Source organism: Aquila chrysaetos, chromosome 15 (assembly GCF_900496995.4).
Source record: "Aquila chrysaetos chrysaetos chromosome 15, bAquChr1.4, whole genome shotgun sequence".
Taxonomy (NCBI): domain Eukaryota; kingdom Metazoa; phylum Chordata; class Aves; order Accipitriformes; family Accipitridae; genus Aquila; species Aquila chrysaetos.
The window spans coordinates 3,772,122-3,894,017 of NC_044018.1; the positions used below are offsets into that span (position 1 = coordinate 3,772,122).

The window sequence follows — 121,896 nt, forward strand, 5'->3', positions numbered from 1 at the left end:
TATTGGAAGTGGGACCTGACATCGTTTTGGGACACAGCAAATGTGAAACGTCACCACCGGCCAAGGAGTTCTGGGTTTCACAGGCAGAGCTTTGCACCATGCTGTTCTGCAGCCGAAACAAAACCCATAGAGTGCATAAAAGTGGGTGTCCCACCTCATCTTCTCATCTCTAGCAATGCCAATGAAATATAAAACAAAATCAGGGCAAGGACAGAGCAATGCTTCCCCAACACCCTCTCCCAGCCACTAACAAGTTACATCCACATGACATCCTGAACTGGATGAAGCTGATCTCATGTTTAATGGCTCTCGATAGACTGTTTTTCCTCCACCCCACTGTCCGGTTGCTTTTCTGAACCTGCATGAACCTCTAGCTGGGCTGGAGTTCAGCTTGACGGGGTTGATCCGGTGCCCTGGTGTCACGAGGCCAAGCTTCTTGCAGACGCTAAGTTTGAGGACGTGGTGGGGGCCAGAGGAGCCCTATCAGCCTTACCCGCCGCTGAACTCCTGCTGACACCGAAAGGAGCCGGCCAGACTCCCCGGAATGCTGAGCGCAGGGGAACTGCACAGGCCACGTCCCAAACAAACAGGAGGGAAAAGGCAGAAATTGGTCCGTTTAAAAAATGAGAGGGGGAAGTAAGGGGCAAAGTGAGAAGGGAAATGTCTGATTCATTATGCGCTTGTTTTGCTTTTGTCTTCTCCAAGGAGGAAGAGGATGGAGCGCCGTTGAAGACAGAGACAGAAGGACGTTTCCTGGCCTGGCCTGGGAGAGGATCAGATAATGGGCAGATAACAATAGAAATGATGACTGAGACGAAACCACAGCCACTCGCCCGTCAAGTGGGCGGCTGGAGGCTGAAGAGGAAGAGGCAAGAGCACAAACAGCTTCGCTGGCTGGTTCAGGTAGGACCTCTGTGAGACGAGACCCTCCAGGGCCGCTGCACCCCATTGCATGAGCACTTCCACATTTTTATTTGGGGTCTGAGGACACAACAGCAAATTCAAACCGTAAATGTGGCTGGGGATGGGTAGTAACCATGACTCTTTCTGCACACCATGGTTCATGTTTCTACTCTTGCTTTCCCTTCATCAGCCGTTCAGACACTGCCACCTAAGCACTCTGTTTGAACCCAGGTCTGTCGAGTCCCCATCACAGTGGGATTTTGACTAATCTGATGGGTGCCCTCCTGTACAAAGCAGCAATAAATCAAACTAACTCCGAAAGTCTTCTCGGAAAGATTTTGGTTTCTCCATTGCAAGTAAAACACATCTCCAGAGGTCAACATGCAAACGTAGTCATCTGGGATATGCAAACACAGATGCAAAAGTACTGGTAGGCAAATGCCAAAGTCCCAGGCTGAAGCCTGTTGGGTGTGGATGAAAAGTGGTGTTGTTCATGTCTGAATTAGCAGTAGACAGGACACACTACCACGTACGAGGTAATTTCCAATACCAGACCTCAGTGGAAACTGCTGCAAGATGCATATGTACATAGCCCTCAGCTTCTCCTCCGGGGAAAGCATGTTGTGTGTGAGTACTCCTGCAGCTGGAGAGCCATGTCCATCACACCCTAGACAATGGCCCAGAGGATGGTGCTCACATGTGTGCAGAGACTTTCCCTCGGTTAGTATTTGCAGTTCACTGTAAATTCTTCTTGTCTCAAGGATAAACTCTGAAGGGATGCAAATGGGTCCCGAGTAGCTTTTTGGAGCTCCACAGACTCTTATTCTGTATCACAGAGAAGCCTTAAGTCTGACTCTAGCTATTAAATGGGATTTTAGGGGTCTGTAGCAAGACATGTGATTGCTTATCCTTCCACATCAAACAAGCCTGCTGAGATGACACCAGAGCTGCTGAGCCGCTGGAGGGATGGACGTGCAGCAGACACCTATCTAGAGCCACACAACACAGCCCCTCACCCGGGGTGAGTCACGCAGTAGTTGAACCCAAAGTCCAAAATCAATGCAGTCCTCTGCTCGGTCACACTGTGAACCAGACACTAGTGAAACAGCCAAAGTATGAGTCATATCAGGTTCTTATTAATAACACATTAATTATTGTACGGCTTCTACAAATGGCTATACATACTTTATGAGGACGTCTCCTGGCTGCAGCTTCTTTACCAGCCTACTGGACTTCAGTGAAGCAAAATAAGAAATGAGCAAGTTCATTATAAGCAGTGGAAACCCAAGCTGGCACATGTGCCTGCAAACATCTTCTGCTCCTACCTCCACGCACAGAGTCAGGCGGAAAGGATAAGCATGAAATCCCATCAGGGAAGGAGCAGAGAGCACTGATGCGGTCCACCCCCTCACACCACAGACTGCTCCAAGAGGGAGTTACAGTGGGCTTGAAAATACGGGTGCTGCTGACTTTGGCCAAAGGTTGGTCACGCCACAGGGCTACCATGTGGGCTGGGGTAGCTGAGTGAAATCGGGCCATAGTACTCAAGGCTGATGCTCAGGTATGACTCGGGTTGATAACTTCATTGCTGCTCTTACTACTGCTGGATAGGCTAAATCTAACACGCTTAATCCTACCTGGCCATATACCTCATGCTGCTGTATTAACATAAATTCAATGTGCTGCTCTCTTCCCACGTAGCAGCTGAAGTGACTCTGTCCCTCTTGCCGTAATGGAGATGGGTCCTGAGGGTTTAAACCTCAGGAAGCAAAGCCTATGAGGCCACCTTGTCATGTTATTGCGTCACGCAGGTAGCTTCATTTGACCTTCCTGTTCAACCCCAACAATTTTTTAAGCCATTGGCCACTTAAGTATGCTACGTTGCTGGCTGTTTTTTTAAAATAGATGCCTAGAAATGTGGAAAAAAAACCCAAACCCTGGGGGAAAAGCCACAGTGGGAGCTCAACTAGTGTATCAGCCAGTGAAAAGCTGCCCAGGAAAGTGCTGTTAGGGATGACCTGGACTGCAGGACAAGTCTGGGCTCACTCTGCCACCAGCAGCTGGGCCAGTCCAGCTGCAGAAATCCAGGTCTGCACCTTCTGGGGCTTGCAGAAGGAACCAGAGAGGACATTTATCCTGACAAGAGAGCACTTCGGTTAAAAACATTGTTGAGGGGGGGCAGGAATTACGTTCATTAAATTGCTGGCTGCAAATAGTCTGCTCAGCTCGGGCCGGCAGCCCCCCTCCACCACCCAGCCAGCCCTCCCTCCCCACTCCATGCAGGAGAAGGGCTCCTATCTCCTGAGAATCCCGATAAACCCTCCTCTCGCGCCCTCCCCCTCCCCCCTGAAATAAAAGTGAGCTGTCTTAGTGCTAGGATGCAGAAACCACTTCCAAGCCAGCATTACATCAACATTGCAGCTGATAAAGGGATGCACAATGGAGTGTTAGACTAATAGAAAAACACAGCTCAGATAAGGCAGGCTCCTGATAGCCTGGGCTGATGTAAAATGCCATTGTCTCCCTTTCTGTCAGCTGAGTCACGGAGCGATAGGGAATTCCAGTGGCAACGGGCAAGTCAGGGGTCAGAAACTACAAACCCCGGGCAATGCAAATCCCCCCTGGTGTGGGCACCGGTGGGCAGACGGAGCTGGGGTGGGAGGACGTGGCTGGGGGCACAAGTGGTGGCAAATGCCCCAAGGTTGCAAGGATGAGGAGCGAGGATGAAGGATAGAAAGGGTCCAGGCTGCAAGACTGCACCAGGCTCTGCGTGCAAGGGTGTACCCAGAGCAGATCCCTCAGTACCACCAGTCCTGGTATGGGACCCATTGATTTTAGTGGCTTTTCCTTGCTGTATCACCTCCCTCCCACTACTTCATCCATCTCCTGTATTTTCCCCAGGTACTCTGAAGTCAGGGAGGGTGGGAAGTCAGCTGGGGAATACGGGGAGGGGGGGATGCTGATGGCACTGCCCTGGGTAACTGCAGTCTCCCAAGTTCTTTTGGGTCAAGATCATCTCTTCCATGGGGCTTGAACAGCACCAGGCACAAGAGGGGCCGAATCTCATCTCAAGCTGCCGTCTCACACTAGTCCAAATGATAAGGTGGGAGAGGCATGGAGAAGGATGCCATACCCGCACCCACCCAGGTGCCCGGAGCCAGAAGAGGATGTCTGTCTCCATCCCTCCTGTGAACGGGAACTCCCAAAGCCCGCCGAGGGCTGCGATTAGTCCCCCAGCCGGCGGGTGAGGGTGTTTTTCCCTCTATGGGCTCTGCTCTCATTTTCCTGTGCTGCCCTTTGATCTCCTCTCACACGGCCCCAGCCCGTGAGGCTGCCCCAAAGGAGGAACTCCAGATTACGTGACGGGGTTATGTCATTTTTCCAGCGGACATACTGGCCTGGCTTTCAGTTGAGAGGGCTTTTTTTTAGTGCCAGCACTGCAATCATTGGCCAGACAGGTCCTAGAGAAACCCTGCAGTGGGGATGCTGCAAAGACCTTGCGCCCCAGTGAAAATCTGGGCCAGTCAGATGGGACCCGGGACAGGCTCAGGAACCATCCCTGGTCCTTCTCTCTGTGTTTGCTCACACTTCTGTGGCAATACAAGGGGACCAGAGCCTGCACAAGGCAGCTAGTGCAAGATCAGCCCTGGCTGAAGCCCCACTGTAAAGGCAGAGCACACGTTTTATGCCGGGGAATGGGTTCTGCCTCCTACCCAAGTACTTGGAGGTGGAGCAGAGCTACAAGGACATTGCATATTACAGGGGTAGAAAACATGAAACTCCAGTGATGGAGAATCAAATCTGGCTGCAAATCTTTGTAGATTGCCCTTCTGTTTCATTGCAAGTGGAGACTTTCACTGAAAAGTAAACAAACAAACAAAAAATTGTGTTTGTTTTCAACAAAGCTTTCTTCCACATTTTTCTTCTGAAAAACTTCTGGTTGAAACCTTTCTCTTCTCCCCAAACTAGTGGGATTTCTTACCAGTCTGGACACTTGGGGACCACTTCCTCACTATCCAAATGTAGAAGCAAAACCCAAAAGGTTGAAGAGTGCAAAAAAAGGAGGATGGAGGCCCATCACCTACAAGAGTGTGAAGAAGCCAAGATGGCCAGGCAAAGCTGCTGAAGGTGGAAGATTGTGGAGGAGACCCTGTCGCGTAAGGAGCTCTGACTCTTGCATCCTGAACCTACCTATACTCTCCTTGTTTCAATAAACTGATGCTGACCAACCAAAGGAGCCCCCCATGCCAGTCCCACTGCAAATTCTTGTGAGTGTGGAAAGACCCAGCCTAAACCTGGCTTCTGATACCAGCTAGATGGATGGAGGGTACTTTCTTGTCATAGTGCCTGGCTTCAGTACTTAGGTGTGCAAAGAAGGACAGACGGTCATCTCCATTTGGAAGAAGAGAGGGATGGAGGCTCAAGCCCCCCTTGTTCATCAGGACTGCTGGGGGTATGGTTTGTGCCCTGGTTGCATTGTTTGTAGAGGTGTGCTTGTGAAGGACTGATTTTTCAGAAAGTGTTCCCAAAGTGCTAAAGGCTTCTTCTGAGTCAATCAAGATGAAGTGCTGTTTCAGAGGTTGACTCACGCTCCCTCAAAACTCAATATCTTCCTGGAGGTTCCCATCCCCTGGATGTTCCTACCTCTTGTCTATCATTGACTGAGGCAAATACGGGCCACAGTCTGCATGCATTGGCATGGATCAGGGCTTGCAGTCTGCCAGCACTGATCACCTCCAGGACAGGTAGGAGAAGAGGTCTGGCTTTGCATGGAAACTGCAGGGAGATGTTCACAGCAGAAATTCATTATCTGCTCTGGAACACCACCAGGGCAATGGACTAACACCTCTGTTCCCATGGGGAAATCTTTCATGACCACAGATTTTTCAGGAAATTTTCCACATAGAAAGGACCCTTCCACACAATTAAAAGCATAACCCTTTCTGGAAAGAAAGGGTCCCTGGAACAGCCACTCTCTTCCAGAAGAAACCATGACACCTTTGACTCAAGACTACTTGAAGAAGAGGGGCTCTGCAGTGCCAGACTGCAGCCCAGAATAGGAAAGTGTTTCCCTGCGACACGTTTCTTTATTGAAATGATCAAAGCTGCCTGAGGGCTCAAGCGGCAGTTGATACGACCTCAGTGCTGTACGGTTTCCCTCCCCTGAACTCATCGGTTCTTAGATCTGGCTTGGAAAGGTAGAAGCTGTGTTGTGTTAGCTACAGACATGGTTGAGGACTGGGGAACAGGCTTCAGAGACCCAGGGAGAGGGGATGTGGGGTAGATTCTGGATTTCAGGAAACAGAACAGCCTGGGTCTGGTCTTAAATTCTTGCAGATGCCCAGTGCTGTGTTTTGGAAATGCTTCAGTAGGAATAGTTACGAAACACAAGAGTCTCCCGACAAGATCCTTAAAGATCTTTTGAAGCCAATGGGATTTCCTTATCGATATGACTGTGGGCTACTGCGCTCTCGTGAAAAACCCTTTACCTCCCACAGTACAAAATTCATGGGGAGATCTTCTTTATCTGCAGAGAAATGCATAGTGTTTATCCTCCTGCAAAGATCTTGGATGGGATTCAACCGAAAGATTCAGGAACCTAAATTTAGGGCTTAAGATGGTTGTCGTCACCGAAAATGCGCTAGAGCATCCAAGATGCCCACATAGGGCTGGAAGGCAAAGGAAATACAGGTGACTCATGCCCTTCTGTCCAACAACTGGGGATTAATGAGGATATCCCAAGGCTGACCTAAGCCCGGTGCCTGGATTAGTGTGAGTTAATCTGCTCCTCTGCCTTCACAGACTGGATCTCCAGTGACAGTTATGGGAGCTTAGGCACCCAGAGCCTATGGAGACCTCTCCAATGTATGTACCCAGTGCAGGTGTCTGATCCTGCAAGCTGAATCCCTCCCTCCATCCCCTTCTGCCAGCACACGGAGTCCTCAAACTAAGCCGAAGGTTGCTCCTGTCCATTTTAAACAAAGTGTTTTTACCACGGACCTTCACTCAGTGAAGGCTTGGCTTTTTCCCTTTACTCTTTTCCTTCCAGATACACTTGTGTGTAGCTGCAGAGCATGCCTCCACATCAGCGTAAGGCTTACAGGCCACGAAAGAGCTCAGACCATCACCTACAGTGGTGACCTGCTGGTCACCTACTCCCACTGTAGGTCTGTTTCCATGGAAAAAACCCCACCACTGGGTCTTATTTTGAAGCCAGCTCCCAAACCATTTAAATCGTGCATGTGTTGGGAGAGGAGCTATGGGGAGAAACCCCAGAGAGTGCAGCTGGGCTGTTGCAGATGGTTTAGATCCTGGGAGCCAGGATCCCACCCATAAGCTCACCCTTTTTCAGGAGAGACAGAGACTGCTGAGTTTCTGCTGGGGAAGAAAAATACAGTCTGGCACTCAACCCTTGAAAGGTTTCCGGCCCCTGGATTAGGTGACCTCAGTATGCCTTTTTCATATCTGCTACCAGAGATACAGGCCTAACTTGAGCCTGCTGAGAATTTTTGGACAACACTACTCTTTTTTTTTTTTTTTTAATGGAGAAAGCCAGTTTGTTTAGCTATTATTATTATTATTATTATTATTACTACTACTACTACTACACTTTATGGAAATGTGCTTGTTTCAGTGAATTCTGTAAAAATTGTCAGTGTTGGATGGAATTTCTGCTCAAAATTATCACATTTCTCACCCTATAGATTTGAAGACCTTTACAGTCAAAATCAGGCATTTAATTCTCAGTTTCTCAGTACAGAGATCAGTTTTCACTCTTCAGACATCTCATTTTAATGTTTCTTCATGATAATCCAGGGCTAGGCACATGGGTCTACTGTTTTGCGAATAAATGGCCAGAGAAGAGCGACCTGAAAACGGTCTCCAGATTGCAGAGTTCTGCACAAACCCTCTTTTTCACCTGTCATGAAATAAAATTAAAAGGAAACACACACTCTGTCAAAAGCAGCAGCTCATATTAGGTCTCCTGTCCCAACGCTCTTGACGATAGTGTTGTTTTCTCTTTTTTTTTTTTTTTTTGCTTTTTCCCATGTTAGCTGGGGGGCAGAGGAAGCGACTGACTCCAGCCCTCCACTAGCCTGCAAGACAGGTTATGGCTTGCTGCTTCTGACCACATGTTAAAGCATCTTGGCTCCCTTCCCCAAACCCCTCGTAGCTTGGTGGTCCTGGCATCCCGTGTAACACCACATCCTCTGAAGGAGCCACGGAAAGGGAGGACAGCTGTGGCTTGGAACAAACTGTGGTGTGATCCCAGCTTCTGTCCTCAAGGATTAAAAATGGTACAGACATGAACATTTAAAACACCCTTCAGCTACTCAGTGCTATCCTCAGCTTGGTTTAGGTCAGCCTCTTTTCACCTGCATCCTTTTCAGTATTCTCAGACAGCTGGTCCAGTCTCTGTCAAAGTCAATGGGAAGTCTTCTAGAGAGCAAAGGTATTGTCACTTGCAGGTGGTGCCTTTCCATGACCTCTGCCTGCATATGTGTGGATACAGCATCCAATATGATGCTCTGTAACACTAGAAGATTTCCATATTATTTATTATGAAATCTGGAATTGCCTTCTTTGTGGAAAACAGGCTGAGTTAAAAAGCTCACTTCATTTTGGAAGTGATCAGCTTGGCACACCTTAAAAACATCTTGTTGTCATACAGCACCAAACACGTTCTCTTGCCCTGAGATGAAACTGTAAAGTGGCTGGAGTCAAATCTCCCCAAAGCCATTATTGAAAGTCTTGGCCCATCCTAAGAAATTGATTTTCCTGAAGGAGACACCTCCCAGTCTGAGCATTGTCACCGTCACTCTCCTGAGAGCAGCTGTGGGGTTAGGAGGGGCACCAGCAACCAGAAATCCACTTTTTGCCCTGGTACACCAAATCAGGGCTAGCAGAAATCCTTCATGCAGCAATCACTGCCACTAAAAACACACCCTCGTGAAAGCCGGTTTGCAAGTATGACGATATCCTATCTGAAGGCAAGCATATTGAAAGGTCCAGGTTGTTTAGGTTTGTTTTGCTTTTCAGGGAGGGAAAGGAGCTTCATTTTCAATCAATATCTTTATGGCAAAGTTTGGAGTTGAAAAGACAATTGTGGCTCAAATCAGTTTGAAACTGCCCTGAGGAAAAGGAAATTTTGCAGCCAAAGAAATTCTAAATCAGGTGTGTGTGTTTTATAAACGTATTTTGAAGAAAAGCAATGACTCTCAAAGTGCGTCTTTTCATGGGTGTGGAAGGCATATACGCTCTTTGGAGATATTGCCGCTGAATTCCCCTTTTTTGGTCCAACACGTTCCTTCCCCACCACGCAAAGACCCATGGGGGATACCCATGGTGGGACGGGACGGCTACAACAGTGGTTTGGGTGCTGGGGGTTGTTTCCATCACCCCAGTGGGAATAACATCCTCTCCTTCCCGTGCTGCCAATGGGAATGGGTCCTGGAGCTGGAGGTCCTGGCACAGAAGGAGACCGGGGTAAGCATGCAAAAGAGGGGGACGAGGATGGAGAGAGCAAGGGGAGAGGTGAGCTGTATCGATTGGTGTGTGAAAGGCCTCCCGGGAGCCCCGTTGCTGAGAGACAGCCCTGGGAGATGCAAGGCTGGAATTAATAACTGCTCCATTGGGGCCCTGTTTGCTCTCCTTGCCCAGAGCCAGAGGACTTTGGTCACAGCTTATCACCCAGCCGAAAGCCCCAGGAATGCAGTCACGGGCAAATGTGCATGTTCACACGACATCTATTAATCAAACGGCTCCCCCACCCTTTAACCCTTTGCAGGTCACGGAGAGGGGAGGAGGTGAGCATAGCTCCGCTTTGTCTAAAATCACGATCCCGGGAGTCTTTTTAGAGCAACCGGAGATAGGGGTAAGTCTCCTGCGAACTTTGGTTAAGATACCGTCCCCTTGCTCTGCATCCGGGGCTAAAATGATATCCCCCACCCCCTTCAAAATACTTAAGGAATTGATTTTGGTACCTGCATCTGAAGACATCCCTCTTCAGTGGGAGCTAAGCATCTAACCCCCTTAAAATGCCTTGGAAGTCCCAATCATTGGGCCTGAAAAATTACCACAGACTTTTCTTCCTCTTCACTCTGTTTCAAATTTCAGGTGCTGTTTGCACTCACACCAGGATGGTTGTACAGCTTCCCCGAGCTGCCAGTGGTTACGGTTCCTCTGCTGCTGTACACAACCATAACGGGATGGTCTCTGCTCTGAACAGCACAGAACTAATCAGACATGCTCCTTCTCCCCAGCTTTCACCTGGGGACACAAAACATCACAGGCAAATAGCTCTGCTGCAGCCTACGGCAGGCAGGATTTACCCCAACTTGGCATCTCCATGGCAAGACCAACCACCCTCTTGCCTTGCTGTTGAGTGTTTTAGTCTCAGCAGCGTGCAGCAGAGTGTGTTCTTGCCTTGACACATGAGGTTGAGGAAGGTTTTCAGGCTCTTAACTTGTTAGCAGTTACTTAGTCAGCTAAATTAGCCAGCGAGTCTCTGTAGGTCCTCCATGGCAAAGGAAGAGACAGTGGCACCTCCTGAGGGCAATTTAGTGCACTGAAGTTAGACTCCTGCTCTGTATCATCCCCCTTGATGACAGAGACCCCAGGAAAACATCACCTGCTGAATTAAATGTTGCAAGCTGGCCAGGGTGGATATTGCTCCATTGGTTACCCTGAGATGTCACCTCATCCTTGCCAACACCCTGAAATCCACAGGTTGGATCAACAAGTCAATTAAACATAGACAGACACCAAATAGAAGCTTCAGGAAGGCACCAGGGATGCTTCAGTGCTGCAAGGTACACATGAGCTTGGGGAATGTCAGCTGGGCATTAGAAGATGGCTCCTACAGAAGAGTGAGGCTCTGGGCTGGCCTCCCAGGCGGAGCAGATGGGACAAGAAGCCCACCCAACCTACAGATGGACTCTGAGCAACTTCTGGTGTGGTGACCTAGAGCAGAGGCTGATGCTGCTCCTCCCCGTCCTCTGCCCCCTGTTCCTGGATAAACAGTGCCCAGCGATAAGGTGCCCATTTGTAAAAGGGGTGGGGACTGAGCAGCCTCGGAGAAGTGTGGTCAGGTCCCCATCACCTGAAGTTTTCCACCCAGATTGGCATCTCCTCCCCCAACGCCGCCACCAGCAGCCATGTTGGGTGACAGGGTGAGGCTGTGGCTTTTGCCACAGGTGAGATGGGGCTGGATGATGGGGTGAATGACTTTTAGCCTTCCCACACCAGGAAGGAAGAAGGACGCATTTTTGTTCATCATATCTTGAGAAGTCTTTAGCCCTGGATCCTGTCCTGCTTACCTCGTGTCAAGAGGAGCAGCATGAGATAAAGAAGGGGCTTGAAGGAAGACAGAAGGCATCACCCCAGAGGTGGGATTTGGTGTATTTTTACCTGCATTTGGGTTCCTAGCCTAATTCATGATTTGTCCCAGGCTTGGCTCCCAGACTCTCACAAGCCAAAGGTGCCAGGACAACAGCCCCCTTCTCATCAGGGCACGTTTCACCTGTTAAGGACAGTGATGGAGACAAAGTACATTGTTATTAGCTGGCATTTTTAGGTGTGCAAAGTTTTGGGTTCTTCTAGCTGCCAAAGAACCAAGCACATCTGGAGTTGAACCAGTTCATTTCTGAAGCATCACCACAATCCAGTCTCTGTTCTGAGCCTTGAAAAATTCCCCCTCAGATCCAACTGTGCCTAAAAACCTGTATTCCTTTAGAATGAAAGTAACCCAAAAGATGAACTATAGCTGCTAATGGGTCTTTTTGTCTATGGGACCAGAGCAGGGCTGGCCCAGAGTAAACCCCGGCTGAAATGTGTGCAGTGTGGACATCATGTGCTCAAGACCAACCATTTGGCTACGTTGACCCACTTCTACATTGCCACCCCACTGGCTGACATAGCGTTTCTTCTTGCTCTTCCACAACCTATTGCCTAGGACTTGCCACGTGTCTGTGCAGCACCCAAAGCAGAGGGACATAATGGCACCCCAGCATGAAAGACAAGCACTATTAAGGACTAACCATATTACAGGATCCCATTCCTTATTCCTGACTAATCAATGCACAGAGAGAAAGAGATATGAACAGAAAAAAATGCATTATGAATTCTGCAGTCCAACCAACCTCCAGCATACCAGGTATTAAGAAAAGGAAGGGGAAAAAAAAAGAAGAAAACACCAAGCAATTTGACACTTCTACCTGTAAATAATTATTCATCCAAACCCTAGCGATAAGCACATGACACTGTCCGTGCAGATTAGGACACCACCGGAGAAGAAAACCCTCCTTGCTTTCCCTCTTCCCCTCAAAGGCCGTATTGTTCCCAAAGAGTTAACAGCAAAGCAGATCTGCAATTACCCGGGAATAATGGGGTGTGATTGGGGCACTAAAGAGCTGGAATTGATTTTTTTTTCAGGCTTTCAGCCCTAGAAGCCCCTCCCTGACTTCCTGGTAACTCATGACCAGCAGGGTCAATAGAGCAGAAATCCTTCTAAAGGGCCAATCTGTATTTGAATTATTTAAACAATGTACTACAGCCAAGTTAAATGGGGCTTATCAAATGTTACACCTCTTAAAGCACAATTGGAGACAGAAGGATATTAACTGCTGAATGCTCCACCGATGGCCTGCGAGGGGGGAGGCAAGAAAAAGGGGAGAGAAAGAAAAAAAAAGTGGGGGGACCAAGGCATGATGATTTGTGCAAGGGGAGGAGCAGGTGTCTGCTGCGGGGTCTTGGCCAGAGATGGTCTCTTCTTCCTTTTGGAGACCCTCCGTGTTTACCCAACCCGGGGTTGGCTTTACCATCCTCACCCAAGGGAACTAAAAACCCAGACTTGGGGTATTTGAGTGCTTAATCTGCATCATCTCCCCCCCTCCCCAGCTGCTGGGGATACGGTGCTAGAGGATACGGGTCTTTTTTTGGCCTTTCCCGAAGGAAATGCAGGCAGAGGTTGTTTCCATGTCGCGATAGGCTGCGGGTTATTATCCCCGCGCGCAGCCTGGGATGTGCACTTTGCCCAGAAAGGGCTGAGACACAGAGCCGTCACAGGGCACAGTAGAAAAAGGAACAGGAAGCTAAAAAACATAACAATAGCAGAATTTTCCTCCAAATTTGGGAGCCAAACAGAAAACTCTCATATACTGAGAGGGGCTAAGGACAACTAGGGAAAGCCCGGCTTGCCGAGCAGCTCCAGAAGACGGCTGTGGCTATTTTTGCCCAAAAAAGCAGTAAGCTTGCTTAGGCTTGGGAGCCAGGAATTTGTCCAGGAAAACAGCTTTTGGTTTTCTTACAAAGGTGAAAGCAAACAAGTCCACCTGGATGTTTTTCTGGCCATTTGTCCTGCTTTACCCCAACACTTTTGTGGTGTTTCAGGTGACCAGCCCTGCATGGGGAAGCTTGGAGGGTCCCTGGTGGGGTGTAGAGGGTAAATAGTTCACAGGTAATTCACACACTGACATTTTCACATGACTTATTTGACCTGGAGAGAAAACAAATATGCTTGCAAGTAAGAAAGCGCAATCAGCCAACAAACTGCAAACAGGCCCCAAAAGAGCCTGAATTCACTAGATGATATATGGATGGGCAAGAAATAATTCAGCCACATACAGCTGCACAGTAAGGATATAGAGGAAAGGATATAGGATGAAAGGGTTTGTAAACGATTCACAGACCAAAAATATATAAATATTGGTTAATTGACCTGCAAAGGTTTTATTAGAAAGCATTGAGTATAAAGTAAAGGAGAAAAAAGGAAAAAATGCAAATTAACAGTGCTGTCTTAATGGCCCACATCCTTCATTAATATAGCTACTGTGCTGCCTCTGAGCTAATTAACTCTGTCAATTAAGAGTTGCTGCTTTCTCTGTGCTGTGCACATGGAGCTACCAGCTCCCTAAGAGCTGATTTTTGGGGGTGTCTTTGGCCACCCCGAGCTGAACTGCCATGCCTAGGCTGAACCTTCAGCCCGACGGCAGCGGGCTGGGGACGTGCAGTCAGCCAGAGCTGGCCAGGAAAACCCGGAGGGAAACATTTCCTGCTGCGAAAGGCTCTCCCATCCAAACTGGAACATTTCAGGAGACGTTGCTGATTTCACTGAGGTTGTGTATTTTTTTTCTTAAAAAAAAAAAAAAAAAGAAAAATAATGAGGGGAAGGAGAGGAAAGTTTTCCTGACTCTGTTCCATCCTTTTTATCAGAAGTTAGGAATATAAGAAGGTGCCTCGCGGCTCAAATCCAGCCCAGTGCTATCTCAGTATTTGACATTATTTGTCATTTGGGGAAGAATTTCAAAATGTTTAGATTTCGTTACGGTTCAAAATGAAGCCCCAAACTCAACCCTTCCTCCCCCTCCTCGCCAAGCGGCGTTTGCCATCCTTCCCCATCCGCACTTTTAGGACCATCGTTTGCTGCAAAACCAAACGGGGTTTTGGGCTAACGTCTGTAACCTCCAGCTCAAACAAAACCGGGCGCTGGGTTTGCTCACTGGGCCGTGACAGATTTGGCCCCGGGCACCTCCTGCCTTCCCACGCGTATGGGGGTCCTGTCCCTGCCGGCTCTGGACGTCACATCTCCAACGGGTTCTTCCACCTTGAACGCCGGACCTCTCGGCGAAGGTCACCGTCGCCATCAGCCCCTGCTTTCGCACCCCGCGGCACCGGGCGACATTGGAAGGGGACGGGATGATCACAATATTGAGAAAGCTCAACCCAAGCAAATGGAGGATTTATAAACTCCTGGCCTAGCCTGTAGGCTGCAAGGTCGCCCTTTATCTGAGTCTGCAGAGGGTTTGCAAAGTGCTGGCAGGCCTCCAAATATGTTTGGGAGTTTTTACTCTAACCTAAGGCTGCCGGACTCCCACATTTGACATTTTCCAAGTGCTGTTAAACGACGAGGCAGCGACCGGGAACAATGTGTGATTATAACAGCCGCTAGCTGAGGCTTTCCAAGAGCCGTAGCAAGTGTGAAGGCTCGGCAGCTTGGCCGCCCGCCCCGCGGGAGCCGTCTTCATCAGGGATGCTGCAGGGTGGAGGGGGTGCCGGGCAAAACCAGCGCTCACCCCTTGAAAGCCTTTTCATCATGGCCCAAAGGTGGAATAATGAAGTTTTGCAAAGGGGAAAAGTTGGGGTACTTTTATCAGAGCTGCTCCGGGAGCATCCCTGCCTGGTTGACTCTGCTTTTCCTGCAGATATCACGTAGGCTGCACCATCACGGTGCAAGACCCTGCAAGGGAATCCCATGCGCTGCTCTTTGCCCACGGGGTCTGGGCTGCCACCCCCATTCCACAAAGAAACGAATCAAAAAGTAGCCATAGGGATGATTCAGAGTCAGTAAAGGAGCTTGTGGACTTGAACCTGGGTTTCTCAAGGTCTGCATTAACCCCTGCATAGACTGTTCTTCCCCTTTGTGCCTTAATTAATCCATCAGTAGCAAGGGCTAACCACAGTTAAAGAGCTGCATTCATTAAGGATGTGCTCAATCTTGCACATTAATTTAAATGAGCTGAGGTGCCCTAATTCTCAGCTGGGAATATTTCTGTTAGTTGGTGGAAAAAAAGGGAAATCCACACTGAAGACAGATAAAAATATACACTGGCTTGTTGTTTTATTTCCCCTATTTCTTCCTTTTATCTGGCTGGAAAACTGACTGTGCAGGACAGGGAGTAAAAGAAAACAAAAGAGGAAGGAAAACCAAGTAACAAAAGTGCTGTTTTTCCTTCTTTCTTTCTCAAGAAAACAAGTCCAGAAAATTTCTTCCAAAATAGTTTTTCACCTGACAGTTGTACCCACTTAAAAAATATATTTTTGAGAAGGGAAATGAAAGGAGTGGAATGGCTGAAGAGAAGTGGGATGTGCTTGAATACTAATTAGATTGGAAGTGCAAAGGGGGTTGTTAGTCAGATAGGGAGGATTATTTTACATCTTGACCACCTATACAACCAAGTGTGCAACTGCCTAAATGAAATGTTGGCTTAATCATCCTGGTCAAAGTCCTCTGGCTACAAGCAAGTCTTGTTGTACTGTGGATTAACAGGGGGGGAAAAATTAAAGGACTCTATATACAGAGTTTTTCTGGCTTTGGTTAGAAACCCCAGGGTCAGAGCAAAGCTCTGATTTTAAACAACTGTATTTTAAGTGATCCTGTTTATTCCAAGTGTCTGCTGAGGCTTTGACTCCAAGCTATTAATATAAAATAAATAATTTTCACACAAGCTATTTTTTCCTCTGTTGCCAGAAGAATAAAGCAAGGCAGCCACGGAATCGACGCGTGTGAGCAGCAGAGAGGGAGCGAGAGGGAGCCATGGGCTGCTGTGATTTTCTCGGCTGCTGAATGACACGTGGAGCACCGCTGGCAAAGAACGCTGAGCAAGACCGCATCGGCCAGTGCGATGAAGGATGCTTTTGCGACACGTATGGGGTGGTGGGAGACTCCCAGGGTGTGTTAGACCACGGGTTTTATGGCATCTAAATCCACTGCTGTTTCAGAGGGTGTGTGACCTGCAATAAAGGCAGCTTAGCCTCTGTATGCGGTAGCTTCGAAAGTTGCCCATTGCAGATCTTGCCGGGCAGATGCGAGCCCAGATGATGCAGATGTGCTGGCACAAGACCCTGCGGTGGGTGCAGATGCGTCCCAAGGACTGTACTTCTGTGGGGCTGGGTGCAAATATGGTTTTGGGGAAGCAGCATCCCACCACAGTGCTCCCAAGAAGGGATCCAAGGGATCCCTCGAGAAGTCTCATTCCCCGTGGTGTGAGACCCATCCAGACTGGCTGGGATGAGCTTGGACCCACAGTGTTTGGATCCTCAGGGCAGGGGAGCAAGAGGTCACGAGATAAAGGCAGTGGGTCCCTGCTCAGCTGTGTTCCCAGCAGATGCCAGGGATGAGTTGTATTTGCACACCTGCAGCCAAGCTCCCTCCCGCGCCGATGGTCGTACACTCACAGCCCACTTACCTTCTCCACCAGCTGCTTTCCTGGTCCCTTTTTTGCAGGTTGATGTCTTGAGCTCACCAGGTCTCTGCATCTGGGTACCAGATTTCAGATCTAGTGATGGAGTGAAACGGGAGAGAGGTTCAAACAGTAGCATGCATTCCAACAAATGAGGGCCTCAAAGATGGGAAATAATTCTGCAAAGCCTCTGCAGAGGCCACCTGGCCTCCTTCTGTGGTGTACCTAGAGGACAGTCCTGCTATTCGTCTCCAAAAACCACTTCAAAGTCTCCACCACTTGCGCGTTTTGTGCCCTGTAATAAAGGGGCTTCACTAGGGTTTAGAGGTGGAGAAATGATGGCAGCCTTGGGGGGCATCAGCAAGGCAAGAAGAAGGCGGCTAGTGAAAGCGCAAAGTGATTGCCCCTCAAAATCACAGCCCTTAACCTATATCCATGTCAGGCACTCAAGTCTTGAGGAAAGGGAGATCTCTGCTCCCTGCTAACACCATGGCCCCTCCATCAAAACAAGCACCAGCTGGACCAGGAAAGGCTCTCCCGCCTCTGCTGGATACAAATCATGGAGGGATGCAGCCTGACCCCGAGGTGTTTTGCCTGCTCAGACTCACACAGGCACAAGGAAGGACCTTCAAAGTTGCCGGACAAAGGACCTGGTGTCGGAGGCTCCCTCCGGAGCAGGCGGGGGAATTGATTGCTGCGGAGATGTGGGAGGCGTTGGCTGGAGTCTGAGAGTCTGCAGGGAGAGCAGGCGGCTGGAAAACTCTACCTACCATTCACATCTGGGTCCTGTAGTTTTGGTGCTGGGTTTTAAGGATCCATTAAACTACGTATTGCTCAATCTAGCTAGCTTAAATTATCAGGTTATAAAAAGACACGCATTCATTTAAACTGTAAGATCTCAAAGATGGGACTGTGTCCTACAGAAGGCGAGCGTTGCTGTGAGGTGTAACATCCCTGTTAAACTACTGGGATGTAGAAGAAGCAGACAAGGCTTTAGATACACAGGCATTTCTTAAGGAAAAAAAGTGAAGATAAGGGTTTAAACCCATTTATATAAATTCTGGTTCTGGATATCCATCACCTGCACTTTTCTAGAGCCAGGGGGAGCGTACCAGGGGAAAATCACTACAAGCTCACTTTGGTCTCATCTTTTTCCACAGGTATCTACCAACAGGCACTATTTTCAGTTTGGAGAAAGGCGATATAAACACAGTCCGTCACTGTGACAAATTATACATTTCAGTTTTTCCGTGTCTGGCAAAATCAGGGCTCAGCATACCCCAGTGCAAAGCACCAGCTTGATTTTACTGTCACCCTTGGAGACTCCAGGTGCCTGGACCACTGTCATGTTAATAAGGTCTTGATCTCAAATAAAGCACCTGTACACCCCATAATATGGCTAAATACCAATAAAATCATATGCGTCCTGCCCATCGTTCCCGGCGGGGCTCAGGATCTGCAGTATCCCTAAAGAAATCCATGAATAACCCAAACCTGAAGTCCCACCAGGACCAAGGCAGGAGAGCAGAGGGGGCCAGCTGGCTTTCTGGAGCCCTGAGCTGTAGGCATCTATTAACAATTAGCTTTTTGGCTCCACTAAGTGCACTCAGCCTGACTTGGTTTTATTGGCATCACCCATCTCCCAGTAAATGTGATAAGAGAGTCTGATTAGCTGCGGCATTCAGACCAGGCTCTGAGCTAGTCTCCGGCACGGCTGTCTGAAGGCCACTTACCACATGTGCTTTCCACACCACGCTTCCAGGCCCAGAAGGGTCTAATGAAGATTGTCCTTGGACTTCATTGTTTACTTTTAGGCAAGCATCAGAATGAAGACCAATTTAGCTGCCTGTTCTTTTCCTTTTCTTTTTTTCACCGGGCTCAGTCTAAACATGCATCTCAAGAAAGAGACTTTTTTACTGCCAAGACAACGTGTGATAAGGAAAGATCATCTGTCTGCGAGAAAATTACTTCTGTGGAGTTCGGCAAGTGGTCCCAAGGGACTGATTCCAGCACAGGAACAGCCCCTGGAGAACATTAAAGAATTATAACCCCCACGATAAGGCACTTTCTTTTATAGTTTTTTATTTCATAGCAATAGTCACAACTTAAAGATAAGAACAACATACATTTTGTTTAACTAGGCTCTTGTTCCTTGGTGTGGGGCTCACTGTGAACTGGCATCCATCAAACTCTTTTGTGATTTACATGAATACCTGATTCTTCTGATAAGGGAAAGTGTAAGTCAACATAGTTCTGTTGTAATTGGGTGTTACCTGTTTAGATACTGAACTGCTATCTCAGCATCAGTTCACAGGCAAGCTCAACTTTACCTTTTCTTGCTAGGTGCAGAGAGAATGTCTCTTGGTTTTGCATTGGCCCCCAGGTGTTGCAACAAGCTGCCTGGAAGCATCTTTTCTCTTCAGTCTAGTAGAGGTGGCCACAGGACATTTCAGATGCTAGAAGTCAATGTGCATTCAAACAGTGATGCGAAAAAGTTACAGAAGTAAAATCCCCAGTTAACCCAAAGTTCCCACTTTAGGTTCAGCATAAGCCTTGGCCACAGACTGGTGGCGACTGCATGGTCTAGCAAAGAGGTACTACCATATCCTTATTTTGCTGATATAATTATCTTAGTGAGCAACATTTTATGCTTATAGCATAAAAAACCCACTACTGATGTGTGTATGACAGCAGCAATATCTGACCCTCACATACCCAGACTTCTTTGCACTAGATGATAGAGATACTAAGAAATCTCGAAGCCTGATGAGTTTGCAACCTAAAAACAAACCAGAAAAGGAGCCCAGTAAAGGATTTGATGACTGCCATGAAGCAGGACTTCTCAGAAGAGAGACCATAGCTCCTGCCTTAGACTGTACCACCTTTAATTAGATGTGAGTGTCCCAAGAGACAACTGCTTTACTTCTAACAAAAATAAAACCACCTGGTCTTCCATAACAAGAATAACTAGGAACAAAAGAAAGAAAAAAGGAATCTCCCACCTGCATGCTTTTAGGGCCAGAGAATTGAAGAAATTAAATGCAAATCACTAACCAAAAAGTTTGTTTTGCATAAGGAATACCCCGGAGGCTGCCCAGTGTTTGCTCTCTCTCTGCCTGACATCTAGCAGAGCCAAGCTCAGGAACCCGAAGTTGAGAAGCAGCGTGGAAGTCGTCCGTTAACAGCAAGACCATCACTTCTGCTGCCATCCCAAGTTTTAATATTAGCCTACAACTTTTCATGATTCAGGGCCCCACCAAAGCCCCTGGAGCAGCAGAGGTGTGGGCAGTGGCACAGGACTGCAGGGACCTCTCAGGAACTGCTGGCAGAGGGGCCAGGAGACTCACCGGTCAGTGAGATGCAGACTAGGAAGATCCCATACAAGGGCTGTAAAGGGATGTTTGGGTGTATCTCCCTCCCAAGATCAAAGGTGAATCTGGGTGATTTGCCAGCTCCTAGCTGCCCAAAGGTCTTTTATTAGGCCAAATTCTCCTCTTGGTACAAACTCACCTGATCACAGTGAAGGTGCAGCAATGCTTTGCTATGAAAGCCACTGCTCAGATGGGAGGAAGGTTGGTTCCTGCCAGCAAATACTCAGGGCTGGATAAATAAGAGGAGCAGCAGGGTAGGTACAGCTTTCTTCCCAGAACTGGGATCCTTCAGAAAGAGTAAGACTCAAATCCTGGTCCCTCCTCAGCCTCCTTAAAAGCTTCTGCTCAATGCAAAGTCTTGGCTGAGCCCCCTCGTCCAAGTGTTGGGCAGTAGGTCGTGCACCACCTAAAACATCATCTTGGCCATGATGGCCAAGGTCCCTCTCCGTGGAGCTAGCTACGGGTTGGGTGGGCACCTCTTGGCAAGTGGAGATTGTGGCTCTGTTGGCCTCAGGTGTCCTCAGAGGCTGGGAATATTTGATATTGAGAGAGACCTGAAAAAATGCTCCAGCCTACGTAGTTGAAAAGGCAGCTTGTTGTATTGGCTTGGGTTTATGTGTTTAATAGGATTTCTTTCACCTTCTAACACCACACTGTTAGAAGACAGGGATTTTATGATGTTATAAAGACAGATACATAGATATGTATATATATAAAATGCTAAATATACTTTTAGCATGGGAGAGCTGAGGTTTAAGAGGCTATTTCCTGGCTTAGTCCAATTCTCTCACTAGACTTTTTCCTTCACACTAAGTGAAATTCTGGCTGAATTAAAGAACCACTTTTCTTCTTATCTGCTGTTCCTGTTATCTAACTCCAAGGCAAAGGCTGGGAGCTGAGAAACAGCCAGGGCATACCATTTTACAGCTCACCTTCCCACCATTCCCCTGGGCTTGCATCAAATGCCAGGAAGATTTGTTAAAAAACAGCCTGTCATTCTCAACTCTACCATACAGGGGAAACAGCAATGGGAAAGTCACAAAAGAGGTCACTTTGCTGGATATCTTGGGGTTTTTTTTTGGGGGGGGGTGTCTCCCCAAAATCTCCTACAGACCCCAGTGAAGCGGTTGCACTATGACTTCTGTGGAGCAGGGTCCATCCTTTCCATTAAAATGTGCAGGTCCATTCACATGTGTGAGCCTCCAAGGGTGTCATGAAAAGGGAAGGAATAAAAAGCACCAACCCCATTCATTATTTACTGTCACTACTTGTTTCTGGCTCCTGAGCCAGGTTGGTGCCACCAGCAGGAGCCAAGAGACCTCAGCTCCCTCCCTGACTCCACCAATGACTCACTGCTTAGCCCTGGGCAGGTCCCTCCACTTATTTTCACCTCTTTCTCCACCTTCAGCAAAGTCTCTGTCTTGGTTATAAAGGTTTCCAGTTTGGGGGGAGCAGGATATGTTTGCCCAGCATTAAACACAACCAAGGCTCCTACTTCCAACTGATCCTCCTCGTGCCATGGTGAGAACAATACTCGTGCCTAATTAGGGTAGCCCATAACTAAGAAACCTCTTTTATCCTTGGATTTTTCCTTAGTGTCTTGTCCCAGAGTTATTCACATACCTTTCTCCATGTTTCCTCCAAGTCCTCCCCTGTCTCGAGGTATCATCAGCCTCTTCCATGCTTCTTATTTGAGCATCCCAGACTTTGGAACTGAGTTAGCTGTACCAAGAGCTGCACTTCTCACTCAGGCCAGGTTTATTAGGTTTGCATTGTCATTGTGTGATGTGTCTGTTCCCTAAATTAAGAATACACTGCTAGGCACGGGTGTTTAGAGCCCTTGAAACCAAATTAGCTATTGTCCCTTTTGCTCACATGCAGGTTCCTCAGATATTTCTTTAATTCAGGGTTCTTGCAACCCACCCCCTTGCAGCATCCTGCTGCCTCTGGCAAAATCAAGAAAGAAAACAAAAAAAACCTCAAACAAGGTCCTTCCTTGCAGGATCCAGCCATCCTTCCAAGAAGTTCCCTGCTCCACATACAGCTGGGAAGTGCAGCAGCCTCAATTTCAAAGGCAGTATGGACACTGGGTCTCAGGAGAAGCTCTTATTTCCAAGGTTTTCCAGAAACGGACAGGGCAGCATATGTATAGGTCTATGGCAGACTGCGGGAGCTGCAGTTACGCCCCTGTGAAGTTCTGCCTACAGAGAAGTGTCAAAATCGGTATTGCCACAGGTAAAATGTGGCTTTGGTTGGTCACCCACTGGGGGACAGCTGTGGGGGCTGAGATGGTGATGAGGTCCCAGGTGTTTGTTACCAGTCCCTCCTCCTTTTTTCACCATCCTCTTGCCCAGCCAGTGTTCACCTGTAGACCAGGAGGCCAATAAATCTCAGGGACTGGAAATCAGAGATCCACCTCTGAGGGAGCCAAGAGGTCTTGGTTGGAAGCATGATCTTGTGCCCAGAGCAACAAAGAGGCACAGGGTCCTGCTTGTCCTCCCCGCCCTCTCCTTCGCCTCCTGGAGAACTTTAGGAAAGTCTCCTGCTTTGATATCCCCTCCTGTAAAACAGGAGTGAAATCTGCTTCCTCTGAGATTGGCTAGTGAAAAGGGATGTACAGCATCATAAAATGATGATGATTAGAATGACGTGCCTCTTCCCATTTGAAACAGATACAGATCTGGCCCAATAATTCCAAAACAAAATCTTGGTCTGAATATCTTCAATACACTGATCTGATTTAAAAAGAAACAGAAACCTGGAGTTAAAAAGCAGGTGGGTTTTATCACCTCTTTTATTATTTAATTTGGCTGGAATGTCTTTTCTTTTAAGATGAATGAACCTTCTGCTGACAGCAACTCCCTTACTTTTTGCTTTCAAACCAAAATTGACGGGAATTTAGGGGATTTTCTGTTTAAAAAAACCCCACCTTCCTCATAGTAGAAAGTATTTTCAGCTGCTGTTATGAAAAGCTCTGGCTAGAACCACAATATCCTTCCGGGGAAGTTACACCACACAGAGTACTTGCAGCCCAGAACATTTCTGGTCTTTCCTGCTCCGACAGGTTTAGATATCCAGTCCTTCAGATGTCCACATAAATGCGGGCTGTGGTAAGGACAACTTTAGGGTGCCTGGGACCTGGCCAGCATCCCTGCACCTACCTGCCACAATGCACTAATCAGGGCTTGGGCCTCTTTAAAGTTATGGTGAATCAAATGGTGTGCACCTTGGGCAATGCCACCCAAGTGTGGTTTGCCACCCAAGCTCCAGGAAACTCTAAGGAAACTTGAAGACACACAAAACTTGGTATGAGACACCTTGCCGTGGTTTATGTCTTCCTAAGACTGAACACTTGCTCACGCACTGACAGAAGACAAGTATATAACAGCACTACCTGGTGATACCTCCCAAACAACGGGCTCGGCCCCATCAACCTTCACTCACTCAAGTCTTCCCATGCGAATCCATGGGGCTGCTCGCTTGGGTAAGACAAGCTAGCTGTAAATTCAGCTCAAAGCCAAGCCTCACAGAGGTTTGGGTACTATGGCCTTCACAGATACGTAGCACAGAGAGGTTGGCTCATGTTATTGCTGTCCAGCTCCCCGAGAAGTAACATCGCAGTAAAACATCATGGCTTACTTGGTTTAGGTGAAGTTGTAAACAAATGATCATCAGCATTACCTCAGCAACAGCTAAGCAGGGCTAAACCTGTGGATGCCCAGTATTTGCTAGTAAAATTTTTTTTTAAGCAGGAAACATGTGGCTTTACCTCTGGACAAATATCCTCCTGAGCATCAGCATGAGAGCTGAAAGCCCTCCATCTAGCAGATCATAAGCTGGCAATGTCTGAAAGTTTCCTGAGCAACCTTAGATTTTCCCATAAAAAATAATACGGTCACTTCTTTGCATTTCTTCTAGCTCATCACATGGGCCTGTCCAACCAGCCACCGTCAATGCCTTTATCTCCCTCCTCTCACCCTTGGGGGATGCCGCTGCTTGGCCCAGCACTGAAGGACCTCAGTTGACCCAGGAGACCTGTAAAGCAGAGATTTTGTACCACCCAAAGAGAAAATACAGCAGGCAGCTATATATTTTCTTTAGACAAGGCATGTTAGGGACAGTTGGAGCCTGGACTTTGCTTCTTCACATTGTGTGGATTAAGAAAGGTTTTTTTCTTGCCGCAGCAATAGCCCGTGCTCAACAGAAATAACCTCTGCATCTTTAAGTGCATAATTTGTGGGCTCTGCCAAGTGGACAGGAAATTAATGAAGTTTAAATGAAGAGCTGCTCCCTTTTCTAGCTGTCTGATTATTTCTTTTGATTTAGTATAATCCTGGCAGAGTGCTCCTGATCTAATCGCAGGAGCTTGCACTTCGTGATCCAATTACTGCCAAGTTTCTGGACATTCGTTTTGCTTTGATGGGAACATTTAAATGTGTGAACTTCGCAGGGGCTGGCTGACAGCTCTCAGCTCTGGGATCTCATTTTAATTATAGGCCCAGTGGAAATAGGTGCAAATTGGTTGTCTCAAAGCATAACATTGTGAGAGCAGATTTATTTTCATGTGAAAGCTAGAATCCTTTTGTTTGGGGGAAATAAAATGAAATAGCGTGATTTTTCACAGACCAGAGTGTCTACTTCGCCTTTAGCCAGTCTTGCAGCCTGTCCATAGCTTAGCCATGCAAACAGCTCCTGGCTCAGCATTGCTTCTAGCCAGAGCCTGTGAATCCTGATACCTACTCTTACCTACAGGTCTCCACCACACTGCCAAACCTGGCTTGAACTAATCAGCAAATTTAAATGTTATCTGGACAAACATGCAGCCAGCACGCTCACATAGTTTCGGTTTTCAAAAGGAAGCTACATACACAGAGCTAACACTGAGCCCGTTTTCGAAGAGCCTTTCCCAGCCCAAACTTGCACAAAGTTGGGCTGAGAACTGATGATTTCAGTGCACTTGGTGAGAGTCCAAGACATCTGCTTTGCACACTGATTTTCCAGCGCTGCTGCCCGAACGCCATCACGTCGTACCCTCAGTCTTTCGTGACCTAAGGTTGCCGCAGTCGCCAATCCCCTCCCAAGACCGCCGGGCAGGGAAAGCGGCTCCCGGGGTCTGCCTTGCGAGATAGCATCACCCCGCCGGCTCCCAAGTCCTTCCTTGCGATGCCGCTGCCGTGTTTGCTCATGTCCTCGCATTGTCCCCAACCCCGATAACTCCTCTGGTCACCGTTATCGTCTTACCGCCACAGCGGCACGGCCGAGCCATCAGCCCTCCACGTTTTGCAGGGAGGGCACCAAGCTCTAGCTGCTGATAGACCTATCTATAAGCCCATTCGGGATTGTTTTGATCAATGGCTTAATCTCTGTTTGGATGGTCAAATCCCTCCCTCCCTTGTCTGCAAGCTGGATGTTGGGATGAACGTCCCCTCGGCTCGTGCCATCTCAGAGCCTGGCTACGTAGAGAGCACGTCGCAGTCAAAGATTCACCGTTTGCACCCCATGGGGCTTTATTACCCTTATTTTAGCAGATGGGCAACTGAGGTCCCAAAAGGTGCAGTGGCCTCTCCAAAGTCTCAGGACAATTGAGAACTGAGCTAGGGTTTCCCAAGACTTCAGGGCATCCTTCTCCTCCGACAGTGCTGTAAAGGACCTGCCACGTCAGGGTGTTATTTTGCCGACAGCCAAACACAGGAGCCTCAGCCAGAGACACTTTTCCATCTAAAGTCCTGATATCTTTTGAAGACGTGACCATTTGCTTAGTTTTATTTACCGAGCAACACACTTCCAGTCAATGGAGTGGAGATAAGCGCATGCAGAGATCTTGATGAGATCAGGATTCATCTGATAGGACAAGAATAGGGTGGGGAAGAAAAAAGAAAAAAGTAAAAGTAAAAGCTCATTGATGATCCAGGCTCCAAGACAGGCCAAATCTCAAGGGCAGAATTCTCCCCCAAATACTTATCTTTTTTTTTTTTTTTCAAAAATGGCAATGTAAGGCACTTGGGCTCCAGCATTGAACCAGCAGCAGACAGAAAAAAATGAGAGCAGGGGAAAGAGAAAACAGGAAAAATGGGTAAAAATAGGGAAAAACTCTATATATTTTCACCCCTTTCTTTTTTTTTTTTTCCAAAACGTAAAATTGGCCAAGAATTCTGAAAAAATAAATCCATCACCAACAGAAGATGTCCGCATCCTCTGCCTTGTGTTTAACATTGGTGTCCAACTTTATCCAAGGGGAGGAAACAAAGCCCGTTTCACAGGAGGAGGACCTGGCCTGGGGGCCCAGCTGTACCCACCGGACTCCAGTGGTGTCTAAATTATTGTCCGTAACAGATGGAAAGGGATGGTTCCTCCATCTGAGAAGCACCCACCACTCTGGAATGACTGCATAGAGACATGAAGCCTACGTGATTTGCCCAAAAGCTCCTGGGCAGCTCGCGGCAGAGCTAAGGGAATTGGCCGCAGCATCCTCAGAAACATCAAGTAAATTATAACAGCGCCAGGCTTGGGTTTTGGCCGGGTGGCCGCATCCATCCTATTAAACTCCAGCTCCCAACTCAGAGTGACACAGCCAAGCCGCCTCGTGGGAGCAGTCTTGCCATGTTCCCACAAAGAATTTGGGATATGTCTGTTTGGTTGTCCCTATGGCTGATGTCCTGCACCCTTGCTCCAGTGTGGCTAAACCTACTAGGAGACATCCTGCCTCAAAATCTGGCAGGAGACTCTTAGAAGAAAGATCATCCTCCCAGTTAATAGCAGAACAAAATGGACTCACGGCTGTTCGCTGCCAGCACCTCCTGACCTCTGCATTTGACGGGACTCCACCAGCTTCAATCTATGGGGAGAAAGGGAAGGGACCAACCCTGGAAGATAAGGGGCCTGACTCTGGTCTTGCTTTCACCAGCTGCACCTCAGCCACGGTCCCTGCCTGCAGTAGATGTGGTATTGTATGACTTGATTTGATCCTGTTCAGCTGAGGATGAAAGTGGGACATCCATTTTGCAATTCGCAAGAGGTATCTGGACGACAGAGGAAAGGAGCGGATCGGAGAGATTTCTGTGATTACAAACAACCCCTGAATTTTGCCCGCAGACTTGAGTGTCTGAAGAAAGTAGATATGGTTGGATCAATTCTCCAGGCATCTCCCCCGTAGCCACGGTGCCCAGGCTCCATCAGATGTGAACAGATCACCTTGGATCTGGGGCTGAAATCCCAAGGCAGGAGAAAAGACAGGAGCAGCTAAGGCTCAAAGATGCTCATCACGCAACCCATCACTGGGAAATGAAAGATTTTAGGGTGCCCTCAAAAACCCCTGTGATTTATTGCAAATGGGAAATGATGTGCAGAACAAAGAGCAAAACCTCTGTTCCTAAGTGCGTCTCACCTAAAATCTTGAGGTCAGGGCTGGTGTCACTCAGCTACGATTCTGAGATTTGCTCAAAGAACAGGTGAGTACAAGAAACATCTGCAAGGGGAGATGATAGAAAATGAAAAACGAGGAAAAAAATAGTTAAACAACAAAGGCCCTGTTGGGGTTTTTTTTGTTTGTGTGTTTGGTTTTTGCCTGCAACAACATAAAATGTAACATCTTTTGCCCGTCCTGTGTTTTTCCCACTGCAAGATGTTAACAGCCAAGGCTTTTTAGACTTGCAGGCATGCAGTAAGAGGACAGAATTGTGAAAATGTTCTTTATTCTCTATAGGAACCCCCACAAAAGGATGAGTCTGGAAAGAAGCAATACATTTTTGCTGCAAGCTAAGGAAAGTATTTCAAAATCTGTTCAGCTATAATTAGTAAAGCCCATCTGAATTCATGCTCCCATTTTATTGTCCTTTCAAGAACAAAACCTCAACCCTAAACATAGCTGAAAATAATTAGAAATGTTTACACTTCTTGTTTACAGCACTTCAAGCCTAGCTTTTCTTTTTATTGTGTTTAAACAGTAATTAATCCAGAATTGTCTTCAAACCTTCTTAAAACAAGCAAACCAACCAAAACCAAACCAAAACCCCCAAAGTGAAAGTGAAATTAAATTAAATTAAAAAAAAAAAAAAAAACAACCCAAAACTATTACACTTCAGAGTTTTGTTCAGCCAGAAACAAAAAAATATTGAACCTTCCAGTTCGCTGATTTTGTATTTCTGCCTTTTCTAGATGAAACACAAAAGACTTTTTTCTTGATTTTGGGAGGATTTTCCACTGAACCAAAAAATGCATTTCCTAATCAGTTCTACGGCTCACATGCGCTTTTTTCTGGAGTGAACATTAGACATACAGCTCTACCACAGTCTGTATGGAAAGGTGCTAAAAATTGTCCTTTTTGCATGTCAGCAGGCAACAGTAAATCAAAAGTATGTATTTTGCAGAGGAGCCTTCCGTGCGTGCATGCAGCCATTCCTCCGTGGTGGTTTATGTATGTTTGGGTGTTAACAACTGGAATATGCTCCGATGCCTCCGATGTCCCACTGGCATTACGGTGAGACTTCACAGCTGTTCTGCCAAAAATACCTAATCCTGTGTTAAGGCACAGGACTAAGTGCTCTGTGAGAGACGGGTCCTGTCCTGGATCTGCTATCCCCCACGAGCCTTTCCATCATCCTTTCCCTTGTCTTCCCAGGTAATAAGATCGACCTACCCTGCAGTGTTGTTGTGAGGCTTAACTTGGTAATCTTTATAAAGTGCCAGGGATCCTCTGTAAAAGAGAAAAGAAAATGAAAAGAAAAATATATGACCCAGCCTGATTCTGGTCTCATCTGGAGTGAGAAGCTCCCGGGGAGCTTCAGCTGATCGACACAAGGAAGCCCAAGACCAGCCGTCTCTCTTGGAGCTATCATTGCAGAGCACAGGAGCCATCCTGCATTCAGCCTCTTGGGTACCAGCAAGGGTGACACTGCAGTGACACATCTTCTCCAGCCCACGTGCAGATCTGTGCTTTTGCGATGTCTTTGCTGTTATGTGCTAAATAAAAGTCTGCTTTGTCCCCCTTGCTTGAAATGCTGTTGGTACATCTTTTCACCAGCGCAATATTCCCCTTAGAGTCAACCACGAAGACGGTGGCCATCTAGATGGGAGAGCAAAGGAAGATCTTTGCCTCTGCCCAGGACCTCTGAAAGGTCAGGGCACCCTGCTCACCCTAAAAAAGGTGATGGCTCCCAGGCAAAAGCTTACTTTTTTTTCCCCAAAGATGTCAGCTGGTGTAATAAAAGCTACGCCCTCTCCCTGCACTCCTGCTCCTCCTTTATTTTTTATTACTCGCAAGAATGTTAAGCGAAAGAAATCTCAGACTAGTTATGGGGCAAGACCCCACGAGCAGGTGCAAGATGCAGTTCACACTGTCCAGCTCAACCAGAGGTTTCACTTTCCTTAATCACAACAGATGAGGATCTCACACCGCCTTCCTTAAGGCATCCATCCAGCCCCTGGTACCTCGCCAGGTCAGGACAACGTGGGGCTGAGCCCGAGCTGCTCTCTCCTGCAAGCCAAGAGCTGTATAAGACCTATTCAAAGCACTGTCTGCTCAGCCAGGTAAGCTATAAACTCATATAGCTGCGTGTACAAGCACATCAGGCTTTATCTAAAACTATATCTATATTTTTTTCCGCTTGGAACAATAGATAAATTGATTGATGGATTGATTAACAGACAATAGCTAGAACTACACAGACATTCATGACCAGGTTCCTCACACCTCTAACTGGCTTTCTTTTTTCATTTCCAATAAAAAACCTCCAAAACTCAAGCGACGAGTCCCCCTGTCCCCCTCCTACGCTGCCAGCCCCAGGACTCACAGCGTTCCTCCTGACTTGTATGATGCTAGTGGATATGCATGAAAAATCAGAGGTACATCTATCTTCCAAGTGCATTGCCTAACGGATATTACTGTTTATTAATAATACCAGGACTGTATTAATGACCTAAGAATGAGGGCAAATTAGATATAAATTTGCCAACATACCTGAGTATTCTTTCCACAGTGTGCTGCACTGGGGTTTTGGCTAATGATAACAATATCATTTCATGATAAAATGAACTTTAACATTACGGTACCTTTTATGATTTCAGCACGTTGTGTATTTTCTCGCTTTTTCCCCATAGATGACAAAAATGCCACCTTCATCCAAGACTTTTCATCCTGGACAGCACTCCTAGGTCAGTGAGAAGCTGCATGCTGAGTCTGAAAGCCAAAGCCAGGCTGGGTTTCAGCAGATTGAAGGGATCATCAGCTCTGTTGCTCTTGAGTAATGCCAATGCATCAGCAGTATTAACACCGTCGATCTTTTTCTTTACAGTACAAATCCAAAAGAGGAGAAGCAGAAGAGCGAGCAGGCTCTTCCAGATGGTAAAGGGAAGCTGGAAGCTTTATTTCTGCAGCCATAGGAATCTCATCGACATAGTCTGAATTCCTGCTGCCGCGAGCGAAGCTGGGGAAGGTTGCAATGTTCGCTTGGCTGGAGAACAGCAGCGCAAAGGGTGCTCTGAGCGGCTTTTGGGTGGGATATTTCTGGGAAGTTGGATGGACCCGTCATTAGGAAAGAAGAAAATGCCCGTGATGTCTCCAGATATTGTTGTGTAGATCACACAAAAATTAGATATAATCCAAAGGAGCCCTGGCAGCGCTTGGAGATTAATTAGCACCAGCTCTGCTTATCCAGCCCCTGACCCTAAATATCCCCAGCACTGAAGGAGCTGGGTCCTTCCCACGTTCAGTTGTCCTAACACCTCTCAGGATGTCCGAGGCTTTTAGATCCCCAGTTCCCACAGGAGTTTGGTCCTCCTTTCCTTTGCAAAGCTGAGGCTGGGGGATTTGGGGGAGGCTGTGTGAGGGTCCCAGCCCAGTGTCCCGAGCTCAGGGAATTCATCTGTGACAGATCCAGGTGAAGAGAGGAAGATTCCCAGAAAGCTGCCAGGTGCCTCCACTGTCCCTTGCTGGAGGACACTGTCAACCTCAGATCACAAACTCACCCTGTGCCAGAGGGGTTTTTTTTCCTCGCTGAAAAAAGCTAGACATTTTTATGCCTTTTTTTTCAAGTTTTCCATTTGTAAAATTGTCAATATTTTGTGGTTTTTGACTAGCAATCTAGTCCAAGGTCAAACCAGCCTCCTGCATTACCGCTCAGTCCCGCCAGCGCTTGCCTGCCCATGAAACCCTACTTGTCCTTTGCTCATGTGAGAGCATTTCATGTGGATTTGGCACTTGGAGCACTGAGCATCAGTATGAAAAGCTACCGTTTGGCTTTGTGGTTTCACTTTTTTTTTTCTCTTTTTTTTTTTCCTCTCCAGAATAGGTGGATTAATTCAAACCCGTGCAACCCCCTGATGTGTCGGTGCAGGGACAGAAATGTCTTTTTCAGCCCAGAAGGAAATCACCGATGAAGCCTCCATCCCGACACCGCATCTGCCACCCAAGGGTCGGGGGATTTGGGTCAGGATTGGCCGTTTCCCATCGTATCCAACCCCACCGCTGCAGTTCCCACAGCCCGGCGCCCGGTGCGTGATGCTGGGAGGGGGAGCAGGGGCATCCCCTCTGCATCCAGCCCTTCCCTTCCCGGCGGCAGCGGGGCTGGCCGGGGCACTGACCCCAGCGCCGGGGAGTCTGGAGCGGAGCCGGCGGCCGCCTCTCCCCTCCGTCACCCCACACCTCATCAATAGGGGCTGACAGCCACGGCCTCGCCGCCCCGACGGCACCGCCGATGGCACGGCACGGCTCGGAACGGGAGAGAGTCGGGGGTGCGAGCAGGCAGCCCCCCAAGTCGGGGTTGCGGGGAGAGCCGAGGGTCCGAGGTGCGGGCAGTCCCATTAATCCCAGCGGTAGGGAGGCCGGCGGTTTTGGGATACAGGCAGATACACGGGCTGTGGGTCCAGGTGCAGGCAGCCCCATTGATCTGGGGTGTAGGCAGCGCTGTGGGTCAGGACACAGGCAGATCCATGAGTCCAGGCGATCCAGGCATTCCCACGGGCACGGAGTGGGGGCAGCCCCATAGGTCTGGGGCAGTGGCAGCATCACTTGTCAGGGGCTACGAACTGCCCTGGGGGTCCGGGAGACAGGCAGACCCAAGGGTGCAGGTAGCCATGGATCTGGGGGGGGGCGTTGGGGCTCAGCGGACAGACCCATAACAGACATCCACAGGGAGGGACACACCGACGCTGCCGCGCACAAAGGCACAGTGACAGGTAAGGACGTACAGTGAATAGGCATAGGCATGCAGGCAGGTAGACACGTAAGTGAGCGAGACACAGACACATGGATAGATCGGTAGAGATGAATAAATAGGTATTTCGGCAAGGCAAACAGACACAGGAATGACTAGAGAGTTACACGGATATATGGATATGTGGCTAGAGATAGATGGATAGTGACGCTGACGGAGGTTCCGCGCTGCCAGGGCTCCAGCCCATGCATTTCCAGGCAGCTCAGCCTTCTGTCTCACGCAGGAGGCTTTTCCAGCCTCTCTGACAAGGGAAGGGGCTTTCCATCACCACGGCCGAGGGGCCGTGCCTGGACCTGAGCCGCCGGCCGGTCCCCAACAGCCAGGAAGGCGATTTCACAGCGGCACGGTGCCGACGTCCCGCCGGCGTGCTCCACACGCGCATTTTTATCGCCGTGACCTCAAAGCACCGCAGCAACGACAAGAAAACCACGCGCCTGGACGGCGGTGCGAGTGGGCCGCGGGAACCCCGGCGGTGACGCACCCCAATTTATCCCCCCCCCCCCCCCCCGTGGGGTTCCCCCGTCCCTGGAGGCGATGCTCGCCCGTTGGTCCCAGTGCCGGCAGCCCCGGGGGATCCCCTCACCCACTGGTGACGTGTACCCGCGGGTTCATTCATCACACCTCGGGGCAGCCCCCGGGGGAAGCCCCCTCTGTGCTGGGCTTTCGCTGCTCCCCGCCAGTCGAGAGGGTCCCGGATCAGGAAATGCAGAGCCCTGATATTTTAGGCTCAATTCGCTTGATTTTGGCAATAAAGCTGAACCGGAATGTAGCACATCATTGATCCACACCGTATTTTCGGCGCGTACCCTGGGATACCTCTGTCTCCTGCGGCAGGGTTCCGCCACGCGCACGCAGTGGCACGGACACGCGTGACGTCACGCGAGGTGTGATGCAGGCACGCGTGTTCACATCCTGTGGCCACCCAGTTCCGGGTGGGTTTCGGATCCTGACTCTCCCCAAATCACCCCAGCACTGACCCTCACCACTCGGCCTTTCTCTCCTGCTGCCTCCAAGCACGAAACGCTGCTCCACGCACCTCTGCACCCACGAATTTGTCCTTGAGGAAGTCGTTTGTATTTATTTCAAATGGGGGGGGGTGGAAGAAAAAAAGAAAAGAAAAAAAGAAAAAGCAATAACGTAACATTTAGGGGTGGAAAGGGCAGTCAAAAAGGATTTTAAAATGCCCCTGGAGTGTCACTGAACCACGATGCTCTTTGGACACCCTTCTCCAAAAGGGTAGTACCTGGCTTTTGGGGGGGGGGGCGGTGTAGGCGGGGGGGTGGTGGCATTTTAGGACCACTGTCTTTCTGTAAACAGATGTGACGTTTGTTTAGGAAAGTGTCTCCGAAGGTGTGACATGAGACTTTGATAAGTCAGCAAGGGGGGGGGGGGGGGGGGCTGGTAGCCAAAGCAGGGCCCCCCCTCCAGCTCTGACACCTTCCCACCCACACACCCCCTCGGTTGTGCGGTGGGGGGGTTGTCCTGCTGGTTCCCCCCCCCCCCAGCTGTGGGGTCGGCTGCCCACACTCTCCCGTGGGGTTTCCTTGGGCCGGGATGTCCCAGTATGTGGGAGGGGGTGCAGGGGGGTCCCGGAGTGAGGACTGCAAGGCTAACTGGGGGGGTGGGGGGGGGGGCAGGATCGGTCCCCCGGCAGGACTCCCTAGCAGCACTCTTAGATGCTCGGGGGTCACCCCCAGATCGGGGGAGGGCAGGAGCAGGCGGGGAGGGGTTCAGTAGCATCCCCCCGCCCCTCCGTCCCCAAAATCCCCCCAAAGGTGGGGGGGGCGGGTGCTCTCCACCACAGGGACATCTCCGGGCTCACAAGGTGCCTGCCCCCCCCCAACCCCCCCAAAAAAAACCCCAGGGGTGCAGGCGGGTCCAGTCCCCTCGGCTTGGGGGACCCCCCCCTTCCACCTCCCAAATCGCATCTGCTGCTCTAATACAAGACAGAGCCGTGCAACCCCCCCCCGGCTGCATCTCCACACCCCCTATACCTATAGATACGTACCTATAGGTACATACCTATGGATACAAACCTATAGATAGACCTATAGGTATATACCACCCGCAGATGCCACCCAGCACTGGTATTTTGGAGCCCAGCTCCTCGCCCCCCCCCCCCGCCCCGGACTGGTCTGTCCCCTCCCGCAGCCCAGACCCCCCCCCCCCTCCCAAACCCCTTCTCGGCTGGCAGGGAATAAATGAAATAATTTCAAAAAAAAAAAAAAAAACCAACAACCAAAAACCGTTCCAAAGTACCTGTGCACACTTGGCACAGCAGCTGCCGGCTGCATTTATCCTTTTTGCTTTTCTAAAACCACACTTGCTGGCTGGTTTGGGTTTTTTTTTTTTTCATTTCTAAACCATTTTTCTGAGTTTGTGGGTTTTTGGCGTTTTTTTTTTTTTTTAACCGTATTTTTCGTGATTTTTTAAAAAAATCCAATTTTCAGCATGGTCCCGCGGAGAAAATATTAAATAAACTTTTACCCTTGTCTCTCCCCTCAGCCCCAATTCCTAACGTGGGGGGTTTTTTGTTTTGTTTTGTTCACTGCCACTCGCGGGTGCATCTATCAACACCCGGAGATTTAACTCTAAATCGGCCGCGGATTTAGCTTCGATGCGGGCAAAAAAAAAAAAAAAAAAACCAAACAAAAAAACCAGCACCGTATCGATTTATTTCCTCCCTGGGGGGGGAAAGAGGGGGCTGGAAAGGAGAGTGGAAAGGCCGAGGTTTGTTCCGCAGGGTTATTTTCAGCCAGATTTCGTTCACCGCCTCGCTTTGCCGGCAAGCGCACTGTGTAAATCGCAGAAGAAAAGAAAAAAAAAAAAAGCTCCTCCGAGTGCAGAGCAGGGATTTATTTTTTTAAGGGTTGTTTTTTTTGTTGTTTTTTTTTTTTTTTTGTCGCTGCACTCTCCTGTGTCCCATCCTCTGTTTTTTCGGGATAAAAAAACGTGTCCGAAATCCATCTTTTCCCTCCCGGCTGTTTATACCAGGCTGGGGCTCGGCTCCGCTCCTCACGGCACTGGGGTTTTTTTCGGGGTGCGCACCCCCCCGCGATGCGATGCTCGGCACTAAGGACCGATATTTCCCCGCAGAAAGAGGCTGGATCCGGCCACGCACACTCAAAACCCACCACGGGATTTCTTTATTATTTTTATATGTTTTTTTCCTGGAAAAGGCAAAGCCAAGGCAGGTCCTTGAAATCGTCTCTGCTCCTGGTAGAGCTGCTCGGGCGGTTTTAATCGGGTTTAATTGGATTGTTGTTTTGTTTTTTTTTTTTTAAGTAAAGCGCTGGTGTTCAGTAGGAATTCCACGAAACTTCAGCAAAGTGCTGCTTTGGTAGAGAAAATTGCCAGGGATTTTGCAAGGCGTGAAGAGGGAGATGCGTTTCCAAAACGCAGCACATCTGGATACGCAGCTGCTTTGGGAGAAGAAAAAAAAAAAGACATCGATATATTTAATTCTCCCTTCTTTCTCTGCATGCCGATAGAATATTTTTTTATATATATATACACGCACACAGCGTGGTGTAAACTACACGGTATACTTAGGTATGGGAGTATATATGTGTTTATATGTAACATACGTTCCCGTGTCTAATATGCATTAAATCCCATTTATACACAAGGTTTGTGTTGGTATGTATATAACTAGATACTTATTATTAAATACATTATTTCCCCCGTGCGCTTAAAGTATAAATATCTCCAGCACACACAGTAGCACCATTCCCGATATTTCTGCGCGCCTGTAATTTTAATTCTATACGTCCCTATAACCCCCTTCCTGCCTATATTTGTGTATTTAGCCGCGGTTTTAGCCTCTCCCGGTGCGCACACACATCCCCGCCGGGCTGGAGCCCCCCCCCCCCCCCCCCCCCCCGTTTTGGGGGTTTCCCGGCCACAGGGTCCCTATGCCCCCCCCCCCTCGGGGTGCCCCGGAGTAACGGGGGGGGCTGTGGGCAGCTCCGGGGCGGGGAAGGGGGGGCACCCCCGAGCGCTCCCTTTGCCTTCTGCCCCCCCTTCAATAAATCGCTTTCCCTCCCCCCCTATTTTTTTTTTTATGCCCTACTCCTTTTGCCATTTTCATACAGAGATTTTTAATTTCCTCAAAGATTTTTTTCTTTCCGAGCCCCCAAAACCTCTGCCAGCCCCCCCCCCCCGGGCAGGTAAGACCCCCAAATTTCCAAGGGAAACCCCAGAGCCGGGGTGTTGGAAATATTAAGGGTGTAAGTGTTATTCCTGGGGAGCAGGGCTGCCCCCCACCCTGGCAGCTCTCACAGGCTGGAGCCACCCCGGGAAAAAATGAAGCCCCAGGAGATGGGGGGGCAGAGGGGGGCTGAGCCCCCCCCGTGGGCTGGGTGCCCGGTGGGACCCCACTTTGCAGAGGGGTGCAGCCAGCCCTGGGCTCTCCCTGCACCATTAATCTTTAAACCCGGCGGTCTCTGCAGCGCACGGGGAGACGGTGGGGGGCAAGAGATGGGTGTCCAGATTTGGGGGGGGGGGGGGGGCACCCCTAAACAGGCTGAGGTGGAGGGGAGGGCAGCTGCGACCTCTTCACTCTGCTTGGACCATGAAGGATTTGGGGCAGGAGCTTGGAGAAATCCCCCCCTGTGCAATAGCCCCACGGAAGGGATCGCCTCCAAAGGGATTGGGGAGCTGGGGGGGTGTCATTCCCTGCCCCCCCCCCCAGCAAATACCCCTTTATTATTTCTGGGAGCTGAGCACGGGTGTCCCTGCGGGTGCGTGGGAGGTGCGGAGCAGGGCTGTCCAGCTGGACTTTGCCTGCAGCGTGGGGCCGGCCGTGTGGCCATGCCCGGGGGGGGGTGGTTTGATTTTATTATTTTATTCTTTTTTTTTTTTTTTTTTTTTTGCACGGCAATGCAACCTGGCGCCTGGCTGATGGTGCAACAGATACCAGCCAACCCCCCCCCTTTCCCCCCCCCCCTTTCCTCCCATCGCCGCCCACTTCCACGTGATATGGGCAAACCAGTCAGCGAGTGGGACTGGGGAGTCTGGCCACACTGGGGAGCCAAGGCGGGGGGGGGGGGGGAAGACAGAACCCCACTGCCCTTAACCCCCCCCCCCCCAAAACAGGAGCAGGCCCGAGCTAGGCATCTCATAGCCCTCTGCCTTCCCTGCAGCGAGGGGGTGTCCTGCCCCACGGCCTCGCCCCCTGCACCCCTTGCCCCCCCCAACACCGAAGGTGGGTAACGCTTCTCTGTCCCCCCGCTCCTCTCCCTCGCTGTCACGCCGGGACCCCAGCGAGCCCCTTCCTATGGGCCTCCCCCAAAAGCTTCCTCCTATTGTCTCCTCGGGCTTGAAAACGGACTCCATTTCGCTTTTTTTTTTTTTTTTTGGCTTGATTTTTTTTTTTTATTATTATCATCCTTACTATTTTTAAGGCAGGAGGGGAATTCACTCCTTTTTCCCCTCCTGCGGATCCTGCTCCTCTTTGGAGAGTCCTGTGGAAACGCTCCATCCTAGGCCGGTTACACGCACACGAACCAGCCTCTCCTCCGTCCCCTGGGGTTTGGGGGGAAGCAGAATTCCCTTAAACCCCCTTCTTCCCGGCTCGCTTCCATCCTTACCCCTTCCCAACACTGCCTCCGGCTTCTCCCCCTTTCCTCGGCTGCCTGCCGGTCTCCTGCTGTCCTCCCGGGTATCAGTCCTTATCTCCCGGTTATCTCTTCTGCTGCTAAATTCAGCCCAGCGGAGGGGTTCAGCCTGGGGAATCTGCTAGCTAAATCTAAATCAGTCCCAAGAGTTATTTCTCCGGCCATAATTCCGCCCCCCATCCAACCCTTCTCCGGGTGTGAGATGGTTTTCTAGGATCCCTCCGTGATCCACAGAGAAAACAGCATCTCAGATCGTTTCACCCCCACTCCCGGACCCTTCTTGGGAAGGGTATTTCACCCTGACCCCCCCTGCACAAGTGGTTTTTGGGGGTCTCATCATTGCAAGCCGCATGCAAGGCCCCGATGGCATCCCACGGCCTGCGCCGTGCCCGAAATCCAGCCCCTTTGCCCCAAACCCCCCCCCCCCCCCCCCAAAAAAAAAGGAGCCCAAATCAGAAACTAAACCGACATGGGAAACAGCACCCATCGCACCCATCCTGCCCGGTGGCTCTGGGAAATGCCTCCCCACCCGGACCCACGGCATCCCCGGTCCCCAGTGGGTCAGCCCGTTGTGCTTCCAGCTTCTCCCACCTCCCCACGTGGGAAAAGCGGAGGGGGGGGGAATATTAAAAACACCCGGCAGGGGGAATTTTGTGGGTGCTTCTAGGGGTCTGCTCCCCACATGCCATCACTTGCAAGTGGGTCTGGGCAGCATTGGGGGGGGGGAAGCAGCGGTTAATGCCCCCCTCCCCTTTTAAGCACACACACACACACACACACACACAGACGTGGCCGGACTTTTTTTTTTTTGGGGGGGTGCGAACACGCGTGGGGCAGGCGCGGGGTAGGAGGATCGAGCCAGCCTTCCTCCTCCTCCTCCTCCTCCTTTCCCCACCGTCTGCCTAATTTAATTCTCCCCCCCTTCCCCCCCCCCCCCACCTCCGCAGCTTCAGCCTCCGGCTCGCCCCCCCCCAGCCCACATCAAACACCAACCCCGGGGGCCATTAACAACTTAAAGCACCGATCGTACCTGCGGGACAAAGATTTTTGCTCCAGGCCAGAGCATCGCTGTCTCTCACCTTCCAGGCTGTGTAAACTTCTCCCCCCCCCCCCCCTTTCACCTTCTCCCCCCCCCCCCCCACCTCTTCGGGACTGCTCTAACCTCCTTATCATCTCCTCCGCCCCCACGGGGAGGGAAGGGGGGGTCCCGACCCGGCCGCCGCCTTCTCCCGCATCCCCGACCGCATCTCCCCCTGCCTCCCCCCGGAGGGGGTGTCGGACGGGGCGGGGGGGGGGGGGGGGAGAAGAAAGACGGGGAGGAGACTGACCGAGGGTTTTAAGCAGCCCAGCCCCATCGTGGAGAGGTGGGGGGGGGGGGGGGGGGGGGGCGGGAGGTGATGGATGGAGCCCGGTGGGAGAAGCTAAATCCGGGCGGGAGCTAAATCTCTCCTCCCGGAGGGACCTGGAGCTCTCGCTTGGGGTCTGGAAGCGGCGGCTGGTCCTGGGGAAGGTGGGGAAGGTGGGGGGGGGGCGGTGGAGGAAAAAATTGCATCGCTGGTGGTGTTTTGGTTTTGTCTGGAAGGCTGTACCCACGCGAGACCGCTCCGGCCACCGCTCACGGCAGGGGAAAGCGGAGCCTGGGGTTTTTCACCCGTTCTCCATCGCTCTGGATTGCGGCCGGGGTGCCGGCTGGGGTTTGGGGAGGCCCGTCGCGAGATGTACCAGAGTTTAGCCATGGCGGCTAACCCCGGCCCTCCGGCGTACGAAGGGGCAGGTGGTTTCATGCACGGCGCGGCCGCAGCGTCCCCGGTCTACGTGCCCACCACGAGGGTCGCCTCCATGCTCCCCAGCCTGCCGTACCTCCAGAGCAGCGGCTCTTCCCAGCAAGGCAGCCCCGTCTCCAGTCACTCCATCTGGACTCAACCCGGAGCCGAAAGCGCCGCTTACAACCCCGGATCTTCTCACCCTCCCGTGTCACCTCGGTTCTCCTTCTCCACCAGCACCCCCATCCCCGCCACCTCTTCCCGGGAAGCCGCGGCGGCTTACAGCAGCTCCTTGAACCTTTCTGCTAACGGGAGGGAGCAATACAGCAGGGGTTTCGGCAGCTCCTATTCCAGCCCCTACCCGGCTTATATGAGCCCTGAAATGGCCACGACCTGGACTTCTTCGCCCTTCGACAGCCCCATGCTGCACAACCTGCAGAGCCGAGGGACGCCCGCAGCCGCCCGGCACGCCAACATCGGTGAGCGCAGCCAGGGGTGGGATACGGGAGGGAGGGTTTCGCCCCGTCACCCACCCACCCACCCCGCTCCCAGCCAAGTTTTTGTGCCCCGACTCCTCTTTGGGTAGGAGGCGCGAAGGGCAGGAGGGAGAAATTCGGCGTATTCGGGGTGTCGCTGCCGGAGCCGCCTCGCTGGCTGCAAAACGCGGGGGTCCCCGCGGTGATGTGGCTGCCCCACTCTGCGCGCACACTTTCTCTGCAAAACCGCCATTTCAAAATATCCTCAAGAAGCACGGTTTCCCAAAAAGAAATATAATTTAGGATAGGCCCAGAGCGGCAAGAAATGACGTGCCGAGCTCGCGCGCAAGGGCCTGCTGGCTCCACAAATAGCTCCGGGGGGATTTAGGGGCTGCGATGGGGATGACCGCGGAGTGCAGGACCACGATGCTCCCTGGGCGTGCAGGCAGCCCCTTCCCTGGCTCGCTTTAGGTGTAAAATGGGGAAAACTGTTTGGAAAATGGGGAAATCGAAGTCTGGCCCGTGAATCCCAGATCTTCCCATTGGGCTGTTTTATGTTATGTCTTTTTTTTTAATTTTTGGAAAGGTCGGTTAGGCTAGGAAAAGGGAAAGCGAAGGGAAATTTGGCGCCGAGGGGGGAGAGACGATGGAGACGGAGAAAAAAGAAATGCATCCTCATTTATTATCACGCTTTTGGGGGAACCACAGGCACATCTGAACAACCCACCTCTGTATTTCAGTGTCTCCTTGCCCCCAAAAATCTCAGCCCTGATCTCTTGTGCCGATCCCGATCTCAGAGCCTTTCATTTCATTAAGCACCTCTGGGTCCTATGACCAGAAACCAGCCCGAATGGCTTAAAATACTGCTTTTATGTTTTGTGCGGCGTAAGAGGGAGAAAGGGGGCGAGAAATGCAGGGCACATCTTTGCATCGCGGTTTCATACACTTTTTTCCTCTCCGCATTCTCTCCACGAAGGTATTTCTGTCGGCTTCAGGGTTGGGGTTAACAAAGAAAATTACCCAAATTTGTCTGCAGATACATTTTAAGATTGCCTTCTTTAACCTGAATTTTGGAGGGTAATTTTTCCATCATGTCTAGCAAGATTTAATTTACGTTTAGCGTTATGTTAAGATGTTAAAGAAAGGAAAGTTGGGCGTCGGTGAAGGTTTGGCCTTGCCAATGCCTTTTGCTTTTCTTTGGGTGTTACGGAATTGTTTAAAATGGGGAACAGAATATCTTTAAGGATAAAGTTTTGGTCAACCAGGCAATGTTTTGGGGAAGCCATAAGAAGGTAGAAAGTATAGGAAAAAAGCAGAATTAATCAAATAATAATTGAATATTATCAACAAGGACATCTGCGCATATGTATTTGACTACCGTGCCGTCTCTTCCTTGGGAAAAAAGAAAAATCACCTTTTTGCAGTGGTCTCAAAAGGGCTCGTAGTAATAAAAATAACTTAAACCCAAAATAATTCAAATGAAGAATTGCAGTTGCAAAAATACCCAGCGGCTTTTAAGGTGTCAGAGACTGAGCGTTAGTGATTTGGGGGTTTCAAGCCCTGCGTTAAGCAGTGGTTTGTGCTGCAGGTCTTGCAGCCTGCCTTTTGGTGGCAAAAAGTGCTTTTTATCTGGGCTCTTAGATAGCACCAGGAACACGGGATGCATTGAGCCAGTCCAGAAAACATTAGCGGTCGGTAGCGAAGGAGGAAGGAGCCGGGACCCCTTTCCATCGCCAGGTCCTGATTCGGGCGCTGGATTCGCGGTATCACCTCCGGCATCGCCAAGGGCAGCGCGGCAGACACCGAGGGATTTATTAGCATGGGCTAATTATGTCTCTGCCTTGAACGTGGAAAAAAGCACTTGGATTTTAAATAAAAAGTGCTTGGGTTTTGGTAAAAAAAAAAAACAAAAAAACCACCAAACTGCCTGAAAGCTGGCGAGTTTTAAATTCAGGATTAAAATGGATTTTTTGGAAGGCAGCTCCCCCAGTAAGTACTTTAAGGTCCAGACCTGCCCCTTTCCCTTTTCTCCCCGAGTCGGGATGTGGCCGCAGCCGGGTTGCTCCCAGCTGGGTCCCGTCTCGATGCCGGGGCGATGCTTTGCACGGGCTGCGGGTATCGAGGGGGTTTTATGAAGCGCGTAAAGGCTGGCTGGTGGTTTCTGAGTGGGGAGAAGGTTGGGTTTTTTTGATGAGCAAGGGTGAAAAGCCCTGATGGGCTGAAAAACTGAAGGCACTGAAAGATTCAGTGGGAGGGAAACACTGTTGTGGATTGCACCCATCACAGACCCACTTTAATAACTATCTGAGCCTGGCTCAGCATCTGAGCAGTTCCTGGCACGGTGGAGTGCAGACTCCTTCTTTTGCCTTTCCTTAGCACTAAAGGTATTTTTATTCTCTGCACAATGAGGAATCTCAGGGTGGAAGCAAAATCCTTCGTGCAAAGCTCTATTAAATCAAGGGATTTTTGCAGCGCTCTCATTTCCCTCCAGTGATTTTGCTTCCCGGCGAACAGTCACCTTTGGATAGCGCTAATTGCAGAGCACCTCTGGGATCATTAGAATATTAATTACTATAATTTTTTAATAATGTAGATCAAGTCTATGCAGGTGTAGCTGGACATGCAGACACAGATATGCAGTCTATGCAATTGGGCATGACATTTTTTTCCCCGCTGTAAAGCAATGCCCCAGGGAAAGAAGTTTAGTGAAACTGTATACAAAGGTGATAGAAAATGGAAAAAGCAATAAGATCTTTATTTCTTTTAGTAGATATTTCTACTAAATAGAAATATCTACTAAAAGAAATAAAGATCTTCTTGCTTTTTTCTAATAAGAGGAATTTTGGCCTGGGTTAAAACGTGCCAGTGCAGCTCTGTGGTACAAAGTGGGAAGGATGGCTGCATAAATCACATGGGCCTATTTGAAAAACTTTCCCCGGTGTGAGTTCAAAATGCCAAATTTGGCCTTTTCAGGGTAAGTTTGGCGAATGATTGCATTACCCTGAAGGGCAGGATCAGGCTCTGCGGTCGAGGCCGTGAACTTGCTCCAGGCATTGCCTGGGATGAATTCCCGACTTAATGAGGCATGAAGAGGACCCGCTGTAAAGCCCCCGTTCAGGAAACCTCCCTGCCAGTGCCAAAACCCTCTTGAAATCTGTCCCAAAATTAGCAGCTTGCCCCTTCCCCCTGCGCCAGGCAGAGGAGAGCGGGGATCGAGGCCGACACGGGAGCCCGAACTCATCCAGCCCGTTGCCGCTTGCTGCCTCCTGGATGGTTCCAGGATGGACATGGAGGGCCAGATCCTGGTTTGCCACCCCACCCCCTGCAATTTTGCTTTTTGCAAAAAAGCAGCGGGGTTTTTCTTTTGCTGTGGCTTCGAGGAGGTTGATGTGGTTGGGAGTAAATCGGGGCGAGGGGCTGTGGGCACTTCTGATGGGTGCTTTGCATTTTTGTTTTGAGTAGTCGAAGTCAGGGTTCCCCGAATCAGGCAGTTTGAACACAGCAGCAGCATCTGGCAAGATCAAAGCCTGGAGCAGACGCCGGGTTGGAAAATGCCTTCTCCACCGCTGGTGGGGGAGAGATTGTGAACCAGATCTTAAGCTTTCCCATAGGGATGCTAAGAGATTTGCCCTGTAGCATCCTCAGGGCCGGCATTCCCAGTGACTCCTCGGCATTTGTTACAACCCTCTGCCTTACGAGTAGCCCCTGACCTTCCCCACGCACCTAAGGGCAAGGTGGCTGCTCCCCCCCAGGCGATGGGGGGAGCCCAGCATCCCTGCCCAGCATCCCTGCCCTCGGAGGGATGGGACCCTGGGATGCAGGGATGGGGCCATGGGATGGAGGGACGGGGCCGTAGGATGGAGGGACGGGACTGCAGGACGTGTCTGGATTTTTCACGAGACCCTACATCCCCCGTTTTGCAAGCGGTTGCATTTCTCACCTCGGCTCCGCCGGCGGGGAAGGCTGGCCCAGGGCTTTGTTCCCCCCCGCCGCCGGCGAGTTTCAAGCCACTTCTGCTCTCCTGCCTAATTTAATTTTCACCGGTCAGTCTGGGATTTGGGATGAAACCCACAGAATTAGGGTTTCTAATCTTTGAGCAAGATCAAGCTCAAACATGCAACTCCCCCAAATCTTCAAACAGTATATTTTAAATCGTAAATAAAGCAACAATAATAACAAAAATATCACCATCACAGGCACTATATTGCCCTTATAATAATACAATTCCTTAATTGAAAATTGCACTTTTATTCCCAAATGCAAATGCATATGTTGCATAGAACAGCCATGGTGTAGTATATAGTACACTATAAATGCTCGTGAATTTTTGTAAAGCAGTAAAACTTAAGGCAGTGGATGGTGGCACTGAATTTAAGACTTTATTAAGCCAGGATTAATTATTTTTCTCCTCTGCACACACACTCATATATGTGTCTTTATCCCTGTAACAATAACAGCAATATTTTTTTTAAGAGACAGCCTATATTTTGCTCTCTCCATATTTATTTCCATCCGTTTGGGGGGGAAGAGGGAAAATCCTTGGAAACAGAAGAGGGTTTATTAGGTGTTTACTAAAGGAAATTGGGCCCAATTCTGCTGCCTCCGTGCTCTTCTGATGGTGGAGAAACCTTCGCTCGGCAGGCAGAGAGGGGCTCCCCAAAATGGTTATCCCAAACACAGCTGGGTATTTTGAACGGGCAAACCATCTCACTGACAAATTGAGGATGCCTCAAAAAAACCCACCAATAAAGCACCAACAAGCATATAAAATCCCAAACTGGCTGAAAAAGCAGCAGCGCAGTGAGATGAGCAAGTTTTTGTGCCTGGAGGTTGGCAGCCTGTTGCTGCTGGGGGAGGATGTGTGCAGGGGCTGTTAAAATAAAGGTGGGAAAATGCAATTTTAAGGAAAATTCAATTTAAAAAAATTGATAGTGTACTCCCAAAACCTGCAGAGACTTTGTTTCTCATCAGCACGGGGCTCTGGGTTGAAATGTTTGCTCCTCAAGCCCCGCAGATCTTTTCACACCTAGGAAAAAGAGTTGCAAATATAATATATCATCTTTCAGAGGTTTTGTTCCCAAATTCACATCCAGCCTGGTGTGTCCTTCCCTCCCTACAATTTCCTTACTGAAAAGGAGGTGCAGAAATGGGATATTTGGGGATCTCCCCCTGCTCGGTGATGCTCCTGGGGGGCACAAGGCTGTGGAAGGTGGGGGGGATGCAGCTGAACGTCTCAGGTCCTTCGAGGCTTTTGCAACCCTATTATAAAAAGACTTAACGAAGCGTCTGCCTCCCATTTGGGGCTCACCGCTGCCTGCGAAGCCAGGCAGGGATCTGCGTTGAGAAGTCAGACCGTGGGCTTAAAGCGGCCGGTTTTGCTTATGCTGGGAGGGCAGAGGCAGAAATGCAGATTTTTTGCTGGGATGGCTCCACCGGCCCCGTGTTAGAGCGACGTGTGATCCCCGAATAACGCGATTATGCTGCCAAAACCCATGGAATGGGTTGTTGGAATGGCAAGGTTGGGTTGTTACAGGTATGGCTTGCTTTGGCGGGGGGGTGTGTGTAATTATGCCTGTAGGATTGCAAAAAAGGAGATTGGAAATGCCAAATATTCACCTTGTTGATGGATTCCGAATTCACGCTGGTGTCTGGCAGGAAGGTGTAAATACGCCTTTGGTGTGCGAGTGTGAAATGCTGCTTAAATAACCAGGGAAATATGTGAGAATGTGCTCTTACCTCCAAAATTAACCCAAATTATAAAAGCAAATTTCATCATGAGGTTGGATTGAGGTTTTTTTATTTGGGGGGGGAAGAAAAAACTTTGTGGGTCCCCTTTGTGGGGCAAAAACCTTGCAGCTGTCTATGGTAACATCCAGCATTACGGCAAAATATTAAAATCTCTCTGGCCTTTACAAGTTTTCCCCACATCACCGGTCACGGTGACCGGTTCAAGCTGTAAATACATCTGTAATGACAAATTAAACCCAATTATCTGCCATGCCTGAGCAGTGAGGTCTTTATACTCGGGTGCTTACACGTGCGTGACAGCGCTTGAAAATAATTCGAACATCATTGGCTTTGCAACGGCTGGTACAAGAGTTATTAAGGGCTCTTTTGAAACCCCCCTGCGTTTCTGCCGTACCGAGCGATGCTGTTGTAAGGTCTCGTACGGCAGAAATGTGGGGGGGTTTTTTTCCTTTGCAGTTTTTCTGAAGGTCACTCGCTGCAGGGTATGCTTGAGTTTGCAGCATTCCCCCTGCTATTGCACCCTTTTAAACACTCGGGGCACTCGGTGGTGATTTCTTTTTCAATATGATAAGCTGGAGCTGGATTTTCTCATCCCAAAAAAGCACAGGCGGGTGGGCGCTGGGTCTGCTAGGAAAGAAGATCTGGGCAGAGGTTTTTGAAGCTGGACATAGATCTGACCCCGCCATCAGCGCTGAAACATTTCAGCTTTCAGGTTTTGGCAAGGTCTAGATTTTAAAACCAAGTTTGGGGCAGTGTCAACTGGAAGCGAAATAATTTTTTCTTTTCCAAGAAGTGCAAGGTGATTATTTTTGTCTTAATTATTTGCTGGCACAGAGGGTTTTTTTGCTTAATTAGGTGAACACCTAAATGTAGGATGCACCCTTTGCTTGAGTGGGAGCAAAGTTGGGTCCTTCCCATGTCTTTCTGCTGTTTTCTCTGTCTTTCTAAGACCAATCCTGCTGTTTTGCCCAGGCTAGGCTTGCAGGATCAGGCCCCCCAGTAAACATATTCAGTGTGGACTGTGAAAAAAAACCCCAACCCCCCAAAACCGCCACCTTGCTCAGAGCTGAAACCATCCCTGTTTTAAAGCAAAGGGAGGTTTGCCTGGGGCTGGTGCAGAATCAGGCCCATGAAAGAGACTTCCATAGGGAAGAAATGCAGCTCCCTGCAAACTATTTGGAGACCTACAGGTTTTCTTGGGGAGGTGAAGCCCCAAAAGTCAGTGGGACTTTTCTTTTTCCTTTCTGGAAAGTGGCCGCTTGATTTGGGAAGGGATTTGTGCTTTTTTTTAAAATTATTTTTAGTGACCCATAAAGCTGGTGGTTCCCATATCAGAGCCAGCTGGGCTCGAACAGCTCACGCCAGCCTTGGGAGAGACTCAGAAACTCATTTTGTTTGTGAAAGAGGAAAAAAATAATTCATGGAAAGTCAAGGAAAAGTACGTTTTCCACCAGAGGTGGGGTGAGGGCAGCCGGATGAGGGATGCACTGGGGCTGATCTCCCGTCCTCACCAGGGACTGGTACTGGACGCTTCTGAGTCTGGGATAACAAAATCACTGCCTGGAAATGTTTCTTCCTAATCCCTGGGAATTAGGTCGGTGTCTGCCGGGGGAGCATTTCAGGAGAGGTCCCGTGGTGGGTCGCCGCTGCCTGCTCTTGCTCTTCTTCCCGAAGCTCAGCCGTTTTCCTCCGGTCGATGCTTCCAGCCGCAGCGCGGTGTGTTTACGGGGTGCCGGGGTAGGGCTGGGTGCCTGTTGCCATCAGGGTCTCCTAAAAGGTTAAAACCCAAGCCCAGCAGAAGAGGTCGGGGGCAGAGATGGTGCTGGGTGGGGGAGAAGGAGACCACACCACTCCCTCGGAACAAGATTTTGCCAATTCTTGCTTTTTTTTCACAGTTCCTGCTTGCACGGTGCTCTCCGGCTGTGTCTGTAATAGTTAAGCAAGTTCCAGGTTGTCCTCTGGCCTCGAGGGCCGGGAGAATGGGCTGTCTCCTTTGGCTCTGCAAACATCTCTAAACAGTTTGGGACACATCTCCCTCTTGCCGGCTTCTCAGCTGCCTGCCTCTGGCTGTTGCCAGCCATTGTGCTTCCACGCGCCTTGGTTTTCCTTCAAGTTCCAGCTTCCAGAGTCATGTTATCATACGTCAGGCTCTGGTTTTGCAGAAAGGCAAGGAACAGGTTTTCTGGACAAGAGAAAAGCTGGGAAACCCTGATTCCGACCTGCTGAAATTCTAGAAGAGGCAACAAAATAACCTAATATTTATTATTTAAACTCCTATGAGTTTCCAAGTCAGGCTCTTGGGTTTGCAAGCCAGGGAGCCATCTTTATTTAATATTCAGGGCGTGCAGTGCTGGAGCTGTAGAAAATCAGTGAGGCGGTGAGCCCCAGACATCAGGACTCCTCCAAATGGCATATTTGGCCCCAGATGTCCGAGATTATTTTGGGAAGGGAGTGCTGGCCCCAGGGGCTGGCTGTTCGGGCGACTGGCTGCTGGGAATGACACCGAATTGGGACATGCCTTGGTGATGTGGAGCACGAGAGGGGCAGCTGGCTTGGAGGGATGTCTCCTCCTCACGCCCCCCTGGGCTGGGAGGATGCCCTGGATCCTGGGCACGACCATAGGCTTTTCTCCAGGGGCTTCCCATGTTCGGTCCTTCTTTGCTTCAGTGGGGCAGATCATCGACGCTGTGATTTACCCGGACCCTCTGGATGTGAAGATGTGGCCTCCAGGGTTTTCCCAGCTCCCAGCACAAGCAGGACCGCAAGAAGGAGGGTGAAGTCCCCCTCGCACCCCCTTCCCTTTGCCCCCAGCCAGGGAAGGGTCTCACTCCAGCAGGGCTAGCTGCCTGCCCCGCTGCCTGCCCTCCCCAACCATTTCTATTCCTAAACCGACATCCCAGTCAGACTCTGTCACCTCCCTTCACGCAAAATCAATAACAACGGGTGAGCAGGTTAATTATAATCACAGAATAAACGCCGCGGTCTCAAAGTTCACTCAACTTCAGCAGCATTTCAAAACGAGCGGACGACGCCAAGAAACTTTCATTGATTCCTCCGGGGCAGGTGTGGGAGTTTGAACCTGTCCCCAAGCTGATCTTGATTCAAGACCTACTCAATTTTCTTCCTTATCTCGACTTTCGCCTATCTTATAATGCCTGTTATTTTAGATAAAAAGTCCAATCAATTGAGTTAGAAAAACTGCAAGTTATATGTTGCCCTGATAAGTTCGGTACCTGATGTTTTATTGGCCTGGGCTGCAGTTTCTGTGCGAACTGACCTTTGCAGATGCTTTATCGGTGGCTGGGAGAATCTCTCCATCCTCCCACCCCGCTCGGGGGCTGAGTTGACTTAACATTCAGAATAACTAATAAACGAGGAAAAGAGAAGGGCCAGGGGTTAGACAGACTGTCCCCTATAACGTGATGAACTGTAGTAAACACCTTTTTGTTTGTTCCTGGCTGGCGTCCCGTAGAGAGGCCAGGATCTGGCCTAACTTATTTTGGTGTAACTCCTCTGAGTGGGATTTATCAGTGTAACACCTCTGAATTGGAGTCAGAGCCTGTGTCTAAATTAGTGAGCTAAAGAAAACTGGGGCTGGGGTTTGGATATGCACATGATCCTCAGTATTGGTTAGTGCCATCATGCTCAGAGAGGGCTTAGACATGTGGAGCAGTATATACCCTACATATTTTGTATATTCCTACACATGGTATATATATAAAGTGAGTTTTTACATATATGTGTGCGTGTGTGTGTCTGTGTGTGTTATATTTCTGCACGTATATATAACTATATATATATATACACACACACAATTCTATGTAGCTATGTTCTATATAGTCATAGAATAATAATTCTAATAGCAAAACCAGGGAGAATTGATTAGAGATGACTCCTAGCTTTCTACAATAGCATTCTTAAGGACATGGTATATGTGTATATATACAAACATATATGTTTGCATATATGTACATATATACATACACATGTATAATACACACACACATACGATAACAATACAATTAATTGTATTCCTACAAGCAGGATTTTGCCCATTTGACTTGGATAAATGTCTTTCCTTCTGATCTGTACCAGTCTGGGGAAAAAAAACCTAAACCTTTGAGTTTCTGGAGTTGCAGGGTTGTAGAAATGCATGTCGGAAGATCTCTCGCCCAGCCTCCTGCTTGAAGCAGGACAACCACTAGTAGTGGCTGAGGTCAGCTGTGGCTTTACCTGGATGAGGCTTGGAAAAGCCCAGGGATGGAAATTCCCCCACCTCCTAATGAAAATGCTTTTCCTAATGCCCAGCCTGTGGTTTGTGCTGCTTCCCCTTGTTCCTTCTCCCGCTATTGAGAAGAGTTTGCTCTGTTATCTGCATATACCTGGCTAGCTGATGTCCTTGTAATGATCCCAAACAGCACCAATTTCCCTGGGCCCAGAACTGGCCCTGGCTTTGATCCACCTGGGTGCTCGTAGTCACGATGGTCACCATCAGACAGACAGATGCTGCACTAGGACGTATGACCACAAACCATTGGGTTCCCATCGTTTAAGGAGTTTCAGCTCATCAGCTGCTCTGCAGGAGCCCGAGCAGGCCCAAGAGCACGTGAAGGCTGTGTCATGCTTGATGACGGACTAGTGCCAGATGCCAGCCATGGGAACCCAACAGACCATGCTCGTCAATTGTTAGTATGGCCCCTGGCATGGTCCAAGCACAGACCATCTCAGCCTGACCCAAGCATCTCCTGGTGCAGGTCCCGGGAAGCAGTTTGGATGTGACCACTATAGATTGGGGTCTGGGAGCATCTGAACATGGTCAGACTCTGCTAGCTGGGCTTAGGGTCAGGGTTCACCAGTCACCCAGTAGCCATAAGGCCAGTTCTCATGGCTCAGCTGTAGAGCTGCAGCTTGGCATGCCTCCGCAGCACACCTGCTTGTGGTCCCTTGTGGCTTTCCTGATCCTCTACTTTTTTTTACCCACTGTGGACTAGATGATCTGGGGGTTGCACTAGATGGTCTTCAAAGGTCCCTTCCAACCCAAACCATTCTGTGATTCTGTGACCGTTTCCTTGCAGTCATCAAAGAAGAGCCTCTTCTAGGGCACATCCATTTGGAGATGGGACATATTTCAAGGAGGATAACGCTGTGGCTGTTTTTCCTTTGTCAAAAGAGAGAAAGACCATTTCCAGGTGCCTCCTGCCAGGCAGACCCCAGGCTGTGGATGGCCCCATCCTGGCCATTCCCTGGGTTCTCCATGTTAATCTAAGATTTGCTAAAAAATATTTGGACAGTTGATAAGCAGAGGAATCTCCTGTTTATCAGAAGAGCCTCAGATATTTACAAGTGTAAGAATTGTAAGTAGGAGTAAGGAAGGGGAGGTCACCTTGGTGGGTGGGATGAGGCATGCATCCCAGCAAAAGAAAGCAGACCTTGGAGTTCAGTCACGCACAACTTGACAGTCAGCAGAAGTTGCTGTCGGACACCAGGTTGCTCTTAAAGGGGTGGCCAGCAAGTGCTCCAACCAAGCCCACCCTACATCCTTGGGGATGTTTGCATGCCTGTCTCCTTTACAGCAGACTGTACCTTGTGGATGTGGGATATGGTACTTCAGTGCGTGGGGTCGACAAGTCTCTCCGCTCAGCTCTGGTACAACCATTGGGCTTGATGGTTTGGGGTCTGGTGGTTCTGGTGTGCTGGAGAGCTGTCAGTGCTTTTCCAAGCAACAAGGCTGGCCAGTCCCTCAGGACCATCTCCTACCCCTTCCCAAAACAGGCAGTTTGTCTGTATCTGCTTTAGAGGAATCCAGTCCTCTTCCTCCTACCCTTCTTCCATCCACTGCTTGTCTCCACATCTATGACTGTGGCCTTTGAAAGTTGTCGTTGCCCCCCTCCAGTGAGGCAGGGAAGAGCCTTTGCTCCTTCTCATGGGGAAGGAACACTATCGCAAGGAGATGAAAAGCCTTGCTCAAGGGAAGCCTACTGCAGAGCCAAGACTGAACTCAAATCCAGGCCCAGGATTTGACCAACCTTCCCATCGTGTCCCTCTTGCACATGATCTCAGCTGGCCCCTTGGCTGCTTCTACCTTCACTGTCCTTCAAACCGGGGAAAACATATCCATGAAAGAAAGGAGTATTCTTGGCTGTTGGCAATGGTGTGTGCCACAGACCTTGGCTTGCTGCAGGCAGAGGAGTGAGCTTTGCAGGGGAGGGACACAATGTTCCTTTTGCCTTGACATGAAACATTTGGCTGGGAAGGGTTGCACAGGAACAGTCTCGCTGTGGTGCTTCACGAAGCAAGGGAAAAACAGATTTCTTTGCCTTTTTGAAAGCAGCATGTAACTCAGCCAGACTGTAGGTTGAATGTTTCCTAAGCAATAAGTAGGGTCTTTAGGTTTGCAGGGGGAAAGCTGTTTGGTCTAGGCAGCCAGCTGAGTAACCAGCCATTTTCTCCACTGTAGACGTGTCAGATGATAACCCCTAAAACATTCTGGGACAGCATTGAGCCATTTCTATGAAGCTGCACAATGATGCATTTTTCTTGAAACAGTGTTTCTGGCTAAGCATAGGGAATTTACCTGCCTATCCATTTCCTGCAGATCAGCAATCACACAGGTGATGTCTTCTGTTAGTCCAGATCAGAGGAGAGTAGGGAGCCACATTCCCACCAGCAACCAACCCAGTGATAGGTACTAAAACAGGCACTGTCCTCCTCTCCCATACAGGTCCCAGCAGCCTGTAAAATAGTGGGGCCCTGGATGAATTTCGCCCAATTGTCTCAGAGAGGAAACAGGCAGAGAAGCGGGAGGGAGAAAAAAGCCAATGGGCAGAACCTGTTTTTACAGAAACATCCTTGGCTCCATTAGCTGAAGGGTAAGATAATGCACACGGGCTTTCTGATCCCAGTCTGCGTGTCAAGCTGATGATGTCCCCATCGAAAAAAAGGAAAGGCTCACTGACAGCTTTCTTTTGGCTACAGATCTCTCCCATGCATAAATTTGGACTCTTTTATTTACAGTCGCTCCCTGCCCCTTCTACTTTTGTTTCTCCTTGTTTTTCGCTGCTGTCTTCCTTTCCAGTTCAGCCCTGCTCTGCCACCGTACTGGATCAACCAGCACTTTTAACTGCTGTAATCTGACCAGAAACCTTTTGGTGGGTTTTTCGCCTTGAAACTTCAGCTTCTGGAGTCATGCAACTCATGGAAGCATCTCAACCCATCCAACAGAAATAGAAGATGTAACTTTCAGCTCCCCTAGCTGCAGGAAAACGCTTATTAAAAGGACTCCTAAAGGCTTGAAGTGTAGGAAGGATTTCCACATTGTCACTTTTTAATGGAAACAAACTTGGGATTTGGGACAAACCATCCTGAGCAGCTGGGAATGGTAAATCCTGTTTCCCCCTGCCATGCTGTCATGGCTGTCCCTTGAAGCAGAAGGTGAGGGTGTCTTGGGTGGGATCCCAGGGTGTCCATGTGTCCGAGGGGCCAATGTCCTTTGCCTCAGCTGCGAGTGCCCCTGAGAGTCCATGTGGGATTCATGTATACACAGGATCATGGCTCTCACCTCTTATCATAACAAATTGTTTTAGGAAACCGCTTCTCTGTGGGGAAAACTGCTCTCAGGGTCTGTTTAGAGCCCCTAAGTGCCTGGCTGTGTTTGAAGGACAGCTTCTCCTTTGCTGAGTTGCTTCACTGCATTGAGAAGACACTTCTGCAGGGGGAAATGTTGATATCAGATATCCCTCCAGCTGTAAACAAAACTCCAGTGCTGTATTAATGGAAGTCTCTTTCCATTCCTCTTCACCTAAAGGGGGTGAAGGCAGGAGAGCGCTGGAGGGCAGAAGAAGGTAGACAACCTCGTTGTTGTTTCTCATGCAGCAGGGTCTGACCCAAACCAGCGTAGGGAGGGCTCTTTGTCCCCTTCTAGGGGCTGGTTTGGGAACAGAAATTTATAAACTGGTTGCTGGCTCTGAACTGAAGGATTCAAAATCTATCGATCGGAGGTATTCTCTTGGGTCCTGACCCAGCAGGTTTACGTGTTCAAGATGATCTCTCCAAGGTTAACAGATTTAGGGTTGTTAAAGAAAAGCCTGAACAAACCCAGAAGGTCTGGACTTGGGAAGGGACATACTGTCAGGCTGTCAGAGTTGGGGTTTGCAGAGATGGTAGAAAGACCCAGAGAAGGCAGTTCAAGCCACTCTTCAGACTCAAAGCCCTGGGCAACCTCCCTCTGATCCCCAGCTGACTTGGTTGCAAGAGGGTATCTGACTCTCCTGGTTGGGAAAGAAAAAGTACTCAGCCTTTGGATGGGTCATGTCCTTGGTCAGAGATGCTGTCATGTCCTAGCCATGCTGGAAAAAGTGCCTGTAGGTGTGGGCTGGCTGGCGGTGCTCAGATCTGCTTTCTTGTTAAGCCCTGCATTGTCCGTCCCAGTTGATCTCTGCGGACCTGGCGGTGGATGTGAAGGACCACTCCCAATGACTAAGAGCCATGAAGGGCCATATCCAAGAATGCTTTTTCCCTATCAGACCCCAGCGCCCCACTGAGGAGTTACTCCTGGCTCCCTGGGGACTGAATGTCCCATTGTGGAAAGTATTCCTGACATTAGCATGCTCAAGGCCTCACCCAAGATTAGGAGGCTGTTGTGCAACACACAAGTGACATTTCCTGCCCTGGGGACCTTGCAGTCCTCATCATAAACAGTAGGTGTGAGGGGAAAAAGATCTCCTTTTACACAGCAAGTTGATGACCAGGATAGGGACCGGACCCAGTCCATCCTCTCCACCGGCCGGGTCATTCAGCGAGATTTCATGATCTGCTCTCATGTGAGAAGCTCCTTCACGGACTAAAAGTAGGGTCTTCTAAAGAATTAAGTAGAAGGCCATTAGCATTAGTCAGCGCCAGGGACCCAACCCATAAAAAGGACTAAATGATCCCAAGACTGATATTATCCAAGATAAGGGCCAGGCAAAGGCACTTGGGGGAGCTGTATGTTCAAAGAGGAAGATGAGGCCATTGGGCACACATGAGGCTACTCCAGCCATGGGCCGGTGTCCTTCTCAGCCTAACCAGCAAATGTTATCCTTTCCTCAACCCTGCCCCAGCGCTGGCCATACCTGGCTTTGGGAGAGGGAGTAAATCTTCACAGCAGAAAGGCTATTAGAGAGGTCACCGGACGGACCCATAAATCTCCATTATCAGGCAGCGGCTCCTGTGCCACAAAACGGAAATTATTGCCCTGAGTGCGAGTGGGGGAGCCTTTCCTTCCCCCCGCATTGTTCAGGGCCCTCTGGGAGCCGCTCAGGCAATTTGCTGCCTGAAAAAACGTTTCCTTTCCCGGCTGCTAAGTACAAGGAATAAGTGTCAGGGGATCTCATAATGCCAGGATTTAGAGCTCCAGCTCCGAGACGGAAGCCAAGAAAACACTTTGCTGCTTTTTCCCGGGGAGCCTCCTTAATCGCCATTTTTAATAACAAAGGTAAATTAAACAATCAGTGCACTTGAAGCCCAGTGACCTCCATGCCCAATATAGCTCAGCCTGCTGGTGGCTTATGGTTCCTGTGGGCTCTGAGCACTGGGAACGGGCTTGTCTGGCTCGGAGGCATTGCTGTCTTCTCATGAGCGCCCAGGCATGGGGAGGGGGTCTTGCCCCCAGCTATGCCCCTGGGGGAAGGAGGCAGGCAGAGACCATGGCCCAGATCTTCAGAAACAAGCAGCTTTTTTGAGCATTTGTGTTTCCTAAGTCTTGGCCACCCACCCACATCAAACTGCATGGGCTGCAGCTCTTCAGGTGATACTTTTTCACTATTTTGTAGACCCTCAGGTTTTCAAGAGCAGCTGGGATGTCTCTGCTCTGTGGCCAGGTCAACTCAGAAAGCTCCCCTCGGCAACTTCATCTCTCAGTTTAGTGATGCTGCGAAATTACAGCACCTCTTTTAGAAAGAAATCCAGTCCCTTGCCTTCCACTTCTCTTTTGGGGCCCAAATGCCCTTCGTTCACTAAAGGGCACGCACTACGCCTACGTCATCTTCTCTGAGCCAGTATCCAGTAGTGTCCAAGACACATCCTTTGCCATCATCAAGCATACGTTGAAGCAGGAGAGGGTATTTCTCCTCCAGGTGAGATCTCCTGAGGTCAAGGAGTTCCCTCTGCTCTGACAGGGTTCCAGGAATGGTTTTAACGAGGTTACACTCTGCACATGTCATCTTCTGACTCAGCACTGGGTGGTGCACGCAAGGGACGCACCCATCTGATATCTCCCCATGAGGGCTGTGATTAGGGAGAGCCACCCATTGCATGGAGCCTCAGTGTGCCCTGGGAACAAAGTCTGTTCCTTCCCCGTCTCGAGCACCAGTGATTCCTGTTTATTAATGTTCACAAGGATCACCTTTGTCTGCAGCTGAGAGAGGAAAATCACACAAATATTATAACTACGGAAGCAGAAGAGTTTTTTTTGAAACTTAAACCAGTGAAAGTCCCTCAAGAGAGAAGCTCCAGTCCAAATCCCACGGAAACTGAAAAAAAAACGCCAACCCCCAAACATGTAGTGAAGAATATAGCTCAAACAAATACGGATGAAAAAGGAGACCAAAGGGAGCAGGTCTCAAGACTGCTTTGTACGGGGGTTTTAGATGTCTGATTACAAACCAACAGTGAAAATAATGTGGACAGTGGAGCTCGGTGTCACCCAAACTCTTAGGAAATAACACTCAATATACAGTAGCAAATTTGATGAGTGTCAGAAAATAAGACTTACACTTTGCCTTGTTTCAACTCCACACCTTCTGTTTTTTTCTAAAAACAAAAGTATTCCCATACTTGACATTTCTTCTTATCATACCCATTTTGAGGGACCTTCTTATTCAAGAGCTAGTCCAACTCAAAATTTGTGAGGGACTGTTTGGAATATTCTCCTTTTTATTTGATTAAAAACTTTCAGATTTTGATTTTCTGGTGGAGAAATCTCCAGGAAATATGATATTTTGTAATTAGTCACAGGCACAACTCAAATGGGTGAAGAGTTTTAACTGTTACCTTTGGACTACCTCTGCTCTGCTAAATTCTCCCTGGATTATGTCGACAACTTTGTACTGAATTATTTTCAAAGAAGAAGGGATTTTCTCACAGGACAAAAATTACTGTGAAAATAATTTGGCTTTTTCTTTGGAAAATGGTAATCAAAAACCTCAACAACTTCTAAGATGAAAAAAATAGTGAAATATTTTCCTTTCTTGAGATTTTTCGAGGAAATGAGTTCTTTCCTGACCAGCTGTTCCAATCCCATCTCTTTTCAAAGGAAGTTTATTTGATCTAGATTTTGGCCATGGCTCAATGGTGATTATAAAGGGGAAAGTGAGGCATTATGGTTACAGTATCACTGAATCCACGTGTACAAAAATCACCTGGAAGGATTCCCATCTTTCCTAAACCACCAGAATTGCTCAAAGGTAATGAGATTTTCCTAAGCTGCTGAGAAGATACTGCATTCCTTTTTTTCTGGCTCCAGAGCCCCTTGGGTACGATCATTTGCTGTTTTACTACTATTTCCCTATGGCCACACGGTGTAATCTCTCACCATTTTTAGCCTGGTTTTCTAGGGAGAATTAGGCACATGTGAATCTTTTTCTCTGTGTCTCTGTTTACTGGCGCCACTTTAGTAATTTTTTAATCCTTTGGCTGTTTCATGGCTATGTAGTTTCCTACAGATTTTCCAAAAATAGTCTGGAGAAAAGAGAAAATAAGGCTGATGTTTGAACATAACCCTTATTAGATATCAGAGAATCCACATGGGATTGAAACACATATCAGCAAGAAGCCAAATTTTGTTGGTTTGCTGTCTGGGGATCTATTATCTTTGAGCAGAAAGCTGAGATACTCATATATCAAGCAGGTAGACAAGCACTAAATATAGCGAGATGCACAATAACATTTTAAGAGTTAATGTCATGCTGGTCTGTAATGGCGAAGGTCCTGACACAAAGCTCTTGCCATCCTCCAAATGTCTCCTTTGTGTTGCAGTTTGTTGGGAATTTTTTCTGCAGCCTGCTTTATTCCCAGGCTACGCTAAGTTATAGAGCCCTTTGCTGTCATTTGTCCTTTTCTTCTTCTCCTCAATTATTTTACCATCTAGTGTTCCCTTTTTGGTGCCCACAACAGAACGTGTCCATGTGCAGGAGGGAATGGTTTTGTAACAGAAGAAATACATCCCCGAGCTGAACTCAATAGCTGGTACTCTCCAGGTGGGATCACCATCAGGAACGTCCATTTTCAAGGGCCATGCTGGCTGGATGCAGCTATATTTACATCTCAGCAAGGCCTATAGCTGGTGCTTATATTTTATTAGATGAAGTTCTTTGCTTCTCAAGGGCTTTGTATCGAAGGGTGAGCTGACCTGCGTCTTTCCAAATGATGATGCAGTCAAGGTGCGTTGTGTTGACCCCTACACCGCCTTGCAGATGACATGGACCTGCCATAGCCAGAGGGATTGGACTGACCCAGCCCGGGGCAGTTGTCCTCACCCTCACGTCACAGCTGCAGCCAGGTGTAGGATGAACCAGGAACGTGGTGGGTGAATGCACCAGGCCCTGGAGAGTGACATCAAGCACGATGGAGATTTGCATCAAAAGCTGAATCTCCTACACCTGTGAATGCCCAGTGCTGTCTGTCAGCTGACAGCTTGAGCTGGGCTTGTACGTGTGGATTCTTGCACTTCAGGAGGTGCTTCTGGTGCAGAGAATAGGGCGAAGGCACGTGAGGGTCTCTCCCCCCTTGGCTGTCTGTAGCCATTCCCCTCTGCAGAGGGGCTGGGTGGGAGCTGGCGCGGGCCGGGTGAGGAGCAGTCCTGCGGAGGAGCAGGGTACACGGCACGGCTTTCCCTGCCCACACCTGCTTGAGCCCCCTTGAGAGATGCTCAGGCAGCTGTCCCATCTCTGGGCAGTCCTGCTTTGTGGGTCCAGGCTTGTGTTCGTCTGTGGTCGCAGGCAATTTGTCTTGATTGTAAACACGGCTGTTTGCCTGCCCCAATCTGTTTGCCCTGGCTATGTCCAATCTTGAAAATTGGATAACGTCATAGCAGAAGGGAAGGTTTCTATTTCTGTCTCTTTATATCCGTGTCCCAGCACATCCCTGCTGCCACAGAAGTCCTACAGCCAACGCTGTATGGCAGGGAAAGGGGTTCCTCTTCCCAATAATCGCAGGGGCTTCCTTGAGAAAGGAAGAGCTGTTTCTTGCAACCTATAAAATCTGAATGCTTGTGATTTCTTGAAATGTCACTTCTGGGCTAAATTGAGAGCCAGACCAGAAATTAAATGTACAGCTGCCTAATTAACAAGTCTTTTCCCTTCTCTCCCATCATGGCAGCAGAATTTTTTGATGATTATTCAGAGGGGCGAGAATGTGTCAACTGTGGGGCCATGTCCACCCCGCTCTGGAGGAGAGATGGCACGGGGCACTACCTCTGCAACGCCTGCGGGCTCTACCACAAGATGAACGGCATCAACCGGCCCTTGTTCAAACCTCAGAGGAGGCTGGTAAGTCAAGATCACACAACGCATGTGGGGCAAGGCTGTATGCGAGGATGAGGCAAAAAGACCTCGGCTAGGTAGAAATGCCAGGGGTGTTTCAACTCCTTGGGTCCCCATCTGCCCAGCCTAGGTGGTTTTGGTCCAGATTTCCAAAATAAGCCAGATGATTGTCTTGTGCTTGGTACACTCCAAGACCTTGTACTGTCCAGACCAGTTCTGCAGACACCCAGGCCAGGCAGTGGAAGGGGCTGTAGGACACGGGGGCAGTCCCGTGGTGTCGGTTTAGCAAAAAACAGTCTTTGTTATAGTATCCCTGTAGGCATATTAGGACGAATGGAAACCCTTTTCAGCTCCATCACACTACCAGTCCATCTTCTCTTACCCTCAGGGTCCTTATTCCCCAGTCACTGCTGGGTGACCCCTCTCACTTCATGGTGTCTGGCCACCTTTTCTGGATACCCTGCTCCCGGCTCCGTTGGGTGAGCTGAAGCAGGGCTTGTGGGGCAGGTCAGGACATCTCAAAGCCTGGGGGGTGAGGACATCCCAAAACCTGTGTGGTCAGGATGGGGTATGCATGAGGAAGCTGGAGGATGGGAACATCTCGGTGTTGATATCCTGCTTGTCCCTGCCCATTTCGGTGAGGGGTGTTGGGAAGGTGTCTGTAGTCTGGGCCCCAGGGACACAGGGCCATCGTGACCCCAGGCAGCAAAGAGCCAGCAAGCCATCCCCCAGGGCCATATTTCCCCACTCCTTGTCTTCCATGAGGTTCCATCCCCTACCTGCCCTGCCCTTCTCATCGCCCAGACCTGCCTGGGCTCAAACCCAGCCATCCCCTGCAAGTGTCAAAAATGACACTGGCAGCTTGAGCACTGCCACCAGCCACAGCCACCCAGCGCCCTCTTGTGAAAATCCCTTCCGAGACACTGCACTGACTGAGCCAGGCAGTGTCTGCACCCTGGCACCCAGGGCCTTGCCCTCGTTCATTTGCTGGTCTACTTATTATCCTTGGGCACATCTGTGTAGTCAGGAATGGCCCGCTGGGTACCAGGCTTGGTCCTTCACAGCAAGCAGCAATGCATGCTGTTAACTCTGCACAGCCTTGGGGTAAGGCTTGCAAAACCCCGTGAGAAATATAAATGCACGAGCTCTGCGGATCTGTACATGCACTTTTGTCACTTGGCCGGGCAGCTGGCAATCTGGAAATCTTGCAAAAATGGCCAAATTCCTGCTTTTTCTTCTAGAAGAGAATTTCCATGAAGAAAAGCAGGACATGTGTAGGGATGCAATGTAGGGGTGTGGTTAAAGTAATGCCAACTGGTCTACCTAAACAAATATATTCAGTACAAGTGATTGGGTTTAATCTATCACTGTATAACCCCTTTTTTCAGAGACCGAGTTATGCCAGAGAGCCCTGCAAGGGGAGATCTTTGCCTTTGCTGCGAGCTCTCTTTTAAGCTCTCAGTCCACTTACAAAGGCCAATGATTGAAGCTAATACATGGTGAGGTTACAACTAAAGGAGTGTTTGGTTTCTCTGCACCAAAGGGGTTTCCAGCTTTCAAAGTCTTAAGAAGTACTTTAATTCCAGTTTTTATTGTCCTACAGCTGTAGATTAACTGATCCTGTTTTATAATGAGGGAGAAGACACAGAGAAAAAGCTGTGGCAAAGATCACAGAGGAAATTCCTCGTAGCTGCCAGGTCCTCATCTCCCAGGTTTTCACCTCATTACAGAGCTGCCAGCTATGCTGTTCAGGTCTGCAGAGCTGGTGAGATGTCCAAGCGTACCAGATTTCCTTCCTATAGGCTCCCCTTCAGGCACCAGGAGACCAGGCATCTTCACACAGCTCTAGCACTTCTGTTCAGTCCCTAGTTTATCAGCAAGCGAAGAGGGAATTTGACCCCTGCCTGTCCAGACTTTATCCTCAGCCTCACTTTGAAGGATGCTGGGAAGAGTCAGGCAGGCCTGGAGGATGTGGCTTTTTCTTCCTCCACCTCCCACTCTGCTTCCAAGCTCAAAACTTGTATTTTATATGGTTTCAAGCCCATTGTCTTTCTCCTGTGGCCTTTTGAGCCAGGCTAAACCAGTTCACCCAGAAAGGGAACTTCAAAAGGTCTGTTCCATGCACTGCTTCATTAGTGGGGATTCCTATTAATTATCCCTCTTTATCTTTAGGAAGACGAAGCTGCTGGGAGCACTCTTTTTCTTATCTCCCCCTCAAGCCACATGAGCAACATCACGCAAAGCCAGCAAGGAGTATGTAACATTCATGGCATTGGTAACATCTTCTTGGGATATGCCATGATGCTTGGAAGGTGAAGGGCTTGGGAGCCTGAAAGGGCAGGACGGTCTGAGATCCAGACACCTTAGCGTACGTGTGTGCGTGTGCAGTGGGTCTCTAAGCTGCTACTAGACCCGCTGGAGATCTGGGGCTCTGTTCAGGTGATGTCTCTGGCACCATCTGAGATGCCCCAGGACAGCTGAGATGTCTGCGTAGCACTGGCAGGTAGGAAGCAGTGGAAAGGCAGTGGAGCAGAAGCTGAAAGGCAAGTGGGGAAAGAAAAAGGCAGTCGTGTTATCCGCTGCATTGAGGCGAAAAGAGAAAAAGACATAGAAATAAAAGAGGCAAGAGGAGAGGAAAACCTGAGGTGTGCTGGAGCAAGCTCATTGGGATCTTAGATGCTGCTGATGGTAGCAGTGGAGGGCTGATGTGTTTTCTTCCTCTGCATTTTCTCGCAGTCGGCTTCCCGCCGCGTCGGCCTCTCTTGTGCCAACTGCCACACAACGACAACCACGCTCTGGCGCAGAAACGCCGAGGGAGAGCCCGTCTGTAACGCCTGCGGACTCTACATGAAGCTCCATGGGGTAATGCCTTCATTGATCTTCACTCTCTATTGGGAGGGTATGGATAGCACCAAGCTGGGGATTGGCTTCCTTGCACAACTCTGTGCTCTCCTGGAGCTGTTTTTCCTATGGGCTTTAGTCCCCCTCAACATTACATCATGTTTAATACTGGCAAGGACTGATGGATGCAGGGCATTTCTCACATACTAATTTGCTACCCTTTGCATCCAAGTCTTAAAACCCAATAAAACTAGGCCCAGATTCTTCCCACCTAAATTCAGGCACTTCAGTGAAAAATGAGTGAGAAGCACAAAGAAGAGCTGTGCTCCTCCATACAGGGTGTCAGATCCCAGCTAAGACTTGGGTGTAGACTGGTCGTGGGACTGATAGATGACTTTTCTTGCACGGGTATCCAGATAGTCTCTTCCTGTCAGTGGGGGTTTCATGTATCTATGTCACATCTAATATATATCTAGAAGAGTCCTACTGGAGTCCAAGGCATAGCAGGACTTCAAGATACAAATCTCCAGTCCTTCTCCCATCAGTCAGTGGCAACAGGGCCAGCCCCATGGCAGAGACAGAGGCCTTCAACACCCTGGTGATTGCTTAGTAGCAAACCCCAGTTCTGCTTCTCATTGCTGCTCCTAGGGTTTTTATACATATCCATGCTCTCAATGATGTCCCATGCTTCGGAGTGGATGGAAGAGCATTCATAAGAGATAAGTCAAAGCTGGAAGACAAGGTGGATGAGGGGAAGCCTTACCTAACCCACCAATTCTTCCTATAAATCCCAGTGTGTTTCTGACTGTGAGGGTGACTACCTCAGTGGGATCAGTTTCTAAGGGAGATCTCCTCACACAGACTTGGTACCCTTCCAGAAAGCAAGCATTAGCCAGAAAGATGTCTTCTGCTCTGAGTTAAATGGGAAAGTAAATCAGATGAGCTGTTTTTCCCTTCTGGCCTTAAAACACTCAATAGCTATGGTGTGAAAAGTCTATCTATTCCCATTTGGATGCACATCTTGTAGCTGTGACATATCTCTTCACACAGCAGTGCTGACCAGTGAATTTAGGCTCCATCTTGTTGTTGCTTTCAATTAAATCAGCTGGTTTTCATGGAGCCTACAAGGTAGAGCTGGAATTGCATTATCCTAGATGACGTTATGGACATACAGAAACCAGTGTGCTTTTATATTTGGGTCTGTAGGTTCCAAGGCCTTTAGCAATGAGAAAAGAGGGCATTCAGACGAGGAAGCGCAAGCCGAAGAACGTTAACAAAGCAAAGACGCCAGCAGGTAAGTGTCGAACAGGGGAGTTTATTGTATGTGTATATGTGTGTGCACTTCTGTTTCTGACCATCACGTCCTGTGAGTCAGACACCCAACAACAAAATGGGCTGATTCTTAAAAAATGGGGGATGTGTGAATGCCTTTCAGCAGCAACAAAGCCCTTCCCACTATTTCTTTTTTTTTTTATTTTTACTTACAGTAACTTCGGGTGGGTGGGTACAGCTCTGCACTGAAAAGTCTTTGAGAAGAGTACGGTTTACTGTCTGCTTTCTCACAGGTCCATCCAGCAGTGAGAGTCTTACCCCGACCACCAGCTCCACCAGCAGCAGCAGCAGTGCCACGACCACTGAGGAAATGCGCCCCATAAAAACAGAACCTGGGCTCTCATCTCATTATGGGCACACCAGCCCAATTTCTCAGGTACAGAGGGGAGATGTTGGCAGTGGGACAAAGATGGGAACTAGGACGGTAGACATGGTGAGAAGAGCATCCTCAAAAACTCTGTGGAAAAAGGCTGCCTATTTTCAACCCAGGGGTCTAGGAGTCCACAGTGAGACCTATTCTCTAGGTTGGGGCAAAACCCCACATTCTTGTCACCATGTCTACAGCACAATATAGATTTTTAATGATGTACTGCAGTTCTGAATGGACAAGAAGAAGTAGTAGCTTTGCTGAAAACATGAAATTCCTTCTAGCTGGGCAGCTATATAGGTCCCACAGCAAGAAAATGCCCATTCCCTTTTTATGATTTGATCTGATTTGTCTTGAGCAAGGAAAAAATTTGGCAATATTACCCTACTTTCTCTGCACTGGCTGGCTGTGTGTTGAGTGATATGAGAAATGCAGTGTGAGGAGAATAAACTCACACAGCCCAAATCTAACTTGAGTTGAGTCCCTGCGAAGGTAAAGCAAGCCAGCATGATGGCAGAGAGCTGCAGGGTCAAGTGGTGTGCTCTGTACCATATCCACCACTAGATGTCTTGGGACCAGCACTGCATCCGCACAAGGTGCGTATCCTGCTGAGCAACACCCAGATCTGGAAGCTGATCTGTGTGCAGGTTTAATAACCGTGCCTCGGTTTATGATCCCTATTGTACAGCACGAGTAAGAGACAGCACTATGTGATAGTTGCTCTCCTTTTGGGTTCATACAGGGAACTCCAGTTTTCTCCCTGGAGAAAAAATACATGGCTGAGTGTTGTTCTGGACCGATCCTGCACCTGCAGCACTTTGCAGCATTGTTAATGTGTCTTACAATCCATAGGAGGCCATTCAAAAGCTAGGAGAGGCCCAGGCCAATGAAATCTCAAGCCTTGGGAGGTAAAACGATCATTTCTGACATTTAAAAGAGAACAAGATATCCTGTATGCAGCAGTAGGAAAGAACAGGGTCTAGAACAAGAAGGAAAGAGCCTGTCCAAAGTATCATGCATAAGCTGCTATCTGCAGCTATGTTATTACCATAGCACCAGCCCCCCATAAAGGTATTCATATGGTCCTCTGTGGTTTGAAGCTTTGTTCACAGGATTGTCCTTTTTCCATAGGCATTCTCAGTCTCTGCCATGTCCGGACATGGATCATCTATTCACCCTGCGATTTCAGCTCTGAAGCTTTCCCCGCAGGCTTACCAGTCAGCTATCAGCCAGTCTCCACAAACCAGCTCCAAACAGGACTCCTGGAACAGCCTGGTGTTAGCTGAAAACCATGGGGACATCATAACTGCATAACCTGGTCTTCCACCCATGAACTTCAGGCTGATCCGCTTGAGAAATGAAGAAGATGCCATGTAACCATCAAGTCGATGTTGTTTCCCACCTCCCCTGCTCTCCTGCCTTCTCTCCCCTTGTGAGATGTTCCAGCAAAGAGGTAAAAGAGGACTTATCTGAGGTGTAGGAGAGCACTTATACAACGAACAGAGAAGACTCAAATCTCAAAGTAACTAACGGATTTGAAGCCTTTTTTCCCAATTTAAATGAGCCTCTCTATTTGATTGTCACTACCTTCTATGAAATAGCCAGAAACACAAAGATGGACACAGTTCTTGAGTTTTGTTTATTTAAAAATATCTGGCATTTAAGACTCCGACAATGGTGGAGCAGAGACACCGTTTTTCTTCTGTTACCATCCATTCTTTTCCTGACCAGAAGAAAATGCCACCATCTTCTCATTACCCAAATTCAGTGATCTTCCACCAAATGGAGCCAGTTCTAGAACAGTTTGTTGAACAGACTTCACTAGACATGCTGTGGTGGCTTTAGCGGATTTGATATGACCTAGGGCAGAGAAAAATAGAGACGCCCCCACTCCCCCATCCTCAGCTCACACATCTAGAGCATTGTCTTCATTTTCCTAGATGGTCTGAAAAGCTAATGAATGTCCGTATTTAATAGTAACTCCTTTCCTATTTATCATTACAAAATCATGGGACTGTGTTTCCAAAAGGTTGTTGGCTGAGCCTGGAGAAGGTCTGTCCAAAGTCAAAGGGAGCTTTTGGAAAGAGGAACCTTCTGGAAGCAGGTAGAGGAGACCCATGTTCGTCATCAAATCCTGGAGGAAATTGCTGGGCTCTTCCCTTATGGATAGCTACAAGCCAGGCTTAGAGATTATTCAAGAGCACAGCAAGTGAAAGATGCTCTTCTAACGCTGCTGTGCCATTGCTTTTGAGACAGTTAATTTAATTATTTTGCATACTTTTATGTTGGTTTTGATGTCATTGATGAAATCTGATTGTCATTTATTTTTGGCTGTACTGTGAGTGCCCACTTTCCCCCTATCAGCTGGCTCATGACCATTTCACACATCTAACCCTTTAGGATTTCACCTTTTGCAACAAGCAAACGCTTCAGCCTCTAATGGAGGTAGGCAGGGGCCGTTTTCTTTACCAAGCATGTGCATAGACTTGCTTGCCTGCAAGAGACGCATAACTCCATTCATGCATGAGTATTAAACAAGACTCATGTTTTTTCTTGCCCATAAGGCTCTCAGCAACCAGGGAATCCTAGCAAATGGAGTTGGAATTGATGCTGAGAGCTCACTGACTTATTCCCTTTTCCCAAAGGGATCAATTCTACCTAACCTAGCCCTGACTGCTCTTTCTCTAGCATGGGCTTAACAAACTCCAGCATCGCAGATGCCACAGCTCCCCTGTGCAGTCTAAGTGCTTCACCAGATGCTTGCCATGATGTTTTCATTGACATTTCTGAGGAAGGACAGCTTTGCCTGTCCAGGCAGAGAATTTCTGGGAGACCTCATCCTACAAGATTCTCCACTCTTGTTTCTGTCCACTCCCAAACTCTGTTACCTTTCTTGCCTTTCCAGCTCCTTTGTTTTCCTCCCTGCATCCAGAACTCGAGTACAGAAATACAAAGTGAAAATCTAGAAGAGGGATTGTGCATCCCTCCCAAATGTGCCATCCCCTGTCTCCCGCTGTTTAACATTCCCACAGAGTGTTTCCACCCAAACACCAAGATACATGGCTTGGCGAAGAGGAAAGCCACATACATGTTTGAAGCAAAAGAATGGCATTGTATTGTCTTTGCTTGAACTCGCCACTTTCCTCCTGATGGTAGAAAAGCTTCTTTAAGGAGAAGGATTCAACTGGACTGGTCGTGATAAAGACTGGGACTGGAGTCACAGTAGAGACCTGGACCCTTCCACATTGCCTGTGCCCTGTGCAACTCAGATTTGCAGGGTGTTGGAGGAGTGACAGACCCTCTGCACTCCCCAGAGAAAAACACCATGGCAGTGATGCCATGGGAATGGCTGGATGGTGTTTGCACCAGAGCTTCCACTCTGTCTTGTTGAGCTAATGCAGGGTCTATCCTCATTACAGACAAGAAAAAGATATTCATGAAACATGAATAAAAATAAATGAAATTATGTGATTCTGCTCAGGCCTGGTAGGCTGCTGAGAAGAGGCCAGAAATAGCACCTAAAAATATGAATTTGGGGTGGAAAAATAAAGGCCTTTCTCCCCGGGCACGCAGGTCTTTAGCCAGCCTCCTCCTTGAACTATATTCCTTTGTAAATGGCAATTGAGCTCCCTTGGGATCTGGCTGTGAATTCCTGTCCGTAACAGAGAAGCATGCACCACAAAGATGCCACTTGGCTAATGCACACATTTGAGATACCTAGAACTACTCTGGACAGCCTGAGAGGGAGGGGAGCAGGTGGCCTCCTGAAGAGGAGCTAAAGTCCAGACCAACCACACACCCCATTTCTCTTTCCATACATATGCTCCCAGAGGCTCTGTCCACCTTGCCTTATCACTGCACTCCTACTGCCCTCAAAGCTAAACTCCCTGGCTGAATTTTTCTCCTGCCCTTAAAACACACTCTGGAATGCCATAAAGGGGTCTGCTCGCAATACAAGAGGGGAAAAACCCTGCAGGACATAAGCCCGCCTTATGATCCCTCAGGTTATCTAAATGACCATGGTAGAGATTTGTTAACTGGTTCTCAGCCATCCTCAAAGCCTTAAAAATAATTCTTGAAACACAGTGAGGAGCATTTACAAGGACCCTGGTAACAGAACAAGATGTCTGCATTAAGAAGGTGAGGCTCTGGCAGCTATGAGGACAACTTGGCTCTTTTTAGTGGTAGAAATTAGCTCTTTTGTCCCCCCTTTTGCACCACAAGCAGTAGAAGTTCAGATACACCTGGTTCTGTTGTTCTTTTCAATCATCCAAAACTGTTGTAGAGCTATTCACCACCCTCATGGTGGAAAAGTTTTCCCAAATAAATGTTAGATTCTAATGAGAGGCAAAATCATTGGTAAATTAATTGCTCAGGCTTGGGGACTCCCAAGCAATGAGTCACTGCAGGAGACTGAATGTTGTCTCCAAGCCCAGGAGTCACACAGAGCCCCTTCTTGTACGTAGACGCTGGGATGGCCAATGCAGGATGACACCAGAAGTGACAGATGAAGGGATACTCGCAGGACTAGAGGATAAAAGTGCTACCAGTTTCAGGACACTCAACTTATTCTAGCAGGAGGAGCAACTTACAAAATTCTGGGTTCCATCTGAGCTCTGCTTTCCTTCCCATGACGAGGGAGGCATTTAGAGCCTGTTTTGCTAATGAAATTGGATACAATTATTAGGCAAGATAATTTTTGCTATTATTATTACTATAATTTATTTCATTGCAGCTTGGCTGGAGAACCTAATGAGGAACATACCAGGCCAGGTGCTACACAAATGCAGGATCAAGAACCATCCCTGCCCTGAGGCGTAAGAGGGAAGGGCCCAGTCCTGAAAAACACTTAAGCACGTGTATAAATGCATTTGTGGGATTTGTTCCCTTAGAGGTCATCACTAATCATACATACAAATTTTGATGTCGAAGGGTTTGCAGCACAAGGTTTGATTGTGCCAAGCCAGACCTTTGCAATGGCTCAGTGGTCACCAGAGTGAAATGAGCAGACAAGAACCAGGACGGGGAGCCAGAGGGGTAGAAAGGTCATTTAACCATTTCTAAATGTCTTTCCTCTTTGTGGAAGTGCAATATCTTGAATCACTTCAGTTCTTCTTTTGTAAATTGATCAGAAGAGATCCATATTTCGCTTGCAGTCTTATGGGCTGACTGGAGAGGGCGTAATCAGGAGGAGCTCAGGAATATTGTAAGGGAGCTTTAAAACCGATCAACAACTCTTAATATAACATTGAAGCTGTGACTGTGTCAGGGGTGGTGCTTTGTTTTGCTTCCCCCCCCCCGCCATGTATAAAGTTTGAAGCTTCCCAGGTCATTTGGGAAGGTCCCATGGAAACAGACACTTATTTGTAAGGGGGAGAGGGAAACCAACCAACTGAACAAGCTGTAATTATTTAAAGATCTAAAAAACTATATATTATGAAGTAGTATGGCTACCAATCCACGTAACTTCTACACCTTTAGAACTAATGGAAATAAAACAATGATAATAAAAACAGAAGGCTGCTGCTTGACTCTGACTACCTTCACAGGCTTCTTGGAGAGGGCTGGGGGTAAATGATCACATTTGCAGTGCACCTGAAGAAGCAATGGTGCAATGGGTCCTGTCCTGGGGAGGTCATAATGACAGAATTACAGTGTAATTTAAATCAGAAGGGACTAGATCAGGTTTCTCAGGGTCCTGTTCAGTCAAGTGTTGAATATCCCCAAGGATGGAAATCCTACAGCCTCTCCGGGTTCCTGTTCCAGTGTTTGACCCCCCTCATGGTGGAAATGTTTTTCCAAATAAATGTTAGTTTCTAATGAGAGGCAATATCATTGGTAAATTAATTGCTCAGATTTGGGGACTCCCAAGCAATGAGTCATTACAGGAGACTGGACGTTTCCTCCAAGTCCAGAGTCACACTGAGCCCCTTCTTGAGGTAGGAACGGGGATGGTCGACGCAGGATGACAAACACCAGAAGTGACAGACGCAGCAATGGAGCAATTGAAGGCCAGGTTGGATGAGGCTTTGAGCAACCTGATCTAGTGGAATGTATCCCTGCCCGTGGCAGGGGGGCTGGAACTGGATGATCTTTAAAGTCCCTTCCAACCCAAACCATTCTGTGATTTTAATACAAAGGGGGAAAAGCACCCAATATGTTTTCCATGCAGCAGGTAATCCCCCTAGCGCAGCGGAGAGGGGAAAACCTCCTCAGGGCACTTTACTGCCATCGTGACTTATCTTTTTGGTCTGCTCACTAACATGGTTTTGCATAGTAGGCTGTTGTTCAGCTTGAATGCTTCCAGCTGAACTCAGAGACACCACCCTCAAGCCAAAATCACATTGCCAGCAAGGGCTGTGCTTCTGCAGAGGGTGGAGGTGGCTAAACACAGCCCTCCCAAAAACACCCAACCTGCCTCCCAGGGTGGCCAGCTTCCTTCCCAGTCCAACCAGTTCCCAGACAGCTGGTGGGGTGAGCATGGCTAGCACTTGAAACACCACCCATTCCTCCCCTACCAGCCAATTGGGAAGCTTCCCTGCAATTGGGGGGGAGGGTCCTCCTCCCCTATAAAAGTGGGTGGGCGGGCAGAAGGGTTTTGGGTGTGGGAGGTGGTGTTGAGGGTGTGTAGGTTGGTTATGGAGAGGGTAGAGATCCTGTGGGAGGTGGCTGGGGGTGTTGGAAGGGGAACTGGGGGCAGAGGAAGGGCTCTGGAGCGTGGAGGAGCAGAAGGGGGCAATGAAGTAGGGGAGAAAGGCTGCATGGTGTGCCCCCCAGGTGCATGCATAAGGGAAGGGCAGTGGCTTGAGGGCTGGATGTGAGGCTTGGGGGGAGTGCAATGAGTGCCTCCACTGCCCTGGGGGGAAATGGGGTGGAAACTCTGGGCTCAGTTGTTTTGGAGAGCTGGAAATTGATGCTTTGCTGAGTGTGAGAAGATGGAGAGCTCTGCACACCCCCCCCCCCCCCCCAGTTGCATGTGGAGGGTCAGGGCTGTGCCCTGAAGTCCCTGCAGAAGCCTTGTGCAGGGGTTTGAAGCCATGGTGGGGCTTCCTCTGCAGCGGGGTGTGGGTCTGCAGTCCCTGGGTACAGGTGAGCTGGCAGTGTGGGTGTGCAGGTAAAGCTGGGTCGAGGTGGATGGACTTGGCAGCCTTGTTCCAGTGTGGGTGCTTGGTTTCTGTATGAGCACAAGGTCTGGAAATGAGCCCATGCATGGGGAGGATTTCTCCTGGAGGCCTGGCTCCCTGCTCCAGACCTGTAGTGGTACCAGCTCAGGTGGCTTGCTGGGACAGGGTCTGGGTTGCGGTGGTCATGCTCTTGGGGAGGTGGGTGTCATGCCCTGCAGAGGGCTGGGGCTTGTTATCCTCCTCTTCCTCCTTGGAGGAGGAAGCATTTTGGAAGAGCCTGAAGTAGGTTTGGAGTGAAAAGGTGAAGTAGGAAGGTCCATGGAGAGAAGGAGGGGACCAGAGACAACAGATGCTCGTTCTTCTGAAGCCCTGGGGGAAAGGGCAGCCTCTCCTCTTGAAGAGGAGCATTACTGTGCTGTCCAGAGTGGCTACAGCTGCGGGAGTGTGTGCATTAAAACCTTACAAACTGCTCAGCACTTGTACTCTCTCACAACGAGCCCATTGTGAACTGAATCAGCAGCAACTGGAGCTGTGCAGCTCTGCAGGTGATGAGCTTCCTTGGGCTCTGAGCTGTGTGATCTGTCCTGGGGCTCATTCCCTGCTGCCTGATGTGAAGCCAGTGCCTGGATAGTCAGGAGGAAGACCCAGAGGGTCTGGGGCATGGGCAGACGCCTTGGATGACCTGTGTCCAGTGGCTGAATGCTGCTCCCAGGGATCCAGATGGCTGCCGGTGCCTTTGCCAGCAGGAGCATCTCTTTAGCTGACTCTTGATCTGCAATTGCCTTTTGACTAAAGTCTGAACACAATATGCAGCTGTTTTGGGTGAAACTGGAGCAGGCCTGTAAATAATTATCCCATGCCCTAGGAGACACAGGAATAAAGCTCAGTCTTTTACTCCTGGGAAAGCTAGCCTGTATGACCAATTAATATTTTTAATTTCATGTCTTGGATCCAGGTAACATTCCCTGACATGTTTTCCTCTTGAGCTCTTCCAGAAGGGCTTTGGTTTGTGCTGCAGGACATGAAGGCTTTTACAGCCATGCTGCCTTGCCTGCTCCTGTTGAGGGTATGTCCACACCTCGGTGCTGGCTTAAAGGCCTCTTCTAGGCTAAAAGCTTCGGTGGACGAGGATGTCCCCTTGCTGTGGCAGGAGCATGTGGTACCGAAGGCTTTGGTTTCACAGTTGCTTTGAGCCGATGCAAGCATGGGCTGCTGTATCTGAGCTAGCCCAGACAGCAGAGAAGCTGAGATGCTAGAGTGAAGTGGGAATGACTCTTCTGGTGGGGGACCGTGCACAACATTGCTGTTGATTTTCACATCAAGCGCTCTCAGAGCTGTGCCAGGTAGCTCAGAGCCTCGTACTGAGTGCTGTGGAGCTCGAAGCTGAGCCTCTGGGATTAGTCTGCAGGGGGAATTGGCACTGTGGAATGAAAGCCAAATGGTGCTTTCCTTGTCCTGGAGCCTGCTTTCTTGTACACCCAGTCCTGGCAGAAGTCCTCAGAAGAACTGCGAGTGACATGTGTCATATTATGTCGCTGGGATTTCATGCCAGAAATAACTTCTTATGTACTGGTGTGACTTCCTGGAGGGAGCTACCAGATGCTGTAGGATGATGCTGCTTCATCTCCCCCTTATCCGGAGTATTCTGATCCCCAGTGCTGCTAGTAGAGTGTATGAATGCTCCCTAACTGGCCCCATGCCATTGCAGTCAGTGGGGCAAGCAGCTGGTAAAGCAAGGGGAGGGGATGAGGTAACTCCAGGGCTGATCGGGGAGCAGTGCTTGCCCTGGTGGCTGTATCAGGAAAAGGATGGCTCACTGGCCTGCCTTGGTTCTGGTTCATTAATATATATGCAAGATTGCCTTCCTCCTTTGTACTGGGACATCAAGGCTGTAACTGAGGGAATGGTTGGAGTTAGGTGAGCTCTTGTTCCTGGTGAGGAGAGAGGTGCTAAACAGTCTAATTTAAGGTCCTCTATGACTCCTAGAGAACCTGCAGTAGGAAAGGACTTCTGGAGATCTCCAAGCCAAATTCCTGCTTGTGGGGTGAAAACTATCGTTAGAGCAGATTGCTCTGGGACTTATTTGATTGAATTATTAATATCTCCAAGGACAGAAATTCCCCCACCTCCCTGGGCCTGAAAGGAACCTGTTTCTCTCCATGGACTTTGCCACAGGGATGGGGTGAGGAGATTGTGGCGAGCTCAGCCTCTGACTGGTTTTGCGTATTTCTGAGTTGCAACTTTCCTTCAAGTCTAGGGCACCAAGGGACCTGCTATTCCCTCAACAGCTGCTGGAGATGCCAGAGGGCCCATCGGTGAGGAAGTTCCAGCTGCTGACCTCCCCTTTTGTAGGACAAGTGGTGGTCAAGGTGGGGGGAAGCAGCCGGAAGATCAATGTGAATGACCTGAATGCCCTGAGGCTCCAGGACTCCCAGGTGAGCTGTACTAAAGATGAACTTAATGGTCCGTGACAAGTATGAGCCAAACCACCCACCGTTGTCCTGCATCTGTGTCACGGAAGGTGCATAACCTCAGAATGACACCAAGCTTGTGTTTGAGATGGACCATTGGCTTTGTTTATAGCCACAAAATAGGTGCATGTGGCCAAAGAGATGTGAATGCACGTTTTGGAGTACTTCTCTGTGTTGCAAAGTTTGGGATCAAGGTTACTGTGAGGAGAGGCTGTTGTAGTGATGTGGCTAGACATGGAGATGCCCAGAATTATTTGCAGTTTTGAGTCAGTTATGCTAATGCACTGGTTCTGTGCCTCTCGAGGGATAAGGAGTAGGTGTTGGTGAGGGCTGTTGGTAGAAGATGAGAGTTGATTTCTTCATGTGGATGTCAGAAGCAGCAGCCTTGTTTCCTTCAGCTGTGAACTTGCACAGTTGCTTCCCTTGTACCAGAGGGCAGAGTTTCACCTGGCTAGGTTGAAATGTCTATGCTGTGGGCACTTGTGAGATAGTCATGCTGGGTCAGTCCTGCTAGGGGCTTCACTTGCCTGACTTCCCTCAGATGATGATTTGGACTTGACTGACCAAATGCTAGTGCAGCCTCACCTCTGATTACATGATAGTCTCAGCCAGGGGCATAGATGTGAGCTGCTCAACAGTGATTTGTGGCTAGCCTGTGGCTTCAGAGCCACCCTTGAGTTAGGTCATCCGAGCCTGAGACACTTAAGGCCACCACAAAGTGGGGAGACAAATGAGAAGCAGTGATGACAGACTTCGAAACCCTGAGTGTCCGTCCTGGTGTGTCTCTTTGGCCTGACAGGAGCCTCTGGGAGGGGCTTACACTGGAGTGGCATCCAAACACCTTGTGCTTCATGTAGACAAAGAAGGGATGATGAGAGGATGACTGCAGCTCTGATGGGAATGGCTCAGATGCTAATGACCCGTGTTCAGGGTGGGGTGATGTGCCTTCTATCTGAAAGAGGTTGTAGAAAATAGTCACTTCTATGGAAACAGCCAGAGGTTACATGGATCCTCGGTATATCCTGCCTTTTTTTTTTTTTTTTTTCCTCAGGTTCATGGGAAGAACTTGTACCTGGCATTTGTGGCAGCTGAAGGTCCCTTAGGACCAACTGCAGAAGAGTCAGTGCTGCAAACAGAGGCGGCTAGTGAGGCAAGTTCTCCTGCCCAGGGAGGGCAAGAACAGGTTTGTGCTCCACAGATACATCCCCAGGATAAGGAGCTGCAGGAACTCCAGCACTCAAGATCTGAAGTCCCAGATACAGCAGAGGGTCCAGGCAACTGGCTGCGCTTCCACTTTGGCTTGTTTGGCAGCATTCGGGCAAATGAGTTCTCAAGAGCAAACAAAGCCAATAAGAGGGGGGACTGGAAGGACCCTATACCCAGGTATTTAGTGGAGTCCTCACAAACTCTGCTTTCTCCCTGCCTCGCATCCTGGCGAGGCACTCTTCTGTCTCAAACTAAATTTGTGTGGGGATGCTCTTAGCCCTGTCTTTTCTCTGATGATTCTTAAGATAAGGAAGCATGAGAGATGGCATGAGTGGGTGTGGGGTGTGTTCAGCCAGGGAACCCACAGAGCACTTGTGGGATGCATGTTGCCTGCCAGCCTAAGGATGATAGTGCTAGTTCAGTTAAGATTTTTATTCCAAGAGAGAACTTTCAGGATGCCAGAGTGAATCATGCCCTGAAAATGCCAGTTTCTCCCAATTACATGTTTAAAAAAAGCCTTGGATAAATAGCATACATTTAGGGCAGCTGGAAGCATAGGCTGGAGTGATGCTGTTAAAGGCAGCAGTGCATTGAAAACACAGGCTGCAGTCTGTGTCCTAAGTCCCACTGGAAGTGTACTGAACAAGGAAGGGGTAAATACTGGAAGATAGTGTGGACTCTGCTCTTGTGAACTGTTTAACACCAGTGGTTAATAATGTCCAAGGTGGGTGCCTGCCTGGCCCCTGTGTATGCGGCGTACTTGGTAGGGACACACTTGCTGCTCCCCCATCCTGCAGTCTTTTGAAGGATTGCTTTATTTCTACGCAAATAGATTCAGATGTAGTCAGTTCTGTGTGCTACTCTGAGCATCGGTTTCCCTGACTGTGGACCCTACTGCTGGAGCCCTTGGTCATCTGGCTTGCCTGCTGGGGAGAGCTAAGATGCTGATGCATCTCCCTGCCTGCTGCTGTCTCTCGGCTAGGGACCATGGAGCAGCGTAAGGAACAATTGCCCACGGGCTGTGTGGGTTCACAACCAAGTTTCTTGGCTGAAATCGTTAAAGAGGCTGCCTTGCATTAAGATGGTGGCCTGGTGTGTTGGAGTGCCTGCTGTGACCCTGTGCACGCAAGCATGTGCAGTGATAAACTGCAGGGAAGGAATAGCTGGACGAGGGTATAGGCATGGGGGACTGGTACTTCAAGATGTCTCCCTGGCTCTCATGAGAATAGGTAGGCATGTGTGAGGACTGATGCCTTGCTATGTGTTCCTCCCTAAGCTTACGTCACGTACAGGCTCTTTTCTCACCTTCTGGTAGCTTTTCACTCCATTGCTATGCTGCTGTCTCTTTCTGCTCTTCCTGTGCAAGTTTCTTTGGCCAGAGCAGAAATATAACAGGGATGTTTCTGATGAGAGACTTCAACTTCTCTGCTTCTCCCAGGCTGGTTCTGCACTTTGAGAGTGGAGGCTTCCTTGTTTTCTACAACTGCCGAATGTACTGGTGCTCTTCTCCAAGGACTGATCCTGCTTCTGACATACTGTCTGTGGAGTTCCACCGTGGCCGGGCGCTGGATGCCCTCCGTGCACCCGATCCCATCTGCTATACCCTCTTAGACCAAAGATATTTTTCAGGGCTGGGTGAGTTCCAGGGCATAGTGGTAGAGCAAGAAATGGAGGAAGGTGGGTGGGTAGGATGTCTACAGATCCAGAGCTGCATGTCTGAGCCTTTTACTCCTTAGCCTTATGGCTTCTGGTTGATCCAGCTTGAGGGTATGTGGTCATCTTGCTGAGGACAAGGCTTGCAGTCTGTAGCCACAGGCTTCAGATTCTTGAGTGCACTGCGTGAGCACAGCAAACCGTCTTTGTGTGTGTGACTATGCATTGGCTTGTACTGTGGAAGAAAGGAAGGTCTGCTTCAAGGGTAGTGGGAAGAGAACATCTTCCAGTCCAATCCCAGATGTAAGTCTACTCTTTGCATGTCACCTCTTATACGGGGAAGGGCGTTGCTAGGTCTGATCCCTGAGGCAGAAGCTGCAGATTGGAGCCATAGGTCTGCATTATCTTGATAAGAAATATCCTTATTGTCTCCTTATTTCTGACCCTTTCCAGGGAACATCATTAAGAATGAGATCTTGTACCTGGCCAAGATCAATCCGTTAACACAAGGCTCTCTCTTGGCGCTCTCGGATCTGGAGCATCTGCTTGACTGTGCCATTCAGTTCAGCTCTGACTGGCTGCACAGCAAGCTGCGTGGCAAAGGGCTGCACCCTCAGATCTACCAGAAGGAGCAGTGTCCCCTCGGGCATGCAGTGATGAAGGGAACTCTTGGACCCTCAGGTGGCTTTAAGAGACTTACATGGTGGTGTCCTCAGTGCCAGCCTGCAGTGCTGTCAGGGGATGGGGATCCTTCCCCAGTCACCGAGTGACCTGGCTTTCTGTGTTCCTCCTTTCCTGGAGAGTGTCTGGGTGGTCTCTGAACCATGCTCTTAGTTATCCTGAGAAGGTCTTGGTGTTTCCTTTGAGGCTATTGAACTTGCTCCTTAGGGACAGTGGGTTGGTGGAGTTAAGTGCTCAGTGGAGATTACAGGAATCACTGCTGTGTGTTACAGGAATACTGCGTGCCTCAATGCAAAACCAAAAGTGGTTGTACATGTCCTTTTTTTTTTTTTTGTCACAGTGACACAACAGTGTAAATAGTTTGACTGGTTCTGAGGTGTCTTGGTCCCCCTGTTCAGACTACAGTGAATGGAAAGCGCAGGGTGTTGAGTGGGTGGTTACTGTGGTCTGAAGTGACCCTGTCCCTTGACTCTGGTACAGGTGCAATGGCTTATGGTGGAGTTAGCAGAAAGGAGTGTATCCCTCTGCCTAAAGAGCTTGATTAATTCAGTATGAGATAATCCTGCCTCTGTTTGTAGCTGAATACCTGGGTGCTGGGCTGTGATTAGGTGTGGCTAAAAGTGAGTGGCTGTTCCCTCTGTCAGCTCTTACAGGAACAGCTGCCTCTTTCTGAGGGGTGAAAATAAACCTCAGCTGTGCTTGGAGCTCATCTCTGCCTGCCTGGTGTGGTGTCTGCCCCCACAGGTTTCAGTTTTGTGGCAAACTGCCAATTCCAGAGCTTGCTGCAAAGATAAAAAAATTTTCAAAATACTATTTTTGTGACAGGGTTTGCATAAAACTCATGATCTCCAAGGTAACTTGAAAGCAGAAAGGTTTGGAAATACAGATGATGTGGTCCCTCCTTTGTTGAGCTGTGTGCCTCTACGTGGTAGGCAGAAGCTATTGCTGTCCTCTCTCCCTGGATCTGGGTTTACTTTAACAATAGATTGTTGACTTGAGTGAAAAATAAAAGCTGAAGTTAGAACTGGTGATGTTCAGGTTAAGTCTAGTGTGTCTTTTCTGGTGGTTTCTTGGTTAAAAACTGGGGTGCACAGGGGAACTCCAGTGTTTGGTGCTGCCCTTTAGAGGACGATGCCAGCAGCTTTCCTCAGCTGTGTGAGAGCGGCTCAGCAGGAAAACCCTTTTCATGGGAACCAGATCTGAAGGTGGATTGCAAATCAAGAGGGAACGCTGCAGTTAAAACACCCCAGTGGTAGGCTGCTTCCCGTACAAGAATTGCACAGCCTCTTCCCTGTGAGCTGCAACGCCCTTGCAGGTTATGGGATTGCTGAATAATCCTATTAATGGGGTTATGGTGCCGGGGAAGATGGTTAATGTCACTCCTGAGCACGTCCTGCAGGGTTGTTAGCAAAGGCCTGGAAACGAGGCATGGCATTTCCAGTGGCCTTCATGAAACAGAGAAAACAACCCACGCAAAACGAGCCCCAAAAGCTGAACCTCGCACCTTGGAGGATGGCGAAACAGAGAAAACAACCCACGCAAAACGAGCCCCAAAAGCTGAACCTCGCACCTTGGAGGATGGCGTAGGGGAGAGACGGCCGAGACAAATGCGGAGGGCGAGCGGAGGTGGTGGGGTGAGGCCTCGATGACCCTGAGGAGGAGAAGTGCCACTAGGGGAAAAAAAAAAAAGAAAAAAAGGCAGAAGGTGACTTAAAAAATAAAAGCCCGCCTCACGGCCTGGAGCGGGGAGGGCCCGGGGGCTGCCTGAGGAGAAGCAGGGCGGGAAAAAAAAGGGGCTGTGGGGCGGGGGAAAAAAGGGGCTGTGGGGCGGGAAGAGGGGCTGTGGGGCTCGTTGGGAGGGTGCTGTGCCTTCCCCAGGGGTCCGAGCGGGGGTGTCCCCGGGAAGAAGCGGCGGGGCCGGGCTGCTCGGGCCCCCCGCCGCCTTCCCGCTCCGCCGAGCGCCCCGCGTGTGGCGAGGTGCGCCGCCTGCCCACTCAGCGGCCGGCCGGCGCCCGTCACACCAGCCCCCCGCCGCTTTCCTATTGGCTGGCTCTCCCCTGGTGCGAGGGCGCCTCCACCAATGAGCGCCCCGCCGGCCCACCGAGCCACGGGAAGGAGCGGGTTGATTGGCGGAGGGGGGCGGGGCAAAGGCGGCCCCGCCCCGCCTCCGGTTAAGCACCGGGCGGCGGGGAAAGGGGGGGGGTTGCGGCGGCGGCGGCGGGGGGATGAGCGCGTCCCCCATGGAGCTGCTGAAGAAATGGCTGGGCCACCCCGAGGACATCTACAACCTGCTGCGGTTCAAGATGGGCGGCTACCGGGCCGTCATGCCGCGGATCGACCCGGTGAGCGGGGGCGGGATGCGCTTCGGCTCTTGCCTTCGATCGACCGGTGTACCGGAGCCCGGGGGCGGGGGTGCGCTGGTATGGGGGCCAGGAGGAGGAGGAGGAGGAGGAGGGGGGGGGGGGCTGTCATCTCCCCGCGCGGCCGCGGCGTTCCCACGGGCGAGCGTTGCACGGCCGCCGCCCGCGGCACCGGCTGGGCTTTGTCCGCCTCGCACGGCTCCGGTGCTTCGTTGCACCGGTCTCTGGCTTTCCGCGCACCGGCACCCTGCCCGCATTGCGCCAGGCTCCGGGAGGATACGCGCGGCCGCGATGCTTCGCACCGCCTTCGCCCGTCCCGGCCGTTAACACGGGCCCCGGTTTATCGCACGGGCCCCGGTTTATCGCACCGCTTTCCAGCTTTCCGTGCGTTGCCCCGGCTCCCCCGCGTTCTCACGGCTCCCGGTGCTTTTCCGTCCAACGGGGCCCGGTTGCCGGTATTGCTGGGCACCGAGCGGGTTAAGGGGGCGGGCCGGGGACGGCTTGGGGGGGGGGGGAAGGCGGAGCGAACCGCAGCCCCCCCCCGCCGCCGCCGCCGCCGCGTCCCCATGGCGGCCAGCACCAAAGCCGTGTCCCTCTTCAAGCGGACCCTGGCTCTCTCCCCGCCGCGGGGTCCCCCCCGGGCGCTGGGGAGGCTGCGGGGGAGCGGGCGGAGGGTGCGGCGGAGCGGTACCCCCGCTCTGTCGGTGCCGGTACCGGTGGTCGCCCCCCGGCTCCAGCCGCCCCCCCGGTGTACCCCGCTCTGCCCGCAGGATTCGCTGGGACGCGGTCTCCGTATCTGCTACCGGTACCTCAACCAGACCAGCCGCAGCTTCGCCGCCGTTATCCAGGCCCTGGACGGAGAGCTGCGGTGAGCCCGGAGCTGGGGGACGGGGGGGGGACACACACGCACCGGGGTGGGGGGTGCGGCGGGACCCCCGAGACCGGGGCTCCCCGGGACACGGTGGGTGCAATGGGCCCCCCGAGACCGGGGCTTCTCAGGACACAGTGGGTGCAATGCCCCCCCCCCCCCAAGACTAGGGCTCCCCAGGATACGGTGGGTGCAATGGGGCCCCCCCCAAGACCAGGGCTCCCTAGGACTTTGTGGGTGCAATGGGCCCCCCCCCCAAGACCAGGGCTCCCTAGGACTTTGTGGGTGCAATGGGCCCCCCCCAAGACCAGGGCTCCCTAGGACTTTGTGGGTGCAATGGGCCCCCCCCCCAAGACCAGGGCTCCCTAGGATATGGTGGGTGCAATGGGACCCCTGAGGCTGAGGTTCCCTGGGACAGAGTGGATGCAATGCCCCCCCCCAAGACCAGGGCTCCCTGGGACACGGTGGATGCAATGCCCCCCCCACCAAGACTGGGGCTCCCTAGGGCTTGGTGGGTGCAATGGGCCCCCCCCAACACTGGTGCTCCCTGGGACACAGTGGGTGCAATGGGCCCCCCTCAAGACCAGGGCTCCCTAGGACTTGGTGGGTGCAATGGGCCCCCCCCTGACACTGGCACTCCCTGGGACACAGTGGGTGCAATGCCCCCCCGAGACCAGTGCTCCCCAGGACATGGTGGGTGCAATGGGCCCCCAAGGCTGAGGCTCCCCAGAAGGTGGTGGGTGCAATGCCCCCCCCAAGACCAGTGCTCCCTGGGAGGTGGTGGGCGTAATGGCCCCCCCGATGCCGGGGCTCGCTGGCAGAACTGGCCAGGAGGTGGTCCGTGCAATGCCCCCATATGCCATAACTGCTGGGAGGTGCTCCCTCTTCCACCCCCCCCCGTGCAGCGGGGAGATGCTCCGCGCAGCCCCACCTCCTGCAGCTGGACGTGGGGTTTTTCACGTCCGAGATGGCTGGCCGTAACGCGTGTGTCCCCCCCCACCCCGGGGACGAACACTACAGCTTCTCGGCCAGCAGACGGTTAAACGCGGCGCCTGGCCGTGTGCTGTTTGTGACACCCTGGGAATGTGTCCTGGCAGTGCCAAGGCTGGCGCTGGCCTTCAGGCTGGCTTGGAGAGACGTGGCCCCGCCGGTGGGAGGAGGTGAGCAAAAACCGGGGGCTGACCGAGGGTCTGGACGCTGCCTGGAAGGTGCTTTTGGAAGCAGCTGCCTCGAAACCTACGCGATCGTCGGAGGGGGCTCGCTGCGCGCTCATTTTTTGCTGTGCGAATGTTGCTGACCCGTGCAGGAAAGCTTCAGATGGTAATAGTAACAGAGGATGCAAAGCTCCGCTGGTCTGGGGCCTTGTGCGTATATCTATGCTCTATATAATTCCTTATATTCATACAGTAATTACTGATTTCAGTATGTAGATCTCTCTCCAGTTAATCCCAAGCTGGGTTAATTATCAAAATTAGAGGTTTCCATAAGTTGCACCAGACGTGTCTAATGCTGCGGTTGCGACTCCGCCGAGCAGTTGCAGGCGGCAGCCTGAACACTGGGTTATCTGTTGGGTTTCTGAGCCCTGGTTTGGCATTTTGGACGGTGCCCCGTAGCTGTCACCCAGCATTTATGAAATGGTCGTCTGCAGCCTGTTTCACAGGAAAGGCAGAGAAATTCAGCGGTTTGGCCAGGGTTGCATGGAAAGGTATGAGTGGGGCCAAGAATTAAACTTTTTTTTTTCCATGCTTAGTATATTAGCTAATGTAGAAATTAAAAAAAAAAAAAAAAAAAAGCCAATCAATAAAACACCTTGAAACTTGTTAGCAGTGTCAGTATGCAGTGTGCTTGCCTTGATCTTCCTGCAGTTATCTGTCTTGTCTGTCTTTTCTGTTCTTTAATCCTTACATTGCAGCTTGCCCAGATCAGGAAGGCTCCCTACCCTCAGGGCACAGAAACTTCTGCCTGGCATCCTGAAAATGCTATTGCTGGATCTTTGCAACCTACAGCTGTGCGGGGATTGCTGCTGAACTACAGCTGGCTCTGTAGTGGATTAGAAGAAATTAATTTTCAAAGCGCGGTAGCTCCACTGAAGAGTTTAGGGACAAAAGAGGGAAATGCAAAACAGGCAGAATATAGAAATGGGTAGAGCAGCAAGCTTACCGAAGGAATTAATTTTGCTGGATCGCGTCAAAGAAGTGTTTTCCTTGATGTTAACCCCATTAGGGGGTTAAACTGAACCCCTGTGGTTACAGGCTGCTTAATATTTGCCGCTGTGCTTGCTGGTTGAAGGAGCTGGTGGTGTAGGATTCAAACATTAGAACAATCACGTCATGCTGAGAAGCGCAGCGCTGCCCGGGGTCTGCTCCCCAGCGCGGTGTCCTACACCCCAGCCCGCTCCCCTCCCCTGCCACAATTTTGTTTGCAGCTTCTTTGGAGCGAAATCTCCTTGTCTGAAGGCTGGGGAAGTGTGAAGCTTTTGCTCCCTGGTTCGCATCCCTGCTCCCGGGAGAGTTTCCATGCGTCCCCCAATGACTGCTGGAAAATGGAGAGTTTCGGGATGATTGCTCGGAGCGATGCTCCCCGGGCTAGTGCACACGGAGTTGAGCTAAAATGTTTACTTTCTTCTTGCTTATTTTTTTTGGCCCCTAAGCCATGTGTTTTGCTGGCCAGGGCCCTGTCCAGCCTGTTGCTCCACGGTTAGGGAAGCGTTTTCTTGGAAGGTGGGAAGCTCAAAACTGCAGCTTCATTGGCAGCTGAACCAACATCATAACTCGTGGTGGTGGAGAGGAGTTACAAGCCAACGTCACGGCTCCTCTCCTGTGGTGGAGAGGAGGAGAGGGATGCTCCTGCCTTCCCCTGCTGCCGGCCCCGTGGTCCTGCCTGTCCCTGGGACCCTTCAGGATCAATTCCTGCAGGTTTAGCTGCTTTCTGGAGAGGACCAGCCTTGTGCTGGCCGAGGGTGAATGTGATGGCAAGGAGAAAGGAGAAAAAGAGACCTCCTCGCCTGGGAAAGGGGGGAGCTGTGCCTAGGACAGAGCTCGAGCTTGAGCCCGGAGATGAAACCGGGTTTGCTCTTTGGAAGCAGGCGCTTCCAGTTGTGCGAAGGGGAGGTAATGCCGGAGCGTCCTCTTCCCAGCACTGTCACGCACGTTTTCTGGTGAAGACTGCGGGCTTTGGTTGGCTCCTGTCATCCCCATGGATCTCAGGTAGGAGCCCAGCTGGGACCATGGTGCCTGGGAACCCTGCAGAGAAATGGGGAGCTGCAGGCAGACCACGCTTACTGTGTAGTTGTTTTTATGGTCTTCTATTTCATAGAATAGTTTGGGTTGGGAGGGACCTTTAAAGGTCATCTAGTCCAACCCCCCTGCCATGAGCAGGGACATCTTCAACCAGATCAGGTTGCTCAGAGCCCCGTCCAACCTGACCTTGGATGTTTCCAGGGATGGGGCATCCACCACCTCTCTGGGCAACCTGGGCCAGTGTTTCATCATCCTCATCATAAAAAATTTCTCCCTTTGATTTGCCCAAATTGCCACGGAGCTAAAATCAATATACAATGGAAGCTAGGGGTGCAGTTAAGGTTTGGGTGCAGAAGTGGGGTTAAATAACTATTTGAACTATGCTGGGCTCTGGAGTTATTACTAGCTCTTTCCTTGGCACGGTGTCAGTGTGATAGGTGCTTCTGGGATGGCGTTTCAGGGTCTGCTCTGCCTTTCTTGGTTGCTGCCAGTGGAAGTCGCCGCTGAAGCGGGGTAGGAGTCCTGGGCACTTGCATCGAGTTGGATGAACGTTTGCACCCTGGTTGAAATGGAATAACTCAGTCATGCAAAGGAACGGGAGGGCACCAGAGAGCTGCTCTGAGCACTCAGATGTGTGGTGTGACAGAGGTATTAAATACCCTTCGATTAAGGAAAAAATGCCAAATTTAACAGTTTTGGCTCTAGAAGCCCATCAGTTTTCCCTGGCTGCTTAACCACTGCTTGCACATTGTCATCCCAGGAGAGCAATGCTTTTGTCTAGTAATTAACGCTTAAGCAGTCCAAGCTAGTTTCCATTTGTCCAACAATTAATAAACGCATCATCTCCTCAACATATCACTCTGCTCATTTAGCACTAGGGGATTATTTTATATAAATTCTGGATTTGGAGCTGGTATTTCTTGCCATTGGGACTTTGGTTTTTTTTTTTGCTTCAGCTGCAGAAATGGGGAGCTCGCGTGTGGAAGGCGGGGGCAATGGGGACCAAGAGGGGAAGCAGCTCTCCAGCAGCTTTCCGCTGGGGTGCTTGGACATGCGGGCTGGCTCCAGCATCTTGTGCGTGGAGATTTAAAAATACAGGGTGTTTTGGCTCTATCTGCCAGTCCCAACATTCCTGTTGTACAGTAAGGGACCCCCTTGTTCCCCCCACAAACAGGATAAAAGTGTGCTGGGTGCAGAGAAGGGGAAGTGATAGGAAAAGTACACCGGCTTTTTTTCCCCTTCCTTATTTTGCATTTGCTTTTTCCAATAAGCTGACCTCAGGCTCTGTCCTCTGGGTCCTAGCGAGTGCTGGCCTTGCTTGCAGGGTTGGATCTTGCTTGCAGGGTTGGATCTGGCAGTGCCCTGCGCTGCCCAGGGAGACCTTCCAGGGCTGTCCCTTCCCCGATACGCGTCTTAGAAAGCCAAAAGCCATGCTGTAGCTCTCTGCATGAAGGGAGAAACCTGGTTTTCCTAACCCCGCTCAGGCAGGCTGCAGCTTTGGCAGCAGTCAGCCCGTGGGGAGGTTGTGCGGAGGCACGTCTGTTGCTCAAAGCGGAGGTTCGAGGAGATGAGGAGCGAGGAGGGTGGGAAGCGCTGCTGGTGGTGCTTTCCATCCCTAACCTGCTCCTGCGACCCCGGGATTTGAGCAGCACGTTTCTAACGCGTGCATTTTACGGTCCTGCACTGCAAGGGGCAGCCACTGTCCCTAGATGAGGGCTGAGCAACCTGATCTGGTTGAAGATGTCCCTGCTCATTGCAGGGGGTTGGACTAGATGACCTTGAAAGGTCCCTTCCAACCCAAACCATTCTAGGATTTGACGGAAGAGGGATTGGACGCGGGCATCCTTTGACCAAAGCCGGTTTCCAAACTGTAGGAGACACTGGGATACAATGGTGGGGGCTGGGAAGTTTTTCACATCGCGGCTTTCCTCTCTACTTGGTGGCTGAAGTACTGTATTGCTTGAAACGTGAAAACGTGCTTGTATCACCCAAGGCATCGACGACCTGGTGGTGCCAGTGCGTGTCATGTTGAGCTGGAAGCACCTCTGCCAAAGGCTTTGTGGTTAATCTAAGCTGTTTGTCCTGCCTAATAGGCAATCCCAAGTAAGGGATGATTGTTTTTTCTCCCCCTCCCAGACATGCCGTCTGTATATTCTACCTAGTTCTTCGTGCCCTGGACACTATAGAGGATGACATGACCATCAGCTTAGATGTAAAGGTTCCAATGCTGCACGAGTTTCACTCTTATCTCTATCAACCAGAGTGGAAATACATGGAGAGCAAGGAGAAGGACCGGCAGGTGCTCGAGGACTTCCCAACGGTAAGATGTCCACCTCCTTGCTTCAGCTGCCTCGCGTCACCTTTGTGTACGCGGTTGTCTCTCCACGTTACGCCTGAGCTCGTTCAGTCCCTGGTGAGCCCGTTAGCTCTTCCAAAGAGCTACATCACCTGCACGCGGGGCTGGATGCAGAGCTGGAGTGAGAAACCCAAACATTGTGCAACGCTCTATATGAGCCAGAGGTAATCTGGCTGTGGAAAAGTGCCAGCTCTAAAAAGCGGCTTTTTGCCTCCCCTGTTGGAAGAGTAAACGACCGTCGCCTCGTGGAGAGTGGTTGGCATTTGTTGCCCAACGCTGTGCGTTGCCTGGATTGGGTGTCCTGTGACCCCTAACAGATAGGGAGAGGAGGAAAGCTTGTCTGGCATTTGGCTTACGGGTGGACCGGTGTTTGTAGCGGTCCTGCGGGATCCGCTCTAGGCTTACAGGAGTCTGTCTGCAAATCTTTGACATGCATATAAGATAAAAAGCACCTTCACTGTTAGTAACAGTACTTCCCAAGCGCCGCCTGGGGATTGTTTGGGGTCAGAAGCTCCTCAGGGGCCAGGCTGGGCTCTGCTGAGTGGGGATAGAGACATCTGGTTTCAGTGAGGGCTCAAGGACCGGCCCTTGGTGGATGCTGCAGTTCTGCCCTTGCTCATGTTGATCAAGAACAGCTGGGTTTATTTTTTAGGGTTTTTTTTTAAGCTCTGTTTGAGAAAAAAATATAATGGTTATAGCGAGGAGGATTTCATTTTCGGAGGAAGTTCTGTTTTATTCAGCTTTTTACCATTTTAAATTTATTCTACCCTTACCGGGCTTTTCCTAACAGTGGGAATGAGATAATTGTTAGGGAAACTGAGGTGTGTTGTAACTTTTGATACTCAGCCTTGGGATGGCAGGAGCGTGTGCTATAGGAGATCGCTGTGTCAGGGGATTCTTGATGTATATAGTGATAGAGATATGGTAGGTATACCAATGGCTTGGTACTTTAGAAAAGCTTTTGAGAAGGTATTTATGGCACTCCATTGTTCTCTCTTGGTGCGTATGTGTTATTCACTTGGGCAATCTGAGTTCATGTGCAGGTATGATTTTAATAATACTTGGTAGAGGTGTGCTTGCAGGTCACGCTTCTCTGTGTAGTGGATTGAAGCCACTGAGACAGAAGCAGAGTTGATACGCTTATTTTACAGACAGACAGACACAGGGCAAGGACATTCCGGCAGCCGTGGATAGAGTCAGGAGGAGAGCCTGGATCTGCAGTGGTGTCTGAGCTGTAATCATTCGGACCGCTGTCCTTATCGGATACACTCCCTGGGCTGGCTGTAGTTACCCACTGATGGACTGTAAAGCTTAGCACAATAAAACATGATGCTCCACAGGTTTGGGAAGGGGAGGATGAACTTTTAAATTTTTTTCAGTGTGAGAGCGATTGAGTCACTGAATCATGTTATTGGACATGCAGAAGGGTTTCACACTTTCTGTGGTGCTTGATGCCTTTCCAGTTGTGCAAAACATGCCCTGCGGAGCCAGAACTGGAGAGGGCTCAAGAGAACAGAGGACCAGAAACCTCCCCGTCTTTTCCTGTGGTTGGCATGATGGAGTGCTCTCACAAATTAAAAAAAAAACAACTCTGTGCACCAAGCGTAGCTAGTTTTGTCCTGCAGCTCCCAGATGATACCAGTCCAAGGCTATGGAGCCTTCCCAAAAGTATTGCTGTGTCTGATCTACCGCCAGAGACCATACCGTTTAGACTGAGAACAGGCTGAGTCTGTGCTTTAAGGGCCTTGAAACAATTCTGGTTGTGGGAGTTGTCCTAGACCTCCAGCCAGGGTGGGATAAGAGCCTGGTAAACAGTCTTTTTCTGATTTCTTGATAAATGTTGAGCTTTGCTATTTTTTCCTGACGCTGTCTTTTTTTTCCCTCGTGGTGGTTTGTGCTGCAGATCTCCATGGAGTTCAGGAAGCTGTCAAAGGTCTACCAGGATGTGATTTCGGATATTTGCCACAAGATGGGTGTCGGGATGGCAGAGTTCTTGGAGAAGAAGGTGGACTCTCAGCATGAGTGGGATAAGGTAAGTCAGCCCAGACAGACGAGCGGACTGAATGTGAGTAGGGTCCACCTCGTCTCTGTGGAAAGAAGAGACAGAGCATCCCTGAGGGAAGAGAGGGTTCAGCCGGTTGAGGGAGGCTGTGTGGGCTTGGGAAGGCTTTGAGAGACTGCTGGTCCTGTGGGTAACGGGAAGATGGCGTGGATTGTCGGTGTTGCCCACCAGCACGTGTTTTGGGTGAACCATCACGTCAGCTGTTCCCCTGTGGTCAGTTCATTCAGCTGCTGGAAAGGCAGAGTGGCATCTTGGTGGGACATCCTTGGTGTTTGCTGGGCAAGGGAAAGCTGAGGCATCCCGGGGAGGGCCATGCGAACTTGCAGAAAATGTACCGTCAATTATCTCTTGAGTGTCACTTTTGTAAAACTCAATGTGGCAAATAGGCAGCTCTTTGTAATTGCTCCTTTTATCTTGTTTTTTTTTCTGCCCCTTCCCCTCTCGGTGCCTCGCAGTATTGTCACTACGTTGCTGGGCTGGTGGGGATAGGACTTTCCCGTCTCTTCTCTGCATCAGAGCTAGAAGACCCTATCGTCGGGCAAGACACGGAGCTGGCCAACTCCATGGGCCTCTTCCTGCAGAAAACAAACATCATCCGTGACTATCTGGAGGACCAGCTGGAGGGAAGGGAGTTCTGGCCCAGAGAGGTGAGGGGAAACACCGCTTTGGGGTGAGCGTTTCTGCTGTGCCTTTTGGGAAATGCACTAAGACTGAAGGTACTGTCGTTGCTGCTCTGATACAGCGAGTTGCATCCTCTCCTTGGGGGAGTTCCTGCTGGAATTTCCTTTGAAACCCCCAAAGCCAGGGTTTTTCCCACTGTTTGTTGGTGTCCCTTGACAGTCTTTCATACTTCTGTCCAAGACCTGTAATGGATGGAGCCAACCATCCATGCTTGCCAGGACACCTGTCTCAGGAATGCATTACAGGATGCGTAGCAGAAGCTGCACAGCTAAAATTGTGTTGTCTCTCATGTCCCTTTAAATCAAAGTTAACAGGAGAGACTTGACGGTCTGCTTTAATTTTATTAAGACCCTACAGTAAAGCTGTGCTGCGTAAGGTCGCTACTGTTGGTTGTACATCTTCTTGATAATAACAGTTCTTCTAAAGGCAGCTGGCTGAGAAGTTCCACATCTATCTACAGCTTTCTGGGTAGAGATGTGGGGATGAGGTGATGTCTCCCCACACCGCCGAGAACTTGTTGCGCAGCTTTTTTCCCCTCTCTGTTATGTTGGTTCTAGGAATGAGGGATGGTAAGACTGGGTGAGACTTCAAGAGGTTACCTAATCTGTCCCCAAAGGCAGGATCGGCTCTGCCTGTGCCTGACAGATGCTTTTCTGCTCTTTTTGAGGCCCTCCAAGAATTTTTCTCTCCCTTTTCCATGTGGCTTACCTGTCTAGTAGAGCATTTCTTGACCTCAGCCTGATGTGTGAGGCGTCTTTTCCTTGCCCTGCCTAGAGAAGATGTGGATTTGAGTTGCATCCTCCTCCTTTGCAATCCCTTTGTATATGCAAAGGCCACTGTCCTGTCTCCACAGCTTGCCCACCCTTCTTTTTTTTAGCCTAGTAAGCCCAAATCCTTCAAGGCTTTCATGGGTCTCTGGTGGTTCTTGGTGCTCTCCCAGACCTCAGACTGTTATTGATGTCTCTCTTACGGCATGAATGTACCTTCCAACTTGTGAGTCCTTATCTTAATGTTTAGGTTTGGAGCAGATACGCAAAGAAGCTGTCGGATCTTGCCAAACCAGAAAACATTGATATGGCTGTCCAGTGTCTGAATGAGCTCATCACCAATGCCCTCCACCATGTCCCTGATGTCCTCACATACTTATCCCGCCTGAAAAACCAAAGTGTCTTCAACTTCTGCGCTATCCCCCAGGTGAGTTATGTTCTCAAGTGGTTCTTCATCGTCTGCAGCCCAGCTGATGAGAAGTTGCAGGTGAAGGAGGTTACGTATCATGTCGGCATTAGCCTGTTTTATTCTCCATCTCTTCTATCTCTTCCTTCTTTCCTGGTACCTACCGTTTCTGCTGTCAGTGAGATTGTGGCTCCACTCCGGAGTGTCTTGCCATCGATTTCACTAGGGCCAAGGTTACTGCCTTGGCAAGCTCCTCACAATGCGGCAAGGGCTCTCTGTGTTTCTCCTTAGGTGATGGCTATTGCCACGTTGGCTGCCTGCTATAACAACAAGCAGGTGTTCAGGGGCGTCGTGAAGATCCGGAAGGGACAAGCTGTCACTCTAATGATGGATGCCACAAACATACAAGCTGTCAAAGCCATCATGTACCAGTATGTGGAAGAGGTAAGTCGAGCAGTTTGCTTTGACTCATTTCTGGCTGGTCCTGTCCTCATTCCTGGTGTGGAACTGGGAGGACACGTGAATCTGTTAATCCTTTCCTTACATCTCTTAGTCAGTTCAGTGGTGCCAGGACACAGTGACCCTGACGTGGTTTTGGCTGGGACCCAACTGGGTGCTTGGTGTGTTCCCTTGAACGTGCCCTTGGTCTGTGCCTGTGTTGAGAGGCAGGGACGGAGGTCCTGCCGTCCTTTTGGTGGAGAACCAGAGGAGTCGGCTGTCACAGCACAGGACTTCCCTTGGGCTGAGCAGGCACAGAGGACCTTTCCCACAACATATTTCTTCTGAACCGGGTACCTCATTTCCCCATGGGCTGCTTCATCTCCCCATGGGCTGCTCTTTTCTCGGTGTCTGTAGTTGCAGCTGGCAGCACGATGTGGTGGTTGTTTCCTCGTGCTCCGTGGCCAACAGTAAATGAGGGCAGCTCTTTGCATGTTGTTAAAGCAGTGGCACCCCTGGCTTCAGGGTACTGTGGAGGCTAAAAGTTCACCTGGAGGAACAACTGGTGGATGGATTCATGGGAGAAAAAAAAAAAAAACCCACCCAAGAAAACCAAAACCCAAATCCGGCATGGGCTGTTCAGTAAAAAGATGTTGCTTCTGCATCAGGGAGACCCCAAACCATGGGTTATTAGAGCTCCCTTTGCAGGCTGGCCAACCCCATGGCAAGGGACAGTGACACCTTAGCCCAGGGTGCTCTGCTTGTGCATGTCTCCCTAAGACTCGTGCAGACAAGTATCTCGAAGACCATCGGGTTTGCAGACCGCGAAGAGAAAACCCCAAGGACCCTGGGGTTATCTAATGGGGGTGGCCATTGCCTGGCAGTCACACCGGCCGCTGGTCACACTGGGGTGTCCCCACTGGTTTGGGGTGGGCTGCAGCGCACCGGCGGTGAGTGAGGATAGCTGGGCAAGAACCGCTGGCCCCAGCCACGCCACTGGTGCTTTGAGGGATTATGTCCAAGGCCGTGTGGTCCATCTCCCATCATGGGGTGCCCCCAAGAGGCTACTTGGCTTAATGCACTTCTCAAGGGAACCGGACCGTGGCCCCATCCAGGCATCCCTTGCAGCTGGTCCTTGCTCCATGGCAGACCACCGCTGAGGTTGCTGTTGAGGACACAGGGCCCCCGAAGGCTTCCTCTTCCACCCGGTGGTCCCGTTTGTCTCCTCAGCCTTGGGTGGGAACCGTAACTCCTCCTTCCTCCTTCCCCAGATCTACCAGAAGATCCCAAGCACGGACCCGTCGTCCAACAAGACGCAGCAGGTCATCGCCTCCATCCGCACCATGAGCTTGCCCGGTGGCCCCATGGCGTCGCGCCACCACTATTCCCCCATCTACCTGTCGTGTGCCATGCTCCTGGCCGCCCTGAGCTGGCAGTACCTGAGCACCATCTCCAAGGCCACCGAGGAGTACGTCCAGGCGGGCGAGAACTGACGGGCAAGCGGGTGGCCGGGGGGGAAGAGATGGTCGGTGGACGGGCGGCGGAGGCAGGAGGCTCCTCGTTCCCTGCCGGTGGGGATGGCCAGGCACCGGGGTGCCACGGGGCCTGGGACGGTGACGAGGACGGGACGCCGGTGAGCTGCAGCCCCGGGGCGATGGTGCGGCATTGCCGGACTCTGCTCCTCACCCCCCTTGCCGTCTGCTTGGATGGTTACAAACGCTAACCGGAGTCTTATTGTTTGGGGTTGAATTTTTTTTTTTTTTTTTTTCCCCTTCTTTCCTGCTGGGACGGTTTACCTGATATTTTTTTTTTTTTTTTTTTTTTTTTTTTTGTTAGGATGGTTTTTAAATAGGAACTCCAGTTGCCTCTTTTCTTGCTTGAGATTTGAGACAACTTTTCCAGCTCAGAGCTGAGCAAAACATGGGTTTTGCCTCCCTTTCTTAGGCAGCCTCTTCCCCATCGCCTCTAGTGCCTGCTCCGCACTGGAAGGACACCGCTTCAGCTGGGAGAGGAACGTGCTTCCTTATCCAGGGAAAAAGCTCTGGCCACCTTCTGGCCCTCAACCCAGGCTGGTTGACATCCTGCAGCCTGGAAACAGGGAGAGGCAATCTTCACATTTCTGTTGTTGGGCTGAAGGAAGCTGCTAGGCTTGAAACGAGCCCTTTTCATGTTAAATAACAGAGGTGGGGTGCTCTGTCCACTTTAATGTGCCCCTAGCTGAAAGCCATCTATTGCAGCTCCCTGCCCTCTGGCAGACGGCACCCTGCACTGGCAAAGCTTTGTGTTTTAGCAGCTGTGGGGGGTGGCTCAAAGGAGAAGGGAGCTGCTTGCGTGGCCCTGAGCTAATAACCCCATGCCTGACTCCACTGCAGGGTCTGGGGCTCTGCACCACTTCTTCAGCCCAAGGGCAGCGGTGATCCCTGCCATGGGCTGGGAAGGCTTGAGCCACCGAGGAGATGGCCTGGGTGGGTTTCCCCGGCCCACTTGGCTCTAGCTCAGGAGGATGCTTTGGGTTAGACGGACGTGTAACTGGAAGTGGCTTCCACTGCTGTTTTGAAACACATCAGCCTGGACTTACAAGTGGGCTACGTACCTCCTGGGAACAGCTTGGGTGAGAAGAAACAACACTTTACAGGCAAGTCCCGTTTTCCTGGGGTGGATTTTTGTTTTCTTGGTCCCTATCGCCCCCAAATGCTGCTTTGCCTTTGTGAAGGAGAGGAGAGCCTGTGTCCTGGTGCAGGACAGAGCTAAGTCTACCAGGTATGGTGTGGTGGCCTTTGCAAGGCCAAGCGGACATGGCCAGACTGTTACTCAGAGGGAGGACCCCTACTCCACAAGTACCAATGTAGATAGTTTTAAGCTGTTGTTCAAATAAACTTGTGGTAGCTCTCTTTGTGCAGCTTCCTGTCTTGTTGAAATTAAAGTTTTCTTTGGGAAAAAAAAAAAAGGCAATTTTTTCTAGCTGTCATTTCTTTTACATTGGTAATTCCCCACTATGCCATGAGTTACAAGCCCTCAGCTCAGATGAAATGCAGGTGCTTCCTTGCTGCCACTTACAGGCATCACAGTAAAGCCTTGTGTGCCAAAGGAATAATTGCAACCAAGGTGAGAGACCGCTGAAGGTCAGTAAATTAACTTTTAATGGACCTTGCCCTGCAGACAGCAGGCGTGGTGGCACAGCCCGGGGCTGCAGGCAGGCTCTCCAGTGCCTTGGTGCATCCTCCTCCCCATGCAGAGATGCTGGGGGCAGTCCTGGCTCCACTCTGGTCCATGTTGAAGCACCTTCCCCATCACCAGGAGTGGGCAATGCCCAGGGGCTGCTCAGGAGTTGGCACAAGTCACTTTGTCACCAGTATGGCCAGAGGACGGGGCTGGGACTGACCGCACTTGCATGAAGACAAAAGGGTCTCACCTGGCTTCCACAATGCACAGAACAGGAGACTAGGCTGAGGTGGTTTGAAGTCAAGCTGAAGCAACCAAGGGCCAGGAGACAAGACACCAGAGAAATCATTTATTGGCACAGTTGTTCCAATCATATACACCACAGCTCTGTCTCACTGGAGTCTGAGTAAGCAGAGGTAAGGGGCTATTTTACAGTGCAAAGGAGAGCCTGCTTCACGCATTTCAGGCCCGTAGCCTCAGCTCAGCAATATATTTTGTGCTTTAAAATAAAATTTAAAAAAAAGCTCTTTCGCTCTATTAGTGTTGGCAAATCATACGATTCCTCCTACACAACTATCGCACATCCCCCCAGTAAGAAAAATAACAATTCTTTTCTTCTTCCTTAATGTCTGTGGCTCGAAAAGAAAAAAGCTTCATTTGTGTGCAAGTTAGTGAGATACCTCCAAGCATCTGCATGAGCTCCCTGCAGCAGACCTGGGGAACATCCCTCACCTCTGCTCAGCGTTCAGCACCTGCAGTCCCCAAGCACCACACCAGTTAAGATGCAGCACCCTTGCCAAGGCACGACCCACTGCACGCACCAAGCTGCCCCGCCACGGATGAAAAAAGTGATTTGCACTTTCCAGCGTCCTCCTAGACCTTGTGGGACATTTGATCAAAGGCTTGTGGAGCTCCAGGCAGGCCCTCTCCTAGGATCAATAACCCCAGGCTACAGCAGAAAAAAAAGCAAATAAACAGCTGAGGAATGAGTGGTTTTAAAAGCAGCTGAATGGATGGAGCAGAGCAAGCGATGCACAAAGGACTTCTTGCAGGCAGCAAGGGGCATTACCGCAGCTCCGGCCAGAGCCAGCCCCACATGAAGTTCATCGGTATTTTGTCATTAATAGGTCTAAGTTCAGCCAATTCAAGGCACACGCTAACATACCCTGCTTATTTTAGGTGCTAACAGTCAGACCAACCCGGCCAAGGGTGCACAATCACCCCTGGCCACGGCTTCCCAGCAAGATCCATCTCCGCTGCCCCACCAAGTCCCTCGTCCCAGCACAAAGCTACTGCTTCCTACCCTCCCAGTAACAGACTGGGCTGGAAGGGGTCCAGGCTAACCAAATACCATGGCACAAGAGGCCAGCGAGCCCTCCAGCAGTCCTTTGAGCAGGGAATGCCCCATAGCTGCGACCCACCAGGAGCAGAGGGCTTGCAGAGAGCAGTTCTACCTCCAGCTCCACCACACAATTAAAAAAAAAAAAAAAAAAAAAAAAAGATAAAAAGCTTTAATAAAGTAACCTCAACTATAGTCTCTTAGAAGGGGGGGGGCTCTGCACCCAACCCACTATCAGTTAAAAGTATCGGGGACTCAGGATTACTTGTGGTTTGATCAAAAGGGTTACACCCTCTTCCAGTACTGCTCCGTACTGGGGATGCCAGCCACGATCTCGGACTCGATGCCGCAGTGGTCCTCTCCTCGGAGAATTTTGAAGAAGCCTGGAAGCACACCAAGAGCAAAAGTCAACGTCCCCATCACGCCAAGGAGAACGGGGAAGGGGTTCCCTCCGGCAGCATCCAGGGGTGCCTCACCATTGTCCCCCCAGTCGGTGTTCCAGGAGTTGGCGGCCAGCCAGTACGGAGTGCCGTTGTCCACCCCCCAGCCCAGGATCCGGATCGCGTGGCCTCCAACCTGCTCGCCGGACACGTGCTGGTAGACCCCTGCAAGGCAACACGGCAAGACATCAACGGGCGCCCACCTCAGACCGCTGCCAGCGCGTGAGAAATTCTATATCGAAGCCCGGAGACCAGCCGAGAAGGTTTTGTTTTGGTTTTTTTTTTTTTGTTAAATGCAAACCTGAAGCTTCATGTAGAGTCTGGAGGAAAGACTGATGCTAAGTGTCAGCTCGGCACGCAGGACACCCAGAGGCACTCGGGAAGGAGCCCAAAAGGCAGCACATCCCAAGCAGTTCAGAACAGGGAACTGGGGTCTACACCAGGAGAGCCATCTGCCAGGATTTTACCTAAAATCCTAGCTGTTTTTCTCGCTGCAGTTCTGGGAGCTCCCCTTTGGGGCTTCCTCCCTGAGCCGGTCCCAAACACCTATTCCCCTTGCTGTAAACCAACGGATACAGGAGATGGTACCTGCCCATGTTCTTGCAACACCAGATATTCAAGCATGAACTTGAGATCCCCTTTCAGATTTGAGTAGAGGGAAAAGGTTCCACAAAAAAATGGACCCTATGGATGAAGTAGGGAACAGGGCTCCCTACAGCCTCGGTGCTGATGCTCACCAGACTTGTACATCAGGAAGTCCTCATAGACAATAAAGGCTCCTTCCACCGGGCCGTTCTTGTAGATCTCAGCCATGATTTCCTTCTCGCTGTGGGGGACACCGTAGGATGTGATGCCTAGAGAGAAAAAAAAAAATCCCACCATTAGTACGGCATTGTCGGGCCACACAGGTCTCGGGACAGCTGGACAGCGACTGCTTGGCATGCCCGTGCAAGAAGCCTTCTCCACTTCAAAGTTAAATTCAAACCCAGCTGACACAGCCAGGCAGGGAAATTGGGCTCCAACCACCCCTCTTCCAGAGGGAACAACTTAACTCGAGTCCTGTTCTGTACCCAAAGACCTATTCCAGGCAGCTTCGGTGGGAAGGGAAGTTTTCCCCTTGCACATCTTCACTTCCAAACCAAACCAAATTACTCGAGGCTAAGACAAATCTCCAAGAAACAGCCAGACTTTCCTACAGGTATAGTGCTGGCTGCCACCAAGGAGTAGGAAGAAGGTGGCTTTTACACAGGACCCCCCCAGGGCTCAGCACTATGCTCTTCAACCCAGGCATGTGCACCACGAGGGCTCGGATCAGTTCCCCCATCTCTGTTGAGTCTCCGCAAATACAAACTCTGCATCTGCCAGGCTTGCTCCAGGACCACCCATCCTGAGGCCACAGAAAAAAGCCACCATAAAACAGCTTAGAAAGAGGTCCAACCCCACCAAGCTACCACTAGGAACAGCTCTGGAGCTGCCGTGCATCAAGCAGCGGCCAAGACCACCTCCCTTACCGTAGTGCTTGTCCTCCTTGTACGAGGGGGAGTAGCCAGGTTCGCAGTGCCGGCTGCACCTGGGGGTTTCCCCCCCCTCCCCGGTGCACGGCGGCCGGGAGCCGTTGACGTGGTGCTCACACGGTGGGATGGAGTAGGGACGGCAGCCTGTTGAGGACAGAGGGAGCATGAACTGGCTGTCCCCAAGCATCCAACAGCCATGCTGGAGAAGGCACCAGATGCCCTGAGAAAGGATATGATGTTTCTGACCTAGAAACCCCACAGATCAGTGGGGTGCGAGCAAAAGTAGGTCTGCCACTGCCAGATGAGCAATCCCTGCATCAGCAATGGGTTTGCCCTCTGGACCTGCTTCCCACCACCTCTGTCTTGACAAGGTGATGGAGGAGATGGAAACATGAACCAACTCATGGCCATGCTAGGAGGAGATGGAGATTTCCAGTCTGGAAGTTACTTTTTGAGGGGGAAACATGTCAGGAAGACTCCTGCCCTCATCCAAAGTGTACTGAACTGGTCCAAAACCAGCAATAACAAAAAAATTCACAACCTGATTCTTTCCTGCTATGGAAGCAGGAGCCTTGTGGGGTTGTTAAGTCTGGCTACTGTTCTCCCTTCCTGGATGGGTCTCCTGCCACTAGGTGCTGCTCGGGGACCCTTGTCCCAAGGGGTGACCAGAAGGAGCCATGGGGCCAGGAGCAGCCAGCTGGGCTAGCAGAGGTGTTTGAGCCCAGACCTGAAGGAGGGAGCAGCCACACAAGGATGCAGACCAGAAGAGAAGCACCCTGAAGGACATGAACCTGTAACTGAGCAGAGATGCTCCTCTTTGCTTTCACAAGGGCATCTGCCAGGACTTACCCACATGGGAATCGTAGAGACCCCCAGACACGAGGCCCCTCTCTGTCCAGTACCTCCACGCGCCGGAGGGGTAACCACCGTTGCACCTGGAGAAAAAGACAGCAGTTCCAGCACGTTGAACCTTTTTAAGTCTGTCCCTGCCTTCCCCAGGATTTCTAGGCCTCGAGACACCAAAACCTCAGGGCAAGAAGGAGCTAAGAGCACCCATGTCTCCAAATCCCAAAGCGGTGATGCCTCCTTACCAGGTGCCCGGTCAGCCTCTGCTGCCAGGAGCGGCAGAAGCCACACGACTTGGAGACCCAACTCCCCACCCTGCTCTCGACAACTGCAAAAGCCACAGGCAAAAGGCTTGTGCCTGAAAACCAAGGCTTTGGGGCTATTAAAAGATCCTTCCTTTGGCTTAGGCAGCTGCCAACTCTGTATGGGAAAGCATCGTTACGTGCTTGCCCTTCCTCCACCAGCCATCATCATCCGCTACTGCTGGGGGCAGGACGCAGCCCAGAGGGACTTTCAGTCCATGCAGTCACCTTTGTGTTCCCACCCAACTCCAGCATCTACGGCACAAACCGCTGGTGGGGCTTCCTGCTCATTAGGGAGACTAGGAAGACAGGGCTGAAACGATCAGCATCTTCGGGTTGTGTCCCTGCTCCCCCCACCCACCTTTTAAGTGCACAAGAGCCACGAGCAGCTCACCCCATGCCGCACTCGAAGCCGCAGCACGACAGCAAGTCCTCTGCCGAGACCTCCACGCTCACCCTGGCGTTTGTGTGAACGCAGATTCGGTCTGAAATCGCTTCTACGGCACCAAAAGCCTGCGGGCAGCCCCAAAAACCCAAGGGAAGACCGTTAGAGCTGGCTATGGGAGAGAAACCAGGCAACCTTCTGGCAATGAGTGCAGCAAGCATGAGCCTGGCTGGGAGAAACCCACCAAGAAGCTCAGACACTGCAGGATCCCCCGTGTCCCCCCATTTATGCATTTCAGCAGCAAACTCAACAGCATGGGTTTTGTCCAGGAAAGTCTGTATCGACACAACCTTAAACCGCCCGTGCTCTTACCCAGCAAGAGCCGCAAGAGCCCTGGTCTCTTATCTCATTGATGGTAGGACAGTTAGGCCACTGCGTCCGCGCGTCAAAGTTATCGGGCAGCTCCATGTCTGCAGCAAAATCTACCCTGCAAGTGAGAAGAGGGAAGTCCTGTTACAGGAACACCAGCGTAACAGGACTGGATGCACAGGACTCTCCAACCTCCTCTGAAGGTGACCTGGAGGACAATGGCTCTTGTTGTTTGCTTTCTGGAGGAGAATAAATACTCCTGAAGTCCTCAGACCGGGTCAGCAGCTCCTCCAGGGTTTTGAGTTTCAAGGAGTACAAATTACACGATTGGTCAAGTATCTGGCAGGACAGAGGACGGATGTTCCCCCATGCATGCTTCTGTACTTAATTCCATGCGAGATGTCCACCAAGCTGCACCCAGGAGAACCCTGCTCACAGTCTGCCAGGAGACCCTCACCCACTCCAGACACACCAGGAGCACCCACACGAGCTTTTACAGGGCCCTCATCTTCTTCTCCCAGCACCCACCTCTCGGGAAGCTTGGGCCCACCCAGGAAGGTGCCGCAGAGCTTCTTCACATAGCTCATGTCAGTGTTGTGGAAGTTGTGCCCTGCCTGGGAAAGAGACACAGAGAAACGGGACGTGACTCTTCACAGCCACCAAGTGCAGTGCTGGGACCAGCCTGGTGCTCCAGATCTCCCTCAAGCCCAACCAGTGTCTGACACTTGCTGTAAAACCCAGGGGCCAAGAGCCAACGTACCTATAGACACAGAACACAGCCCCTTCCAGGATCAGCGCATCACGAGCAGTAAGCCAAGGTCCAACTCTAGGCTTTGGCCACAGCAGCCCGGCCAAGGAGGGTTTGGCCAGGTCATTTTGATATGGCTTGACACTTAATGCTCATTTCCAGCCTCCCACAGAGTTTCATCCTCTTAGCATTGCTCCTACTCTACAAATTCATCAGTGCTTTGCTCCAAAGAGAAGCTCCACAGTTACTGTCACCATGGGAATCCCTGACAGCATCAACTCACTGGAGAAGTCACCTGGGACCAAGGCTGGTTTGATGCAACCACCGTGGTGAGACTCCCAAAGCTCAGCTATTGAGTCCCACAAAGAGACTGTTGAGCAATGCATCCAAAAAAAACCCCCCAAAAACCAACCTGGTACTCACCTTCCAGGTGGTGTTGAGCTTGTTTATGTGGTTGACCAAGTCGCTGGAGAGAGGAGGGTAGTAAGGAATGCTGCGAGCATTAGCGAAGGCCACCAGGACACACAGGATGGACACGGACGGCCACATCTTGGCTACAGAACGGGACACTCCACCTGCAGCCAGATTTGGGCATCATTGGAAACCTTCCCAAAGCGTGCTCGGACCGCGAGCAAGGGCTTGCCAGAAGGACCGTCACAGCAACACGTGGGAGCATAAAACACATGGCTGCACGAAGTCCCTCCCAATCCCGATTTACCCCAAAGGTCAGGAAAGACTCAGGAGCAGACTAATAACCCTCCTCCTGCAGCTCAGAAGAAATCAGACAAGGCAACCCTGTTTGTCGACCACTGCAGGATTAGTAGCAGCAGGAAAATATCTTTTGTAGCAGATCCAAGGGATTTGGAGGGTATTAACAGCTGTATTTACTTCCACAAAAATGGAGAATAAGGACTAGAAAGAATAAGTGACACCTCACCTCCACGGCAAACCGCAGGCAGGGCTGCAGCCGCAGCAACTTGCTAGCCCCCGCCCCAGTGCAATGCTCTTCCCTTTGAAGATCTCACTCCAAATCACATTTTTGGACTTTATGGCCTCATTTTGGCCAGCCCGTTGCCCTGGGGACCCCGATCGGGGTCACAGTCCTGGGGTAGCGAGCCCCTGCCCATGCAAAGGGGGGTCCGCATGCACTGGAGCTGCCTGTGGCTGCTGCCTGTGCTCCCCTCCACCGGGGCTTTTCACGAGGGAGGCTGTGAAGCAGGATCCCTTAACGCAGGGCACCAGAAAAGTCCCAGTTTGGGGAAGAGAGACGCAGGAAAAATCCAGGAGCACAGCAAGGGTGGACCACAGCCTGCTGTGCAGGAGCACAAGCATCACCCAGCCCAAAGATGCTCCAGAGCTGGGTGGTTTCTCTGCTCTCCTGCCTTCTTTAACCCAATTCACATTAAATCACCCAACTCCAACTTAACCCCCAACGCCAGCAGAAACCGCTTGCTCCGCATCCCGAAACCTGACTCAGACACACAGCCGGGCCGCGAGCTGCTCGACCTCTGCAAACACCCCAGAGCACCCTCCTCCCAAAACCTCCCAGCTCCCCTTCCACCAACCCCACATCCACCCCGACGAGCTCCAAGCCCGATGAGTGACCCGAGACCTCAGCTAGTCCACGGTAGCCTGAACAGCAGAGATATTTAGGCTTTAATTCCTACTCATCTCAGCGAGCTGAACATGTAATCACCTTTGCGAGCCTGGCCTTAAACCCTTCTGGGCAAATACACCCGAGCAGCCGGACACGCAGCCCTCCGGCCCCGCGGCAGCCGAGCTCGCTGAGCAGGGTCGGGAGATGGGAAGACGCACAGGCATTTCCATGCAGGCTGCCTCCACCCACTCACAGCCAAGTTTAGCCTTTCCAGAGAAGAAAACCCAGCAGGAGTGTCCTACTTTCTGCCAGCAACAAGCCCGGGCGGCTGCAGCTAACTGTATAAAGGGGCGCTTTTTTTTTTTTCCTTCCCCCTCCTCCTTTCACCATTTATTTATTTTCCTTCCCACTCTCAGCCCAAAAGCTAGTTGAGTTTCAGCAGCGTATGGGTCCTCCTACCCCCAGATCTCACCTCTTTGAAGGTGATCCATGCGTATTTGCTTGCTTAGAGGTTTCTCACGGGCGAGGGACTCGCTGGCACTGCTCACGTCCCCGCCGTGCTCCCCTGCTCACGCAGCAGAAAGGAGGTTATACCCAGAGAAACAAATACACATTTCTAAGGCTACTGTAGTTTTTGCCTTGTGCCCCTTCAACATGGCCATAGGAAGCCTATAGGTGACCAGCCTGACCTGAAATACCTTTTCTAATGAAAAATCTTTAAAAAAAAAACCCCAAAAACCTAAACCCCAAAGCCTCTGTATTTCCTGCAGTCAACTTCATATTTTCTGTAGCACAGAAAGGAGGCTTTTGAGGCCAGAAGCCACCCGATACACTTTCGTTTTCAGCAGGATGTTTGTAAATTTGCTGACATGCTGAAACCCGCCCTGCAAAGCCTCCCACAGCAATACGGCTGCTTGCACCGAGCTCTCGATGGACGGACACGGGAGATCTGACATCCTCGGGTTACTAGACCACACCGACTGCAGGCTGTGAGCTCCAGGCAACCTGAAACCGAACTGAAAACAGACACCAGGCAGTTTCCCCTCCGACAGCCGCTCGTTTTTTAAGCTCTGCTGCATTGCATCTGCGCCGTGACATGGCTGACGGCCAGCAAACCCAGCGAGACATTGCCCAGCGCAACCCAAATAGCTGGGAGCCAGTCGGTTGTTTTCGGCAAACAAGCCTCTTGCCAAGTCTCCTATGGGCATGAAGGCTCCCTATGGGCATGAGAGAGTTGGGGTTGTTCAGTCTGGAGAAGAGAAGGCTCCAGGCAGACCTTATTGCGGCCTTCCAGTACCTAAAGAGGCTTATAAGAAAGATGGGGACAGACTTTTTAGTAGGGCCTGTAGTGATAGGACAAGGGGTAATGGGTTTAAACTAAAAGAGGGTAGAATCAGACTAGATACAAGGAAGACATTTTTTACACTGAGGGTGGTGAGACGCTGGCCCAGGTTGCCCAGAGAGGTGGTGGATGCCCCATCCCCAAAAACATTCAAGCTCAGGTTGGACGAGGCTCTGAGCAACCTGATCTAGTTGAAGATGTCCCTGCTCATGGCAGGGGGGTTGGACCTGGTGACCTTTAAAGGTCCCTTCCCACCCAAACCGTTCTGTGATTCTATGAAGTCTCCTGTGGGCCTGAAGTCTCAGAGGGGAGCTGATAACTCTCAGCTGGATGGCACGGAGCATCCCAAGACCTGGGTGGAGAGGGAAGGACAAATCCTTGATCTCATGCAATTTCTTCCTCCCTAACCCCCCCTGGCTTTAGCAAGCACCCTGCGTACAGCAAATCTATAGAGAGAGAGCACAGGCACAGGCCTCACAGGATGAATTTCCACCGAGAGCAAGTCACTTGCAGCCGGAGGCACGCCGACCCCAGCGGCAACGCAGCAAGTAAGAAAAGGCTGCTGGTTTCCCCCATCGCCCTCCTTTCCCCACTGCCACGATGCAGTAAGACGCTTCCCGTGGCAGCGTTATCTCGCGCCTGCTTCCCCCACCACCGCTATCTCCTCCGCACACACCTCCCTCCCCGCTAAAGCCCCACGGCCATTTTAAACGCCACCAAAAGAGCAGCACCAAAGCCAAACTCGCACAACGGCTGCTGCACCCCACAGCTGCTCTTCTTTCTGCACGCCAAAGCGGGCCAGAGGAGTTTCTCCGGCAATCCCAGGAGATCCCTTTCCTTGGCACCCCTCAGGTCTCTGGAGGTGCCTCGAAGCTTCAGGATAACCCTGGCAAAGGCTGTCTTCGCAGATCACATCCTACCGCGGCTTGAAAACAGAAGCAAAGCTTGGCTGTTGGACTTAAGGCACAGCAGCTTCACCCTAGTAAACTCTCTAGATGGCTGGAGGATGTTTGGGGCTTGCAAAGAGCCCCCCGAACTGCTCTACCTCTTCTTGGGCTGCAGACCCGGCAGCTGAGAACAAGTCCCCTGCTTTGGGATCCAAAGTATCTGGTAATGCAATTTCTTGAAGGATGAGCAAGAAATAACTCCAGAAAGCTGCTACCCACCAGCACACCTGACCCTGGGCAGGACTCTCTCAATTCAGCCAGCTGGTTGCTTTAAAAAGAAGAAATTTGGGCCACCTGAGCGCAGCCCTCGAGCCTACCCCTCGCAGCCGGTGAGGAGGAAGCACTGAGGCTGAAGGCTGTCCGACATGAGCTGCTCAGCGCAGCTGCAGCATGCGAGGGAGGAGAGCACCGAAGCGAGATGGCAGCGGCTGGTGCCGCACCACCCACCCGCAGTCCCTCTGCGCTGCAGCCTGCATCGGCGCAGGCAGAGAGATGGGGAGGAGGTGACATCACCCAGGTGCCTTCTCCATCCCTTCTGACCAGGAGGTCTTGGAGCCAGAAGCAGTTCCCTGCCTGCTTTCTCAAGGACAGAGCTCCGACTGCTTGGACCACCTTATGCCAGAGATCAGGAGGGTCCCACCGCCTCCTCCCAGTGGCCGAGGGAGATGCAGAGTCCCACCACGAAGGTCTTCTCCACATCACCCAGAAATCAAAGCCCACAAGTCCCATTTAACCGGGCATTTCTCTGCACAATCAAAAAAAAACCCCAAAAAACCAAACCACCCCCAAACAGGCTATTCAAAGCCCAGCTCACATGACTCAGTTTAGGCAGGTCAGGCCATGAGATAAGTCACAGCCCTGAAGTACCTGTCAGCTCCTCCAAACCCCTCCAGGCACAGACAAGGCACCCACACACCCTCTTCCAAGGCTGGGAGGAAGATAAAAGCTGTCCCACCCCCCCCAGCTCTAACACCCCCACCCCTCCAGGGTGAGAGGTACTCAGCAAAGCCCAAGTCATGTGTCCTCCTCCAGCAAGAAGCCCTTTACCCAAGCTGAGCTTTGTCCTTTGTTCTGGCTGCCAGGATTTGTGCGTGACTCTAAGCCACAATAAAGCAAGCCTATAAACAAAGCAATCCAGCTCAGCTTGCTGCACCGCCAGGTTAGCTTGGTGGTCCCACAGGCATGCACCAAACTTGTGGCCTGGTGACTTCATTGCAGCTATTGTCAAAGCTTGATTTTTTTTCATCCTTTAAAAAAGAAAAGCAGCATGAGGCACTCTTCCCCACACCCATTCCTTTCCAGGAAAGCCAAATCATTAGCACGGGTTAGGTATCTGGCAAAAGAAATACACCTTGAGACAAAGTTGCAGCGCTCGCCTCTACAGCTTACATTCACAGAAAGCGCAAGATTCCTCCCAAATGGAGCTGCACTGATTTTTTTTTTTTTTTCCCTTTCTTCTTCTTACAGGCCAATCCACAAACCAGAGCCTTGCACAAGACCTCAGCTGCTGTAGCAGCCACTCTGCGCTACTGAAATTCCTTACCCTCACCCGCACCCTCAACTTCACAACCTAGAGGTAAATACAAGAAGGAAGCGATCTTTGCTATATCATGCCCGCAGCACAACCCTGAGAGTGCGATATACGGCCAACAGATATATTGCACGCCAGATATACTGCAGGACAGACAGATGCGAGGCAGCTTTTCCCCAGCACCATCTCCAAGCCACGGCCCTGGTGCAGACCCAGGCTCAGCCCCGCATCACGGGATGTTCCCAGAAGCCCTTCAGCGGGTGCCAAACCGACCTCCTTAGCGTCAGCTGACGAGCAGGGCTGGGTTTTGGGGTTTTTTTTTTCTGTCTTCATCATGAAAACAAGGTTTCCTCTCTCCTCCCCTACCACTTACAGCTGAAGCTTTGCTGGTTTTGAGACGCACTGAGGGTTAACGGCATTTTCCCTGCAACCCACCGAGCCGCAGAGCATCCCTCCCGGACCCACCGCGGCCAAAAAAACCCCCCAAAACCCAGCTGGAAAACGTGGGAAACGCTCCTGCTGCCCCTCGGGGAGGGGGTTCGCAGCTCCCCCCCCCCCCCCCCCCGGGGGGGCTCAGACCTCCCTGCCCGGCCCCGCTGCTCCCCCCACGGCAGCAGCAAAAGGGGGTGCCCCCTCCCCACTCCCCCCCGCGTCCCCCTGCCCCACGCCGCGCAGCATCCTCTCCCCTTACCGGCCCCGGCCCCCCCCCCGCCGGCACTCACCGCCCCGCACGGCCGCACCGGCTCCGCGCTCCCCCGGCGGCCGCGGAAGGGGCAGCGCCCGGCGGCTGAGTCATCCCGGGCACGGCCCGCCCCCGCCGTGACGGCATCCTGCCTGCTCCCCGCCTCCGGCCCGCCGCCGGCCCCCCGCCCGCCCGCAGCCTGCCGGCCTCCCTCCCCGAGCCCACCCGCGTCCCGCCTGCATCCCCCCTCCAGCCTGCCTGCATCCCTCCTCAAGCCCACCTGCATTCCACCTCCATCCCTCCTCAATCCCACCTGCATTCCACCTCCATCCCTCCTCAATCCCACCTGCATTCCACCTCCATCCCTCCTCAATCCCACCTGCATTCCACCTCCATCCTTCCTCAATCCCACCTGCATCCCCCCTCCAGCCTGCCTGCATCCCTCCTCAAGCCCACCTGCATTCCACCTCCATCCCTCCTCAATCCCACCTGCATTCCACCTCCATCCCTCCTCAAGCCCACCTGCATTCCACCTCCATCCCTCCTCAAGCCCACCTGCATTCCACCTCCATCCTTCCTCAATCCCACCTGCATTCCACCTCCATCCCTCCTCAATCCCACCTGCATTCCACCTCCATCCTTCCTCAATCCCACCTGCATTCCACCTCCATCCCTCCTCAAGCCCACCTGCATTCCACCTCCATCCCTCCTCAAGCCCACCTGCATTCCACCTCCATCCCTCCTCAATCCCACCTGCATCCCCCCTCCAGCCTGCCTGCATCCCTCCTCAATCCCACCTGCATTCCACCTCCATCCCTCCTCAATCCCACCTGCATTCCACCTTCATCCCTCCTCAATCCCACCTGCATCCAGCCTGCATCCTTCCTCAATCCCACCTGCATTCCACCTCCATCCCTCCTCAATCCCACCTGCATCCCACCTCCATCCCTCCTCAATCCCACCCGCATCCTGCGTGCAGCCTGCCTGCTCCCCTCCTCCAGCCTGCCTGCACCCCTCCTCAATCCCACCTGCATTCCATCTTCACCCCTCCTCAATCCCACCTGCATTACATCCCCATCGCTCCTTAATGCCACCCACATCTTGCTTCTCTCCCCCATCCTGCCTCCATCCCACCTAACTTTCCTCCTCCAACCTGCTTGCATCCCACCACTATCCTGTTTCCATCCCACCTCCATCCTGACTGCTTCCCACCTCCAGCCAGCTTCCATCCTGCCCGCTTCTCTCCTGCGTCCTATCTCCATCCCCTGCCCGTCCCACCTCCGTCGCGCCAGCAACCTTTGAAGTTTTCATCTGGAAGTCCAGCAAGGTTTTTACTGTGTCGTTACTGTGTTCACTGACTTTTTTTCCCCCTCATTTTGGCTGATTTTCAGAAAAAGGATGAACACACAAAAAGGTCATCTTAAGAGCCAGTTTCAAGCCCTGTTCTAAACCCCAAGGATGCTAAAGGTGCTCTTTAATGAGAAAGACCATCCATTTTTTTCTTTTCTCACCCCTCTCTGGGAGAGGGAGGGGATAAAATATATTCACCACCACCCTCAGAAATGGACAGACCATTTGGCCTGGAAGAGAAAACAATAACTCTAATCAGCGATCAGAAGTCTAGACATCCGGCAGCCAGTGTGGAAAATCAAAGCTTGGCAAAGGAAATCACCTGGGACTTATTTCAGACATTGAAAAGGGGAACCCTGAGGACTCCTTAGCAGGGACGGTCCGTGGTGCTTGGTGCTGCACCGATGGAGCAGAAGGGCTGGTCTGCAAAGGTCAGAGGGATGCAATGCTGCTGACTGGCTTCTCTAGACTTTCAGAAAGGTTTAGGTGCCTTATAGGAGCTCAGGCCTTATGGCAGGACACAAGCAGATGCCAAACGAGATGGAATAAAAGCAGATGATTAATCCTCATTTCTTCCCAGCTTCGTCTGTGACACCTGGGCAAGGCTGCTCCAAACTGTCCAGGCACCTCAGAGCATTTCTGCAAGGTCACAAATGCATCCCTTGGCAGTTGGTGAGATCCCTCTCCTTCTGTTGGGTTTTTACAAGCACTGTGCTTTATATGCATATTTTTACATACATTTTAGCATTTGCGTTCTACTTTTTGGAAGGTTTGTTAGTTTCTCTAGAAAATCAGCGAGTATACTTTTTTTCCCCTGCTGCCATTTATATCCAATCTTTTTTTTGGTCACATTCACATTTTAAAGATTGATTTTGGTTTAGAAGGCTTCCTAGTGAAGTGATGAAAAAAATTGGAAAAATAATATTTAATACACTTGACCATATTGAAACGGGGAGCCAAAGGAACCTTAGTAGATATAGTAGATATATGGATGTAGATAAGAACTGTTTAATAATTATCTAGCTTATAATGAAGTTAAAGAAATTTCAATAGAGGTAGACGTGGCCCAAGAGGATGAGAAGTGGTGCTTAACATTTGCATTGTTGAGGCTGGCTGGGGCAGGAGATAGTCCCTGATAAGAAGCAGCAGTCCACCCTAAAAACCAGCCAAGACCAGCCTTGTGACTTTTGGAACTAATTTTAATATGAAGCGGGGATAGATCATGCCTATGTATAGGCATATTGTGAAACTTCATGTATATGTAACACTTGACTGTATAAATTTGAAGCGAACTGCCGCGTCAGGCGCGCATGACTTTGGTGGGACTACCCCCCGTGCTGCCCAGCGCTGAATGAACATACCTACTTTACAATCTCGCTGATTGTGCAGTCCGTTTCCGCACGTCAGTATACCCTGGTATTTGTGCAGTAAAATTGGAGATGCTGTTGCTGTGTTTAAGCGTATTTATGCTTCGATACACTGTGTGCAAACACCCTTGGACTATTGCCTGCCTTTACATATAATTTTTAACCAGCAAAGAGTAAAGCCCTTCACTATGTTTTTATTTATGCTTTGGCAATTAAAATAATAATAAAAAAGTAAATAAATCACTTGTAACCTCCCTAATCTCCTCTGACTCACACAGGACTTCCTTGCTCTGCTCGTTACTGTTTGATTTTGTGGTTTTCCATGTTGCCTGTGAGGTTTTTTTGACCTAAAACACAGGCAAAAGAACCTGATTTTTGTCCTGCCCTTTGTACGACCTGACTCAGAAGTCCTCGGTGCCACCAGCCATGCGGGCACGGCATGTGATTCCAGGGAGCTGGGGTCAGGACATCACTAATGCTCATTTTTCCCAGCGATTCCTGCATGTACCTCTTCATTCCCAGTAACTCCTTAATTCCAAATGGGTTTCTTCCTAGAAGTTGCATATTAGCAATTTTAAACCTGTGCAGTCCTACAAAACACCTTTTAGTTTGTAATGGGCATCATGGATCCCATCCTTCGGGCTACGCCAATCTCCTCCGCTCTTTGTCTGGGGGGGAGCAGCCGCCTGTTTTTCCGCAAATACTTTGCAGCTTTTTCAAGAACTGAAACTAAGAAGTAAAACTTTGCAGGGACTGCTGACCTTTCTGCTCTCTCTGGGGAAGTGTTGATGTTGCTATCCCTTTTTCACTTGGCTTGGGACAAAAACATGCCAATTTTTGAGATAAGTTGTTTTTATATATGAAGCTGAACGCAGCCAGGAAAGTTTCCCCGTTAGAGATGCTCTCCAGGGAGCCTGTAAATCCCTTGTGTGCCCAAAGCAGGCATGAAACACCCCCTTTTTTGCTTTTGCAGGATTTTGTAGTGTATCAGAGAAATAAATGGTGTTTGCTCAGGCCATGGCAAGCTTCAGCCTTTGGAGCAAAATCCACCACTACAGGAATGAGATAAGGAAAACAGCCAGGAGGTCTTGGGCAACCTTCTTGTTAAATTACTGCTGATTGACTCATGGTGTCCCTGCTTCAACATTAGCAGCAAATAGCTCCTAACGAAGCTGCTGCAGGACCAACACCTCTAAGCTTAAGAAAAAAAGTTTCTATGCATATTCATCTCCCACAAAAAAAAAAAAAAAAAAAGTCCTAAATAACATGGGTATGGGTTTTTTTTCATCTCCAGGGTTTAAAATCATTATTGCCTAGGACAAGGGTATGAAATGCAGATTTATTTAATAAGCAAATAGCTTGGCTTGGCTTAGGATAGGAGTGAAGCGTGCTCCTCCTTGACCCCAAAGCCTGTGCTGCACAGTCGGGCTGCCAGACCTCCTTCTGGGTGCATCCACCCAGGTTTTTCCTAATTCACCATTTTCAGCCACTTTTAAACACTGCAATTTTATTACCAAAACAACACTACAGAATTTGCTCTTCAAGGTCTTTAATATTCTTTCCCTCTGCCTGTCCCCTCACATTTTTATTCTTGACTTCTTGTCCTTCTTCAAGCATCACGATTCCTCCTCAAAAGTCAACACTGCCCTTCTCAATGCCAGTTTTCCTCTTCCCAGTTGTCTTGTCATTGGGGGTTAAACCACCTAACCTACAAAATATTGCAGGTTATCCAACATGAGGCATTCAGGAAATAAATGGAAACAATGGAATTAATGAAATAAAAATGCATTTTTGGCCCAAGAGACATTAGTTCAAGGGTGCGTATCAGCATTTATTGCTTTAAATTGAGAATTTGCCAGCCTAGATTGGTCACCCGTGTCATTTTAGACAACATATCTGGCTTTTTCATTTGTAAAACAGAAAACCAGTGTCTCGGCGATTTGAAAAGGTGCATCAAATGTACATCTTCTACCCAAATTTGCAAACTAATTGATTCGAATGTGAGCTATAGCTGTGTCCCTAACAGCGATCTATCACATCTGTAGATTTTGCAGCTGACTTGCACACCCTTGCAGTGGCAGAACATCTCCCACGACTCATCGGTTGGGCTTTGATGAGGTTAATAACGGTTATTACGGCTGGATCAGCTGCCAAAGCAAATAACTCGCCCAGGGCAATTGGTAAGCAGGATTTTATAAAGCTATAACCCTGCCTGATAAATCCTCACTGGAAGGGTTAGACCCCGATGTAATTCTCACCTTTGTCGGAGCTGGGACATCCCGAGTTCAAATCCTCGCTCTCAAAGCTTTCAATGGCTGCCAGAGCTACTGCTGGAGCACGTGGCTTTAAAAACTCACCAAAACGTGCCTTGGACCTGGCTGTTGGCTAATTCTGCTGGATTTAGGCTTGTCCGGTGGCAGCTGGGAGTTTGTTGACCATATTTTTCTGCGCAGAGGGGAAATGAGCTTGGCTGCCCTCATCGAGCAAGAGGCTGGCCAGGCTGTCCCGGCTGCTGGCTGGACGAGGGGGCTGCGTGCTCCTGTTGCGGATGGGAGATAAGCAAAGTGCCACAATGCCATGGGGATGGCTCCCCAGCCATGGGGGAGACATGGGAAGGGTTGTTCTGAGGGCAGAGCCTGGCTTTGCAGTTCTGCTCCTTCCCCTTTGTAGTTTTGGTCCGTATCTAGCCCAAAAATGGCCGAGCGGGAGGTAGCAGCGCTTGGCCGTGCCATAAAGGCATCACCAGAGCTAAATCCCAACATCGAGGCTGGATTTCCATCCATGCAGCAAGGCAGGTGGAAACTGGGCGGTCCTGGTGTCTCCAACCCCTGTGCACCCCTTTTGCCTTACGCTACCGATGCTCCCTAAGAGACTGAAGGCCCCTTCTAGATCTGGAGGATCCTGCAGCATCCTTGCTCCCTGCTCCCTGCAAATCCCTGCAAACAAGGCACTCTGGTTCCCTGCAAATCCGTGCAAAGAGGGAACTCCGGTTACGCAACCCTGCACACAGCGTCTGGTGACTCAGCTGAGCTCACGAGGAAGCGGGTGACTGCTGGGAGGTGACTCAGGAATGGGTGACATAAGCGACAAGCTTCTTCCCACCATTGCTGGGACAAATCGAATCCAGATCTGGGTGAGCAGAGAGATGGCGAGGGCAGAGCGTGCTGGCCCTGGCTGGGTGTGGGAAGGCAATGGCAGGGTTGTCACTTGCTCCTGCAAAGTTTATGTCCCTTTGCGCAGCACTGGCTATGGGCAGGGGGGAAGATGAAGGAAGAAACCACTCAGGACCTCCCTTCCCAGTTTATTCCAGTTGCTGCTGCCAGGACCGTGGTTTGAACAAAGGGGGCTGCACGACACAGTTGATTCTTGGCTCCAACGCAAAGCAAAATCCTTGTCTAAATTAAACATTAATAGCAGTTTCCATATTTTCTATTGAAAAGCTCTCCTTGGTTCCCTTGCTTCGTCCATCTCATCTTCCTGGTGTGTCTCCTCTCCTCTGACTTCAAGCAAACACAATCAGCTGTGCTAAGTCTACGCTGTGCCCAAGGAGCTGCCAAACTGCTCTCATCCAAAGGTGGAAATGTCTTTCTTCATGTCTGGCATATAAGAGAGGCTGAGAGCAAAACTTGTACTACATCTGGTTTGAGACAGACCTTTGTACCTCCACTACTGTGTCCAGTTTTGGGTCCCTCACTACAAGAAAGACGTTGAGTTGCTGGAGCGTGTCCAGAGAAGGGCAACAAAGCTGGTGAAGGGTCTAGAGCACAAGTCTATGAGGAGCGGCTGAAGGACCTGGGGTTGTTTAGCCTGGAGAAAAGGAGGCTGAGGGGAGACCTGATCGCTCTCTACAACTACCTGAAAGGAGGGTGTAGTGAGGTGGGGGTTGGTCTCTTCTCCCAAGTAGCAAGTGATAGGATGAGAAGAAATGGTCCCAGGTTGCACCGGGGGAGGTTTAGGTTGGATATTAGGAAGAATTTCTTCGCAGAAAGGGTTGTCAAGCGCTAGATAGGCTGCCCAGGGAAGTGGTGGAGTCACCATCCCTGGGGGTATTTAAAAGACGTGTAGACGTGGTGCTTGCGGACATGGTTTAGTGGTGGACTTGGCAGTGTGAGGTTTACTGTTCTACTTGATGATCTTAAAGGTCTTTTCCAACCTAAACGATTCTATGATTCTATGATCCAGGTGTGAATGTTACTGCTCATTTATTCAGTGTTGCCAGACCTCTCTTGCCAGCTCCCTCAGCAATTTTTGCCTGTGGTACTCTTGGATTTGGAGGTGGACCTCTGTGTTTAGCAGTCCGGGACTGATTTTTTCCTCCATGACTCTGGCTGATTTTTGAGTCTACGGGAACTTTTTCCATCTACTCTGTCCTCCAGCGATGAGGCTTCTTCCTCAGCTCTTTGGGCTGGGCCAGCTCCCCAGTGCTGTCCCCCCCTCAGCGTGGGGCTGGTTGGAGCTTCAGTAGCTGATAGGGTGCCAGGTACACCAAGATGTCCCTCTTGGGAAACACCCAGGGAACCTTTCCTATGTGCTTTCCATAGAAGGTGTCAGACAGGTTCAGACAATTTGGGGCAGACCTTGTGGCCTCATTTCCCTTTGTGGTACATGCCTGACTTTGGTCTTGCTCCTACTATACCCCAACCTCCAGGAAATTCAAGAGCGGTGGCAAGGGCTCAGATCTCAGCTGCTCTCCCTGGGCACCTGATCCTGATCTCCTCCCTCCATCACTTGCTGAGCTCATGCTTTTGAGCCTCGCTCTCTGTCTGTCTGTCCCAGCTTGTGACGGAAAGTGGGATGTGACTTCCCCTCCATGCCCCTCTGTGGTCACCTCTCGCTCACATGACAGGTTTGTGCAAGAAAAGCCAAGAATGGGGACAGCTCTTGTGCTTCAAAAATAAACCTCCAGCTGGCCTCGGAGGAGGTAATCCACTGGAAAGAAGAAGTGAAAGAGAAGCCGGGGCACTTACGCACACCACAAAATTTTGCATCCAGAGCATTTTTCTGTGGGTGCTGGACAGAGGGATGGATAAAGCAAAAAAAAAACCCTTTCCTGTACTTTGCTCTTACTCAGGACCAGCATGTCAGTGCCTTCCACCGAGAGCAACTTCAACATCCTGACTTTACAGAGAGAGCACTGGGCACAGCTTTTTGGGGAAGTGTTTAACAATTTTGCCTTTCTGTGCAAGCTCGGAGGTGGGTCGTGGCCAAGACAAAGAGCCTGAGCAAGTCGGGCACCTGGGCTTTTGGCTGATGGGGCTTGCTCCTGCACTCATGTGAGTCTTCCCTCCCAATACAGGGTTGGGAAGGTGCTTTCCCAAAGCAGCTGGCCAAGGAATGGGGCTGTACTTGCCCTTGTCTATTCAAAGAGACCTCCAGACTCTTACCTGTGTCACTGAATTTATCTCCATATCTTGATCTCTCCTGCTCACAGCATGAAACACACATTGTGGGCCGTTCCTTAGGCCAAAATACTTGTTCTGTATTGTGTTTGGTTTTGATAGATGGTAGGGATGGAGGCTGTGTCTTGTGCATGCAGAATTCAGTTCAGGGAGATACCAGTTTCTATGCAGAGCTGTTATCAGCGTCCACTTTGCAGAAGAGAAACTGAGGCATAAAGGGTCCATCCCACAGTGAGCCCAGATGGAGAAAGCAGCAGTCCTGGCCCATGGGCAGCTGTGCTGCAACCACTTGGCCACGCTGCCTGCACCTTTCACCTGCCTGCAAAGCTAGAAGGGTTGCTGGCTCCCAGCAGGAAGGGAAACATCCCAAAATTCTTCAGAAATGGGTGGGTTTTGATGCTCTGGTGAAAGGTTATCTCATCAGGCATCATGCCAGGCACTCAGTGATGTCTGAGGGTCTGTCGCGCACCACCAGTCACCCGGGACCCATTTTCTCCTGGTAACCCTGTTTTTCTCTGTTCTTTGGTTTGTTTATACGTCAGCCTCAGGGGGGAAATGGAAACAGGAGGAGAACTGGTGGGACTGGAAATCAGGGTCATTCGTAAGGAGCTGGGGCAGGAAGAGCCAAGTGCTGGGAAGGTTTTCTGAGGGTCAGCAGCAAGGGACTATAGCTGGATGAGACGGGTACCTAAAAGCCAGCCTGGACCTATTTTGGATATGGGGGAAACTGGAAGCACATTTTATTTCATTTTGATTTATTCAGAAAAAAAATGTGCAGGACGAGGAAGCCAGCGGGGAGTTTCCCACGGGCAGAAGGGACATCCCTGCGAGGAGGGACACCCTGCACCATCCATCCCAGCAAGATCCCACCCGGGACCTCTCGGTTTGCTGGATGCAGCCAGAGCAGAGGGGAAACCAGTCTGTTCCAGGCTGCACTGGTTTTTGATGCCATCTCGTGGTCCGGGAAGGCTTTACAAAGGGATATGTGGAGCATATTTTTGGCTAGGCAGAAAACCGCAGAGTCAAGCAGCCCCAGCTGAAAACTGGCCCTGGCCCCAACACTTTGAACAGACCTCATTCCTGGAGGGTGATTTCCACCACCTCATCCCATGCCTGTTTGGGAATCGCTGTCCTGAACACCTTTAGGGAGCTGGGCTATCTCATCCCATCTCATTTTAAGCTCCTATGGGGGAAAGTCCCTCACCCCAGCACCCCTCCAAGGGAGCGGGGAGAGATGAGCAGGGAAGGTTCACCCCAGTTTCAGCCCCAACCCTCTCCAGATGTGGTCATTGCCCTCTGTCCCCACAGATCAGGCTCGGGTGGTCCCCTCCTCTTTCTGCCCCTCCCTACATGAAACAAAGGCAGATCCCCTTCAGAGGTGAGGAAAATCAGGAGGTGAGGAGATACTGGAGCTGCAACATCCTTATCTGTGTCTACAGGAGAGATTAAATCAAGTCCCAGCCCGATGACACCACTGTCAGGCTGGAACAGCCTTGTTGCACAGCATCTAGCAAGTATTGATCCTCTCGGAAATTGGTGGGAGCTTTGAAAGTGCCTGCTGGCAGCTAAAGAAAGCAACTGCAGAGCCCTGCTTCATCACAGCACCGAAAGAAAAAAACACATCAGAGACCGAAATGCAAGGGGTGTGTGCATCAGGAGCGAGCAGGAAGCTGAACACCATAAAAATCCCACGGCAAAGGGGATTCAACCTCTGTTGCTGCAAGGCCGGTTGCCCAACAGGAGTCCACGTGCTGTGGTGTACAGCAGAAATCGCTTGCGAAGCTTGCTCAACATCTGCAGCTGCAGAGATTTGAGCGAGTAACTCCTGGCTGGCATGGGCAGGGTTTCCAGCTGGGAACAGATGCAAAAAAATGAGGAGTAAAAGACAGCTGCACGCTGTCCTTTCTCACTGTGGGGGTTTTGGAGAGGTTTCACATGTTATTCTCCTCTGGTGTCACTGCCACAGGATAGTGTGGAGGTGTCAAAACTTTTTTAGGTACTTAAACGCACCAATCTTGCTTTCATCAGCAAGAATTCCCATTTTAGGCTGACTATCCCTGTGGTTTCAGAGGGACAGCACTGAGGGACAGGGGAAGGACAAATTGCTTTGGACCATCTCCCGGGAAGAAGAAAAGTGGCACCAGCTCATCCTGGAAATCTCCAGTTGATAAGGATTGTGAAGGTTTAGGAGGCAAGCAGGTCTCCAGCACAAGGACAAGGAGCCCGAGCCCATCTGGGCATGCACAGGGGTGCTAAAGACTTAAAAATCATCTATAGAGCACGAGCAACTCAACAAATGATGAGCAGCCTCCCAGCTTTACACTGGAATTACCCCCAGGGAGACGTGAGAGCATCTTGCAACAGCCACATCAGGACACAGGCGGCTGCAGGTTTTCTCCCATGGCTGATTTCCAAAGTCTCTCCACCCCCGCTACCTCCCCAAGCACTTTCCAACCAGCTAAATCATTCTGATAAATATAGCAGGAGGAAGGCAGCAGGTTCAGCTTGGGAAGAGCGGATGGAGCTGGCTCTGAGACAGCGAGCGTGCTTCGTACTCATTGCAACGGAGTCACGTGCATCTATTTAAACTGAGACCTAAGCGTAAAATTATGTTGTTCTGGGACTTCGGAGAAGTCTTGAGTTTTGGAGGGGAAGTTGGCAGCTGGTTTTTTTCCCTAGCTGAAGAGGTAGCAAGTCAACTAGATTGAAATGAGTCTTCTTTAGCTATGAGGTGGCCTTCTTCACCTGGGGAAAGGGAGGCAGATGTCCCAACACACAGCCCTTGTGCACAGTCCTGTTGGTATCTCCAGCCATGCTTGTGCAGTGGGACCCAAGGAGGTCCCCCAGGTCCTCGTTCCTGTTCCCCATCCTGGGGCATCACTTGGCTGCAGGAGGTTCCTGGGATGGAGAGCCTTTGGGATGGGGAAAGAGGTGGTGGTGACTCTGCCTGCAGCCTCCACCATGCTGAGGCACCCGGTCACCCACTGGGGGGATGGACCTCCGTGTTTGAGGGCTGGCAAAGCACCATCAGGTCTTCCCAGAGGGGCCTCACTGCATCTTCTGAGCACAGGGAGCATCTGCAGCCTCTCCAAAGACTTGTAGCCAACAAATACTATGTGCTGGTGTTTGCAAGAGCCACAGGCTCCTGAGGCTGGCCCACTGAGGTGTACGGTGGACATCGTCCATGGTAGTCCTCACAAGGCAGGCGGCCGTCCCATGGGTTGTGTCACCGTGGCCCTGTGTGTGCACCAAGTAGGTCCCACCTGAGGGGCAAGGGATAGCCCTGAGTCTTTCCAGCATCAGGCACACTGAGGTCCTAACCCTGAACTGACACCCACCCAAGGCAACAAATACCCAAAAGGGAGGGGACCCTCTCCTGGGTACTGCTGCGTCAGGGCTTGGCCCTCCTAATATTGTCTCCCCACGGCCTTGAGCATCTTCCTTGCCGCCGTGGTGCTGAGCTGCACGTCCCAAGGTGAGCAGAGGCTGAATAAACAATTGCCCCTGTTCCGAAAAGGATGCCGGCGCCCGCTGGGAAAGCCCAGCCTGGTGTTTATGCCAGAAGACGCACAAACATCTCAGATGAACAGCCCTGACCTCCTCCTCCTTCCCCCCAAATGAGGCTTTTTCTGCTTATCTCTGCATCCCTGGGGTAAGCCTTTGTGGAAATATTCTGGGAGCCCAGTGCCGTCGTTTCCTCCCAGCGCTGTTTCCTTCAGCGCAGGGTCAGCACCACCACCTTCTCCCGATGGGGCCCTGCGGGATGCCCGTGGTCCCCCGGGATGCTTGGGGCTATCACTGGGAGGACATCAGCCGGAGAAGGAGGAAGCACTGCGACAGGAGCCGATGGTCCAGGAGCCGGGGAGGCTGGAGGGTGCTGGGCGAGGAAGAAAAACAGGAAGGTGGCGGCAGATAAGGAAAAGACCCTGGAAGAGGAATATAGAGGAATAATGGAGGGTAGGAGGGAAACGAAGATCACGGCTTCTCCTACAGCAGACGTCGTGCCGTGAGAGGAAGCTGCTGCGACAAAGGCAGCCCGGAAAAATCCTTCTCGTCGTGTTAGGAAATCGGTCTCAGCCTCACAGCGAGGTGGGAGCTGGGGATGTTCCAGCAGGTCTGTGTGCAGGAGGTTGTCACACACCTGTGGGGTTGTACCTGGCTGAGATACTCCAAGCACAGCCCTGTGGGAAACTGTTAATTAGCTTGTTGTGAAACACTGCTAATTAATCCATTAGTGGCACGCCTCCCGTCATGGTGCAACCGAGTCACTGCCTTGCTCTTGGGATAGACAAAGGGAGTGTCTTGGGGACAGGACTTGATGTGAACTCAAAACCTTGCTACCCTGCTGGGATGAAACATATCGCTTGTGTCCGTCCATGTCCCAGGTCTGTCCTGCCTCAGGGTTCCTTTTGCAGGTGTCCTGGTGTTTAATCTTACTCTGGTAGAACATAACAGCTGTGTTTTCTGACTGATTTCTGAAGACACCGCCACTTTCCTGCTGATCACTCAGGCTTATGCTCTTGGTGTCACCTTTGAGCAGGTCTCACTTGTGGCACATGGAAATCTTGTCCTTTCACATAGTTTCTCCAAGACGCAGCCTTTCTTCTACACCTGCATGGATAAAACCCCAGTCCAGGTGCTTACCATCTTCCATCCTGATTATGGAGGTAACCTTTGGTGTAACCCTCCCCAAAACAGATGGATGCAATGGAGGGACACCTAACCTGGTGGCCCTTCAGAATCATTTCTCTACCCACAGGCTCCTGGGAGCAGGCCAGGTCTGAGACCTCTTCACTGCAGGAGAGCTTGTTGAGAATGTACTGATGGCCAAACTGTGCCCAGGGCTTGTTTAGCTCAGTGCTCACTGGTCAGCGTTAAAAGCAAGGACTTAGTAATTTAGAAGTGTAGACAAAGGCACTTATTTAATTCCCTCCTTGATAAGAGGGATTATCCGTGCCCTGCCAAGGTAACCTGCCAACAGTAGGGTCTGGTAGATGATAACCCCAGAAGAGAAGAGGTCAATCCTTCAGATACACCAGAGGTTGAAGAGACCTACAGGGTGACTGCGTCCCCGTGATGTGATGGGATGCAGCACACCTGCCGGCGGTGCCAGACAAGGGATGTGGGCAGATGAGCCCAAGCAGAATCATCTCAGTAACCTGATCCAGGGGCCATCACTGATGGTGCTGGGGATGGAAACCAAAATCCCAACCTGAGAGTGACAACCACGAGCACACAGGGAACTGGCTGGCTTGGCCAGGACATGGCTGGTGTCCACCAAAGGCAGAACCAGTGTCTCTAACACCTAGGATGTGGGACATGGGCCAAAAGGAAAGGAGGTGAGGTATCTGTGGGCTGAATAACTCTATTTGTGCCACAGGGTTGTCTTCCATTCCTCTCTTTGTGTTTCCCATGCGGTCCCCGTCTCTTTGGTGCAGGGTGGGATATCATGTCGTGATAAAAGCTAGGTAATGGTAGCCAAACTACCCTAGCATTTCCAGGCATGGCTTGGGCAGCCTTGAGAAGAGCGGACAAAGGAAGAGCTTGGCCACAAGCCTTCCCTAGAGACAGTCCATCTCATCCCACCACCACCATCAGTGATATGCTGAAGCTGAGCCTGTGCTCATGGTACTACTGGCAGGTGTCTAGCTGGCATCAGCGGGGCAGGGTTGGACCACAAACGCTTGGTGGTGAAGCCCAGCCAGGTCATGTGGAGAAAGCAATGAGGGAACCCCGGGGGCTGTGTGATCTGTCCCTCAGCATCCTACTGCTGATCTGGATGTCTCCAGGCATGTTCTAGAGATGGATACCATCCATCCTTGCCAGATGGGTCTGGAGGTGGACATGCGATCACATCATGGGCATGACATGGAGGGTAGGCTGTGAGAAGGTGGTGTCTGGAATGGGCCACGACAAGGGAGAACCATGATCCTAAACTGCATCTAGTTAGTGAAAGAAAGGTGGGCTCAGTGAGTTGTTTGTGCATGGGCTGCATGAAGAGGCAGACCCTCTTTTCCTTTCCAACATAACAAGAAGAAAGCGAGTGACATACAATGCCTTGTCATGCCCATACACGCCCATGTCATTGTGGTCTCTTGGCCAAGGAGGCAAGGCCAGCTTCTCCAGCCCTGATCAGAAAGCCTTTGGAGGGAAGGGTAGGCTCCCTCATGGCTTGTTAGGTGGTAAGATGCCAACAACAAGAAAGTCTGGGTAACGCCACACATGGAAGTGGCAATGCCCAAAGCTGGGCCAGCTCCAGGACCGCTGTCTGGGAATTGCTGGGCACAGGACTGGTTTTGTCTTCTTTGCTGAGCCACCCAAAGGGCAGCTTCACTGGAAGGGAGAAGCAAACGAGTGAGAGCAGAAGTCAGCCCCCAAGGCACGGTCTGCTTCATGCAGCAACTTTGCTTCCTCCATACACAGCCAAATTCCAGCAACAACACCGTTACGAATGGCATTGGGTTTGGGAGAGCGCTTTGGGAGAGCATCAACCTCCAGCTCTGCTGTGGGCGGGCTGCGTGACCTTGATCACATCACCGCATCCCCTCTCCCCTGCCTGCAAGGCTGGAGATGAAGAGGGAGAAGAACAGGGCTCCACACCAGGTGGAGGTGGCCTGGTTGTCCTCCTCGAGGGGGTGGGGAGGACATTTTTCTGAATGGAAATTTGTCTCTGGGTCCCTGCCTGGCTCGGTTATCTCTGCTGCTATTTCGGTCGGCAAGAAACAGCCGAGCCCGTGCCAGACGCGGCGGTGGCAGGGGCCGGAGAGGAGCGGGGCGATGGGAGAGGGTGGGGAGCTGGGGCAGCTCCTCTGCCGTCAGAAAACCGCGAGCCCCTGCCAAGGTCTCAGCCGGTGCTGGAGATAGCGGGGGTCCCCCGGAGACGGGGCTGGCCCCGGGGTGGGCGCGCGGTGGCTGAGCTAAGTGGGATCGGTGACAGGCTGCACATGAGTGCCGATAAGAGCCGGGAAGCGGTAGCCAAACTCCCACGGTCTCTTCAGGCACGGCTGGGTACCCCGGGGACTGGCAGAGGGGGAGGCAGCCCGGGGGGCTCACCCCGGGGAGACCCCCGCAGATGGCTTTGGGCTGCCCAGCTCATGGGCGCTGCGTGACCCCCACACCGATCCATCTTCTCTGGGGATGGCAGGTGGGGAAGAAAACAGGTTTACCCCCTCCACCACCCCCAAGAAGGAAAGTTTCATGGTAAGAAGTGAAAATTGCTTTGTTAGACTTTTTTTTTTGGACAGTATATGGAGGAATTTTCCTGCTGAATGCTTTTGCTTTTCAATTTGCACAAGGGGAAAAAAGTGTCAGGGTCACAGGCTGTTTCTGTGGGAGGTTTAATCCTGCCAAAAATCACTTTCTTCAGTATGGATGTCTCTAACAGCCCATGGCCCAAGATAGCCTTTAGGATATTATAAAGATATTTTAGGATATTATAAAGATGAGATTCTAAGATATTTCTTAAAAATCTAATAAATGGTGTTTGACACCCTGGGACACCGCCTTCAGATTTCCCCATAAAGCAGCTGATATAGGTTGCCCTGGCTAGAGCAGGGGGTGGATCAGAGATCTCCTGAGGTCCCACCCAGCCCCAGTTACTTCATGTCTTCATGAGCTGTTCTCCAGCATTCACCTCTGGGGGAGAGAGTCATCTTTGCCCCCATCTTACAGATGGGTAAACTGAGGCAGGAAAGCTTGCAAAGCTGTTCAGAGGCAGGAGCGGAGACCAGCTCTCCACGTGCCTGGTCACATGCTATAGGAAAAGCTCTACCCTGAAGCTGAACAACTGCCAAACCTTAAATAATGTTGTTTCCCACAGCAAGCCTTTACTGACCTCCTGTTTGCTGGGATGCTGGCTCAGGCAGGCTCAGCCCAGAAAAAAAACACTGATTTTTTGATTCAGCATTTCTGTTTCTGTCTGGGAGGAGCATCCAGCACAAGGGACATTTCTGGACCAGTGCATGCGCTCATCCAGACAGGCAACACCTCCTTGAAAGCGGACATTGTTGGTAGCTGTTGTGCTGCGTGTGTTTATTGACAATAGGGCTAAATGAGTCAAAAAGACCTGGTTTACTCCTCGGTTTCCTCAACGAGGACAAACTATCGAGGGAAGCCTCCTCTCTGTTCCCCCCATGGCTTGTGCAAATGGTTTCACTAACT

The 121,896-nt window shown here is 50.6% G+C and overlaps 5 protein-coding genes and 1 long non-coding RNA gene across 11 annotated transcripts; 4 read left to right on the forward strand and 2 right to left on the reverse strand.

Moving 5' to 3' along the window:
- Positions 1–35,560: 35,560 nt before the first annotated feature.
- On the reverse strand, positions 35,561–38,208 carry LOC115351298. The gene is made up of 2 exons (XR_003926761.2): positions 38,034–38,208; positions 35,561–35,861 (listed from the first exon to the last, which is right to left on the reverse strand). It is a non-coding gene; the product is annotated as an uncharacterized LOC115351298 (long non-coding RNA).
- Positions 38,209–39,628: 1,420 nt separating this feature from the next.
- GATA4 (GATA binding protein 4) lies at positions 39,629–69,619 on the forward strand. Of its 4 annotated transcripts, none has more exons than XM_030037909.2 (7): positions 39,629–40,302; positions 59,401–59,570; positions 61,737–61,817; positions 62,301–62,426; positions 63,612–63,699; positions 63,971–64,113; positions 65,236–69,619. In XM_030037909.2, exons 1-7 carry the CDS (start codon positions 39,777–39,779, stop codon positions 65,416–65,418), a joined length of 1,317 nt encoding a protein of 438 aa, XP_029893769.1. In that variant the 5' UTR covers positions 39,629–39,776; the 3' UTR covers positions 65,419–69,619. The 4 variants fall into 4 exon arrangements, with proteins under 4 accessions (XP_029893769.1, XP_029893770.1, XP_029893771.1 ...); XM_030037910.2 differs by having other exon boundaries at positions 59,404–59,570; XM_030037911.2 differs by lacking the exon at positions 61,737–61,817.
- Positions 69,620–70,837: 1,218 nt separating this feature from the next.
- Positions 70,838–77,337, forward strand: NEIL2 (nei like DNA glycosylase 2). Its single transcript, XM_030037037.2, has 5 exons — positions 70,838–70,881; positions 73,486–73,663; positions 74,751–75,082; positions 76,344–76,540; positions 77,012–77,337. The coding sequence occupies exons 2-5, from the start codon at positions 73,526–73,528 to the stop codon at positions 77,326–77,328; spliced, it is 984 nt and encodes a 327-aa protein (XP_029892897.1). The 5' UTR covers positions 70,838–70,881; positions 73,486–73,525; the 3' UTR covers positions 77,329–77,337.
- A 2,097-nt stretch (positions 77,338–79,434) lies between these two features.
- Positions 79,435–93,307, forward strand: FDFT1 (farnesyl-diphosphate farnesyltransferase 1). Of its 3 annotated transcripts, none has more exons than XM_030037035.2 (9): positions 79,440–79,581; positions 80,370–80,467; positions 85,843–86,026; positions 87,966–88,094; positions 88,580–88,771; positions 89,823–89,999; positions 90,270–90,422; positions 91,688–91,884; positions 92,253–93,307. In XM_030037035.2, the coding sequence occupies exons 1-9, from the start codon at positions 79,465–79,467 to the stop codon at positions 92,266–92,268; spliced, it is 1,263 nt and encodes a 420-aa protein (XP_029892895.1). In that variant the 5' UTR covers positions 79,440–79,464; the 3' UTR covers positions 92,269–93,307. The 3 variants fall into 3 exon arrangements, with proteins under 3 accessions (XP_029892893.1, XP_029892895.1, XP_029892894.1); XM_030037034.2 differs by having other exon boundaries at positions 92,361–93,307; XM_030037033.2 differs by lacking the exon at positions 92,253–93,307 and having other exon boundaries at positions 79,435–79,581; positions 91,688–92,155.
- Positions 93,308–93,912: 605 nt separating this feature from the next.
- CTSB (cathepsin B) lies at positions 93,913–105,788 on the reverse strand. The gene is made up of 10 exons (XM_030037036.1): positions 105,661–105,788; positions 99,945–100,096; positions 99,302–99,387; positions 98,777–98,891; positions 98,414–98,532; positions 97,721–97,806; positions 96,869–97,015; positions 96,095–96,211; positions 95,394–95,522; positions 93,913–95,300 (listed from the first exon to the last, which is right to left on the reverse strand). The coding sequence occupies exons 2-10, from the start codon at positions 100,068–100,070 to the stop codon at positions 95,203–95,205; spliced, it is 1,023 nt and encodes a 340-aa protein (XP_029892896.1). The 5' UTR covers positions 100,071–100,096; positions 105,661–105,788; the 3' UTR covers positions 93,913–95,202.
- On the forward strand, positions 105,273–110,468 carry LOC121233836 (formin-2-like). Its single transcript, XM_041128934.1, has 3 exons — positions 105,273–105,283; positions 105,896–107,616; positions 110,383–110,468. Exons 1-2 carry the CDS (start codon positions 105,273–105,275, stop codon positions 106,920–106,922), a joined length of 1,038 nt encoding a protein of 345 aa, XP_040984868.1. The 3' UTR covers positions 106,923–107,616; positions 110,383–110,468.
- The last annotated feature ends 11,428 nt before the right edge of the window (positions 110,469–121,896 follow it).

Excerpts from the sequence above, each read along its gene's own strand:
- FDFT1 (XM_030037033.2), top strand. The coding sequence starts at position 79,465 with ATGAGCGCGTCCCCCATGGAGCTGCTGAAGAAATGGCTGGGCCACCCC. Across the intron at positions 88,772-89,822 it reads GGGAGTTCTGGCCCAGAGAG|GTTTGGAGCAGATACGCAAA; the intron begins GTGAGGGGAAAC and ends CTTAATGTTTAG. Across the intron at positions 90,423-91,687 it reads TGTACCAGTATGTGGAAGAG|ATCTACCAGAAGATCCCAAG; the intron begins GTAAGTCGAGCA and ends CTCCTTCCCCAG.
- CTSB (XM_030037036.1), bottom strand. The coding sequence starts at position 100,070 with ATGTGGCCGTCCGTGTCCATCCTGTGTGTCCTGGTGGCCTTCGCTAAT. Across the intron at positions 98,892-99,301 it reads GGGCCCAAGCTTCCCGAGAG|GGTAGATTTTGCTGCAGACA; the intron begins GTGGGTGCTGGG and ends TCTCACTTGCAG. Across the intron at positions 96,212-96,868 it reads CAAGGAGGACAAGCACTACG|GCATCACATCCTACGGTGTC; the intron begins GTAAGGGAGGTG and ends TTTTCTCTCTAG.
- NEIL2 (XM_030037037.2), top strand. The coding sequence starts at position 73,526 with ATGCCAGAGGGCCCATCGGTGAGGAAGTTCCAGCTGCTGACCTCCCCT. Across the intron at positions 73,664-74,750 it reads TGAGGCTCCAGGACTCCCAG|GTTCATGGGAAGAACTTGTA; the intron begins GTGAGCTGTACT and ends TTTTTTCCTCAG. Across the intron at positions 76,541-77,011 it reads AAGATATTTTTCAGGGCTGG|GGAACATCATTAAGAATGAG; the intron begins GTGAGTTCCAGG and ends GACCCTTTCCAG.
- GATA4 (XM_030037909.2), top strand. The coding sequence starts at position 39,777 with ATGTACCAGAGTTTAGCCATGGCGGCTAACCCCGGCCCTCCGGCGTAC. Across the intron at positions 61,818-62,300 it reads TCACGCAAAGCCAGCAAGGA|TCGGCTTCCCGCCGCGTCGG; the intron begins GTATGTAACATT and ends ATTTTCTCGCAG. Across the intron at positions 62,427-63,611 it reads TCTACATGAAGCTCCATGGG|GTTCCAAGGCCTTTAGCAAT; the intron begins GTAATGCCTTCA and ends TTGGGTCTGTAG.